Source organism: Oryza sativa, chromosome 7 (genome assembly GCF_034140825.1).
Source record: "Oryza sativa Japonica Group chromosome 7, ASM3414082v1".
NCBI classification, from domain to species: domain Eukaryota; kingdom Viridiplantae; phylum Streptophyta; class Magnoliopsida; order Poales; family Poaceae; genus Oryza; species Oryza sativa.
This window is the reverse complement of record NC_089041.1, coordinates 13,140,724-13,284,421: the sequence shown is the minus strand read 5'-3', so window position 1 is coordinate 13,284,421 and position 143,698 is coordinate 13,140,724. Positions and strand designations below refer to the sequence as shown.

General features: G+C 43.9%; 7 protein-coding genes, 3 long non-coding RNA genes, 1 other non-coding gene and 1 pseudogene across 26 annotated transcripts; 6 read left to right on the top strand and 6 right to left on the bottom strand.

Annotated features, from left to right (window-relative positions):
- Positions 1-11,188: 11,188 nt before the first annotated feature.
- LOC4343022 (uncharacterized) lies at positions 11,189-12,163 on the top strand. Its single transcript, XR_010742495.1, has 3 exons — positions 11,189-11,747; positions 11,833-11,943; positions 12,034-12,163. It is a non-coding gene; the product is annotated as an uncharacterized protein (transcript).
- A 13,468-nt stretch (positions 12,164-25,631) lies between these two features.
- LOC4343020 (uncharacterized) lies at positions 25,632-30,742 on the bottom strand. The gene is made up of 2 exons (XM_015789514.3): positions 30,059-30,742; positions 25,632-26,111 (listed from the first exon to the last, which is right to left on the bottom strand). The coding sequence occupies exons 1-2, from the start codon at positions 30,646-30,648 to the stop codon at positions 26,012-26,014; spliced, it is 690 nt and encodes a 229-aa protein (XP_015645000.1). The 5' UTR covers positions 30,649-30,742; the 3' UTR covers positions 25,632-26,011.
- Positions 30,743-50,822: 20,080 nt separating this feature from the next.
- On the top strand, positions 50,823-54,901 carry LOC4343018 (F-actin-capping protein subunit alpha). The gene is made up of 10 exons (XM_015789703.3): positions 50,823-51,144; positions 51,240-51,355; positions 51,684-51,773; positions 52,520-52,584; positions 52,680-52,841; positions 53,280-53,358; positions 53,448-53,525; positions 54,261-54,335; positions 54,416-54,451; positions 54,573-54,901. The coding sequence occupies exons 1-10, from the start codon at positions 51,060-51,062 to the stop codon at positions 54,678-54,680; spliced, it is 894 nt and encodes a 297-aa protein (XP_015645189.1). The 5' UTR covers positions 50,823-51,059; the 3' UTR covers positions 54,681-54,901.
- An 867-nt stretch (positions 54,902-55,768) lies between these two features.
- LOC4343017 (uncharacterized) lies at positions 55,769-56,842 on the bottom strand (annotated as a pseudogene).
- Positions 56,843-61,067: 4,225 nt separating this feature from the next.
- On the top strand, positions 61,068-71,509 carry LOC4343016 (uncharacterized). Of its 14 annotated transcripts, none has more exons than XR_010742479.1 (11): positions 61,068-61,542; positions 62,306-62,415; positions 63,772-63,953; positions 64,064-64,152; positions 64,306-64,408; positions 64,483-64,625; positions 68,981-69,074; positions 69,169-69,461; positions 69,543-69,598; positions 69,709-70,069; positions 70,157-70,371. XR_010742479.1 is itself a non-coding variant. In XM_015789074.3 (7 exons), exons 1-7 carry the CDS (start codon positions 61,321-61,323, stop codon positions 71,260-71,262), a joined length of 945 nt encoding a protein of 314 aa, XP_015644560.1. In that variant the 5' UTR covers positions 61,068-61,320; the 3' UTR covers positions 71,263-71,509. The 14 variants fall into 14 exon arrangements, 6 of the variants coding, with proteins under 6 accessions (XP_015644560.1, XP_015644563.1, XP_015644557.1 ...); XR_010742478.1 differs by having other exon boundaries at positions 69,538-69,598; XR_010742477.1 differs by having other exon boundaries at positions 69,538-69,636.
- LOC136357267 (uncharacterized) lies at positions 65,646-66,884 on the bottom strand. 2 transcript variants are annotated; one of them, XR_010742487.1, is made up of 4 exons: positions 66,590-66,884; positions 66,453-66,513; positions 65,972-66,343; positions 65,646-65,884 (listed from the first exon to the last, which is right to left on the bottom strand). It is a non-coding gene; the product is annotated as an uncharacterized lncRNA (long non-coding RNA). The 2 variants fall into 2 exon arrangements; XR_010742486.1 differs by lacking the exons at positions 66,453-66,513; positions 66,590-66,884 and having other exon boundaries at positions 65,972-66,357.
- Positions 71,165-79,418, bottom strand: LOC136357266 (uncharacterized). Its single transcript, XR_010742485.1, has 2 exons — positions 79,238-79,418; positions 71,165-71,973 (listed from the first exon to the last, which is right to left on the bottom strand). It is a non-coding gene; the product is annotated as an uncharacterized lncRNA (long non-coding RNA).
- LOC4343015 (phenolic glucoside malonyltransferase 1) lies at positions 73,953-75,697 on the bottom strand. The gene has a single exon (XM_015790242.3). It carries the CDS (start codon positions 75,567-75,569, stop codon positions 74,163-74,165), a length of 1,407 nt encoding a protein of 468 aa, XP_015645728.3. The 5' UTR covers positions 75,570-75,697; the 3' UTR covers positions 73,953-74,162.
- A 3,173-nt stretch (positions 79,419-82,591) lies between the features above and the next one.
- LOC136357175 (uncharacterized) lies at positions 82,592-85,993 on the top strand. Its single transcript, XR_010742351.1, has 2 exons — positions 82,592-82,683; positions 85,549-85,993. It is a non-coding gene; the product is annotated as an uncharacterized lncRNA (long non-coding RNA).
- A 4,716-nt stretch (positions 85,994-90,709) lies between these two features.
- LOC4343014 (protein CDI) lies at positions 90,710-91,826 on the top strand. Its single transcript, NM_001422114.1, has one exon. The coding sequence runs from the start codon at positions 90,835-90,837 to the stop codon at positions 91,690-91,692; it is 858 nt and encodes a 285-aa protein (NP_001409043.1). The 5' UTR covers positions 90,710-90,834; the 3' UTR covers positions 91,693-91,826.
- Positions 91,827-92,170: 344 nt separating this feature from the next.
- On the bottom strand, positions 92,171-102,910 carry LOC4343013 (poly [ADP-ribose] polymerase 1-like). The gene is made up of 20 exons (NM_001422113.1): positions 102,684-102,910; positions 101,213-101,262; positions 100,901-101,087; positions 99,728-99,893; positions 99,346-99,649; positions 98,421-98,616; positions 98,149-98,307; positions 97,400-97,460; positions 96,804-96,867; positions 96,415-96,672; positions 95,521-95,758; positions 95,315-95,427; positions 95,148-95,224; positions 94,898-95,061; positions 94,015-94,206; positions 93,772-93,880; positions 93,331-93,413; positions 93,100-93,237; positions 92,647-92,829; positions 92,171-92,555 (listed from the first exon to the last, which is right to left on the bottom strand). The coding sequence occupies exons 1-20, from the start codon at positions 102,825-102,827 to the stop codon at positions 92,508-92,510; spliced, it is 2,934 nt and encodes a 977-aa protein (NP_001409042.1). The 5' UTR covers positions 102,828-102,910; the 3' UTR covers positions 92,171-92,507.
- A 30,873-nt stretch (positions 102,911-133,783) lies between these two features.
- LOC4343012 (uncharacterized) lies at positions 133,784-138,194 on the top strand. Of its 2 annotated transcripts, XM_066312786.1 has the most exons (8): positions 133,784-134,053; positions 134,199-134,564; positions 134,899-136,501; positions 136,636-136,738; positions 136,816-137,290; positions 137,363-137,413; positions 137,486-137,593; positions 137,669-138,194. In XM_066312786.1, exons 5-8 carry the CDS (start codon positions 137,261-137,263, stop codon positions 138,143-138,145), a joined length of 666 nt encoding a protein of 221 aa, XP_066168883.1. In that variant the 5' UTR covers positions 133,784-134,053; positions 134,199-134,564; positions 134,899-136,501; positions 136,636-136,738; positions 136,816-137,260; the 3' UTR covers positions 138,146-138,194. The 2 variants fall into 2 exon arrangements, with proteins under 2 accessions (XP_066168883.1, XP_015644985.1); XM_015789499.3 differs by lacking the exons at positions 133,784-134,053; positions 134,199-134,564 and having other exon boundaries at positions 136,360-136,501; positions 137,360-137,413.
- The last annotated feature ends 5,504 nt before the right edge of the window (positions 138,195-143,698 follow it).

Genomic DNA, 143,698 nt, shown 5'->3' with positions numbered 1-143,698 from the left:
TTTTAGAGATTTAAAATGTAAGCATGTTAAATGATTCCACATAATTCACATAGTCTTTCAATATATCTCTCCATTATTTTTTTTATAATATCCTATACATCTATATAGTTCATCCTCACTTAGTTCATGTTGTTTTTCTCTTCTCTCATTAAGTCATATCTCATCAATTTATTTTTCTAGTCCTTATATGATTAATCTATGATTCAAATTATCCCTTTTCTTTTTCTTCTCTCGTTAAGCCATATCATCTCAACTTTTTTTAGCCCTTAGATGTATAATCTAAATTATCTTCCTTCTTTTTTTTTCTTTCATAAAGCCACATCATTTTACTTTGACATTTGAATTATCATTCTACATATTATTTAAATTTAAATCACACCAACTTATGTAAACTTATGTTTAGGTAAGCTTATGTTGTTTAAGATATCTAACACATTATGTCAGGGTTACGGATAAGGCATACCTCCTATCCTGCGACTTGTGAAATATACCGATATGGTATACCTTTACGTATATGGATTATTTACATATACATCGTATGGAATTTACTTCAAATTAAGGAAAATATCTTTATGGGTCAAGTGATTTCTAAAGTCCTACTCGTAAGGGATAAAGTTTCTGTTATACCGTCCCAGGTCCGATATCCTCAAAACCTTTCTTGGGGTCAAGATGACCCACGGTATAAAAGAAGACCCCTTGGGAGAGGTTCGGATCATCGAATCTCTTCGCCAACACACCCACCAAAGCTTACGAAGATGGAGTACACAGAACCAACTCGCCGGGAGATCTCGTCGAAACCTCGACTACGATCTCGTCGGGATCATCTTTTTCGACTACTCTCTTTGTAATCTGTTCTCATCATCATCAATCCCATATAAACTAGACTAGGGCTATTACCTGATAAGGGGCCTGAACCAGTATAATCCTTGTCTTTTGTCTGTTTTGATGTCGTACTACGTAGACCCTCGTTCCAACGTACCCCAATACTCTACTCATCCGGTCCACGAGTATCACTCGTCGACACATTATTTTTACTTATTGTTATCATAGTAAACTTCAACAGCAACGCGTGGAGTTTCACCTAGTTATTTTAATTTTAATATTTTGTGACAAACAAATATAGGCTCAAACCCTTCCTTATAGTAATTTTTCCCTTTGTAGTACCAAAGAACTGTTATTAACTATTCTCAAGTGTTAGAAGGACGAGCATGTACTACTTCTAACACCCCTCAAAATAACAAAATCTAACAGAAATACTGACTGCAATCTCTTACGAACTAGTATTTCATACAGCACATACCTCTATTAGCACTACAAATCTACGCAAAAAGGGTAATTATTCTTCACATTGCTAAAGACTTGCTGCATTATCATGCAAGCATATCCTACTATTTTATATTAATACTAATACATTGTTGAACCAAATTTACGGGTCAGCATATCCTCCTCGACCTATAGAACCCATATGATTCCATACAATTACATCCTTCGATTATTCCAAATTATTTGTTTTTTTAGACATCTTCTATTTTTATTATTGTCATGACTATCTTTCGAAACTTACATGTAACCACCAGCGAAATATATGTCATATTCAAAATTTTGTTTGCATGTTCAATGGAAACACAAGGGATTCATCTGGAAATGCTTACAATACAAACTATTGTTCTCAAAATATTTCTAAAAATTCCTGCAGAAACGTCCCACTAGTACACATGTGATTATGCTGGACGGCGGCGGCTCATTTTGGTTCCAGGCGGGCCATAAATGGCTCCGCCTGGAACCAGGCGAATGTCGGGGTCGGGCAGTGGGCCGCACGGGATAATCGATTATTCCGTGCGGTCCGCTTAGGACAACCACACGGGATAATACTATTATCGCGTGCGGTTGTCCTAAGCGGATCGCACGGGATAAACGATTATCCCGTGTGGCCCACAGTAGGCGACTGCTTGCGATGGTCGGGGGGCATATAAGCCCCCAGCCTGACCGTTGCCATGAATTTCCAGCGTTTTCTCTCTCCTAAACATCCACAAATTAGGGGGAAGGTTTTTGACCTCAAATCTTTGATTGGGTTCCATATAAAAGTGTAGAGCTCGTTCTCCTCCTTCATTTGCTTCCATTTTTTTCAGTTTTCATCGGTGGAATACGAAGAAACTTGCACTTTTATAAATGGAATAGTGTAGGCACCTTTTTGTTTTTTTATTTTTTAAGCAAATACATATTGCAATCTTTTACATGTTTATAAAAGTAATTAGCACCTAAATTGAAACGTTGGGTTTGCCTCTTAAGTTTATTTTCATTTGGATGAAAAAGGACGAATATTTTTATTTTTTAGAAATGGTTAGACAATATTCTATTAATGCTTAAAATTGATGTGCGGCTGTTTAAATAGTCCGTTCAACTTTAAATTACTACGTGATTAGTTCCCTCCAATTTAAATACATTCGTGTTTGAATCAGGCATGGATGTATTAATGGCAAGCTTTATTGTAGATCATGGATCGGACATGGATGTACAACACGAAAAGAGCTCATCCAACGTTCTTGAAGGAAGCAGCCAAATTTGTTGAGCTCACAAAGGCACATGCTGCGAGGGAGAATTTGAGGAGCATTTTTTGCCCATGTAAAGTTTGTAAGAACGAGATCTTGCTGCAAGATCCGAATGAAGTATTGTCGCACATTGTAGAACGAGGATTTAAGAAGGGATACGAGATATGGACTTTTCATGGGGAAGCCGGTGGTCGTAACGAAGAGTTAGATGATTTATGTTTTGATGATGCAGAAAATTTTATAATCGAAGACATGTCTTAGGGAAACATCCCGGAATACGGTGGCTCAGGTATAGAGAATGAAGGTATTGATTTTGAACTGGAAGATATGTTGCGGCACGTTGAACCAGAGGTCCTAACTGGTACAAGACGCGGGTTGGACAATTGGGAAGCTTTGGAAAATTCAGCGAAGGAGCTTCTGTACGACGAAGCCAAAGGATACGACAAGGACTATTCAGTCCTGCGCTCGGTGCTCGAACTTCTCATATTGAAGGCCAGACATGGATGGTTGGACACGAGCTTCAATGATTTGATGGATCTTTTGAGAGTAATGCTTCCTAAGCCGAACCTGCTACCGACGAACACATATCAAGCGAAGAAATTGATATGTCCATTGTCTCTAGGTGTTCAGAAGATCCATGCATGTGAAAATCATTGCATACTGTACCGCAAGGAATTCGCGGATTTAGACTCTTGCCCAACATGTGGGACGAGTAAATACAAGACGGGCAACGGAGCCTCCGATGGAGAGGTGGTCGACAAAGATGATGCACTGGTGGATGAGAACAAAAAGATTTCTAGGATGGTGATGTGGTACCTGCCAGTTAAAGATCGCCTGAAGCGGCTATATTCCAACCGAGACGACGCCGAGTTGATGAGATGGCACCAAGAGGGTAGGAAAATTGACGGTAAGATCCGACACCCCGCCGATGCTCGACAGTGGAAAAACTTTGATGCACTACACCCGGAATTTGCAAAGGACCCGAGAAATGTCAGGTTTGCATTGAGCACGGATGGAAAGAACCTGTTTGGTGACCTAAGCAGCACACACAGCACCTGGCCAGTTCTTCTAACGATGTACAACTTGCCTACATGGATTTGCCAGAAGTGAAAGTACATTCTTTTGTCTGTCCTTATATAAGGTCCAAGACAGCCTGGGATTAACATAGATGTGTTTCTGGAACCATTGATGGAGGACATGCAAGAACTATGGGAGGAAGGGTTACGAATGTGGGACGAGTACCGTAGGGAACATTTCACTCTGCATGCCATCATATTCGTTACGATCAACGACTTACAGGCAAACTTTTCGCTCTCGGGCCAGTTTAAGGGGAAGTTCGGATACCTCATATGTATCGACAAGACGTCGTACAAGTACCTCACCTCGTCAACCAAGGGTGTTTACATGCGTCATCGTCGGTTCTTACCTCAGAGGCATAGGTGGCGTGCGAAGGCCAGATTATTCGACAATACAGTAGAGAACTTTCTAGCTCCTGAAACACGTACAGGTCGTTCTGTCTTCGATTTGACAAAGAAGAAGCCCGTCAAGAGGAAGAAACGTACGGATCAGGACACAACTGATGCACCTTTAGAGGAAAGTAACCAGTCCTTCAAGAAGCACTCAATTTTTTTTCAGGTATCTTGATTACTGGAAAGACCTGGAGGTTCGGCATGCCATCGACGTAATGCACCTTGAGAAGAATGTGTTTGATAGCACCATTGGCACTTTACTGGACATCCCGAGTAAGACGAAAGATGGGTTCAAGTCCCGGACCGACTTTGTCAATTTGGACATAAGGCATGAGCTTCACCCAAAAGAGCTGCCAAATGGGAAGATCGAAATTCCTCCGGCATGCTACTCACTAACACCTGACGAGAAAAAATCTTTATGTAGATGCTTGCATAGTGTGAAAGTCCCGACTGGTTTCTCAGCGAACGTCAGAAAACTTGTATCTTTGAAAGATTTGACCATCTCTGGGTACAATGCTCATGATTGTCACAAGATGTTAACAGTCTTCCTACCCATTGCCATAAGAGTGGTCAAGCCAGTTCACACTCAGTTAGTGATAACAAAGTTGTGCTACCTTTTCAATCGAGTATCACAGAAGGTTTTTGATCCTGAAGAGTTAGGCCCCCTTCAAACTTTTGCAATCGAGACAGCATGCCAGCTTGAGATGTTTTTCCCCCCAGCTTACTTCAACATGATGGAGCATCTTATTGTCCACATCGTACCTCAGATTATCGAGATTGGTCCACTATACCTACACCAGATGTGGGCGTATGAGAGGTACATGTCCGTGCTGAAAGGGTATGTCCGTAACCGAGCTCATCCGGAAGGATCAATGATAGAGGGGTACACAACTGAGGAGGTGGTCGAATGCTGCATAGATTACATGAAGGACGCCAAACCCATCGGTGTGACCCCCCCTTTACACGAGGGCCGGTTAGCTGGGACGGGGATCGTAGGCAAGAAAAGGTTCTACGATGAGGACTTCAAAGATGTAGCGGAAGCACATAGCAGTGTTTTGCAACAGCTCGCCATCTTAGAGCCGTACATTCAGGAACACATGAACGAGATAAGAGCCTGCAACCCTAGAAGAACGAACATTTGGATTTGTAAAGAACAGAAATGGAAATTTCCTGAATGGTTGTAGGAGAAAGATCTGCCGTTGGGTGATTCGCTGGAGGAAAAAACTTTGCGCAGGCTAGCAAATGGCCCAACTAGCCTTGTGACCTCATGGCAAGGGTACGACATCGGCGGATATAGATTTTACACGATGTTCAAGGACAGGAAAAGCGCAGCTCATAACAGCGGAGTTCGGGTGGAGGCGTTTGACGCATCAGGTGAGAAGAAGTCTTACTACAGGATCATACAAGACATTTGGGAGCTGGACTATGGCCTTAACATACAGATCCCGGTGCTACGATGCCAATGGGTCAGAGACACAACATGCGTATTCATCGATGACTACGGCCTGACGGTTGTGGATCGTAGCAAGCTAGGACACAAGGATGATCCGTGGGTTCTTGCTGAGCGGGTTGCTCAGGTTTTCTATGTCAATGACCCTTCCGATGATAAGATGGCCATTGCTGTACCAGGAAAGCAAAACATTGTTAGCATTGATAGCATTGAAGACGTGTCAGATTACAACCAATACGACGACGTCCTTTTGTTTACAGATTTTCCTAACCGGATCACCGGATCAAGGAAGTTGAGACAAGCCTTGACGAAGATTTGTTTTTGTCCGCGCGGAAGGATGGTGTTTCCAAAATTGTCAAACATTAGTGAGATGTCGATCCTGTGTACTACCTATTTTGTAAACGATTACTGGATGAAACTTATATTGCGAATGAGATAGGGTATCCATGTTTATCCGTACTATATGTCGTTTTGAATTTATTTTATGGTCCAATATTTTATTTATATTAATCATATCGATGAATAATTAGATGCGAATAAAATTCATGTCTGTTTTAATTCTTTGTTAATCTATATTTGTGTTTTGAATAATTCGTGGTTTAATTAACCCAAACCAATATTAATTTATTGTTTACCGTGATATTAATAATTATAATTATTAATTAACTATAACTTAGATGGGAATATAACAAATAATTAACTATATTGCATTGTGCTATAGCAAATATATACATTCCCATCGAAATTATGATTTTTTTAATAAAAAAATTGGAGTTATTAACTAATAGGCTCCTCTCCTCCTCTTCTCCTCCCCCCACGCCGGCGCCTCCTCTCCTCCTCCCTCCACCGACGCCGCTGACCTCCTCCACCGCCGCCCAAAACCCCACGCCCCCGCCGCCTTTCCTCATCGTCTCCGGTCGCCGCCGGCCAGATCCAGGCCGCCGCCGCCTTTACTCCTCTTCTCCTCCCCCTCACCGCCGCCTCCTCTCCTCCTCCCCATCCCTCCGCCGCCCCTCCTCTCCTCCTACCCCTCGGATCTGCGCCGCCGACCACCTCGCCTCTCCGCCGGCAGCCCCAGATCCGGGCCGCGCGCCTCCTCTCCACCTCGCCCTCGCCGCCGCCGCCTCTTCTCCACCTCGCCCCTTGTCGCCGCCTCTTTTCAACCTCGCCGTCGCCGCCGCCGTCTTCTCGTCGTCCACACCGACCGGCCTCCGCCGCCGAGGCCTCCTCCCCGGTCTCCACCGACGCCGCCACTGCCTCCTCCACCGCCGGCCAGATCCGGGTCGCCGCCGGCCTCTTCTCCACGCCTTCAAGACCAACGCCGGCGTTAGGAGCAACGTCAAGCCGCCGGCCTCGCCGACCTCCCCCCCTCGGCGTCAAGAGCACCGCCAAGCCGCCGGCCTCCCCGACCAAGGACGCCGCCGTCATCCTCCCCAAGCCGGCGCCGTCGTCCTCCCCAAGCAGCCGCCGGCCACGTCGCCGCCAAGCCGCGGCCGGCCACCTCCCCGCAAAGCCGCCGGCTGCCTCCTACTTCCTCCCCAAGCCTCCTCGATCCAGGTACCCCTCTCTTCGCCGCCCCTCCTTTTTTGGATGATGCAATGGTAATGGATGGAATGATGCAGTGGAATGGATGAATGATGCAGTGGATGATGCATGCAGTAGATGCAATGTTGAATGAAATTTTTGAATGAATGAATGATATTTGGTTGAATGGATGAATGATATGTTGATTTGTGATGTTGAGATGATGATGATATTTGTGATAGATAGATGGTTGTTTGTGATAGATAGCTGATATGTGAGATGATGATGATATTTGTGATAGATAGATGGTTGTTTGTGATAGATAGATTTGAGATGATGATGACATTTGTGATAGATAGATGGCTGTTTGTGATGGATAGATGATATTTGAGATGATGATGATTTGTGATAGATATATAGGACTTGTGCTCTTTGTGATAAATAGATGTATGTCTACATGGGATAGATGGATGTTTTATGTCACTGTGGGCTGTTTTTTTTTCTACACATGATGAAATATATGCCCCTGCTGAAATATTTTGCTAATTTTGCAAATGATGCTGTTATGCCCCTGCTGATGTTGTGCATATACATGATGAAATATATTTTGCTTCTATATGTTTATATATATGTGATGTACATATATGCTGTTTACACTTGTTTGTACTGTATATTTTGGGCTGTTTTATGCCTCATTGTGGTTGATACATGTGGGTGATTGTTGTGGGTGATATATGTGGGCTGATTTATATGTGGGTGATATGTGGGCTGTTTTATACTTGTGGCTGATATATGTGGGCTGTTTTTTGTTGGTGATAAATGGCCAATGATGAATGCTTAAGAACAGATCATATTGTGAATTTTTTTGGGGGGCACTTCACTTGTTTATTTATCCTCAAGAACAGAACAACTACACTTGTGAAGTTTTTTTTGGGGCACTTCACTTGTTTATTTATGCTCAAGAACATAACAACTACACTTGTGAAATATTTTGGGGGGCACTTCAGTTGTTTTTTTTGCTTGAGAACAGAACACTACACCTGTGAATTTTTTTTTTTTTGGGGGGGGGGGCCGCACTTCGCTTGTTTAATAATGCTTGATAACAGAACAACTACACTTGTGAAATATTTTGGGGGCACTTCAGTTTTTTTTTTTTTTGCTTGAGAACAGAACAACTAAACTTGTGAATTTTTTGAGGGGGCACTTCACTTGTTTTTTTTGGGGGGGCACTTCACTTGTTTTTTTTGCACATAAGAACAGACCATCTACACTTGGGGTTCATGATGAATAATTGCTGAGCAAAACTGAGGCCATATGCTTTCATAGTGTGCATAGTGATGAATATCCTTACCAATCTTGAAATCGTTACCCATCTTACGTTCCTTACCGATCTTGCTTTCCTTACCAATCTCCTAAAATTAGATATAGGAGGTGTAGTTCGTACGTTATCATGCTGCTATAATACGAAGTGTTCTGGTTGCCAAGTTCTACTAGTCGGTTTAGTTGCTGGACGCAACCGACTAGTACAAATTGGAAAAACAGAACATTTCGTCAACATATGACATGCGTTGGTCATCCATAAAATGTGCTAGCACGTATGTTGAAAGATAGACCTCTGACTTGTACATGCGTCGGCCTCGTGGATGGACCAGGAGCTCGACGTTCCTTAAGGCCGTTCTTTCCGACCCATACAAGGTTCCGTCGCCTGCATTGTTCCAAGAGTGTCTTGGACGAAAGCAGGAAGTGGAACCTTGTTAAGGTCGGAACGAACTGCCTTAAGGAAGTCGATGCTTTAGGTCCGTCCACGAGGACGACGCAGCTAGGAGTTAGAGGTTTATATTTGAACACACGAGCTAGCCATGTGATCAAAACATGTTTTTATTTTGCTGTTAATATGATAGTTTAGTTTAGTGGTTATGATAGTTTAGTGGATTTGAACGAATATTAAATTGTAAGAACGCGAATCGAAGATGTCGGGCAAGACAGCTCCGGCGGGCACAGAACCGACGGTCAATAAACCTAATGGGTAGGACAGCTCCGTCGGGCACAGAACCGATGTCACTAACAATCCCCAACACGAAGAAGATGTCGGGAAGGTACCGACGTCGAGCAAGGAATCGTGATGCACACCGAGCGACTCGTTTGAGCTAGAACTAGCGCAATTGCAGTATGAAAGACCTGAGGATGACCCGGATTATATTCCTATCGAGCAGGCGGTAATAACTGAATCCTGTCGAAATATATATTTGGAATTAAACTTTCCCCGATGTAGCGGTCTAATGACTTAACCGTGCAGATGGCAACCCGTCGTCGGTCAAAACTAAGTGCCGTCAGGGTTGAACCTGATTCAGACACAACGACCTCGGGACCACCGCGAACGGACACGACGATGAGTGGGGGAGCTTGTCCAAAGAAAAAGCGTGGCGAGAAGGGCAGGAACCTCATGCCGAAGGAGACGTACTACATTGCTGCTCTCGATGTTGACGGCAAACCCGTCGAGCCGCAACATGTAAGGGTGAAGTTTAGCACCGCATGCGGCGCGCTGGCAAGGCTTCATGGGCCTCTCAACGTGGACGAATGGAAGCATGTTAGCATTCACATCAAGAACTTAATGTGGGAAGGTCTGCAGGAGCACCGTATTTATCCGCCTGAGTCGGAGGCACTTGGCCGGAAATTTGCACTGCAAACAATTGCCCATCGGTGGCGACAATGGAAGTCGGACATGAACACCAATTATGTTCAGAAGAATAAGACTCCATTTGAAGAATGGGGCACCATTTCAGCAGTGAGTGGGACAAGTTCGTGGCCAAGATGACGACGCTTCAAGCTCTAGAAAGGAGGAAGAAGATGTCGGACCTGGCGAAGAAGAACATATATCCACACAGGTTAGGGTCAAGTGGATGCGCCGGTCACGAGAAGAAATGGCGAACTACGGAGGAAAAGTTTGCGGCCGAAGGCAAACCTTTGATTGTGCAGCCCCTAGATAAGCGAACTAGAAATTGGGTGTGGGCAAGAACTTCGAGATGCTGTTGGACTGTCCAGACATCCAGAACGTGACCACGTCTCTCCAACAGATCGTCCAGAAGGAGAAGACCGGTGAGTTTGTCCCTCGACGGCAGCATGATGAGCTGACCGAAGCTTTGAGAACTACAGAACACTCCGGTAGGTTAGAGGACAGTCGTGCATGACGAATTGGAAGGTAGGGTTTCCACAGGAAGCCCAAAGTTACAAGAAGCGCGATGCCTACAAGGCCAAGATGCGCCAGGAAATCACAAATCAAGTCACACAACAAGTCACCCAACAGTTCTACAGTCTTGCCGCACAACATCCTCAAGCCTTCCCTGACCTGGTTCCTCATGGTTTGCAGTCGACACAGATCCTAAGCTCAGTCGGGTCGGTAGAAAATACAACCTACCCAGTAGATAGTATAACTGGTCCGACACCGTGCAGCTTTGTCGTTCCGATAGGGAGAGCGGGAAAAACGAAGGAGGTTGCGTCTGGATTGGCGATACCGGGGAGACAGTTCCATAACAGCCTAATTCCGGCGGACTACGTAAGTGTTCAGGTCGCACTTGTTCATGGCGACCAGATGTCGTTGGAGCTTGACATCCCAACACCAGAGGGGATTGAACTTCTCAGGGATGCGGTTAACCAGTTCATACTCTGGCATCGTCGTGACATCATCCTCACTGGACAGTTCATGTCGATGACACCAGCTCCATCGGTGCCAAATACGTCTGCACCTCCTGCACCGCCGTCCCCTCCGATCTGCACTACCCCACCCGGATCTCCACTCCCACAGATATCACCACTTAGAGGTCCTTCTCCACCTCCACAACAAGTAGCACCTAACTCCCCAACTACCCTACCTCGGTAGCCGTCTCCTGCTCCTCAGTCCTATCTTGCTCCACCCCTTGACGAACATGTGCCACCTCCACAGCCAGATACATCAAAGGAGCAGCCAAAAACCTGTGAAGCCCGCAAGCTCATACCCGTTATGGTATCCACATACAACAAGGAGAAAATGGCAGAGTGTGAGACGCGGATGGTTTTGCAATCTTTCAAGGGTCGAGGGGGTCCGCTAAAGCCAGTTGGACCTGATCAGTATTCGGACGCACAGAAGAGCGTTGTAGGTCTTGCTGACAAAATGCAATCTTGGACCTCCAATGAAGTGCCTAAGGAGTATGAATATGGCAAGCCGTTTTTGCCGTTCAACTTGATGTGTGAACTCCCATGGCCAATGAGGTTGATGCATGAGTGGTACTTGAGGGCAAGTGAGTTAGGTCTCGGGATGATTACTGTGCATGTCCCGGAAGGCGCTTTCAAGGATGGACCTAACGCAAACTTCGCCTTTAGTTTCAAGGACCTCCACGCACTCTTTAAGATGGATAAAATGGATATCAATCTCGTCGGTGCGTGGTGCCTATAAGCATTCCATGTACTTCGTTATTCCAATGTGTGCCAATATAATTGTTAGTTATTCTAACTTCCAAATTTCCTCATGTCACAATGGGTAGACGCTCAAAGAACGGGGACCTTAATCGGTTACGTAAATCCAACGATGGTTTGCGAGACGGCCCACACTGTGCGGATATCGGAGGATAGTGCGGTACTAAAGAATAAGACACCTCAGGAGAAAAAAGATTACATCGAGCGTATGCGTAAGAGAAAGATGGCTGAGGTGGGAAATTACTTGGCCACCTCATTTCTCGCACACTCCGACAAACGAGTCATCATGGTCCCCTACCACTTTGGGTAAGCAACTTTGACATATTTCCGTTCACATATTAATAACAGCGCAAGAAAATGTCTTATGTAATTTCATAATCCGTGTTCACAGCGAACACTACATACTATTCCTCGTCTATCCAACGGACCAAACCGTTGTAGTTCTTGATCCGGCGGACTATGACAAGGACGCGTACATGGAGTTCCTATGCTTGCTGAACTTGTAAGTTCGAAACAATTTCCGTAAAGATTCCAACTTTCCGTAAAGATCATTAAAGTAGATTTATCATAATTAATTAATTTATTTTTGTAGAGCACACGGCCGTTATAAGAAACGTGGCGGGTACGTTAAGAATCCAAGTAGAGAGAAACTGTACATAAGGGGACACTGGCCGGTATGTCAGCATTTATTCAGTACGTACATCACGATTGTCACTTCTTACTTCTGACGTGTCCACTTGTGTATGCAGTGTTATAAGCAACCTAGCTTTACGAACCTATGCGATTATTACGTGTGCGAGATGCTCAGGGTCAATGGGAGATACAATTGAGTTTACAGATGTAAGTCATTAAACTCTCCTTAGATATTGCAAATAGTTCATTAAACCTGACTGTAACACAAATCATTTGTCTTTTAATTTCGTAGCTCCCGAGTATCCCTTATAGTGCAAGCCGGTTCGATCAGAAAACACTTATCAACTTGTGCGTGGACTTGTGCCGGTTCATTCGCCGCGACATCTGCAATCATTTAGGAGAGTTCCATGATCCTCATAGCGAACTTGCTACGGACCCCAAATTCAAGAATCTAAGAGAGTGGGAGAGGCAACATGCTATGGACTAAATGGATGTATTTGTCGTGGGGGATGCTTGTAATAAACACTATACTTTTTATGTAATATGATTTAATTTGATGTTTCGGCTAATTTTCGGCTAATTTTCTATCTATTGTCTCGTGAGGTCAAATTATACAAACCGCACGGGATAATAGGTTATCCCAGATGGCTAGCACGTGCTAGCCGTGGGGGGTAACATATTATCCCGTGCGGGCCACTTAATTTGACCGCACGGGAAAATAGATTATCCCATGCGGTTGGCCTTATTGCACAGGGGATAATCGATTATCCCGTGCGGTCGGCCCGCCCGCACGCGAAAATAAAGATTTTCCCAGACGATGAGCTGCAGGCGGGCCGGGCGACCACAGGGGATAATCTATCCAACCGCCCGGAATAATGGGTATTGTCGTAGTGTCCGGTGTACCATCTAGTATATGTAATCTTTTGTCTAACAAGACTCTAGCTGGATGATTTCTAAAAGTAAAGAGAAAATTCGATCCATAGCACAGGAAAGAAAGCGGTACCAAAAAATAGCACAAAAAAAATTCCACTTTCGATCCATAGCATAGGCCACTAATTTTTCTTCGCCCCGTAGCACTTTCATCGTATTTGGAAGTAACGGCGTTAGATCGGAGTGGAGAAAATTTTCGTCGGACTCATTTGCCCTTTGTTCCCCCACGTTCCCACCACGTCTCATCTTCTGCTCCTTCGTGGATGGCGGTGCGGTGGCCATCAGCGTGCCGGGCAACCGCCTCGTCTCCCTGCCACCGCCGAGCGAGCTGCGACGTGCACTCTTCAACAACGTGGACGCGTGGCTCGCCGTTGCCGCCGAGTCGAAGACCTTGGCATTGTGGTGCTCGTCGAGGAGGATGTTCTCCGGCTTGATGTTGCAGTGGACGATGCAGTCGCGACACTTCTCGTGGAGGTAGGTGATGCCACGGGCGGTGCCGACAGTGACGGCAAACCGCGTCGGCTACGACATCTTGCAGCCCGGCGCGTCGGTGAAGAGGAAGGCATCGAGGGAGCCGTTCTTCATGAACTCGTAGGTGAGCAGGCGGTGGCGTCCCTCGGAGCAGAAGCTGATGAGGCGGACGAGGTTGAGGTGGTGCGTGCTGCTGATGGTGGCCACCTCCATCCTGAACTGCTTCTCCCCCTCTCGATCCCCTCCAGCTGCTTCACCGCCACCACCGTCCGGTTCGCCATCACGCCGTGGTACACGGCGCCGTACTTCGGGCTGTGCCGGCACAACACACACCACAACGCTCACTCGCACAGCACCAGCCCGGACACCACGCCGAGCATCACCCACCTGCGGACGCCAGACACCCTGCTCTACAGCGAGCCGCCGCCGCCGAGGGGCAGGTTGGGTATCCCCGGGAAGCAGACCTTGATGAACGACGTGCTGGGCAGCGCCACGGACCGGTACCCGCTGACGAAGTTGGACACCTTGAGGAAGCAGAGGCTCGAGCCGCCGTAGAGCGCCATGGAGGCGACGCATGAGCTGCCGGAGAGGCAGTTGAGGCGGCAAGCGGTGATGCCGACGAAGAACTGCTCTGTCGTGATCTCCAGCAGTAGGTGAGGAACTGCGTGTTGTCAAGCTGGAGCATGGTGGAGTTGCCTGGGCAGTTCTGGAGCTCGATCTTGCGCCGGCATCACCCTCATCGCTGCGTCGACACCTCGACACCCTCGTCGCCGCGTCGTTGTTTGGCGACGGCGCCTCTATGTCTTCCTCCTCTCCGTTGCAAATGGTGGGCGGCGCTAGCGTAGTTCAGCTCAGCGGGGTGGCTGGGGACGGGGATGGCGGCAGCGTGGCTGGGGACGGGGATGGCGGCAGCATGGCTGGGGACGGGGAAGGTGGCGCGGCGGCTGGGGACGGGGACGGCGGTGGCGTGGCTTGGGGACGGGGATCGTCGCCGCATCACTGTTTGGCGACGGCTCCGGCGCCGTCGTTGTGGGCACGACCCGATAGAACGAGATGACGGAGATTATGGCGAGGAAGACGAAGGGCAAATGGGTCTAACAAAATTTTTCTACACTTCAATCTAACGCTGGTAACTCCAAACCTGACGGAAGTGCTATGGGGCGAAGAAAAACCGGTGCCTGTGCTTCTGATCGAAAGCGAAAAATTCTTGTGCTATTTTTTGGTACCGCTTTTTTCCTGTGCTATGGATCGAATTTTCTCAAAAGTAAATGTCGACCTTGTGCATAAGGCTTTTACCTAGCCTGCCTTTCTAGACTATATATGAGGATTCACCTTTTTTCTCATTGAACATTTATTGATTGTAATCCCATCTATTTGTCGGACATAACGTTTGTAATTTGAGGTTTCATGAAACAATCATGTGTCTCAAATGTAATTGTAATCATTATTAATTATTATTGTGATTTAGGCCCCAATTGGAACTGTTGAATATAGTTCGATCGCCCGGCCTGGCTGAATGGCAGATTATTTCATTCATGCTTCTAAACATACCTTTTTTAAAAAACAAACATTCAACTGACTCCCGTAGACCACATTAGTAAACTATTTGTTATTTTTTAAAAAAAAATCAATTTACCGCACCAATCAAATAGACCATCCATTTCGTTTTATCCCGGTTTCATCACTTTGCAACCATCCTTAAGTTGTATTCGTTACCTATGGTTGAAAACAAATCCATACAGCGCAAAAAACAGAATGACCTATTAGAGCATAATTAATTAAGAATTAGCTAAAAATACTATAAAAATTGGATAATATGTTCTTTTTAAATAAACTTTTCTATAGGAACTTTTTTATAAGGTGCACTTTAAAAAATATGCGCGTTAAAAATGATGAAGTGAAGTTGGGAATGTGTCTTAAGCTAGGGTTAGAGTAAGGCTAATAATACAGCCGATTTGTTGGCTATAAAGTTCTTTGCAGACTTTTCTTAACCCACACATATAATAGATTAATAGTTAGCTATTTACAATTAATACAGAGTCTACTTGTCTCTCATATAATTTTTTGGTTCTTATGCCCAAGTCGACTGTAAGTTTACAGCCCGCTTTTTCTCTCTCCTCGTATTTCCTCCACCTCAGTATTTAGCCGACTTACAGCCTCCTATTATACTTGCTCTTAGGGTATAGAGTATCATTTCGAGCAAGCTTTCGCTTTTTCTCCCGGCTGTCTACAACTTGACATCAATTGCATGGTATGAGCAATGAGTTACAGCTAGTGTGAACATGTTTCCCATATTGTAACGTATGGCCACTCGGCGGCTAGTAATCTTAAAAAAAAAAGGAGAGCTGACATCAATTGCATGGTATGAGCAATGAGTTACAGCTAGTGTGAACATGTTTCCCATATTGTAACGTATGGCCACTCGGCGGCTAGTAATCTTAAAAAAAAAAGGAGAGCTGATGATAAACGTAATGATAGGCGTAGGACGCCATCCTCCCCTGCCGGGGGACTCCAGTCCACAGTCCGCGAGGAATTCCTCCAATCTCCAATCTTTTTGCGGCTTCCATCCCCTGCCGGGAGCAGAGGCGCATCGGCTAGCTAGAGCTTTCGCTTGTCCATCTTGCCGTCCGTTTCCTGAGCTGTACACGAGGACGTTGCTGTGCTGCATGCGTACGTCAGTCGATCGGTCAGTTCGTCCAGCTCTCGCTCTCGCATCCATCCGTCCGCCGTTCGTGTCGCCTGTCATCTCGTTCCAACCGACCATGAGCGACCGGATAAACCCAACCTGATCATTCTTCCCCCCCGGGAATGATTGCACCGTGCCGTGCTGTCCCAAAATATCTCCCGCAGAAATGTTGCAAGATTTTGTTTTTCAGCTGGTGTAATTTGCTCGCGTTTCTTATGTAACCTGTAACAATGGTGGAATAATTCGATCAGGAGTAACTGAGAGGAAAAAAAATTGATCATTTCGCCTCTCTGTTCAGAGCAGAGTACCATCCCGAAGCATCATACAGCATGATATTCGTTCGGTAATGACGCCGCTAATGATCAACGTAACTCAAAACAGCGACTTGGTTGCTTTTGGCAAATAGTGCCGGTGCAGTCCCCCTCCTTTTTAAATATTGCCCATCATGTAAGATTGTACTTGTCAAAAACCAAATCCTTTCTGCTCAACCACAGAGCCCAACATATTGCAGAGGCTCCCACAAGTACAAGCTTACTCCTTTTCTTATCCACCCCAAAAACCAACCATCAAAAAGAATATTGTATTGCTCTCCATATAAAGTTTGCATAATGGCAATCCATGTTGAATATTCTCATTTTACATAAAAAAAACAACATCTTAAACTACTATTCCAATTCCGTCTTACTAAATTGTCTTTGGTTAACACAACCTCTTTAAGTAAGTACCACATATATATACAGGTAATTTTCAGGGCAACATATTGGCTTCGGTGTTGGGCTCAGCTACAAAGGTGTGATGAAGATGGCGAGTTTATGAAGGTTGCATGCCGTAGGCTTGAGACGACAGTTATGCAACTTTTTGTCAATTATGGTTGGAGATTTACAAATAGACTTCAATAACGTGTTCTCCTTATCTTAGATGGGTTATTTTTTATTTTAAGTGCGTGTTCTCAATGTTTTGTTGAACTACACTTTTTTTAGTGTAACTTTGTAATAATTGGCTGTAGCTCGTTTTGAGTAAAGGCTGGGATATTCTATTCCATTATCTTAAAAAAATTGTAAGATTGTACTGAATTTCTACATTTGCTAAGATGAGTTTTCGAGCAATTGGAATCCTTCTTCTTACTTCTCTATTTTTCAATTATGGGTTTGTTCCACTTTTGCGACTATACCATGTACGATGCACCTAGGACAAAACGCAGATATGAAACCTGCTGTCCGCGAGTGTGTGCCTTGGCCGCCAGCGCCACTAGATAGCGCGGTACGGCCCGCGCGGGCTAAACGGCCGCCATGCAGACAGACCAGCGCCGCCGCCGCCGCAACGTGTGTACGCGCCGCAACGTAGAGTACGTACGTACGACGTACATGGGCCTCCACTTCACGGTCACGAGGAGGCGCTGCATGGAGCGCACGTGCGTCCCCACTTCACCGTCATGTTGCCGGGCCGGTGCATGCACGCGCGGGCCCTATAAATTCTGCTGCCCCCACAGGCCACAGCCCGTTCGTTGTAGGGTCGGGAATCCAACAGGCCGCGCGCCGCCGCCGTCGCCAATTCGTCATGGCGGCGCGCGCGGTGGATGCGAGCTGAGCCGACTTGTTGCGGGTGCAGCGTCATCAAGATTCACGTGTGCCGCACGGCACACGTATCGGTTTTCAAGTGTAGTCATCGTGCGTGAATCTTGATGATGCTGCACCAGCAAAGAGCCGGCCGTATATATATTGTTCTATTAGTATTGTTTCAGGAAGCATATGTGTGCATGGTTGTCTACGTGCAGGCAGGCAGGCAGGCAGGATTAGCTTTTTGGCCAGGTACAGTATACATTCAACTCTCCAGGGTTTCTTTAAAAGTACGAAATTCTTTTTGACAGGTTTTATATTCCTTGTTCTTATAATTAATAGCATTGCTGTCATCTGTTCTCTTATTTATTATATCTGTCTTTGTTTAAAAAAAAGCACTCCTCATTTAAAAATATAAGCATTTCTAGCTAGATAACTGTATATTCAAATTTATAAGTTATTAAAGTTATATATTTGAAAACCGAGGTAGTATGTTCTTAATTTTATAATGGCAACGTTGTCATATCGTTCTTATAATGCATATCTCCAGTTTTTTTATGATCTAATTAATTATTAACTAGTGTTACCAATTTTCATGCATGTTCATCGTGGAGATTCGAAGGGAACCATTTTTGGACGTACTTGTATAGGGATGTCATGTGAAAGCGGCAGTCCATCCCATACTGATGAGTGATGACACCACACACTCCCCAAAACGAAAATGCATTATCTACGGTCCGTGCTACTTGTGGCGACGACATTCGGGCAAGATCAGTGGCAGCTAGCTAAATATTTAAATAGTAGACTATCCGAGACACTGGCTTTGCTGTCTGTCCGACGGCCAATCGGTCTGGGTACGAGCTCAGTTCACAATATATACAGAGGATGGACCAAACAGCAAGGGTGTGTTTAGCTCACGCTAAAATTAAAAGTTTGGTTGAAATTGGAGCGATGTGACAGAAAAATTAAAAGTTTATGTGAGTAGAAAAGTTTTGATGTGATGGAAAAATTGGAAGTTTGAAGAAAAAGTTGGGAACTAAACCAGGCCTAAACTCGGCCTAATTGGGAGGTAGAATTTGTTAACAACGGTTGTGTTTAGTTACACGCTAAAATTGAAAGTTTGACTAAAATTAAAAGTTTGAAGAAAAAAATTGGAAGTTTATGTGTGTAGAAAAGTTTTGATGTGATGGAAAAGTTGGAAGTTTGAAAAAAAAAAGTTATAACTAAACCAGGCCAACGTCAAGTGTAATATTTGGAAACTGGAACGTAATGAACTACATCAAGCTGTGGCAGTGCAAGTATACATAAAGTTAATAAAAGTTGTGTAAATTAAAGAATCAGGACTCGATTGGAGCTTAAACATGCACGCATAAAGTAGTAGCAAATAATATAGTAAATGTCCTTTTGGCTTCACTCGTCTTAGATAATAATAACGACATTGACTGAAATGTGACATGACCATTTTTATATGGTTTATTTTCTAAACTATGTATACTACTTATACATATGCTTTTACACCACACTATCTAAAATAGCGATGCTTGTTATATATTTATACTCCCTCCATCCCTATTTTGCTTCTGATGTTCGACCACTCGTCTTATTAAAAAAATTGTACAAATATAAAAAACAAAAAGTTGTGTTTAAAATACTTTGGATAATAAAGTAAGACACAAATAAAATAAATAATAATTCTAAAAAATTTTGAATAAGACAAATGGTTAAACAGTACAAATAAGATGTCAAAATCTCTTATATTAGAGGACGGAGGGAGTACAATGTTAAGCGCTGCAGCCTGCAGGAACTGTGAGGCAAGCAAAATATATATATAAAAAAAAGCAGTGGGCCGGCTGCAGGAACAGTGAAGAAGCAAAAAAAAAAAACACAGTGGGCTGGCTGCAGCCGGCTGCTGCACCTGCGTGCCGAACAGGTCCATATGTTGTTGAATTTATAAGCACAAAATAATTTAATTTATTCCATAACTAACATAATCGTATCATACAATCTACACATGTAAACCAGACATTATAGCATGAACAGATCGAATATGCGAAACATATTGAAGGCGTACCAAGGGATTTGCAAAACCGGCTGCTCAGCGGGAAGGACTCGTGGTACCGTGCGTTAACGATGGTGCGCAACCCGTGAGCGAAGAGGAAGAGGAGCCGTTGTGGATGAACAAGGAGCGGTCGTGTAAAGCACTTCCCAAAAACATTATTGCTGCCTTCTCCCGGTGTAGGACATCGAAGGCGAAGGTTCCGGAGACCTGCTCTCCCGATCGCAGTACAGAGGAGGAGGCAAACCCTAGATTGATTTCGCATATGTTGCATGGAGGCGGCGGCTCAACTTGAGCGGGATGGAGTAGACTACAAGTGACGGTGCAGTACAGAGGAGGAGGCAAACCCTAGATTGATTTCACGTGTGTTGCGTGGAGGCGGCGGCTCAACTTATATAGAGATATCAGGACGCATGCACAATCTCCACTCCACGTAACCGTACTACCGCGTAACATATCCGGACTCCACGTCGTTTCACGTACCGGAATATTCGGAGTGTTTCCGAAAAACAAATCCGAATTTCCAGGCCAGGCGAGCGAGCACGTACGTGTGTTCCATCTATTCTCTCCACTTCACATGCCTCAAGTGGCTAGGAAAGCATCTTCCCTTATAAGGAGGTCTCCCTCTCCTAGAATAGGCAAGGTGGCACTAAATTCCTCATGCATGCCATCCCATGATGTGGGCTTTTATGATTTTCCAAAGAATTAATCTTGAATGGGTTAAGGCTCATCTATTAATTCAAATAATCCCCCACCAAATCTCAAAATCCCACTGAGATTTGCCTTTTCTCAATGTACTGTTTATATACCAGCGGTTTGATGGAGACCAATTAAGGCTGAATATCCACCTAGAATTCTAAGCTACACTTATTTACAACTTGAACAATGGACTATGCCTTGAATTGCAAGTCTTTTGCAAGCAAGTTTCACTTAGAGTCTTATGTGGTACTACCGTACTAGACCGTCAGTAGACTATCCCTCGTGTGGAGCGTATAAGTCATACTCCTTGCTCTCTTAGTAAGCTTCCTAGAAAATTCATCCAAAATCTCCATAGACTACGACCACTCCAGCTCACAAAGGTGCGTTCTTTCAAGAATGGTCTGCAGGATAGCATCTTCGCTAATTAAAGAACTTATTAAGACATAACCAACATGCCTTGCAGCTCATGAGAGTACATGCAACTTCAGTTAGAGATGGTTTAGATTGGTACTCCCCTCAAGTTAAATAATAGCTTGTTCGTCCCAGGGTCTAATTCACGGGATCTCCAATCACATAATTATGTTACCGTCATAGTAGAACTCACATGGGTCTCAAACCCATCTCCTTCGATGCATTGTCTATCATATTTCGTCATAGTCCCTTCGTGAAGGGATCTGCCAGGTTTGGATGTAATTCAATGTTATAACCCCAAAGTTTCTCAAATTCCTGAATGACTTCAATCGTCATTTCACATGTCTAAACGATTTCATGTTATCCTTAGAACTATTCACTTTGAAAATTACCATTTGATTGTCACAATTCATAAGAATAGCCGGCCCCGGTATTTCAACCACAAGCATATCCATCAATAGATCACGCAGCCATTCTACCTCAACAGCAGCAGTATCTAGTGCCGTCAGCTCTGCTTCGATGGTTGACCTCGTCAAAATAGTCTGCTTACAAGACCTCCATGTAATAGCAGCACCACCTAGTGTGAAAACATATCCACTAATAGCTTTGATCTCATCCACATCAGAGAACCAATTAGAACTGCTATATCCCTCCAGTACCGCGGGATACCCAGTATAGTGAAGCTCCAAGTCCATAGTACCTTTTAAATGGTGCATCACTCGCTCAAGAGCACGCCAGTGATCATCTCCCGGGTTAGAGGTAAACCAGCTCAACTTGCTCATAGCAAAGAAGATGTCACAGCCCAGAAATTCATAAGTAATTTCCAAACTAATTTGTGCATTAAATCCTCGTCTAGAAATCAGCTAAGGTACATAAACTGACAATTTATACAAATTCATCAAAATAAGCAAAGCGATAAATACTTACATAAGAGGCACTTAGTTCTCACCACCAAGAAAACTGCAGCGGAAAATAAAATCTAGCGAAGCTCCAACTCCACTCCCACAGGCAGCTCAACTGGGATCTAAACCAAAGGTCTTCTCCTTCTAGATCCTTTTTCTTCAACTGAGATTTGGTGTTTATTGCAAGGTGAGTACATGGAATACTCCGCAAGCCACACAGCAAATATGCAAGTGCATAGGGATCGATACCAAAGAATGGCATGATGTAGGACTCATTTGCAAAAGCATCATTTAGCAAAGAGTTCAAAATTTGTAAAATAGTAGAGTAATTAATTATCAATATTAATCCAATGCTATACAACATACCTGCTGCATAGGCCCTGCCAAACCTGAACAACCAACCCCGGTCGTACAGATCAAACCTCCAAATCAGGAATTAGCCATTCCAAACCAGAAGTTAAACTAATTATCATCAATTATCACATTATTATTATTAACGAGTAGTGTGAGACTAATCAAAACATTATTAGACTCACTCATAACCGCGAGCACGGCTATTCGAATAATTTTACTCTAGCCAGAGATGTACCACTGTACGCACAAGACACGATTTCACACATGTTGTCATGCCCCGAAGTACCACCACAGCACTACAAAGAGGGAAATCGTGACATTACCCTTCACATAACACAATTCATAACAGTGCACCGTTCCTGGATCATAATCACCCCCTCAAGAGCCAGAGGTATGGACTCCCCAGCGAGCCTACGGACTTATCGCCGCTTTACAGTCTGGTGTCTCGCAATGAAACACACTGTACAAAAGGTAAAGTCGTTGCCCATACTGGCTTGTGGTTGACACGGTTAATGTTTCACAACAGTAGCTCGCGAACCGGTCCTTAATTGTCATGAGCACAACCATCAAAATCATGTGCTCACAACTCTCCATTAATCAACTTTTAGTTTATAATTAATTATCATAACACGTTGACCATCGTGAGCTACCATTAAATATAACCATAAGTGATAGTGAAGTATAAATTATCCCATTAATGAGCTAATGTTTCTAAGCATAACTAAGTAATTACATCTAATATCTAGTTGAACCAATATATAAGTCTAACTAGTCAAATTATAACCCAAGTTATCTAGGAAAAAAGAGAAAGCTATAGATAAAGGGAGGGAGTGCATTGGACTTATCAAATAAAAAAAAGCACCTACCTTATGCTTATTTTCCTTTGGAACAAAGATGTACCAATATCATTTCATACAATTTTACAAATCTTGTTACTTGTCATGGGCTTTGGGCCAGGCGTCCTAGGCTCATTGGATAGGATTAGGGTTTGTTAGGATTAGATAAGGTTTCTTAGGATTAGATTAAGTAGTCCTCCATCTATATAAGGAGGGATCCTATCCCAGGTCAGTTAGGCATTAGATTAAGATTTATCTTAGTGCCCATCGGCCTGCCTTCTCAGTGCGACGGAGAGCGTCGCGTCGTTTAGGTTCAGGACCATTCCTCGTTATTTCATCTACTATAATCCAATCTATCCCTATTCTTCCCGATTCTTCTTCATATAATTCTTGCTCGTGACAACTTGGTATCAGAGCTTCGGTTCCGTGCCCATGGGTGCCGAGATCGCGGCGGTTCCCAACATCAGCGAAGGTCTTGCCAAGATCTCGACGAAGATGATGGACTTGGCGGCACAACTCCAGGCTTTGGCGGCTCCATCAGCCGAGCAGGCCATGTCTCTCGGAGCTGCTGAACGATCCGACCGGCAGGCCATGACGTTCCTGCTACCACGGCAGCACGAATTCAAGCAGCGGTTGCGAGGCGCCAACTCGAGGAGGAGGATGAGTTGCCTGCCACAGCCAAAGGCGGCCATCCCTCGCGGTCGTCTGCCAGGAGTTATGCCACTCATCTCGGCGGAAACAAGACTTGGTGGCGTGGTGCTGGGGATGGCATCAACGGCGCCACTTCTGCCCAAGCCGCCGTCGACCACCACGGCGAAACGACATCCTTCACCGTGCCTACAGGCACCACAACCGGTTGGGTTGTCACCGGTAACAGCTGTCAGATGGAGTCTTCCTCCTTCGCTCTTGGCGGCGCTTCAACAGTCCGAGCCATTGGAGACCACCCGGGAGAAGCTCAGGGCGACCGACGACACACCGTCAAGGGCAGCGGTGCCTACTTTTGTGACGCCAACCCTTGAAACAAGAAGGCGGGATCAAGGTCGTTGGAGAGCATGCCTAGCCGGAACTCGACCTCGCTGTTCGGCCTGGCAATGCCGCCGTGGTTATTGGCGTTCTCAACGGAGGCAGAGGAGACGACTGCGAGTTCCACTTCCATGGCGGCGTAGCACGGTACGGGCATCCGTGCGATTTCCGGGCGATGCGATCATGCGAATCGGTTTCCACAGTGGGAGGCGCAAATTCCGGCGACGGTTGGAGCAGAGCCATGGGAAGCGGAGCGGCTTCTTCGGGCGCCAGGTTTGGCACGATCTGCTGGCGAACCGTGCCCTTCGCGCGGATGGCCCCGCTCGTGCACTCGATTGGCTCCCGCGGAGGCGTGGGGACGGCGCAGATCGCTCCGAGTCCGAGCGCTGGCTCGAGAAGCTCGCGATTCGATCGCAGTTGGCTGCATCGCTGCTGTCGGCGTGGCCACGTGAAGAAAAGGATAGGGTTTCTGTCTTCTTCCAGTTGGGCTGGCTGGTCTGGTCTGGTTGGTTTCCACGTTGGCCCATGAATCATAGATGGTTCTTCCTCATGTTTTGGGCCATGAACCATGCAAGTAAACTGCTGCTTCTCCCTTTGCTGTTGGTCTGGGCACGTGGGTTTTGGTGAGAGGCATGCTGCTGTGCTTGGCCACGGCTTGAGCCTAACTGTCCGTTCAAGGCTTCTAGACGGCGTTCTCCTGTCCATGTACATGATGACAGCAGTACTAGTTCTTTAGGGCTCTTTACAAGCTGAGATGTAAAAGGCTTGAGAGTCTTCGTTTAGGTTATGGTACTTCGTTTGAGTCCAGCAGGGTGAGCTGCAGCTTGAGGACGAGCTGCTCAAAAAGGGGGGTGTAATGTCATGGGCTTTGGACCGGGCGTCCTAGACTCATTGGATAGGATTAGGGTTTGTTAGGATTAGATAAGGTTTGTTAGGATTAGATTAAGTAGTCCTCCATCTATATAAGGAGGGATTCTATCACAGGTCAGTTAGGCATTAGATCAAGATTTATCTTAGTGCCCATCGACCTGCCTTCTCAGTGCGACGGAGAGCGTCGCGCCGTTTAGGTTCAGGACCGTTCCTTGTTATTTCATCTACTATAATCCAATCTATCCCCATTCATCCCGATTCTTCTCCACAAATCCTTGCTCTTGACATTCCTCCAATCCAAAGAATCATATAGGAATAAAATCCTAAGGAATTCAATCCCCTATGAAAATCCTCCAATCCAAAGGTGCACTTAACAGTTTATTAAGAAGGATTTGGAAGTTAGGTGTTGAATATTCTCACCACTACTTCTTGTTTATGATCAGATTCAGTCAAACTTTTCAGAGTTGATATGGAGAAAAACGATATTAAATTCTGCATATTTCTACACTACAAATTACTGAAGTTATCCGATTAAAATAAGCGGAACGGATCGATAACTACTAAACAAAACATTGTGCCAAACCTTCTAGTATTCAAATTTTGTTGGGCATTTCCTTTGGACATCAATCCATCTAAAACATAAACAGGCGGACTATGCGAGTGGAACATGTGGTTTTCAACCAAATGGATTCACATGAACAACTTCAAAGAATGCAGCTTTTCTTTCTATAGTGACAATTGAAATGCAAAAACAACTGATACATGAGCCTCAGAAACAGCATATGATACCAATCCACGGGAATAACAGGTATATGTAATTGACAAGAACAAAAAAAAAATGAGGAGGCATCAGTTGTACATACTCAGTTGTGATTGATGACAAATAGACATCTCAAAAGAAATCTAAGGACATCAGTAACAGGTTGGCACAAACTTGACTACCATTCACCTTCCTGGCCTCATGTGTCAGAAAACCAAGCCTGAGATATCAAAGTAACCAAAGCCATACATATGCCAAAATATTGCTCTTTATTCTGTGAATGAAAAACAAGACTGATCTGGCATTGTGATTCATGGATCTACCGCTCGCGTCCTGCTCTGTGGCACAGTGCACTCATGATCGCAATGCAGCGACTCAAGGTTCTAAGCTTCCACCTTCTTCTTTGGTTGCCGATGCACGGATCCCTTCCATGACTTCTGCTTCAGGACTATGCCCTTCTTCTTGGGGGCATACTGCTGTTTCCTGATAAAAAATATATCAGCGTGAGATTGAACCACAACATATAAGCAATTCACATCCATCCTTCATGATTCAAGGAACTTACATATTACAATTCAACCAAGTTATGTCCCATATTTCTATTTATTAAAATTACTTTGATTGCACCCATTTCGTAGATAAAACAGGAAAAAAATTCCCACACTTCATCTCTAGCAGACTGAAGCAGAGCTACTGATTTACTTCTGAATTGCTGGCTTCTGGTTTTGGGTCTACAATTAAAAAACCTTATGGTTGCAATGAAATCAATTCATGAGTCTATTATATGTTGCTAAAATTAACCATGATTTGCTATCCCACTCCTGACTTGCCAGGCACGCGCACTCTTCTCCCATTCTTCAATAAACAACACCTTCCCCTCCCAGAATCTGCAGCTCCGCCCGATGCCCACTCCCCCCTCCCCTACCAGCTCTCCAGCAAAAGCGCCAGTGAGAGCCAATGTTGCACTCCTGACCTCCATGCGCACTGGCATGGGCCTGATGCTGCGCTCCCATCCTCCACACACTCCCCCTCCCCCTTTAGGCCTCCATGACAGAGGAGACTGCCGTGTTTCCATGGTAAAGTTCCTTCGTCTGTGAGGGTTAGATGGCATCTATTGTCTTCTATGAATTATGATGGATATCACCTCCATTGCCCTGCGTGCTCAATTAGCTGTCATCTTTCTAACCTACATGCTCACATGGGTATCATCACATATCCTTTAGCCGATGCACTTGTGTCCTCTCCAGTCAGAACTGAGACACATCTTCAGCACAGTGCGTTCTAACAATTTTTGGTGTGTCAGCATGATGTCAGTGCTTTAGGTAAAATTCAGTGATGGCTTTCTTGATGCTTCTGAGAATCATGCTGCAAACATTATGTGGACTGGTATTGGTTGCTCTTCTATTCACAGATGATTGTATGAAGCTTAAGCAAGACATAGTTGCCCTTTCTAAAAAAGGAGGAGCAAGTATGAAACAAACTTCAGCCTTGGATACAGAATACTGATCAAGATGCACCTTTCCAATGGGAATTCTCTAAAAATCTATGAGAACCCTAATGCATTGGTAGGCTGGTTAAAATTGCCACTACACCTTCCTGTACATTAGTGTTTATTTCTTCAATTTCTCATAGCAATATGACATACTAATAAGTTGACAACTTTGCATGGTTCTAGCTTTTAATAATTTGAAGCATTTTTTGGTTTGACCATATGATCGAGGTAGGTAACAAATGGTTTGGAACCAAAACGTACATCTGTTGTCGTTTGATATCGGAGGCAATGGTTTACATTAATCTATATTGAGAGATGATTTCACCTCTTCATCCAACTCATATTATTGTGTCCTTTTATAGCCGCAAATTTGGGTTGGTCAATAGTAGGCTTACTGGATGTGATCTTGGAAAGAGCAATGGCAGCCGATGGGAAGGCTGGGTGGTGGTATGTAACAAAAAGGAAGAGAACTTATACCTGAGCTACTTAGCATACCTCTACAGATAAAAAAGAAATACATCACAGAGCAACGTGGTTGTGTAAATTATCTTGTGATTGTGGGATTGCTCATATATTCCTTTTTAGTTGAGGACTTGAGGTCCAAATTACCAGGCTCTTGAATTCTGGGATTGCTCATGTTCCTTTGCCATATAGGTGTTTTATGGAATTCTGCTCAATTAATCAGTTCTCTATCTGAACTGCGTGCAATCAAGTAAATAGCAATGAAGAATTGTTTTCACCCCCATTGTGTTCTTTTTTCTTCAAACTTTCCTATCAAAAGGTGAATATATTGCAGATCAATAAAACCACTGGTCATTTCACTGCATTAGGGCTAAGCGCTGGTCGTCATAGGTGATATATGAAGGAGGGGTCATTTTTGTACAATCATGGCATGAAGTTCAGAACTCTTTCAGTTACTGTACTGCAGCTGCAATCTAACTTGGTAAGCTAATTATAACATATATAATACTACCTGAAACCGTGACATCAAAAAGCAACTACTTCCTCCGTTTCATATTGTAAGACTTTCTAGCATTGCCCACATTCACATAGATGTTAATGAATCTAGACACATATTAACATCTATGTGAATATGGGCAATGCTAGAAAGTCTTACAATATGAAACAGAGGGAGTATTGAATAACAATAATAGTTTTATTTTTATTCCAGAGATATCATACTGAATTATTTTTTATTTATTTTGTATTTTTCATGTATCAACAATCTTATAGAGATGTTTTTATGCTTTTGATAGCATTTGGCAATTCCAAAAATCCCATGTCAGACTTTTTTTGCAAGTTCAAAAAATGATTCATGATCATTCTTCACATTCAGTCGGTGAACTGATAATCAATTGTTCTTTCATGGATTATTAAAACACTTAACTAATGGTAGACTGATTCCCTTTTGTACAATTTGCTGTGCAAATAATTGTTGAATTACCGAGTTGCTCCTATGACTTTTTCACTGTGCCAAAAATGATTTTGTGAGCACCTGCGGGTGCTGGTCCTCTTGAAGATGGCAACGCTATTTGTCGATCTGGCCAAATTCAAGGTGGGTCTAACTGAATGCAGACCATACTATCTCTAAAAGTGCCTTTGAGCCTATAGTAAGCCAACTTATAATAACTTATATTAAATTTGGAATGACAGTGTTTTCTTTTTGTGGGTTTATTGGCCCGAGTGAAATCTAGCCAGATCAAGGCCATGTGTGATTTTGGTTTCTAAATAAAAGTAATGGTTATGAACGGTATGGTTTTCCCTTTCTTCTCAGGATTGAATCTTTGAAATATGCATGAATGGTTAGCTTTGAATGAACATTTGTACTGCTGTATTATACTATTAACAAGTGCAACTTTTCAATAATGTGACTTGGGATTTAGAAATTAAGGATTAAAAGTTTGCACAGAAAAGGCATAGAGAAGATATTGGTAGCATTTAGCTAACTCCAATAGAGGGATGGTTGTGCAACCTATAAGAGAGTAGTTAAAGGAAAATTGGAAATTATGTGTATAACTCTGCTGCTTTTCGATGTCATCGATACATCAGAAAGTAAGAAAGATGACCAATGGTTGAGATGATGAACAGTCATTCTGTGCATGGTTTCAAATAATCAATTATTTTCAAGTTATACAAATTTTAATTTGCAATGCTTTTAAATCCTCTTTTAGAGGAACCTTGAAGCAGCAATGAGGTGACATGCAAAATGCATTTTGCACCAGAACACCTTGAACTAAAACGGGATAAATTTCTGATGGTAACACTAATAGGATGTTAATTTATATATTTCTCAAGATACTGTATAGTAAGAGCAAGTCTCCACATTTCAGAAAATTGTGCTTTCCTTGCAACAAACGGCACTTGGCTAGTGTACATCTAAAATATCATTTCTAGATCACCATCTGTATCGCTCGTTTAGTATGATTACAACAATATGCAATTTCCCCCAGCAACAAACACAAAAATTTGGCACTGATACTACTATATCATCCTGGTTTCTTCTACTGTTCTACTCCTAGGATTCAAGAAAGCCAAAAGACCGTTCTTTAGCAGTAACACAGAAACTAATCAATTCCACATGAACAAAACAATAGTAACTTGCTAAGATTTGGACCATATTATCACGGTTTCTTCTACTGTTCTACTCCAAGGCTTCAAGAAAGCCAAAAGACCGTTCTTTAGCAGTAACACAGATTAGAAACTAATCAATTCCACATGAACAAAAAAATAACTAACTTGCTAAGAGTTGGACCGCATCATCCTGGTTTCTTCTACTATTCTACTCAGGCTTCAACAAAGCCAAAAGACCGTTCTTGAACATTAATAAAGGTTAGAAACTGTAGTACTAATCAATTCCACATGAACAAAACTACAATTAATTTGCTAAGAGTTGAAACATCAGTTAATCAAGAAAGGTAGATTGAACCGAACGCCTCACCTAGCAGGTTTCTTCTCGGTAGCAAGACGCGTCCCGCTCCATGGGAACTTCCCCACTTCCTCTCCGGCTCTGTCTTTCACCTTGGTACCTCCATTCCTCTTCTTCCCCAGCCTCCCGGGGTTGCCGTACACCACCTTGCCGCGGCCGGCCCTGGAGAAGCCCACCTTCTCATCCTCCATCCAGTGCTTCCCCTTGCCCTCCCCTTCCACCTCGGCGCCCTCCACCGCCTTCCTCCTGGCGGCGGCGGCGCTGGCCTTGCGCTCCCTCTCGCCGAGGACAAGCCCAATGGGGAAGAGGTCGGGGGAGACGGGGAGCGGGGCGCGGAGGGTGACGTAGGCCTTCTTGTAGTCGGGCTTGGCGGCGAGGAAGGGGCCCCGGCGCAGCTTCTTGCCCTCCATGTTGAGGGTGCGGACCTCGGCGACGGAGAAGCCGTACATGGACTCGAGGCAGCGGCGGATGTCGACCTTGGAGGCGGAGGGGACGGTCTTGACGGCGAACTCCTGGACGGAGGAGAGCGGCGCGGGAGGGAGCATGAGCTTGAGGGGGAGGTTGGCGAAGTGGATCACGCGGCGACCCAGCCGGCTCCCCATGGCTGGCTGGCTGGCGACGGCGGCGGGAGGTTGGGTGTGGCGGCTGTGGCCGTGGGTGGCCAGCGGCGGGAGGCGTAGGGTTTTAGGATCCGGCGGGTCCGCTGTCTAGTTGCGGTGTGACTTTAGCCCATATCCACCGTCCGGCTCATCCGACGGAGGACGTTTGGCTGTGTGTTGTTTCGAACGATGTTTCATGCGTCGTGCAAAAAAATGTTTCATCGATAAAAATAAGGTACATAAACTTGCTCGGCGAGTGTAAATAGGTATAACAACTTGTAAATTGCTCGTTTTAATACAATAGCTTGTCTAGTTTATACGAACCTAGTACAAAACAACACACATGCAAAATTGATCTAATGTGTAGTACTAAATAATCATAGTGAGACATATCCACGCTAGCAGTTGTTTGTACTTGTGCAGACCTGAGCACACTAGCTTAATTTTAAACATATCAGTCAACAACGATACTATATTACAATCTCTTGTAGGCTGCATGCACTACTGTAGGATCAAGATGTCGACTAGAGGGGGGTGAATAGGGGATTTAAAACTAAATGACACCTAATCAAAACTAACTTAAGTTGCTAGGCTTAGTGAGGGTCAACTCTAACTAAGCAACTAAGTTATGTTTTGCAAACCTAGGGTGATAGTGGCTCAATTATATCTCTAGGAAAGTAAATCACACTCCTATGTCAATGTTTAGCAATCCTAGGGTGAAATGATCTCTAGTATGTCTCTAGAAATGTAAATTGCACAAATATAAATACAACAAGTAAATGAGACAAGGAGACAAGAGATTTTTCACCGAGGTTCGGAAACTCGCCAGTTTCCTACTCCCCGTTGAGGCGAGCCCAACTCCACCGCTCAACCACGAAGCCACCGCACGCCCCCTTCGTCAAGGGGTGGGCAAGACGGGAGCAGGCCCACGGAGAGGACTACCCAAGCCTCGGCCACTAGGGTAGTTCTTCCTTCACTCCGAAGGTAGTGAACTCAAAACCACTCACAAACCGGCGCCGGGCCTCCTCCACAATCTTCTTAGAGAGGTCACCGGGCAACTCCTCCACAAGCCGTCTAGGAGGCGGCAACCTCCAAGAGTAACAAGCAATGACCCGGCATGGAGATGATAAATCAAGTGCCACACTAGCTCTACAAATAGAAGCAAATGTACTTGACTCTTGTCTAGAACAATCTCAACCACTACAATGGATGAACACTAAGCTCAAAGGTGTGTGAGAGAGGTGCAAGGGGTGTATGCAATTGAATTGGGTGCCAAGAGAGCCCCCTTGCTGCTGGAAGGGGAGTATTTATACTCCCACCAACCAAAACTAGCCGTTGGGGGCGAAATCCCCCAGCTCTGTGCTCTGCCGGTCTGACCGGAGGTATGTGGCCGGTCAGACCGTGCTACTCTGCAACGGCTAGAAAACTAGCCGTTGTAACCCTGTCAGAGGGCCCCATCGGCCTGGCCGGTCAGACCGACGTTGAGTGGCCGGTCAGACCGCCATCAGCTCGGTCTGACCGAATACGGCTCCGTCGGCTCTGTATTGACCACCCCGAGCAGCACCATCCCAGCCTCTAGAGGGCCGGTCTGACCGCCGTTTCGTGGCCGATCAGACCGGCCAGGGCACGCCGGTCAGACCACCACTATGTGGCCGGTCTGACTGCCCCTGGTCATGCCGAACCCAGTGAAAACAAAAAAGATTGTGTGTGTGAGATGAAATATGAGCACAAGTCTAAATGCATAATGACCTAATGTGTCAATTAAAAATCATCTCATTGCTAGGTCATTACCCCCTTGATAGTACGGCGAAACAAAAAAATAAACTAACAAATTTGATCGCCCTTCACCTCGACTAATTTTAAAACTAAAGCACTAGTTTTACCGTTTTCTTTTCTTCGCTTCGCGCCATCAAATTTTAATCCATCGATAGTCATCCATGCGCACACATGACGTGGACCTAACTTAAAATATATCTCAATAGCAACGGTTAGTCCACAATTAGCGCTTGTCATTAATTACCAAAATTAACAACGAGGGCCTAGATGCTTCAATCTGCCCCTTTTTGGTAATTGATAACAAACACCACGAATATATATAATCAAACATAGAACACATGGACATATACTGTAAAGGAAATCAAAAGCTCCCCCTAAACATGTGCATAACAATCACAAATGGCAAATATGGAGCCAATGCACATTTCAATTTCACAATTCAACATATCACAAACACAAGAGCAATATCTCAATGTGAACTTCAAGAAATATTCATCCATGAGCATAAGATGGTCATATATATATCAGTATCACATACACCATCCATCATTGCACAAGTTCACATCACTTAACCATTCAACTCACATAAGTCACAAATCATCCTAAAAGGGCTCACAAATAAACATAGGCTATTACAAGACCACGAAGGGTCCAAATGACATAGAGTTCAACAAAACGATAAAGAACACACAATATAGAGTAACAGCCCATACCCATACATAATATAGCTCAAACCACCTTAACCTATTAGATATGAGGACACTAACCTCACTACCATTAGTCCCAACCCACAATACATAAAGCACACCTAAGGACATTTTTCTCTCCCTTTTGGCATCAAGTACCAAAAAGGTCTTAATTCTTGTGGAGGAGAAGGAGGAAGCGCCAAAGAGGAAGGATTAGGAGTATCACGACGACGATGATATACAAAAGCTTGGGTGCTCTCCAACATTTGGACTCGAGAATCCAATGCACCCACTCTAGTGTGCAATCTCCCCATGGAAGCATTCAAGTCTCCAACATCGGTGCGCAAGCCACGAACATCCTCATGCAATGCTTCATGCCTGGTAGACAAGCGTTGAATGCTTTCACTTAAGGTATTAATAGCCCCAAGTACCGGGTTGAAGTATTCATTGGGTTGCATTCCAAAGTAAGCATAGTGAGGATGAAAGAAGCATTTGGATCATACCCATGAGGAGGAGGAGGTGCTGGGCTTGAGCTAGCTCCAGGGTGAGAAGAGGGCACCGTCCTAGGAGCACGGGGAGCTCTAGGCTGAAGGCGGGGCTTGTACTGCTTGTGCTTCTTCAAATTTTGCCCAGCAGCCCCAAGCTTGTCTTGAATCAACCTCATGATGTAAGGGGCATAATAGATTCCCTGAGTGAATGTCCTCTTGAAGATAGCAATCTCTTGCATCATGAGAGACACAATGTCGAACTGACGGCCCTGAATGATTGCATCGATGACGTGCCAAGCCACCCCCCTAATGTCATCATTGTTGCCAAGGCGAGGGAGGATAGTGGCTCTCATAATCCTTTTAACCACACTGGGGATAGTCCTCAAGCCGGCAACCTTCCCATGTGTGTACCGCACTCCATCTTCATAGAACTGAGAGAGATAGTCTATGGAGAGCGGATTGTGAGTGTGCTCCTCATGCAAATCATCTCCAAAGTCCAAGCGAATGTTGAGGAGCTGCCGGAATTGCCTTCGAGAGATAGAACACTGGAGGGTGTCGGACATCCACTTCATCTCACTCTAGTCTCCAGCCACCCACACTGTAGCATAGTACTGCCGGATCAAATCTTCATTGTAGTCTTGCTTGAGGGTCACAATCCGGTCAATGCCAACAGTCTTGAAGAGATCATGCAAGCTCTCAAACTCTGGAGTCTCATTGATGTCTCTCCAAGAAATCCACTTATGCTCTACAAATGTTTTCCCTGCATAAACCTGCTCATACACAGTCTTCTGGAAAGCGGTGTGAAAATGGGGATCCGGGGTGTCCCGAGGCCTCAAGAACTGATCATGATGCCTTAAGATGGTATACTGCGATGGATTCCTCATGTTCACCACAAACTGGATGGAGGGATCAATGTTCATCTCATCACTTTGTTCATCCTCATCCTCTCCACTTCCACTGACATCATCTCCACTTGCCTCCTCACTAGCCCCCTCAACATTGGCCTCAACCTCTTCATCACTTTGAGCGTAATCCTCTCCGCTCGATTCCTCAGGCTCACTCATGGGATCCAGAGTGGGCGCACGACAACCATGGCGAGTGCGGGGAGGCATCACTGTCAAAAAGCAAAGGATGATAGGATATTAGCAATAATTCTAGAAACAATTTGGAGAGGTGAAAATTTGCCTATATCCAGTGGAGGGATGGTCAGACCGCAGCCAGTAGGGCGGTCAGACCGACAGCATCAGGCCGGTCAAACCGCCCATGGTGGCCGGTCATACCGCCCATGGTGGCCGGTCAGACCGCTCACTGGTGGCCGGTTAGACCGAGGCTGCTGGCCGGTCAGACAGGGCGCACACGCCAGTCAGACCGGCGGCTGACCCACGGTCAGACCGCCTGTGGCTCCGGGCAGACCTCCTCCCACAAGTTCAAGCATCCAAAAAATTTTCACATCTACACATTTGAGTCTAAAATTTGCTGGAACAATATAGCATAGGATTGGAACATGAATATCAAAGGGTTGGACATATTTCATCAAGATTGGAACAAAAGAGGAAACTACCCTTAACCCTAGAGGTTGAAATAGATCGATTTGAGTGAATGCACAAGAGGGAGAGTGATTTACCGGTTGAAGGAGTTGAATCACACCAAGAAACTACCCTCTATTGGTGCAAATCGAAGAACACCTCGTGCTTCACCTAGGGTTCCATGCCATGAATCAAAAACTCAACAAAAACACAAACCAATCCATGGAATAGAGAGAGGAAGCGGAGGAGAATCACTTACGGTGTAACCGGAGAGAAATCTGCGGTCAAACTGAGGGGATTTGGTGGAGGAAAGAGTTAGGGTTTGAGGGGAGGTGAGAGAGAGAGAGAGTTTTTCGGGTTGGGGGTGAATGGGGATGAGATGGGAGAGGGTAGGTGTGGGATGGAGAAGAAAAGGGGCAAAACTGCCTGGGCCCACCTCGGCCGGTCAGACCGGCCCTATGTGGCCGGTCAGACCGCCGCACCTGGCCGGTCAGACCGCGCATATAGCGCCGGTCAGACTGCCAGGCCCCCTGCCGGCTGTGCACAGCCCTTGCACAAGCCGGCAACCCCCACACAATAAAATTCAACAAAAATTTGATTTTTGGAGCAATTTTTGAAATGTGTGAGTTTAAATATTGCTAACCATCCACAATATTTGAAGATTATGATGATTTGCAACAAAACTCACTTAAGTGCTATGAGGTGACCTTTTATGGTCTATAGGGGTTTTTGGGCCAAATTGGTTTTCAAATAACTTTTGAATGATTTGGTTTTTAAAATAGGTTTGAATACCAAAAACATTTCAAATCTTCTTCTCTACCAACTTTGTTTTGAAAATTTTCTCAAATTCCTTCTCAATCTCATTTTGGGGATAAATCTCATTTTGGCCAAAACTAAGAATCTAGTTTCTTCAAAAGAGGGCCAAAATGGCATTTTCATTCAAAAATCATTTTTCTTGCAATGTGAGGCTTGGAAAACATATAGGAAAACTTTTGAAACATTTTCCAAGAGATAGTTTTCAAATTACATTTATTTTACAAAAGTTTTGACTTATGTTGACTTGGACATTTTGAAAATACTACTAGCACCACTATAGTTGATTTGCTCACATATAAAAGGAAGTAGAGCACATGCAAGAGTGCAAAACTCCCCCTTAATGTGACATGCTCCATTTCTGCAATGAAGAACCAAATGGCAATAAATCCAAAGCATAAGTGCGAATGAGAGCAAATATACACAATGCAAAAGAAGCAACCATGGTGCACCATCTCAAGCCACATTAGAGAAATCTATGACATTTAACTCATTTCTCAACTTGCAAAAGCGGGTTTCATCAAGAGGCTTGGTAAATATGTCGGCTAGTTGATCCTCGGTTCTTATGTGGCTAATGACTATGTCACACTTGGCAACATGGTCTCTTAGGAAATGATGACAAATGTCAATATGCTTGGTTCTAGAATGTTGGACCGGGTTATTGGCTATCTTTATGACACTATCATTGTCACATAGGAATGGGGTTTTGGTGAAGGATATGGCATAGTTCAACAATGTTTGTTTCATCCAAAGCAATTGGGCACAACAACTACCCGCCGAAACATATTCCGCCTCGGCGGTAGAGAGGGCAACGGAGTTTTGTTTCTTGGATGACCATGACACAAGGGATATACCAAGCATTTGGCAACTAACGGATGTGCTCTTTCTATCCACTTTGCAACCGGCATAATCCGAGTCGGAATAGCCAACAAGCTTAAATTTAGCACCTTTTGGGTACCACAAGCCAATAGTAGAGAAATGCTTTAAATATCTTAGAATCCTTTTCACGGCCACTAAGTGACACTCCTTAGGAGCGGCTTGAAACCGTGCACACATGCAAACACTAAACATGATATCCGGCCTAGATGCGGTAAGGTAAAGCAAGCTACCAATCATGGAACGATAAAGCTTTAAATCTACCGGTTTACCTCCCTCATCAAGGTCGAGATGCCCGTTGGTTGCCATAGGTGTCTTGATGGGTTTCGCATCCTCCAAGCCAAACCTCTTGAGTAGATCCTTGATGTACTTGGTTTGGCTCACGAACGTCCCATCCTTGAGTTGCTTGATTTGAAGTCCAAGGAAGAAGCTCAACTCTCCAATCATGGACATCTCAAATCCCCTAGACATCAAATCACCAAATTACTTGCAAAATACCTCATTAGTAAAACCAAATATGATGTCATCAACATAAATTTGACACACAAAGAAATCATCACCAATGATTTTTGTGAAAAGGGTGGTGTCAACTTTTCCAATTTTGAAATCCTTTGACAAAAGAAAATCTTTCAATCTTTCATACCAAGCCCTAGGAGCTTGTTTTAAACCATAAAGAGCTTTTGAGAGTTTATAAACATGGTTAGGATTTTTAGGATCTTCAAAACCGGGAGGTTGTTCAACAAAGACAAGTTCGGCAATTTCACCATTTAGAAAAGCACTTTTCACATCCATTTGAAATAGTTTTATATCAAAGCATGATGCAAATGCAAGAAGGATGCGAATAGCCTCAAGTCTTGCCACGGGGGCAAAAGTTTCACCGAAGTCCAAACCTTCAACTTGTGTGAAACCTTGTGCCACCAACCTTGCATTGTTTCACACCACCAACCCGTTCTCATCTTGTTTGTTCCTAAAGACCCACTTTCTCCCTATGACATTGTGATCTCTAGGTCTTTTAACCAATGTCCACACCTTGTTTCTTGCAAAGTTGTTGAGCTCTTCATGCATAGCATTTATCCAATCCGAATCACAAAGAGCTTCATCTACATGTTTTGGCTCAAGGCAAGAAACAAACGAGTAATATTCACAAATCGAAGCGACACGAGATCGAGTTTGAACACCCTTACTAATGTCACCCAACACTTGGTCAATTGGGTGATCCTTGGAAAGAGCGGTGTGTATCCTTTGTGGCATAGGTGGATCTTGTGCCTTCTCCTCCTCCACTTCAACTTGAGCTTGACTTGGCGTAGCGGAAGTAGATGGCTCATCTTGAGTGAAGGTGGATGGTTTGTCTTCCACTTTAATAGGCTTGACATCTCTAATAGACATGTTCTTCATAGCTCTCATCAAGCCTTCATCACCTACATCATCCAAATTCTCGTGCCCCTCTTGGGAGCCATTAGTCTCATCAAAATGAACATTGGCGGTTTCTTCCACAATACCTTTGTTCTTGTTGTAGACCCGGTATGCCTTACTATTTGAGGCATAACCTAGAAGAAACCCTTCATCACACCGACTTGCAAATTTGGTTAGTCTAACACCCTTTCGATAAATATAACACTTGCAACCAAAAACTCGAAAATAGGCAACATTTGGCTTCCTCCCAACAATTAGCTCATAGGAAGTCTTTTTCAAGAGATGATGCAAATAAAGCCTATTGGTTGCATAGCAAGCGGTGTTTATGGCTTCCGCCCAAAAGGAATCGGAAACACCATATTCATCAAGCATAGTCCTTGCCATCTCAATCAATGTACGATTTTTCCTCTCCACTACACCATTTTGTTGGGGTGAGTAGGTAGCGGAAAGTTCGTGTTTAATACCAAGATCATCACAATAGTCCTCGATATTGGTATTCTTAAACTCGGAACCATTGTCACTTCTAATTTTCACAAGAGTGCAATTAAATTCATTTTGGGCCCTTTTTGCAAACTTTTTGAAAAGCTCGGCAACAATAGACTTGTCATGCAAAAAAGAACACCCAAGTATAGCGAGAATAATCATCAACAATCACAAGACAATGACTATTACCACCAATGCTCTTATAGGTTGTTGGGCCAAACAAATCCATATGCAAAAGCTCCAATGGTCTAGATGTGGACATGATACTCTTAGTAGGATGAGAACATGCAACTTGCTTGCCGGCTTGACAAGCACTACAAAGCTTATCTTTCTCAAACTTCACATCTTTCAAGCCCACAACTAGATCACGTTTTGAAAGTTTACTCAATTGATTCATGCTAACATGAGCTAGCCTCCTATGCCAAAGCCAACCCAATGAAGTTTTTACAACTAAACAAGTTTTCAAATTTGCTTCACTAGAATTGAAATCAACCAAATAAAGATTTCCATATCGAAAACCCTTGAACACACAAGACTTGTCAAGAAGGCTAGAAACAATCACCTCTTGAGGGAAGAAAGCACATGACAAGCCAAGATCACAAATTTGAGCAACCGAAAGCAAATTGAAATTTAGAGATTTAACAAGAGAGACATTATCAATTGACAAATAATTGGAGATAGCAATTTTACCTAACCCAATTACCTTTCCTTTGCTATTGTCTCCAAAAGTCACTTTCTCTTGTTCATTCCCTCCTACTTCAAATGTGGTGAACATAGCCCTATCACCGGTCATGTGTTGAGTGCATCCACTATCAAGCACCCAATGGCTCCCACCGGTGCGGTAGTTCACCTACAAAAGAAGATCAAGCTCTTTTAGGTATCCAAACTTGTTTGGGTCCTTGGAGGTTAGAGACCAAAGCTTTGGGCACCCAAATGGCATTCTTTTTACCACTGAGTATAGGGGAACCCACATATCTAGCAACAATGCTACCATCATGAGCCTTCCTAAGCATATAATGAGAATCAAACATGCATGTCTTAGAAGGCTTACCATCGGGGAAATCACTCACCAAATGCCCAACCTCACGACACTTGGAGCAATACTTACCATTGCTCTTGACAAAACGAGTGGCACGGTGAGAAGGTTTCTTACCCTTCTTTGGAATGAATCCAAGTCCCTCCTTGTTAAGGATGCACCGTTGTTCACTCAAAATCTTGTCAAGAGTGTTCTTACCCTTGAAGCACCTCTCCAAACTCTTGTCTCATTAGCCACTTGCTCCTTAAGCTCATTATTCTCAACAACAAGTGAGGCATCGCAAATAGAAACACAAGAGCTAGAGCTAGAGCTAGGCATATCCACAAGATCATCACAAGAGGTAGGAATGCTAGATGATGCAACATGAGCAATATGGCAAGTAGCACTATCATCAAGCAAATCACAAGATATGCCAACATCAATGTGAGCTCCATGTTGAGTAGTGGAAAGGAGGTTGTCATGAGCTTCCTTAAGCTTCTCATGAGAAATGGTGAGTCTCTCATGAGAGGTCTTTAGCTCCTCATACAAGACATCCAAAGAAGCATGATCCTTCTTTAGAGCCTTGAACTTGACAATCTCCTTCTCATTATAAGCTTGGAGCTCCTCAAACATACTCACAAACTCATCATAGGAAACATCATCACAATCATCATCACCCTCACTATCACTAAGAGATGTTACCTTAGAGGAGCCCTTGAGCAAAGAGTGTGGAGCCTCCTTGATGGCAACAACGGCCATCTTCTTCTTCTTGGAGCTTTACATCATCACCACCTTCTTCCTCGGACCCGGATGAGGCGGAGCTCTCCTCATTTGAGTCCCATTCCCCGATGAAGGCCTCAATCTTCTTGCCTTCCTTCTTGAGCTTCTTCATGAGCTTGTAGCCTCCACTCTTCTTCTTGGATGACTTGTCTCCATCATCATCCTTGGAAGGGCACTTGGAAGCAAAGTGTCCCTTCTCACCACACTCAAAGCACCTCAAGTTGGAGAAAGTCTTGTTGGGTCTTCTATTTCTTCTCCTATTTGAGTTGGAGCCCCTTCCTCTCTCCTTTCTCCTTCCCAAGAGATCATTGAACCTTCTAGCAAGATGGGCAATCTCTTCCTCCAAGTCCTTATTGGCTTCATTCACCTTGCCCTTGCCCTTGTCTTCAACTTCGGCTTGGAGAGCAATGCACTTCTTGGAAGGTGAGGCTTCCTCCATCTCCTTCTTCTTCAACTTGTACATGTCATTGGTGTTGATCTTCCCCAAGAGGCTTGCGGGTGTCATCCTTGACATGTCGGAGTTGATGAGCATGGTGAAAAGGGTCTCATAATTCTCCGGTAGAGCCCTAAGCATCTTTTGGGCAACCTCAAAATCGGTGTAGTTTGCCCCAAGCCCCTTGAGATCATTCACAATAACATTGAGCCTCCCATACATGTCATTCACGCTCTCATGAGGCAACATGGAGAATGTCTCATATTAGATCTTGAGAAAATGAAGCTTGGCATTCTTGTACTCGCTTGTGCCCTCATGGATCTCCGCCAACTTGTTCCAAATCTCATATGCGGTCTCAAGGTTGCTCACTCTATCAAACTCCTCTTGGCTCAAAGAGTTGAACAAGGCATTCATGCTTGGGCATTGAGTTGGAGGTTGCGGTGATCAATCTCCGTCAAGGGTGTGCCGGTGATAGCAAAGCCTACATCCACAATACTCTAAATATGGAAGCTCATAGCTTTGAGGTGAGTAGACATTTTAATTTTCCAAGTAGAGTAGTTTGTGCCATTAAACATGGGAGCCTTCCCTACATGGTTCACCTCGTTCGACATCTTCTCTCTAGGCGGTGAAGCTCAATCAAGAGAGACCAAGCTCTGATACCACTTGTAGGATCGAGATGTCGACTAGAGGGGGGGTGAATAGGCGATTTAAAACTAAATGACACCTAATCAAAACTAACCTAAGTTGCTAGGCTTGGTGAGGGTCAACTCTAACTAAGCAACTCGGTTATGTTTTGCAAACCTAGGGTGATAGTGGCTCAATTATATCTCTAGGAAAGTAAATCACACTCCTATGTCAATGTTTAGCAATCCTAGGGTGAAATGATCTCTAGTATGTCTCTAGAAATGTAAATTGCACAAATGTAAATGCAACAGGTAAATGAGACAAGGAGACAAGAGATTTTTCACCGAGGTTCGGAAACTCGCCGGTTTCCTACTCCCCGTTGAGGCGAGCCCAACTCCACCGCTCAACCACGCAGCCACCGCACACCCCCTTCGTCAAGGGATGGGCAAGGCGGGAGCCGGCCCACGGAGAGGACTACCCAAGCCTCGGTCACTAGGGTAGTTCTTCCTTCACTCCGAAGGTGGTGAACTCCAAACCACTCACAAACCGGCGCCGGGCCTCCTCCACAATCTTCTCGGAGAGATCACCAGGCAACTCCTCCACAAGCCGTCTAGGAGGCGGCAACCTCCAAGAGTAACAAGCAATGACCCGGCGTGGAGATGATCAATCAAGTGCCACACTAGCTCTACAAATGGAAGCAAATGCACTTGACTCTTGTCTAGAGCAACCTCAACCACTACAATGGATGAACACTAAGCTCAAAGGTGTGTGAGAGAGGTGCAAGGGGTGTATGCAATTGAATTGGGTGCCAAGAGAGCCCTCTTGCTGCTGGAAGGGGAGTATTTATACTCCCACCAACCAAAACTAGCCGTTGGGGGCGAAATCCCCCAGCTCTGTGCTCTGCCGGTCTGACCGGAGGTATGTGGCCGGTCAGACCGTGCTACTCTGCAACGGCTAGAAAACTAGCCGTTGTAGCCCTGTCAGAGGGCCCCATCGGCCTGGCCGGTCAGACCGACGTTGAGTGGCCGGTCAGTTCGGCCTCGGCTCGGTCAGACCGCCATCAGCTCGGTCTGACCGAATACGGCTCCGTCGGCTCTGTATCGGCCACCCCGAGCAGCACCATCCCGGCCTCCAGGGGGCCGGTCTGACCGCGCATGTGCCGCCGGTCAGACCGCCGTTTCGTGGCCGGTCAGACTAGCCAGGGCACGCCGGTCAGACCGCCACTATGTGGCCGATCTGACCGCCCCTGGTCAGGCCGAACCCAGTGAAAAAAAAAGATTGTGTGTGTGAGATGAAATGTGAGCACAAGTCTAAATGCATAATGACCTAGTGTGGCAATTAAAATCATCTCATTGCTAGGTCATTACCCCCCTTGATAGTAAGGCGAAACTAAAAAATAAACTAGCAAATTTGATCGCCCTTCACCTCGATCAATTTTAAAACTAAAGCACTAGTTTTACCGTTTTCTTTTCTTCGCTTCACGTCATCAAATTTTAATCCATCGATAGTCATCCATGCGCACACATGACGTGGACCTAACTTAAAATATATCTCAATAGCAACGGTTAGTCCACAATTAGCTCTTGTCATTAATTACCAAAATTAACAACGGGGAACTAGATGCTTCAACTACTAGAGTACGGATTATATTTTTCAAAACAAAACAACTACTAGTGCGCAAAGGTGTTAGCTGGATGCATCACATTAGATCAATTTTACTTGTTTGGATTATTTTGGCCCATGTTCACACAAATTAGTCAAGTTATTGTACCAAAATGAGCAATTTACGAGTTGTTATACCTATTTGCACCCACATCATAAGTTCATGTATCATGAGTGCAATTTACTCAAATATATTATATGTTCATACGATTTCTTTTACGTTTCGTCAGTTAAAACTCACGGCTTGTTTGGGAACTCGAGAGAAGAGGATTGGGAGTTTACATGAGGGAATTGATGATGAGATTAAGATGAAAATTTGATTTCTAATCTCAATATCTTATTTGATAGAGGTGGTGGAAATTGATAAAGAGTTTAGTTAAAGATTAGGTCATTAATGAAAATGGATAGTTGACATTTGTTTAGGCAAAGTAAAGAAGAAATTACCACCCCCTACCCTGATATTAGAAAAGAGGGAGTTCATTCCTCAATTCCCCTCCCCATCCCACCAAAATTTTCATGTCACTCAACTATACAAAATAGTTAATAATCTTATCCCTCTAATCTCCTAATCCCTCTTAAAAACTGCCCCCAACTAAACGGGCCGTCAATGTTTTGTAGTGGATATCCATATTATAGTTAGTATTTTTTAAAATATTGCATTTCTGTAAAACATTTCACAAAGTGGACTGAAATATTTTGATCAAGTGATGAAATAATTTTCTGTAAGTGGTACAACACTGTTTTGAACATATATCTTTTATCAAAATGTAATCGTGTGTGATCTTGTTGTTAAAATTTAACTAAAAGAAATTTAATTGTGCAATTAGATTTAGAATAAAAAATAATTTAAAGTTTACTAATATGTGCATAGGAGGAGAGAGCTCGTAAGAGATGGCTTTTACGTTAGTTGTATACATGGAGATATGTCAGACATGTGTGACTGAGTCTGGGAGTGATGCAGCTAGTGCATGCGCTATGGAGACAAAAGGGAGTAGGCATCAAAAATTTACATTAACGAACGTCCGATACATGGTTGTGCCCATGCTAATGTTATGGTTGCGGCCAGGGGCAAATCCAACGTGGGGTGCTGGGGGGCTTTGAGTCCCCTACCCTCGTTGGATCCCAATGGAGAGAAGGTGAGGGGAAGGGGGAAGAAGAGGAAGATGAAAAGGAGTAGGGGGACTGAAAGGATGAAGGAGAATATGAGCCCTCCCTCCCCCCCTCGAAATAGATCTATACTAGGGATGAAAATGGTCGGAAACGGTCGGAAAAACCCTCTACCATTTCCATTTTCATTTTATTTTCTCGAAAATGGAATCGGAACGGTATACTCAGAAACGGTAACGATATCGGTAATGTCGGTATATCGAAAACGGAACCGTCGGAACGGGAATCTACCGATGTCTGTCGGAAGTCAAAAATTCATGTCGGAAATAGCAAATCGTGGTATCATCCCACATTTAACTATGTATGAAGATGACCTTATAATTTCACCCTTGCATGATCATGCTGCCACACCCCACACAACACCGTTATATGATGATTAATAAGTTGACAATAAGGTCGACAAACAATATAAACAAAGTTCAATGATACTTCAACATCAATGTGGCTAAAGCATACAATGTGGCTTACATGATAGGATTACTGCATAACTAATATTGTCCGACTTTTTTTAGGATATAGATTTGAAGTCTTCGAGAACACTGAACACCAAGCTCACAAGCTGGCATGGCTTCAGCTGATCAGCTCCTTGTCAAACATCATTCATCATTTCATCATCAATTGACATAGCTACATCGTCGTCCTACAGTGGCACATTGCATAAGAACTTTTATGTTGACACTGTATAACTACCATTGGAATTAAGTTTCACGCTAGCAAAGAAATGAAATTTGTACTTACCTCAATAACCAATTTGTTTGCCATAAGCTCAGCAAGCTCAAGATCAACCACAATTGACTGAATGGCAACACGATCTGAAAAAAAACAAATAGAAATATATTAGTAAAATAGTTATTGATTGTTGCACATAAATAAAATGTCTAAACTGTTGTAATTCTTACCTCTTCTTACTCCAGCTATCCAATCTTTAGTACAAATCAATGCTTGTGCCATTTCAGAATCAAGACGACTGCAATATGGATCAACGACACGGCCACCAGCGCTAAAGGCCGATTCAGAAGCAACTGTTGAGGCTTGCATAGCCAGCACATCACGAGCAAGTAAGGAGAGAACATGATAAGTATCTTTCTGGTTCTTCCACCAAGCTAAAATATCAAATGTACTTTCATTTGCTTTAGTAACCTTCAAAGTTTCTTCTGACAGGTACTTCTCCAAATCATTTACTTTTGAAGAAGTGTTATGTGTTTCAGCACGATATAGATACTTATCAAGTGCACTAACAAACTCAGTTGGATCTTGATTTGCATCTGGTGTATCAATAGGTTCAAATGCATTATGATTTCTAGGAGGTGCAGCAGAAGCATAGCAGTCATACATGTTCCGGATGATATTGAGAAATTCAGTAACCTTAATTGGATGCATATCCTAGTGTATGAACTCCATGCAAAATTGTACTATTCTCATCTTGAATCTAGGATCAAGAAAGCTTGCCACAGCAAGAGCAGTGTTAGACTTATTCCAATATTTGTCAAACTTAGCAAGCATAGCAGTTGCCATCCTTCTAATAGTAATATCAGAATCCTTGCCCTTACTCCAATCAGTAAGTATAATCTTAATGTCACAGAATCCTTTGTAAAACAAGTTTGCTGTAGGATATAAAGTACCAGAGAAAAGCTCAGTAAGATCAAAGAATCTTTTCAAGAATGCGCGAATTTTCATTGCTTTCTCCCACTCTGCAGCTGAAGGGCACATTTTCTCATACCTGCGCCGATCATAGGATGTAAGCCTGTCAAAAGCAGCCCTATAATAGATAGCATCTGCCAACATGAGATAGGTTGAGTTCCACCTTGTAGAAACATCATTTAATAGTCCTTTGGTTGTGTCCAACCCACTTTCAGAAGCACACTTCATTAACTCCTCCCACTGCAACGGAGAGCCCTTTACAGCATTGACAAAGGATTTAATTTTCTCAATTGTTGATTCAATTTCTTGCAAACCATCTTTAGCAACCAAATTCAGTATGTGGCAGGCACATCTAAAATGAAAAAACAGGCCAATACATACTAAGGGACTGTGCTTCTTAAGTTCAGAAATTATATCCTTAACAGCAACAAATTATATCCTTAACAGCAACATCATTTGCAGATGCATTGTCCAAAGTCAAAGAAAACATTTTCTTCTCAACAAACCATCTCAGCATACTTGTAGTAAAACCCTCAGATAGTCTAACACCAGTATGACGTCCTTCCACATGGGAAAAGGTGACAATTCTTTTCTGAATACACCAATCATCATCAACCCAATGCAGTGTGATGCACATATATCCTTTGTTTTGATTGGATGTCCACATATCCATGGTCGCACTAATGCGGCATTTCACAGTTTTGAGATATTCATACAACTTATCCCTTTCCTGCATATAGATGCTCAATATTTCTTTTCTAACTGTTACACGGGATTTCAATGGAAAGTTAGGGCGCAACGATGTAATGAAATCACGAAAATATTCATGCCCAACCATATTGAAAGGGTACTCATGCATGATTATTGCCACATATAACTTCCTCAAGCTAGCTTCCTCATCATACTTGTAAGGTTCAACAACGTTGATGCCCTTCTCTTGGTCCTTCTGAGCTTTGAGTTGTTGCTGCCCTTTGACAACACTGTGATGTAATTTCAGATGGCTCCAAAATCCGCTTGTTCCAGTGGCACTCTCACATCTACCTTTGTAAGTGCAATTCTTGAATTTGCAATGTGCCCACTCCTGTTTATAGATCTTACCATTCTCATCTATACTCACTTTTTCCTTGTTGAAGTACTGCCAGACTTCTGATGTCAATTTTTTCCTTTTCACAGGACGCTCATCATTGTCATCAACCCTATTAACATCAGCATCAATCTCAATTGTTTGTGAGGTACCTGTGGCAATGGTTGGAGGTACCGCTGATTCAGGTGTAGATGATGATGCAGTCACACCCACATGATGACTTCCACTGGCACTTCCAGATGCAGCAGATTGAGATTTTAAAAAAATGAGGAAGTGATTAACGATTAACACAAGGCTCAAGCTATACATCTAAAAAAAACATGCTCAAGGATTAAGCTGTACATCTACAGAAATCGTGCTTGCACACATCAACAGAAAATCATGCTAAAAAACATCAAGGCTCAGGCATTCATCTATACATGTAAAAAAATCATGCTCAAGCATTCAAGCTATACGCCTATACGGCTATACCTGGTGGTGGTGGTGGTGGACCTAGCAAACACAACGGTGGCGAACTCAATGTTCCTCTGTCTCTGTTGTTGCCGTCGGATGGATCCAGAAGGGTGCGGCGTTTTCCTCCGGCAGGTGCCATCTTGCTTCTCCGGCAAGGGACGCGGCGAGGCGCGAGGATGCGACGGCTAGGACTAGCAAGCGGCGGTGTGGCGGCGTGGACACGTGGTTGCGGCGGTGGCGGTCACCGGAGGTAGAGGCGGCACAGAGCTGTGCGACAGTGTGAGACAGCGAGAGTCGCGAGACAGGGAGAGTATGAGAAGGATAAGTGACACGCCGGCTGACGCCCTAGGGTTTTTCTTCCCAGCCTAAATGCCTAATGGGCTGCTCCTGCTCCAGCTATACAGGCCCAGCCGGCTTCCTTCTTTAGAAGTTTGTCGAAAATTTGACGGAAATTACCGATAAAAATGGTTACCGACAAAACGGTCGGAAAAAAGCCCATATCATTTCTACTACCATTTTCGGAAGAGATTACTGTTTTCATTTCCGATACCGACAATTACTGATACCGACTGAAACAGTCGGTGCAAACCGGAAACGGTAGCCGGAATTCTCGGATATTTCTGTGCCGTTTTCACCCCTAATCTATACGATAGTTGATTCCTTAGTTCTACTTAAACAAGGGGATATCTGAAGGTATAAATACAAGGCCCCCTAGAAAGAGAGGGACGAAATGAAGGCATATCTACATAAATCCAATGTAGAAGCCACAAAAACCGACATGAGGGATTTAGAGCTACCTTCAATCTCGCCGAGTTCATATTAGAGGAAGAAGACTACACTAGCCATCAACCACATGTGAGAGCTCCATGCCGCTAGGCCGATAGGGATTAGATTAGGTCATCCCATATTCTGTACTCGTGAGATATTAATATACAAAGGCAACATTGGCTTTGCCCAACAGGAACAGGGCTATTACCCATCAAGTAGTGGGTCCGAACCTATATAAAAATCCATGTCTAATGTCTTTTTTACCTCAATCTCACGTATACCCTAACACCAACGATCACCATTCTCTTTGAATACCATAGGCGGGCATAGTCTGTCAGCAATAACTTGTATGTAACTAACAAATAATGGCGGGTATCCGATTTGCTAGCAGCTTTGCACTGAAAAATCTCAAGGTCGTGCGCTTGAATCCTCTTGCCTGCGCAATAAATCTAGCAAAAACCATTTGATAAACCTGGCTAACATGCATAAATTGCATATGATGTATCTAATACATTTTGTTTTATTTTCCACATATTCGTTTTGGAGGAATTTTAAAAAATTTAAATTTCTAAAGATTAATTCCTATAAATGCTGTTCGGTTCATAAAAATGTTGACATAGAAAAACCAAAAGAAAAATTCCTTTCCTACAAGTTGTACAGAAAAACTATAGGAAGGTTTTCATCCACTCAAACCTCTTGAAAATTTTCTATGGGTTGAAGTGTGCATACATTGTTGATCTTTTTTTTTCTCCAATTCCTTTGGAACGACTTGGCCCTTGCTAGCCAAGTCACTTTGACACCTTGACCCGATTCAAACAAGGGTTAATTGGATACATGCCATTAAAAATTTGCTGGTTTTAAAATATACCACTAGTATTCATGTATTTGAAAATATGCCATTGTAATTTCACACATATTCAAAAGATACCACTACTTACCTCTTGGATGCATTTCCAGAAAAAAAATAGACCAAACTGCCCCTTTTCCCTTCTTCTTTCTTCCCCTTTCTCCTTCCTCCTCTCTTCCTTCTCAGCGGCGCGTTGGCGGCAGCAGCAGCAGATGCGGCGCGGCGACGACAGCAGCAGCAGTAGCAGCATCGATGCGGTGGTGCGGCGACGAGCGGCGGCAGCAGCAGCGGCGTGGCACAGCAGCAGTGGCGGCCGCGGCGGCAGCAGCTGCAACAAAAGGCGGCACGGCGACGAGTGGTGGCAGTAGCAGTAGCAACATCGACGCGGCGGCGCGGCGACGAGCGGTGGTAGCAGCAACAGCGGAACCAGTTGGCCATGGCGCTCTCGGCGTTCGGCAGCGTCGCCGCGGGGCTCGTGGCAGTGCCGGTCACTGTGTTCGGCACTGGCATCGACGAAGCCGTGCTCGCCAAATCATTCAAGACCGATGTGCCCACAATCCAGAAGCTCAAGGTGAACCTGAGTACCTGACTCCACCCAACAAGCCCTAATTAAGCACGCTTGCTAATCTTCTCTCGCCATTGTCGAGTGGCTGCAGTAGTAGGGCCACGGCGGCAGCAATGAGCTGTAGCGACGGTGAGCGGCGGCATCGCGAGCAGCATTAGGAGTGGTGGGGATGGAATGAGCGGCGCAGCGAGGGGAAAGAGTTGAGGGGTAGAAAATGGGGAAGAGAGAGAGGTAGAAGATGAGAGCATTTTCATTCAATACATGCAAAATACGTATCTCAGTGACACCACTAAGATTTCAAACAAGTAGCAGTGGTATCGTTACAAATATAGACAAATAGTAATGTTATATTTCAAAACTGCTAAAATTTTAATGGCATGGATCTAATTAACCCTTCAAACAATGCCCCTTTTCCCAACCCCTTTCTCTCGTTTTCCGCGCGCATGTTTTTCAAACTGTTAAACGGTGCATTTTTTTAAAAAAAAGTTTCTATACGAAAGTAGCTTAAAAAATAAATTAATCTTTTTTTAAAAAAAATTAGCTAATACTTAATAAATCACACGTTAGGCCATGTTTAGTTCCAAAATAATTCTTCAAAGTTCCAACTTTTTCATCACATTAAAACTTTCCTACACACATAAACTTCTAACTTTTATGTCATATGGTTCCAATTTCAACCAAACTACCAATTTTGGTGTGAACTAAACACGGTTATTGCCCCGTTTTCCAGGCTCAAGCAGAACCAGCGAACACACCGTCCTTTTCTTACAGAAAAAGCCTGCAAAACTGCAACAAAGTAGTCCTCCAACTCCAATCCATTAATCTCAACCGCATGTAAAAGCACATTCAAAGGTCAAAATATGACAGGTTGCTTTACATCACGTCAGTTTAGCCTTTAATTTAACGTTATCTGTTCTTCCATTCCCATTAATCCGCCATCAATATGGAGCTTTTCGTTAATCAACTCCAAAGCTACCATCTCGTCCGTCCGATCGGTACGGCGATCATCGTCCACCACTAGATCGATCAGTGAGGCAGAGACCTCTCAATCTCTCGCGTCCCTCTCGCTCTCTTCCCGCTATTCTTCTCGTCCAGATCTGGACGTCGGAGCACCGCCCACCGCTCGTCCCCACCGCGGCCGGTGCCTCGCCGGCGGCCGGCTCGCCCGCACTGCCTCTAGGTCGTAGGAGCACTGCCAGCTCGCCAGTGCGGCCGAAGAGCGGCACGCACTGCCCCCTCGCTTCTCCCCTCCTGCCCTCTCCGCGCACCCGACATCGCCGCCCCCCACCCACCACAGCCTCCACGGCCGCCCAAATGTCGGACGGTGAGGAGAAGAGGGAGATCGCCGTCTGGTTCCTCTCCAACGCCCCCGCCGGCGAGATCCACTACGTCGCCAAAGGCAATCCCCCCAACCCCTCTTCCTGACCCTCGCAATCCAAGCTGTACAGCCCCGTGTGTTTCGTTGTTTGATTCCTCTTCGGCGTGGGCGCGCAGATGTGCGAGCGCTGCTGGGGGACGAGGCGGTGTACGAGGCCGCCGCGGCGGAGGCCTTCCCGGAGCACAACAAGGCGCACCTCGTGGCCCTCGAGCTCCCTGACCGCAGCGGTGATGTGAGCACTGGGCCATCTCCTCTCCTTGCCGACTTTTGCCGTCGCGTGTTCTCACGTGCTCGAAATTGAGTGTGTTCTATCTACTGTAGGGTTGTGCTTGTTGTAGCTCGTAAATCAGCGGTTAAGACTTAGCAAATCTGGCTTTTAGGTAGTGATTAATAAATCACTTGTGGCTATTGTGTTTGTTACTTTACTTTTATTAAATTCAGTAAGCTATTGGTGTTTCTCATTGGTATGTTTATGAGCATGAGACTATAGGATGATGCCTTAACACTCGAGGGTGGGTGCTTGCTGGCCAGACATTAAAACAATGTGTCCTCGCGCGCAGATAATTATCACAACTTATGGGGAGCTTGACAAGAACAATTATCTGGATCCTAGGACTGCTCAAGTTGCTACAGTGGACCATATTAAACAGGTAATGCTGCAGACTTTACATCTGCTTATCCTGGATTTAGTTCTTAAGCCAGCTATGCATATTTAACATAGAATCTTTTAAAGTAAGAGAACATATATAACTACTAAACAATGGATGGTCATCTTAACTTATGGTCTATGAACTATATGAAGCAGTTTCACGTCTGTAATTTAATATGCACAGTATCTTGAGCTTGATGGTTTGACTATTCTTATTCATTTGATGAATATTAATTGAGAAATGGATCCAATCACAGGATATTGATACTGAACTATCTTTCTTGAAGAACATGTTACATTGAATATAGTCCACATAGATTAGTATTGTAACTGAACTCTGCATGTAAAAGTTTGATCCCACAAGTTTCTACTTTTTTTATTTACAGTGTTAACTGAGGAATAAATTATGACCATAATTATGAATTTTCTGGACATAGATTAAGTTACCTATTTTCAATGGAATAGCATAGATGTAGGTAAAAGAGCTTTTCATTATACCTCAAATAGTACATCCAGCAGCAGCTGTATTAAGCTTCAGTAACTAGTATTACAGGTTTCTGCCCAATCCATTTTGTATTAACTTGTGTTACCTCTAGACAATGGCTTTCATTCTCTAACACCGGGTTAGATTGAGATGTTTGGTTAAGTATTTGTTTTTGAAATGTCTATAGTTTTCTTTGTTCATTTGAAACATGATGTGTCTGCTTTAATTTAAGTCACCATGTTTTTTGTTTTACATGTTAAAAGAAATGTACAAAATTGAGGCCAGCTGCTGATGAGGAGCTTCCTTCAGCATACATTGAAGATTTCAGGTACCATAATTATGCTATTCTTTTCCCCAAATTTCTTGAACTCCACATTGCCTTGCTAGTCAATTTATGTTCTGCACCTTTTGTTATGGGTGCAGGAGTGCCCTGGATGTTGAATTATCCAAATATGTTGGTGAAGCTTATCCAAAAGGGGTGTGTGCTGTTTATTGTACCAGCGGAAAAGATATAGAGGGACCAGGAGTTGATTTTCGTTTTGCAGCAGTTATTTCTGCTGCTAAACGCAGCCCACAAAACTTTTGGTATGTTGTCTGAGTCTGCATTTTCTCTGTTGTTACAGATACTTGCCTAGTTTTCTCTAATCTTGAACTTGTTTATATGTCCATTTTGTGTATCTCTTCTATACATTTTAGATCCTTATTGAGGTTTCTAGAAAATTTTGGCATTCCTATGAGAAGCTATTTCATATTCAACTTCTGGATCATAGGTTTGCACATCTGTGAGTGTTTAATTCTTTATTTTCCCTTTGAACTAATCATGTGTTTTGTGGGTACCCTCTTTATCATCTTCCCACAATATTATGGTGTCTTTAGTTTTTATGCAGAAAAGTTTAGAATTGTGCTTTGGCTGAATCCTTGCTTCACATAATCTGTTACTAGAGTCGCTTAAGTCCTCTCGTCATAGTTTGACATTTCATTATTTATTCACTGATGGAGACAACTTTGTATTGAGTCATCCAGCAACGGCAATTGGCGCTCAATTTGGACTCTGGAATTCATAGATGGATTACAGCTTGTCGAAATTAAAGGGAAAATACAGGTTTGCTTTTACTTAGCTAGCGCTAAAACATGGTTAATTATTGTTATTGTAATTGAAGTTGGTAACTAAGATACATGTGCATATACCAGGTAGGTGCTCATTATTTTGAAGAGGGAAATGTGCAGCTGGATACTAACATCGATTGCAAGGATTCCACCATATTGCAGGTTAGTTCATACAATACCTATTTTTTTTATCCTGGCATGTTATGAACGATTGATGGCATCTGCTTCTTTTGACCTCGTGCAGTAATCCACACACTATTTCATCGTTTGTTGTTTTGCTGCTTTAGGTTTACGTGCTAAGTTCATTCTACTGTTCAATATATTTTGGAGAAAATTTTCTCCTGCTTTGGTATGATTTGCTACTGAGTTTTAGAGAATTATATATACATGTATACCCTGTAAACTTAGTTGCGCATGCATAAGTATGTGCTCTGCATTCATGGATGAAGTACAGTTTATGTTACTGATAGATTTTCATAGAACCTTAAAAAATTTATATCTGCACTATGCTTAATTGTGTTGGGTTGGTGCCTGATACTTTGAGTTGTTGTCGATATTCTATTGATGCAAACTGTTAAAACAAACAAAGTTGAAATTTTATTTATCCTTTTTATTTCCTGGGGTGAACTGAAAGGATCAACTTATGATTGAGTAGATTTTTTAATATAAAAATTGCACGGGTAAATTTTGCCCCTATTTCATTTCCTTTTTGGTTCTGGAGTTTTTGCATGTGCTTGTCCGGAGCATTTGTGTATGTTAAGCGTAATGTTTTGTTTAGAGCTGCATTATGCTTGCATCATTTTGCTTGCTTTGTTTTTGCTTGTTTTTAATCTTCACCAGGCTGAAAAATGCGAAACCCTTAACTGTTCTTTTCATGTGCTATTACTCGTGTTTCAGTCTCCTGAGGAATGTGCAGTATCAATAACTAACATCATTCGGCATCATGAGTCAGAATATTTGTCATCACTTGAGGTTGAAACCTGTCCCTATTTGTTTATTCAAGCTTATATGTTAACATAATGAGTAATGCCATTCTTTTCACTTGTGAACAGGAATCATACATGAATTTGTCTGATGCAACCTTCAAGGTACACCAAGGAGGCAGTAACAATTTAAGAATTTGCATGATAGTTATAATGCTAGTAAATTTTGTTGCTACTTTTACCTATCCTCTGCTCAGTTGTGTTTACTGGTTATATATGTGCACAGGATCTTCGAAGGAAACTTCCCGTTACTCGTACTCTTTTCCCATGGCACAACACATTAGCCCTCAGCCTTACAAGAGACCTCACCAAAGAACTGGCTATAGGAAAATGAAGCTTGTGGAGGTCAGTTCATTAGATTAGCTTTGATATGGATTTTTTTTTATCTCCATGCTATGTGTTGTTCTGTAGATCCTGCAATTCATATCCTGTAGCCAGCAATTCTCTTGTTTTGATTTCTGGGCTTCCACATATCAGTGTAAATCAAGAACATGCACTTCTTGTGAGGAAGTTACATTTCAAGAATATATGATATCTGAATGTTGACTGTGTCAACTCATGTTAACTCTTGCTGCCGTCATGAAACAAACCGGGCAAGCCTAAATCGATTCTTTGAGATTTGTTGTATAGAACATTGGTATTATTTGCTTCCGAAATAGTGGGGTTTCCTGCCAAAAATTACTGTGTTTTTACAGCCCCATTGTTTCGCTTATTAGCAAATAAAGAATCTTTTGTGAGTAAAATTTTTATACTTGTGGCTTTAGTGACTCAAAAGCAAATGCTATAAAATAAACTATGATGAAAAAAAAAACCAAAGAATCATAATCAAAATTAAGTTTAAAATTCAAATTTTGGCTTATAAACATAAGTATAAGAAATTGCAGGTTTTAGGGATTAGCCATTTATTATCTTTTCACTGCCGCCGAGGTGCTGAGCCAAATACGTCACCACACCATTGCTGCTCGTACGGACGGTCATACGTCCCAAAGGCTCAAGCCTAAACCTCCAACGATCGTCCTGCACGATTGTTTTACCCACCATTTGTTTTGGTATCATTGGGCTGGGCCATGATATTTGCAGCGGTGTCAAGCATCCGACATCAACGGCGGCTGCGTAGATTGCATATCTCGGCTGAGGCTCTGCCGTAATTTCAGCCCCGTGTAGCTATGCCGTTAAAAGCACTTGGCTGAATTCGAGGTTAAACAGTTGTGCTCACAGTATGAAGTTATTTTTGTGATACTGTGTGATCAAACAATTCAGCATGAATGCATTGATCTCATGAAATTGAAAAGATATATATCCTGATGAGCAGGATGAGGCTCGTAGCAACCAGCAAGCTAGGATCACAGGGAACAGGAAAACAATATGCTTTTTTCCCCTTTAAATTCACAAGATTTGGTCTCACACAAGTTACACACGAATCAAATGAGATATTATCAGACAAGCTCATCATATCGTACAACAAATATGTACAACTCCGAATATGCAAGCAGAGACACGCCAGACGGCCGGCCGGCGTCGTTCAAGCAGCAGCGGTTTCCGGGTAAGGATCGGCCCAGGACGCGTCCGCCGCCACGGCCTCCTTCCATCTCCGGTTGAATATCTGCATCTCGGCGAAGGATCGCCGCCTCACCGCGATCCGGCCGGCCGACGCCGACCACCCGCCGCCGCCGCCGAGCGAGGGGATGCCCCTGTGCATGACGTACTCGCTGTCGACGACGCCGACCTTCATCGTCCGGTCGCCCTGCGCGCAGTAGCCGAGCTTGTAGTCGAGGCCCCACCCGTGGACGAGATCGTTCTGCACCATGCCCCAGGTGCACCGCCACGCCGCGCGGGAGAACACCGGCACCATCCTCTCGACCCACCCCGTGCACGGCGGCGCCGTGCTGCCCTCGTCGCACCGCGGCCTGGCTCGCCTGTAGAACCGCCGGTGCACGTCGCCACCTTCTCCTCCTCCTCCGGCCACGGTTTGTCGGGCGGTGATGCCGTGGTGGATCTCCGAGCCGCGCGCCAGCGCCGGCTGCGAGACCTCGAGCCCCTCCCTCCTGACGATGGCGAGGTAGCGGGCGGGGTCGAAGGCGTCGACCTCGACGTCCTCGTCCCACAGGAAGATGTAGTCGTACTCGGCCACCACGTCGGGATGGAGGAACCGCTTGGCGAACCACCACTTCGTCTGCCCCGCCGCCGCCACGTGCACCGCGCGGCCGTGCCACTCCAGGTCGCCCCACTACTCGACCGCGCCGTCGTAGTGGAACAGCATCAACGCGAACTCCTCGGCGGGGAACTTGGACACCAGCTTGTCGACGGCCGCCTTGTTCTTGATCCCGACGGGGATCGCCAGGAGGCTCTTCGACGCCTTCTGCCGCCCGTGCTCCGGGTCGCCGACCATGGACTCCATCTCCAGGTTCGACTCGCCCTGCACGATGCCCCTCGGGAGAGGCTCGCTACGGCCGCCGCCGCCGTCGCTCGACGCGGCTGGCGCTTCAGCTCGCTTGTCGTCGCGCAGCATCTTGCGCGACAGGGTGATCTTCTCGGCTGCCGCCGGTGAAGTCGACGGGCTGATCGGGCGCCGGTCCTTGTGGTGTACCGTGACGGCCGCGCCGGCGACGAACAGGAGGACGAGAAAGACGAGCGCCGCCACCAACATGTGCGGAGTGGACCGCTTCATCTGCGGCCGCGGCGGCGACGAGCCCATGGCTGCTGTCAAGTAATCGTCGCCGCTATGTTGCACCATGATTGCCATAGAGTCCATGCATTCAACTTTATACTGAGGATAGGGTCTTGGAGGCCGACTCCGAACTGGACACGTACGACGTACGCGACATAAGCTGACTCCGAACGGGATTTGGACTACTCTTAAGTAATCGACTGATAATTCTGTCAAAAAAAAATCGACTGATAATACTCGCCATCGGTATACCGATCGCTCGATTATTATCGGGTGCTCCAATAACAAATTAAGCAACTGCTCTTTCCACTCCATTCATACGTATCTCGCTCTAATTTACTTTTTTTCCCTGAGCTTATTTTTTTGCTTTGAGAGGTTTGTCAAAATAATCTTTCTCCTAAATTATTTATCCAACATACGATTTGATTACACCGTTATATTCGTTGTAATTAAAATCTTTACATTAAGATATCACATGATCATATTATGATGAAAAAAAATATATCTTTCAATCCATCAACACTCGATATTTCATATGCAATAGCAACATGTTTTCAATGTGTGTTTCACCATGTTTTATAAAATTTACCCAACTAGCTACTTGCCCCTACTCTCACCTCTCTCTCCACTGCATCCATCCATACATGCATACATTTATGATGCTCAAAACAATTTTTTTTCTCCTAAATTACTTATCCGATCTAGTCCAATCACACGTTGTATTTCTTTTAATTCAATTTTTACAACCAGATATATATTCCATGATTATATTCTAATAAAAAAAATCATATGTTTCAATCTGTTAACACTCGATGTTTCATACGCGATAGCAACATGATTCAATGTCTTTATTGTGTTCCACAAAATTTTTAAATGTTTCATTTTTTTTATCAAATATAACTTAATGTTTTACCGATGGTCAACTGAAATATTTGACCGTCCTTTTCTTTGACACAATCGGACATCCGATTTGGAGTTTCCTCCTAAATTGACTACTAAAAATTAGAAAAAGTAAATTTTATTTTGGGTCAAATTTATTGGAGTTTCATGATAGAAGTAGGTACAAAGTACTGCCTCTGTTCACTTAGAGCGTATATATTTTGACTGCTCATTTAGAACGTATTTTGATTTAAAAAGAACATTTGGAATATTTTGACCAACACTAATAAAATTACAAGTATATTAATTTACTTACAAAGGTGACCAATAAATTCTCACTTCAATGTGTTTTCACACAATATTGCTTTCATAACTATTTAAGATGACAAATCAGTGGTGAACGTTTGCCCTTGAAGATGTTTTGGAATCAAAATATGCGTTACAACAGGCTTGCTAACTTTGTTGCTAAACTCGTATTAAAATTTCTAATTCTATTATATGAACCAAGGGCTTGCTAACCTACTACGAAAACCATTTTTCGTGGCGGCCATTTTAGATTTTTGCTGGCGGAATTTGCAGCCGACACAAAGCAAAGGCCAGTGAAGATCAAGATCTTCGCTAGCGGTTATTGACCGCCAGCAAAAATACATTTTCGCTGGCGTTGGCTTAAGACGGCTGCCAGCGAAAATGGATTTTTGCTGGCGGCTGTGTTAAATCGGCCGCCAACAAAAATGGATTTGGGGAACAAAAAAACACGCATGCAGCTGCCCAGCCGCCAGCGAAAATACCCATGTAGCCACCCATTAGTTCATTAATTTTAAATTTCAAATCTACATCTAGATTCGCTGCTCATTTCCAAATTCAAACACGAAATACAAAATCATCATCAGCACAGATCAAACATCATTTACACAATCAAACATGATCTACACAGATCCAAACATGTGCATCATCTGGAACAACATGCAAAAAGAAAAAGAAAAAAAAAATCAAATCTAGCCGACGGCGGAGCAAGGTCGACAGTGGCGGATCCCGCCTCCCCGCGGCCCGGTGGCGGCGGATCCGGCCTCCCCGCGGGCCGCCGCCCGCTCCCGAGCGCCGCCGCGCCCACGCCCACGCCCGCGCCGCCTCCCGCTGCCGTCACCCACCCGCCTACCGCCGCTGCCGCGCACCCGCATCGCGTCGTCGTCGCCACGCCGAAACCGCCGCCGCCAACTATGGGGTGGGAGGAGCTAGTTAGTGAGGATGGATGGCGCCGGCGCCGGTGGAGAAGAGACGGAGGAGAGACGCGAGGGAGAGAAGGGAGGGAGGGGAGCTGGAGAGAGGGGGCGGGTGGGTGGTGGACTGGTGGTGGTGGTGGTGGGCCGCGTGGTCTATATTAATAGATGATGGTCCATCTATGCAAGCGGTCCTTCTACCGCCAGTGGTTGCTTAAGTGGGCCGCCAGAAAAAATAATTGCATTTTCCCTACCGGTCTGTATAACACAACCGCTAGCAAAAATTATCCATCTTCGCTGGCGGCACACCTAAGTGACCGCCAGCGAAAATAGACATATCTTCACTGGCAGCTGGTACAACGCGACCGCCAGCGAAGATCCATTTTCGCTGGCGGTCGGTGCCCCTTACCCCCTCGTTACAATTTTGCTGGCGGTTTTGGCATTTCTCCGCCAGCGAAAATCATATACCAATGCCATGAAAAATCGTTTTTCTAGTAGTGTAACTTTGTTGTTACTTTTAACCCTACAAAATCGAATTTGGTAGAATTAGATGTGTGTCGACGGACTATACCCGCAGACGATATTTGTAGAGTATGATGATCGTTGGAACCAGGGTATACATGAGATTGAGGCATATGAGACGAAAGACAGAGATTTTTATACAGGGTCAGACCCCTTAACTGGCAGGTAATAGACTAACAGCCATACTCCTATTGGTTGAAACCGGTGTTGCTTTTATATATCAGTATCATACAAGTTCAATATTTGGGATGACCTAATCTAATCTAGTCATTGTCGGCTTGGAGGCATGGAGCTCTCACATGTAGTCGATAGCTAGTATAGGTTTCTTCCTTGAATATGAACTCGGTGAAATTGGAGATAGCTCTAGATCTCTCATGTCGACCTCTGAAACTCCTACATTGGGTTTGTCTATTTCTGTATTGGCTTGTATTCCGTTGAATTGTCCTCTCTTCTCCTAGGGGTTCTTGTATTTATAGCGAAGATCATTTTCCTCTCTAAGTTGAACTTGAAGAAATATAACAGGATATAGACTAAGGAGACCTTATCTTCCCCAACTAGGATTCTAACACCTTTTATTTCAGGAAGATAATTTCCTTCTTTATCCGCCGTATTTTCTTAATCAAAGTATATCTTCTCATATACTATTAGATATATAGTATTTTTGTATATCACGAACCCATGTATAAGAGGTATGCCTTATCCTTGACACTAGCCATGTGTTCTTAAAGTCTTATCAAAGTTTTTAAAGTTTTTAAGAGTGAACTTTTGAAATTTGATAAAATATCAATATTAAGAATGTGTTTATTTTGTTGCCCTACCAAATTTGAAAGTGAAGTTGGTAACAAAGTGAACAACCTGCAAAGGATTAAGCAATTCTTAGTTAAAAAACCAGTTAAATTAGTGGTTATGAAGCCTAAGATAATTGATAAGAGTGCTTAAAGTGTACAACCGAATAAGGCCTTAGAAATTAAACAACTCCTATTTTTTTTTATTTTAATATATACCCTCACATTATATTGGCTTTGTTCGGATGATATAGTTGCAGTAGCGTTGCGGCTGTGCTGTAGCCAGCTAGCCAGCAGTTACATGAGTTGCTTCCATCCAGTATTGAGCAGTTGCTTCTTGCAGCTGTGTGTCTGTGTAGCTGAATGGCTAGAATGTATAACATAGGCTAGAACGCTGCAACAATGGTCTACCGAACAAGCCTATTATGTTTAAAGATTTCTAGCTCCATTTTTGTTTTTTTTAAATCACTCTTACAATTTTCAGAATAGGTTTTTTTTCATGGCTATCTTAAAAAAATTAAGGCTCACGACAATGATATAAACATGTGAAAGATTTCATTTTTTTTTATAAGAAACAAATCACTACCTCATGATGTAATTCTTTGGCAACGTGTAAGAATGAAGCCGGCAAGAAGCGAAGCTCGATGGTCAGCAACGACAGGACACGGCTGCTATTCCGCTTCTTTCCGCTCGGACCAGCCCACTACCGGCCCACTACTGAAGTGAAACCACCCTCCGCCGCCGCCGCCGCTCGCCGTAGTCACCTCCGCCGCCACCCTCTCTTCCCAGTGCTACCTCCCCGCCCCGCCGCTTTGCCGCCTCCGGCTGAGGCGAATTTCCAGTATCCAAGCCAGTCGGACATAAGTAAGGGCGGGGAGGAAGCCGTGCCTGCGAGTTTCGACCATGGAAGGAGGCGGCGAGCGCGCGGCGGAGGCGGAGGAGTACCACTGCCACGACTTCGAGTGGGAGGACCTCCGGGCGGAGGTGGAAGCCAACCCTGCCTTCTCCTACCACCTCTCCCCATTTCCCACGACCGTCGGCACCCCGGAGACGCCGCCGCCGCCGCCGCCCTCGGAGGCCTGGACGAGCTTCCACCGTCGCCACACATGCGGCAAGTTTTTCAAGGTTTCAATCTCCGCTCTCCTCCCTGTTACCCTGCGCAGATCTGTCGTCTACTTTTTTTTTCCGGACTGCGCAAATCGTTAGGAATTAGGATTTCTATTGTGCGAGATAGATGTTCTTCGTCGTGGAGACCTCCAGTCCTCCACACTTGTTGAAGCTGCGTTGTTGTTGTTGTGATGTGAGCTAGGTAGGCAGGAGATCGAGGGAATGACAGTGCCACCGTGTTCCACTGTTTCTCGAGGCATGAAATTAGAACGGAACTCCCCATGGTAATGCAATCCCTTGCATAGATCGACACGATGGCCTGTAATAAATTCCATACATTTGTTACCAGATCGTCCAATCGGAGATGATGGTTTGGAATAATATGCTGCTCTGTTTATTCTCCCATGTTATTCATGGCTTGAGGGGCATATATCATGATGGATATTACGGGCCTTGTGGACCTCTTCGCAGCGCAGCATCTTGTTCGTATGAGTTTTGACTCTTTGAGTCCTACACTAGTAACTCATACCACAGGGTTGCTATTTACATCAATCGTGTTTCCTTTGTGTTAGGTGATCTAGTGTTTTTCTCCACATTTTCCACAGTTTGCTGCTATTGTGCTTGGGTACAATGATATCAAGAAAATGTGACCTAGACTTTTTCTGTGAATAGGTAAGGATAATATGAATTGATGTAGTAAGACACTATAACTAAATTTTAAGGAAACAAATAAGTACTTTTAAGGAAACAAGTAACTAACCTGATCATCTCATTTTGTTAGGAAAGAAGGTATTTGCTAAAGGAATTTCCAGAACTTCTTAACAGCAAGGATAGTGCAAAGGTTTTAGAGGTGGGTTGTGGGAATGGAAGCACTGTTGTTCCCATTTTACGGTAATGTCCTCCAAAGCATTGTTGTATTTAGTAAAAAAATATCTATTTGTAGTTGCAAATGCAAATCGTTCAATGCTTATTTTTTTTGTTATAGAGTAATTAAACATTGATGTAGGATTATAGCCGCAAATATATTTGGTACTTTGGTTATCAAAGTAAATAATCTAGACAAAATAAAAAGAGAAAAAAAACAACATGCACTTTTTAACACGCACACTGGTGATTAAACAGCTAATGGTCACTAGTTTGCTAGTCAAATTGCCAGTATGCTGGTCAGACACATATTCTCGTGACATTTCTTACCTGCCAACGTGCTGCATAAAAGAATTGTACCCAATACAAACAAAAGTGATTTCTTGCTTTTTGCTTAGACTTCTTGGAATTCCATTTCCATGTTAGGCATGTGCATATTTCTCACTTAAGAAATCATCCAATCCAGCACAAAGTCCATGAAGTATACTTCAATCTCCACCGATCCAGCATAATATCAAAGCAAATCAAGCGATCTCCATGAGATGCTTTTAATCGCTCGTTGCCATTGGCATGCAGCTGATGTAGTCTGGTTCTGAATTTTTTCCTTGTTTAACTGCCAGTTCTGTACTGTTTAACTATTATGCTTTCTAGCTCAGAGTTGGTTTGGAACTTTGGATTTGTCAAGTTCATGCATCTTTGAGGATAAAGAATACTTTTGCCTATGGGCATTTGAAAACTGTTGACACCCAGCATCAACAAATACTTCTCCTTTCAATTTCTTCTGCTTCTGAAGTTATACATAATCCTGGAATGTAAAATTTTCTGTCTTTCTTTTCTTTCTTTGTTTGTAACATCTGATGATTTCAGTTTACTATATCATACTTTTTGTTAACTAGAAAACTTGTTAAATTTCATTCTTTTTTATTTTTCCCCTGAAAAGACTATTTTTGGTTTGCCACTTTTCCAACATTCTGTTCTGTGCATGGTGCTTTAATCAGTACTAGTGATGTATTTATTAAGGAATTTTATCGCAAACTGGATAGCTCAATAATGCTATGAACAATCATTGTAATATCTTCATTGAAGTGATGCATATTGGATCAACTTTCAATTAGCGATGAATATGCAACTCAAGCACTTTATGGATTAACACTTATGGCATGATACTCTAATTATGTATTTATAATTGGGCGAGAGCAAAAAGAATAGAATTACCGCTATATACAACCTTTTAGGAGCATACATATATGGGATGGAAGTTGCAGATAAACTTCAGAGTTGAACGTGCTTGCCATAACTTGAAGTTTATGTAGTTCATGGTTTAAGTGATTGCCTCGTCATAACTACTAATGATGACATCGTTGCTATCTACTCTTTCTACAGCTCTAGTCCAAGCACAACTGTATATGCTTGTGATTGTAGCAAAGAAACTCTGGAGAAGGCAAATGAGATTGTTTGCAGCACAAAAGGAGTTGAAGTCAAGGATAGGTTCCATCCTTTTTTACTGGATGCTTCGAAGGAAACTTTTCCAGATTGGTTGTTCTGCAAATCCTGTCGAAGTCCATGTGCGAAGGATGTTGACCTTTTACTAGTTTAATTAATTGTTTTGAAATTTTCTTTTACCCGAATTATCTACTCCAATAATGTTTGATTCGATGGTACCTTTTCCTTTCAGGCTCAAGTAATTGTAATATGATAGAAGAATACCCTGCCTTTCTCAGAGACAATCCATGTTGTGTTGATGGTGTGGATTTTATCACTATGGTTGGTAGCACTATCTTTACCCTATTTTTTGTCAAAGCACTTCCATTAGCATTATAATGTTGCCATGCTGTGAGTTCTGAATGTATATTGTAAAAGTCAAACCTCCACTATTTATGCTCTTGTTTACATCAAGTTTGTATGTACGCTTTTCAGATATTCACATTATCAGCCATACCTTTTGACAATATGCTAGCTACACTAGAGCGTTGTGTATCTGTTCTAAAACCAGGTGGCCTTGTTTTGTTTAGGGACTACGGTAATGCCCTGGCCATACTATTGTATTATATATCATTGATCAATAATCTTGCTGACATCTCTTTATTGTATTAGGACTCTATGACATGACAATGCTTCGGTTTTTACCTCACCAAAGAGTGGGATTCCGGGAATACATGCGCTCAGATGGCACCCTTTCATACTTCTTCACATTAGATACAGTGAGAGAACTCTTTCATGCCTCTGGACTACTAGAGGTAACTCGGATTGTTTTGACATGTTCTCAGTTTTCTAGTTACTTTCCACCTTTCTTTGCCCCTGCATGTGCCCCTCATGGTAGCATTCAATATTTTATGAATTAAAGATGTATGCCTTAGTCGATTGTTTCGTTCCTTGTTAGAACTTCTGTGCAGATCATAATAAATGCATCAGAATTGCTCTTATCACTATTAAAATTACTTTGTACCAAACCAATGTATCATAATTTCTGTTTCGCTCCAAAATAATCCAGCTATATATGATTAAAATCATGAGATATATTTCAGGCTTCTGTATATTTGAGTCATCTGAAATTTTTACATTTTTGTCCTTTTCGAAAACTTATTTTATAAATGGACCCCTGGAAAAACTTATTCCGGGAGTGGTCCTTTTTGGTGCACCAGAGTGGCTGGCGCCGTACTCCAACATAGCGGCGCTAGCCACCCTGGCACCGTGACCGTGCCACCTTGGCACAAGGGCAAGCGTTGAAGGGGTGACGTGGCAAATGGGGGCGCCAGCCACTTTGGCGCCGCCCCTCATACCATGGCGCCAGTCACCCTGGCGCACCCCTCCTAGGGGGCCAAGCTCTAACCTTCTGCCTTAGGCGGGAGGTTGGCGCCACACACCCCAAGCACAGCGCCAGGTTGGCTGGCGCCGCCCCCCCACCCACCCCCGAGGACTTCTGCCTCGGCCGAATTGCTGGCGCTGCCCCTCGAAGCATGGCACCAGCGTGCTTGGCGCTGCTCCCCCAACCCGTAGATCTTCTGCCTTGGGCGGGTGGATGGCGCTGCCCCCTATAGCACGACACAAGGGTGACTAGCGCCGCCCACCACCCCCCGAGGCCTTCTGCCTCGATCGATTTGCTGGCGCCGCCCCCTAGCACGGCGCCAGGGTGGCTGGCGCCGACCTCTTCCTCCCTGCCAACTTCAAATTTCATTTGGACAGTTTGCAAACAATGCAAATATCGACACCAAATCACAGTAAACATACATATCACAAAACAGGTTACACAGCAAATATTGACACCAAATCACATATCACATAGTCCACAAGATAACTAGATTGACGAAAAAAGTCCACAAGTCCACAACTCCATCACATATTCCACACATCAAACAATACTACAAATCCATCACGTACTTCATACAACCAACAAGTCCAAAAGTCCGTGAAACAAGTTAACATATGACACATAGATCAACTTCATAGAAATCACTTTTTCCGTTGGCGCCGAATAGCTTGTGAGCCCGGAGTGTATCTACATTTGAAAAACCAATGTTTAAAACATTTAAAAAACAAAGTGAGGGAAATCAAATAACACTTGAGAATGGTAAGCTCATTTTACCTCTTTTTCGCTGGCCGAGTGGATCACAAGTTGTATTGGGTGGGCTGTGATGCATGAGGTGCATCGGAGACTGCGACATGCCTATCTCCTCGGCGTCTGGTGCGATGTAGCCCTCATCCTCCTCCTCCTCCTCCTCCTCGTCGTCGCCGCTAGGTGGAGCCTGTGCCTTCCCCTTTCCCCTTCCCTGTGGAATGCGTGACGACGACGAACCACCAACTTGTTCACGCTCTTCTATCCTGATGGAGTGTCGAGCAGTACTTGGACACACGGATTGAGGTAGTGGTGGTGGTACTCTCCGCGGTTGGTACACGTCGTCCAATCCAACCGACCTGTAACCTAATCTTGCAGCAAGTTTGCGGCACCTTTGGCGAACTTTTTGAATTAAAAAAATAGAAGTTTGTTAGGCATAAGTCAAGTAATGCAAAGTGTTAAATCATTTTTACCTCTAAGACATTGCGAAGTGTGTTCTCCGTATCTTCACCACCCCTTGGAGATCAGAGGGCATGTCCCATTTAATTCATACTCCTAAGGAGCTCTCTGGACTAAAAGCATGAGAAGATGTATATTAGGGTTTAGGGTGCAAATGGAAATCATTTTGACAAATGCAAGAAAACTTACGACTCTGTCTCTAAGTGGGGCGTGCTCCATTTGATATCCAACCCTAGTCCGAACGTCGTAGGGATGTCGCCCCTCATCAGAGTCGCGGTCTTCCTCTATATTGGCTTCCGTCCAAGTAGGGCGTAGGAACAGTTTATATGTCCTATGCAGCCAACGAACGTACTCAGTAAAAAGATGATTTTGCTGTATTGCCTCGATGTACCTATCGTTCCTTTCCGCTGTCCTCCATTCATCAATGGATCTGTTATACTCTAGCACCCAGTCCTTCACCTTCTTTGTTCTCACCCTGTCGTACCTTGACAAATGGAAGGTGATGATGTGTCAAATAAGGGTCAAATGGTGCAAAATTGAACATTGACAATGAAAGCAAGCAGAGATAAAAAATATTACTTGTGTAGATCAACTCTAGTTGAGATGTCCTTAACAAGACATTCTTGTCTCTTCCCAAACTATCGCATGACATGGTACGGAAGGTGGTACTCAACTGCCCAGAAACAAATCAATTGGCACTGGTACATGAAGTAATCGGAGCCTCGATTGCACAACGAGATCAGTGTAAGACTTGTAGCCTCAGTGGTGTGGTATGGTAACCACTCAATCTATAAATGTTGAAGAGTTGTCGTAGGTTAGTATTTCAATCATATAAGTAAATGACGAATTAGAAGTGATAGTGGAAGTACTTATATGTGTAGGCTGTAGGCAGTCCATCACGTTGATGTACTGCTTGTATGCGACGTCCCGGTGAGCATGTGCAGTGGCTATACTCTCAAATAGGTAGGCCACTGTCTTCTCCATGTCTGGCTCATTGTAGGGCCAAAGGGTAAAGCTTTGCCTCCACTTAGGCTTGCCAACCGGTAGTCTTAGCCACATCCACATCTGAATCACCAGCACACAACCACTAATGTTGGATGATGGTGCCTGGCGACAACAGGCCTCGAAGAGCTGTCTATAAGTCCATGCCAACACCGCTGAGCCCCAACTAAAACGGCCCAGATCATCAAGTTTAGTGACCAAAGAAATCCAAATTGCCGAAGCAATGTCACCCCCAACATCTAGAAAAAGAACCCCTCCCAACAAGTGCAATATGTATGCACGGGCATAGCACTCAACACGCCATGGCTCAGCGTTGTTGTCTAGGTATGAAAAGTTCTGGCTAAGTCAAGAGAGGGGTATTCCGTTCTGCTTCTTATTGCTCCCTTGCCCCTGCTCAATGTTGAGTGCAATGCCAAACAACTGCTCTACTTGTACACGTCATCTATGATTCCATGTCTTGCCCGTCACCGCATGTCCCCGTATTGGGAGGGCCAAGATCCCCGCATGGTCCCCATATGTGCAATTCCGAAGCATTGCCAAACAAAGGTCTCGTCTTCTATCCTTGCCCATCCAAGTCTTCTCGTACCAACTCAGTCTTACTTGCACCCCCTCAACGACGAGAAGAATATGTCACAAAATTATTCTTAATGTAATGAGGAGACTTGTTTAGGTGAAGAACTTCTTTCACTCGTGACCTTAGCTTCCACCTCTCCAGTGGTGAGTGGTGAGATGACCATCACTCTTCAAGATGTGGCTATGATCTTGGCCCTCCCAATACAGGGACATGGGGTGACGGGCAAGACAGAGAATCCTGGATGGCGTGCACAAGTGGAGCAGTTGTTTGGCATTGCACTCAACATTGAGCAGGGATAAGGGAGCAAGAAGAAGCATAACGGAATACCCGTCTCTTGGCTTAGCCAGAACTTTTCAGACCTGGACGACGACGTTGAGCCATGGCGTGTTGAGTGCTATGCCCGTGTATACATCTTGCACTTATTGGGAGGGGTTCTTTTTCTAGATGCTGGGGGTGACATTGCTTCGGCAATTTGGATTTCTTTGGTCACTAACCTTGATGATCTGGGCCGTTTTAGTTGGGGCTCCAACGGTGTTGGCATGGACTTATAGACAGCTCTTCGAGGCCTGTTGTTGCCAGGCACCATCATCCAACATTAGTGGTTGTGTGCTGGTGATTCAGATGTGGATGTGGCTAAGACTACCGGTTGGCAGGCCTAAGTGGAGGCAAATCTTTACCCCTTGGCCCTACAATGAGCCATATATAGAGAAGACAGTGGCCTACCTGTTTGAGAGTATAGCCACTGCACATGCTCACCGGGATATCGCATACAAGCAGTACATCAACGAGATGGACTGCCTGCACATATAAGTACTTTACTATCACTTCTAATTCGTCATTTACTTCTATGATTGAGATACTAACCTACGACAACTATTCAACATTTATAGATTGAGTGGTTACCATACCACACCACTGAGGCTACAAGTCTTACACTGAACTCGTTATGCAATCGAGACTCCGATTACTTCATGTACTAGTGCCAATTGATTTGTTTTTGGCAGTTGAATACCACCTTCCGCACCGTGTCATGCGATAGTTCGGGAAGAGACAAGAATGTCTTGTTGAGGACATCTCAACTGGAGTTGATCTACACAAGTAATATTTTTTATCTTTGCTTGCTTTCATTGTCAATGTTCAATTTTGCACCATTTGACCCTATTTTACATATCATCACCTTCCACTTGTGAAGGTACGACAGGGTGAGAACAAAGAAGGTGAAGGACTGGGTGCTAGAGCATAATAGATCCATTGATGAATGGAGGACAGCGGGAGAATGATAGGTACATCGAGGCAATACACCAAAATCATCTTTTTACTGAGTACCTTCGTTGGCTGCATAGGACATATAGACTGTTCCTACGCCCTACTTGGACGGAAGCCGACATAGAGGAAGACCACGACTCTGATGAGGGGCGGCATCCCTACGACGTTCGGACTAGGGTTGGATATCAAATGGAGCACGCCCCACTTAGAGACAGAGTCGTAAGTTTTCTTGCATTTGTCACAGTGATTTTTATTTGCACCCTAAACCCTAACATACATCTTCTCACGCTGTTAGTCCAGAGAGCTTCTTAGGAGTGTGAATGAAATGGGGCATGCCCTCCGATCTCCAAGGGGTGGTAAGGATACGGAGAACAAACTTCGCAATGTCTTAGAGGTAAAAATGATTTAACTCTATGCATTACTTGACTTATACATAACAAACTTCTTTTTTTTTTAATTCAAAAAGTTAGCCAAAGGTGCCGCAAACTTGCTGCAAGATTAGGTTGCAGGTCCGTTGGATTGGACGACGTGTACCAACTGCGGAGAGTATCACTACCACTACCTTAATCCGTGCGTCCAAGTACCGCTCGACACTCCATCAGGATAGAAGAGCGTGAACAAGTTGGTGGTTTGTCATCGTCACGCATTCCACAGGGAAGGGGAAAGGGGAAGGCACAGGCTCCACCTAGCGGCGACGATGAGGAGGAGGATGAGGGCTACATCACACCAGACGTCGAGGAGATAGGCATGTCGCAACTTCCCGATGCGCCTCATGCGTCACAGCCTACCCAATACAACTTACGATCCACTCGGCCAGCGAAAAAGAGGTAAAATGAGCTTACCATTCTCAAGTGTTACTTGATTTCCCTCACTTTGTTTTTTAAATGTTCTAAACTTTGGTTTTTCAAATGTAGATATACTCAGGGCTTGCAAGCTATTCGGCGCCAACGGAAAAAGTGATTTCTACGAAGTTGATCTTTGTATCATGTGTTAACTTGTTTCACAGACTTTTGGATTTGTTGGTTGTATGAAGTATGTGATGGACTTGTAGTATTGTTTGATGTGTGGAATGTGTGATGGAGTTGTGGACTTTTTTCGTCAATCTAGTTAGCTTGTGGACTATGCGATATGTGATTTGGTGTCAATATTTGCTGTGGAACCTGTTTTGTCGATATTTGCATTTTTTGCAGACTGTCCAATGAAATTTGTTGTTGGCAGGGAGGTAGAGGTCGGCGCCAGCTACCCTGACGTCGTGCTGGGGGGGCAACACCAGCAAATCGGCCGAGGCAGAAAGCCTCAGGGGTGGGAGGGTTGCTGGCACCGTGCTATGGGGGGCGGCACCAGCCACCCGCTCGAGGCAGAAGGTCTACGGGTTGGGGGGGACGGCGCCAAGCACGCTTGCGCCGTGCTTCGGGGGGCTGCGCCAGCAATTCGGCCGAGGCAGAAGGCCTCGAGGGTGGGAAGGGGGGAGGGGCGGCGCCAGCCAACCTGGCGCCGTGCTTGGGGGGGGGGGGGGTGGTTGCGGTGCCAGCTTCCCGCCCGAGGCAGAAGGTTAGGGCTTGGCCCCTACCTAGGAGGAGTGCGCCAGGCACGCTGGCGCCGTGGTATGAGGGGCGGCGCCAGTGTGGTTGGCGCCCCCCTTTGCCACGTCACCCTCTCCACGCTCGCCCTTGTGCCACGGTGGCACGGTCACGGCGCCAGGGTGGCTGGCGCCGCCATGTTGGAGTACGGCGCCAGCCACTCTGGTGCACCAGAAAGGATCATTCCTGTAATAAGTTTTTCAAGGGGCCATTTGTAAAATAAGTTTTAAAAAAGGACCAAAAATGTAAAAATTTCAGTTTGTGTCATTGGTGCTTTGGTCCAGTTTCCTTGTATGTCTGTAACTTATGAAACCATTGACTTGCATTTGCCTATCATTGTGCAGTTGGAACTGGGGTATTGTTGTGTCATATCAGTGAATAGAAAAAAGGGGAAGAAGATGCAACGGGTTTGGGTGCATGGCAAATTTCAAAAACCCTAAAGTTGTTAAGTTGATATGATAACTACCGCCAGTACATGTAGTAATGCTAAGGCAACTTAGATTGTAGGGTTTTAGATCTTGCCGTTTGTTTCCTGTGGGCCCTGAGAGGAGAAATCGTGGCCTGGTAAACTTATTGAAATTGAGACACTGTAACTACAAAGCTTGCTGCAGGTAAACTTACTGTTTTGAACGTTAAAATTTTTAATGGTCAAGGCCACCTTCCGAAGGTGAGCCTTTTGTTTGTGAATTCCGGGGAACTGAATTGTTCTCGTGAAAAATACTATAAAATGTCTATGAAATTCTTGCGTTCTAAAAAAGGCCTAAGAAACATATTTGGTTGAACGAAATATTGATAATGCTGTTAGTTGTGCACCTGAGCAAACCCAACTCCTTCCTCCATTTCATAATGTAAGTCATTCTAGTATTTCCCACATTCGTATTGATATTAATGATTCTAGATAGATATATATGTCTAGATTCATTAACATTAATATGAATGTGAAAAATGCTAGAATGACTTACATTGTGAAACGGAGGGGAGTAGTTTGGATGGCCATCCCCGCTCTTACTCTAGAGTCTGTATTCTTCTTCCCGACCATTTTGCTGATCTCTCTAGCTCAAGTATCTATCCAATCTCCACTTGCGTTTCGATTTCTCCCAAACCTACCTCGTAGCATCCGCTCCTCGTCACCTTCCTCCGCCTTCAAATACCTTCCAAAACATATACGAGTTTTAGGTTCCATATGAGTATCAAGAAAGTTGAAGGAATTAAATAGAAGAATGTTATGATTAGTTGAGAAGAAAAATCTAAATGTGGAATTTGAATGATAAAAATATTGTGATCGATTGAGAAAAAAATATATTTTGAAGGTTGAAGTTAGAACCTCCTTGGAAGGCTTGTATTTGGTCCAAAACAGGTGTAATTCACAGGCCCATAAAATTTGTTGAGCCGGACTGAAATTGCGCGCTTGGATGGGCCGGATGTCAGATTGAAATTCGTTCGTAGAGGCCCATTACACCGGGAAATAGATTATCTCCTATCAATCACACTAGAAAACGACGAAAGTCGGGCTTGTTCTCAGCTTCAGCCGTACTCCGCAGTCCGCTCCACCTAGCTCCACATGTTGTCCCCGTGAACTCAACTCCGGCTCCACGCGCCGCCACCGTGAACTTAGCTCCGTCTCCATGCACCGCCGCTACGACCTTGCCCTGTGGGTCGGCCGGAATCCGTCCAGGTCGTTGGCCTCCTCTTCTCGTCATGGTGTCAGTCTCGATCTGCATCTACAACATCTTCTCGACTGCCGATCAGTGGCGGATCAGAGAATTGGTATCATAACATATCTATCGGTGTCACAGTATGCTAATTATATTTAGATCATGGTGTTATAACATATAGATAAACAGTTTTGCTATAGATTTTGCCGAAAGTCGTCAGTGTCGCCTGACACCGACCATTCTACTGTAGATCAGCCCCTACTGTCGATCTGCATTTCCGGCACCGTCTCACCCTCACATGCGACCGACATCTTCACAGTTTCTGGCGTCATCGCAACCTCAGTGCATGCTGTTGGCATCAGCTCTCTCCAAATTGAAACGACCTACTTCTAGATGTAGTCTTGGGTCTTATAAAAATACCTCCGTTCATAGCCAGATTTTGAGAATATGAAAAAACTGAGTTTCCTAACTCTAGTTTATTTTCTGGATTCAACAACCACAGTTTCTTAGAATCTAAACGAAAAGCTAAACTGTTTTGATGAGCTTCTGATTTCGGAAAAAGCTACAGCTGACAGAAACTCTTCAAAGAGGCCCTTGATTTGATTTCTCGTTAAGTACAGCTTTCAATCTGAGTACAGCTTCTGCTTCTTCTAAATTTCTCGTTGGGGGTAGTGAGAAGAGATCAGTGTATATCGTTTTGATAATTTTGCCCAATATTTCTCATCAATCTCTCTGTTGTTTTTCTCTTTCATGTTGTGCTCGGAACTGTTTGATGAATAATGCACGAACAGCTCATTTTTATTCAGGATCGGATCAATTTTGTTGTTTTTTTCCAATCGATTTCTGTTTGATGTTTTGGTCTAAATTGTTTGTTCAGATTTGATTCCTCGATTGGTCATGCTGATTTGATCCATTGATTGAATTCGTAAGATACCCTATTTCGTCAAATCAGAATTCGAACTTCTTGATGTTCCTTCCCAAACACCATGAATGCACGGGTTTTAATTTCACTTTATTTTTGGTGCCCGACAATTACGGGCGAAATAAAATTACAAGTCAATATTTTTTTGATTGCTCCCAAGCAGGTCTTTAAAATATATTCTAGAACGGGAGTAACTAGTACTCCTTCCGTCTCATAATATAGCAATCTAATACCGGATGGGATATTTTATAGTACAACAAATCTGGACAGGAGGGTGTCTAGATTCATTATACTATGAAATATCACATCCGGTATTAAGTTCCTACATTATATTATGGGACTAATGGAGTAGTAGAGTAATACTCCTTCCGTCCAAAAAAAAAGACAAACCCTAGGTTTCCGTGTCCAGTGTTTGATCGTCCGTCTTATTTGTAAAAAATTAAGAAAAAAATTAAAAAGACAGTCACGTATAAAGTATTAATCATGTTTTATCATCTAACAATAATGAAAATACTAATTATAAAAAAATTTATATAAGATAAACAGTCAAACGTTGGATACGAAAACTCATGATTTGTTTTTTTAATAACGGAGGGAGTAGACGAACCGTACTACTAGTCTACTACGGACACATGGCAACTGGCAAACAGAAACAGCAGAAGGCAAAGGACTGGTCCCAGTTCCAGAAACACCGAAGCAGAGGGAATAATGGCACGATTTTTTTACACTGGCGGCAAGGGGGAGGCCGCGTCACCACTCAGCACTAGTGGGTAGTGGCGTCTAGCAGCCGGACCAGCTCGACGTGGAACGCGCGGAACGCCTCCATCTCCGCGCGCGGCAGCGCCACCCCGACCTCGATGCCGCCGCCGTCCCGGTCGCCACGGCGGCCGCTCTCCGCCAGCGCCAGCGCGCCCGTCCGCTCCACCGACGCTATCTCCACCTTCCGGGGCCGACCCCCCCACGTCGCGCCGAGATCCGCCGCCGCGTACACGCCCAGCTTCGGTGAACCCGCCACCGTCACCGCGCGCGCCGCCGCGTACTCCCGCGCGCCGCGCACCCAGCCGTGGGCGTCACGGAGCGCCCGCCCCTGCTCGGCGAGCCCCGCGATCACGCGCCAGATGGCCGCCGATGCGCTGGCCGCGGTGAGGTGTCTCCGCTTGGCCTCCACGAAGCACAGCCCCAGGCAGTTGCCGAAGTAGCTCGACGGTATCGGCGGGCTCACGCGGGGCTTGCACCCGGTCACGAACCCGAACCGCGCGACGTCGCCGCCGCCCACGCCTCGCGCGCGCACGATGCCGGCCCACGCGGCGCCGCACGCCAGCGCGTAGGGCGAGCACCGCGCCGAGGTCTCCGCCTCGACATGCCTCCCCAGCTTGCGGAGCAGCTCGTCCGTGAACCTGAACGTCGCGAGCACGGTGTCCGGCCTCCGGCTGAGGTCCCAGTCGTCGAGCCGCTTGTCACCGGACTCCACGAGATCCCGGTGGTCGCGGATAAACGCCTCCCGGAGTCCGTCGCCGTCCTGCACGACGCCACGGTCGAACAGCGGCGGCGTGTGGTCCACCACCACCGCTTTCCTGCGCTCGTCGCCGAGGCGGTGAATGGCGGCCCACGTCTTGAGGAAGTGCACGTAGCTGGAACCGTCGGCCACGGCGTGGTGCAGCGTCGTGCCGACGCAGATGCCGGCGCGAGGGAACACGGTGACCTGGACGGCGAGCACGTCCTGCGAGCTACCATGCTTGGGCAGCGGAGGCAGCAGCGGGCGTAGCCTCGCGGTGTCGCGCGGGTGGTCGCCGGCGAGGTCCTGGAAGTCGTCGCTGCTGACGGCGACGGTCAGGCAGACGGAGTAGCCATCCGAGTACGCGACCTCCGGCGGCGACATGCGCTCCCGTATCCCGCACGGCAGCTTCCCGACCAAGGGGTAGAAATGGTGCAGGGCAGCGGCCAGGGACTCCCTGAAGAGGGGAAGCTCGCGGAGGAGGAAGTCATGGGCGTCGCGGAGGTCGGCGTTGTCGTAGAAGAAGAGGCGCTGCACGGGCGGGAAGTCCAAGAAGACGAGGTCGAAGAACGTGAGCGGCAGCGACCGTGGCTGGCCGGCCGCCGGCGCCGGAGATGGCGAGACATGGCATTGCTCTAGGACGGTCACGGGGTGAATTAGTGGCCCTAGCGTCATGTTGTGGGCTTGTGGCCGAATGACTCGTACTCCAGCAAATTGTTTTGTTGCCTCCTGTTTGCTGGGTATCTGGCTCTGTTCTTTCCTTCCTAGCTGAGTCCTGGAGACTGGAGAGGACCAATAGATGCCTAGATGGTGCAGATTAATGGACCACACTACGTGGTTAATTCGTTCTTTCATTTTCTAAAAGTAGATCTAAATATATAGTTACAATCTTCTTTTTTTCAAAATTGATCATCGATACAATATACTTTTTTTTCACACGTTTGACCATTCGTTTTATTAAAAAAAACCATAATTATAATTTATTTTGTTGTGAGTTGTTTTATCACTCAAAGTACTTTAAGCATAATTTATATCTTATACATTTGTATATAATTTTTTAATAAAACGAATGGTCAAATATATGTTCAAAAGTCAACGGCGTCATCTATTAAAAAACGGAGGGAGTACGTATCTACTATCTAAAAATGGAAGCCTAAATTAAATCAATGCGCACATTGAGAAATGAAAATGATACGACCAAGTACATGTAATGTATTTATCTTTTGAGAGTTTTTATCATCCTTGAGTGGAGATGGTACTAATCTAGACCATCCATCTCGTACAATCTAAGAGCTAGAATTGCTTTGTACCGGGTGGTACTGCTCTCCCGAGAGAGGAGGTGTTGTGGGTGAGAGGGTAAAATTGAACTTTCGCATATACCCTTGCTTCTATCGGTTTATCCACCACAGCCTCAAGTGTACCTCGCTGCGGCTGCAAATCAAGAATGAATTGAGACGCCTCAAATCTGGCCTTATGCCAGCTCATCACCGCATTCGGTGCCAATGCCCTAAAAGGTACTTCTTGGTATCTAGCACCGGGTGGAGTGGTGGTACCTTCTCAAGAATGGTAAAAGTTCGCTTATCTTTTAGGTTCTGATGTTGTAGATTGGCCCTTCTTAGACTTTATTTTTTTCGAGTGGTAGATGTTAATACTATCTATAAATTTTTACAGATTTTCAATACTATTTGTATTGTATTTTAGAGCTAAAAATATATATGACGGCATCCCTCTAATGGGAAAAAAATAGAAGTTCACATTTGATAGATATTACTGTCTGTGTGCGTTAGCGTATAGAATGGCTTGGAGCCCGTTTGGTCCTATATAACACTCATGATAAGTTCAGAGACCAGAAAAATATATTGTAACAGTTCAGAAACCTAGAAAGCTTTTATTGAACTCAATCAATTACACTAAAGTAATAAAAAAAACACTGAGCACACAAAAATATGATCCATGTAACTATAAATACATTTAGATAAAATCAGGGTGTTAAAATAATAAAGCAAACAAAAATGGCAATCTATTTGTATACTAAAGTTTTGCATGTCTAAACTACACCTTATGTGCAGTTATCATGACATAAATTTATGAAAGGACTTTGCTGTACGTGATTTATGATTATATATTCACATGAACGACATGAAGTTATATCGAAAACTTCGATCGACCGGATCCTTTCCTTTTATATTTCCATGTGCCTGGATCGAAAGCTCATGGTTCAAAAAAACCGATCGATTTTCATGAATTAATTACGACGTAGACATACGGGCTATAAATTGAATTAAAGATGACTATCAAAGACGTACAGCCGGGATGGTAGCAGTCGCAATTTCGGTAGCACCAGCACGTCTAAAACGTACTCCCACTGATTACATACAGTGTTGTGGAAAACGCTTGATACAGCCATTGAAACGTTGATGGTGATAAGCCGGTCACGTTTTTGCAAAACGGCGTCCTTCGTTAATCATTCCAGAACGTAAAATTCCCGTCACCTCCGATAATCTCCCCGGCCGCTTCCGTCTAATCGGCCTGATCAAAAGGCCGAACCAACCCACAACGACTATCCCAGCATATTTGTTGTCCTCTAGTATAAAGGCTAGCTGTACCAGTACGTTGTTGATTACCCTTCTAAATTCCTCTGATGTCGCTGCAACCTGTTAGGGTTAGTTCTTTCCATCTAATCCTCTTTCAAATCCAATCTACCATATTTTCTTGATCTCAAAATTCATTTTGATGTTTCATGTATATCTCAAATAGCAGTTTTGCTATACATTTATCAACAAATTCTCCAATTTTTTTTACAAATGTAAATATAGTGTAATGGTAGTGTAATTACGTACATTGTAACTTGCATATAACACAGTATAATTTGTATGCAACTTTCAAAAATCTTACGATAACATTGCTATTTTCATGAAGCGGAGGTCACGAGACCAAATCCCCTCACTTGTGTGCGTTGCGACTTTTATATATCTTCTCAGCTTGCACCAATCTTAAAGCAAATCTAACGATTTCAAAATTACGCGAAAGTTATAATATCAGTTACACTGTAGTTATTACATGTAAGTTAGTTAGAATGTAATTATAGTATTGTTATACTATATTTACATCTGACAAAATTTTAGAAGAAAATTTGTTGACAAATGTATAGACAATCCACTCAAATAGAAGAACAGAAGATAATCCATATATATTTTTTTAAAACAACCCATACAAGATAGTGCGACATTTATATTAATAAAGTAGGAATAAAACACAAGTCTATAATCTTGGAAGACTATAGTAAGAAAAAAGAAAATATGCATCCACACCACTCGTCTATGTCTGATCTTACTGCTAAATACAGGACAAGCACACAATACCCCTAAGAAATAAGTCTTCTAAACGACGCCTCCAAGGAGGAAACGATGCCAATAGCTTCGTCACCGCCTGTCCTAGAGATCCAGGACGTGGTTTTTGTTGGTATTTCTTAACGACATTACTAGAAATATAATTCCCAGCAATGGCGCAGAAATACTTCTGGTATATTATGGTTACAGAGTTCATCCGCAAGCGCACGGATATACCATTGTAGCATTTCACCCGAGAGTATTCCAAGGGTATCATATTTATTTTATCCCATGGGAAGATCATGTAGAGAGAACTCAACTAATAATTTATATATTACATGTGATAATCATATTCTAAGCAGGGGTTAAGATAATCCAAGGGTAGAGTGGCACACAAGCATTTCTACTCATCCTTATAATAAATAATCTAAGCTAGGTGGAAAGAAAAGAGAAAGAGAATCAATTCCTATACTTCTAATATACATAGTATACATACATTCTAGTTAATTGATATACTAGCTAATACCCTATATCCGATGCTCTCCTGGTACTTCGAGAAGCCACCCCTGACTGCCGAGTTCCTTACGACAGCCCGTCATGGCCATCCAACCGGGGCTAAATACAGAGGAATACCCCCCTAGGAAATTAACTTAGGATTATATATAGGCGCGGAGGAATACCCGTACTAAGCTGTCACCATCAGCGGCCCACCTCTCATCCGCAATATATAACCCCAAATAATGATATCCCGTAATCTAGACACCACGCCTAAACTACTAGATACTACTCTAATACCATCGTCATGACAAAGAGTAATTGCATAAAGAAACATTATACCCGCACCAAAGCATCTCCCAGATAAACTAGCCGTATATTCAGTATAACAAGAACATAATGTAAAGTTGGTACTCATATACTCGGAAAGTATTTCAATACCAGAAATGTATTTAGAAGAGTATTCTAATAAAAGTACAAAGCTTACAAAAGAGGAAAGGAAAGCTACTAGAGCCATACCTGAACTCTTTCGAAGACTTCCGGACTCCTGATTCCTATTCTAATTCTATTCCACCAGCTAGATACTACTAAACTAAACTTAAGAGGAATGAGAGAGCTCTTGCTTGAGGTGTGTGTTGAAGTGAAGAGAGTGAGCTCCTTATATAGAGGTAGGTATGGCGGTTGTGGAAGGGGAATTGTCCGAAGTACCCTCCAACCGTCATTGGGATGCAATCCTGGACGTCCACGCCAAAACCTGGATCCAACGGCGCCAGGATTGGTTCGGCCAAACCACCAGGTTCAGCCGAACCCGGGGCTGGCCCAATCCAGCCCAATTTCGGCTGGTGGCCTCCTCTATTGCTCCACTCCGCAGACTTGTGAATTTTGGCCCAATTCATCGTGTCAATTCTGTGTTCTTGGCCCATTCATACATAAGTCTGATCCTCGACATCGTCTGATTGATTTATCGTTGGTGTTGATGTCGATTCTCCTCCACTTTATGATCATTCTTTGCAAAAGGTCAGTAGACCTGTACTAGTGGAATATTATTATTCTAACATATTTATGCATTGCAAGCATCACTAGTTCTCTCCTGTTTTGGTAATATTGATGGTCGAAACTGATCGATAACGACCGTTAACAGTTTTCACCTGAAGAACCCATGGGAGAGGACAGAAAACACGACAACACCCCAAGGGGAAAACGCGCCCACAGTCATCGCCATTGCCGGCCCGAAGGCTAGGCCTTCACCCATTGTTATACTCTCCCGCGCCAAAGAGTGCATGTCAGCTTCAGCAAAACCACCCGCTAATCCACCTTCGATGCACAGCCACTGCGCCGACACCTCGCCGTTGGCCAGCCATCTAAGAAGAATCTCAACACCCATCGCGCTTCAACTCCATCCGTGTTGTTGGGTTGGAGATAGAAAATGGTGAGAGAGAAGGATCCCCTCTGCCCTGCACTAGCCCGTCCAGCGTGGCCATCTTACGGTGGCAAGCCAGCGCTGCAAAAGGACAAACGATTGGAAAGGAAGCTCGTTGCAGGCTTCAACATACCCCTCATGGCGCTACCGTTGTCGCCGCCTCGACCAGGCTGCTCGTGTTCACAACCAGCTGCCTAGTCGCATCACCGTCGCCTCCGTCCTCCCATCACGGCAACCTCTCCACCGCTGCGCACCAGCGGTTAGCCCGTTGCCGGGTTGGCCTCATAGCCCCCGGTGCGACCTACATCGGCCATCGCTTCACCGACCGCAACCACCCCCAACAACTACCGAGAGTGCAACCACCACTGCCGCTCGCATGCGCTGATACCAGGAGCTCCACCACCGCCTCCAGCCGCTCCTCGTTGTGTCGCGCCATCGTCCGCCGGCACCAGTCGCACCTCCCTCCGGTGAACCGCTGCTGTTGCCCACGCCTCCCATCAGCCGACCACTGTTGTCGTCGGCGCCTCCCGTTGGGCAGCTGGAGTCGTCACCCGCTCCTCCCGTCATCTCCTGTGCCTCCTACCGGCCACAGCAAGCCAATAACCTCGCGGCCTCCCATTGCTAGCGCCTCCAGTCGTCGTCCCTCCGCCATCGTCCACGTCGTCGCTAGTGCACTCCGGTCAGATCTGGCGGTAGGAGCACCAGATCCATCCGCGGGGGCAGGGGGAGGGGGCTACATCCCGCGGCGGTGGATCCGCCGCGCGTGCCGTCTCCTCACGCCGAAGAATGGGCCACCGCTGGGGTTTCAGCCCTATCGCTGCCATCCTAGCGGCCGCGCGGTTTCTAGCGGCAGTGAGGCAGGGGAGAGGAAGGGAGGATGGTGTCGGTTGGGACTAGGGTTCGCTCCCTGCGCCCGCGTGGACGACAGGGAGCGGAAATTTCTCTTCGTAATCTTTATAGAATATTTTTCCAATGCACTAATACTAATACTAGTCAGATTTCTATATCTATATATATAGTAGCTCTCATCGTTTTCACCTTTTCCTAATTAATTCTAGCGTATTATATGTAGTGAATTCCCAATATATGAGTCTATAATATGCATAACAATATTTACATATTCACAAACATTGAATTTTCGTCAAATTTTGATTAATCATCCGTATTTCTATTAATCGTTTGTCAGTATCTTCTTCATCCGACATCCGTATTCCGTTTCCATAACACTGATTACACACCATGATAAGATGCTGAAACTGATCTCTGACCGACTGGCCGGGGATCGATCGATGTGGTCAGTTGTTCCCACCGACATGTCGGAGACCTCTACACAGTTAAAGAATCGACCGGGTGCGGACGTGTGGTGTGATCTAGTAGATCTGATCGAGTGATCACCAGGGTAACCTATAATTGTTACAGTACTTCAGTTAATTAGTCGTATAGCTCGAACCACACACCTTTTCTGACGGTGACAAGGTAGGGAAGCAACTGGCATGGCTAGCTCCATCATCGTGGGATGCACCACACACGCCGGTCACACTTTCCCTAGCGGATCCATCCAAACGAGAGGCAACGCAGCCATGTCGGGATGAGAAAAAAATAATTCCATGCGTGCTGCAACAATCCCTCTCACTACTACCTTTGTTCTAAAATATTCTAAAATATAGGTATTTTAATATAAACATAACTATTAGAAATATAGGTCTTAATGGTTAGAGTAAGATTGTGATTGAATGATTAAGAAAAGAGAGTGAATGAAGAAATCAAATAGAAAATGTTATCATTGGTTTAGATGAGAGACTGGGCTAGAAAATTTCTTCTTTTTTACGACAAAGTACTATACTTAAAAATAGCTTTATTTTAAAACGAATCTAGTACGTACCATGCTACGTGTGGCTAAAAAATAAGTCTAGTATGGTGTAATCTTTTACTATTACTGTTAATAATAGTTTACATTGACGGTTATTAAGTACCGATTTCAACCATCAATTTCCTCAAATAATAAAAGGAGAACTAATATTTCTTACATGAATATTAGTTGTAAATAATGTAGTTTCACTTGTCTCGGAGAATTACTACGGATGCAGTAATTGTACAATAAAGTGAAGGAGAAATAAACCGGCATACAAAGAAACACATCTCCGGTGAATCATGTGTGAGCACATGGATTGATGCCCCATAAGTCAGCTCAAACCGACTTAAAGTGAGGCCAAACCACCGTGCACCTCCTTAGAGGCCCACATGTCAATCCTTGGAGAAAGGTGGTAGAGAGAGATGGGGCCCATGCATGGGTCACTCGAACCAACACCATCGCCACCTCTCATCTCCATCCTCCACGTGGCAACTCATGATTTCTTCTCAAAGGCGGTTGCACTTGATTACCGACTTAACAATCGTCATAAGCAGCCTATAAATAGAAATCACTCCTTCACTCTCAAAATACACACTTAGAGAGCAGTTTTCTTATTCATATACTTGTTTTCTCTTTAGTAGTGGAGATAAGCTTAGAATAGTCTTCGGTTCCATAGTCTTCTTGGAGATTCGGGTATGTTCTTAGTACTTTACTCTCTTTGTAAGACTATGAGTTTCATAAAGGAATTATCTTTTGCACTTATTAGTGTTTATAGTTCATATACTACTTTATTAGTTATGTGTTATAGGAATAGTTTGTGCTTCACTTGATTGGACTAGCTGATCTATGCCACGGCTTCGGTCTAATTATTTTAATATGTTGCACTAGTTCTAACTAGTCTATCTAAAGGGTTGGAGTCCCGGGGTAATTAGTATCATTATTTATTAATGTGAGCATGATGCTTAGATTAATTAAATGGCGTCGGATGCTAGTATATCCCACGAAAAATGTGGTAGGTGGCATGTGGTGGAATCTTTTTATTTTAGACCATTTTAATAAATAATTTTCACTTATTTCAACATAACATAAATGAACCTTAACGGCCTCCCAGGAACTTATTTTCAAAAATGAACCTTTTTGCCATGCCATTTGTAACCGGTGTGGCCAAACTACCTTGCCACACCACCGGTCTTGGCATGGGCAACGGTGCCCCGTGGCAATCATTGGCATTGACAAGGTCAAGCCGGCTTCGACGTAGCACCTATTGCCACGTCAGGCTCCGTGACATGGCAGCTGAAAACTGCCACGCCCAGCTCGTTGCCGTGGCAGTTCAGCTAGCCCCATTTATTTTGTGTCTTTTAAGAAATAATTTCCATTGTTCACTTAGAAAATTTCATGTGTTAGGATTATTTGTTTATTAATTTCATGACCATTGTGGTTTATGATGAACATAACAAGTTTGTATTTAGAAAATTGGTACTATTAGTAAACTCCATAGTAATGAATGGTTTGGAGGAATCCATTTTAGAGTGGTTTTGATGGACTTGATTTATCTGTTGAAGATATGAATGGTTCAAGCATATTCGATTCCTTGTTCTTTGTTTTCACTGCAATTTAAAAGGACAGAAATGGCTAAATCCATTGTAAGCAATCACCTAAAATAGGAATTTCAACCAAGACATCTTTCGTCCTCTTAAGATTCTGCAACTCTTCCTCGGTATAAAATGAAGTTGGGCCTTCATCATCTAAGGAAGATAGTGATGAATAGTCATCGATATCTCCCTACTGCCCGTCCTACTCGAAAGACCTAGGGTCGGAGTCATCATTCACAATTGCAATGGTACCATTCAACTGCACCGCACAAACATTTTTAGATCTCACATGACTATATTTTGATGATTTGCTTTTAGAAGTTTTTTTTTGTTGCAATGGATTTAAAATGTTACAATAAGTATTTTAGGATGTTTCACTATGTCATTATTGAATGTTGCACAGGGTGTTCTTTGGATGTTGTAGGAGGTATTTCGCGATGTTTAATTGTAGCTGATGTTTCACTATATCATTTCAGAATGTTGCACGTGCTATTTTTGGGGATGTCTCGGGATGTATTTTGTGATGCTTTAATGGGTCATTTTAGATTGTTACACGTGCTATTCTTTGGATGTTTCAGCAAGTATTTTGTGATGTTTCATCGGTTATAACTCAATGTTTCATATATCATATAAAAATATTTCTGTTACGAATATTTTTTATCCAAAATATTTTCATGTGGGATCTCTCTGTAAAATTTAATTGCAATAAATTTAATAATACAATCAGATCACATATCGGATAATTAATTCGTAAGAAAAAATAGTTTATAATTTGCTAATAAAGTGCATATGTGGGTGGGGAATCTAATGATGCATGAATGTGGAGGTCCCGATTTGTTGTGGGCTCGTAAAAGTAGATATGACGATATCCCTTTAAGGGGAAAAAAAGAAAGTCCCATTTGAAACAATTTATTGTTGTCTATGTGCTATGCAGAACATCTATATACTTCATGTCATGTCACGTCAGTGCACAGAGAGTGGGTTGAAACCCGTTTGGACCTATATGACACACATGATAAGTTTGTGGATCCAAAAATATATATTGAGAAGAGTTTAGAGACCTAGATGACACCCATGTATAACTTTAGAGACCACCCGCACATTTTACTCTTTTTAAATAATGAAAGATTTTGTTGAACTTAACCAATTACACCAAAGTGATACAAAAGCACTTAGAATATTATCTATATAACTATAAATACATCTAGATAAATTTAGGGTATTAAAAAATAAAGCAAACAAAAATGGCAATTTATCTGTATTCAAAATTAAGTTGCATGTCTAAACTACAGTCGGGGTGAATAACAGACAAGAGAAAAAAAAGGTCAACTAATTAATGATAAATAGCAAAAATAAAACGTATAAAAATGGCTGTAATAACACTATATATAGTAGTTGCACAGTGCGTTGGCAACGTGGCTATATATCATCATGACATAAATTTATGAAGGGACTTTGCTACATGATTTATGATTGTATATATTCACATGAACGACTTTGAAGTTTTAGTGAAAACTTCGATCGACCGGATCCTTTCCTTCTATATTTCCATGTGCATCTGTTGCTGGCAGCTCATGAATCGTAGACGTGCGTGTAAAATCAATGTTTTTCATTTATATATTCTGTGATGAACAATTGATATGTGATTTATATTGGTTTTGAAATTTGGTGGATAATTGGTGAAGTTCTGTTATGCAATATATTGAATAGTGATAGTACGAAAACAGGGATTTTTGTTTGGCTCTTGCGATCAGATCGACTAGGGTGTGCCGGTTAGACTGGTGTTGTGGCTACGGTAAGATCGGTTGGACTTTGTTTAGAGTCGGTTTTATGTTTTCTTTGGATACTCGCGATTATCTCATGTTTATGATTTCTATACGTGTGTAATACTGTTTTATCTTAATGTTGAGTCAAGTTGGGAAATAACTTGTGCTCGAATATGGTTTGTTATTTGATTCATGTGCAGGTGTGTCTTGATGCCTCGAAAGAACATTGGCGGTGATGGATTGAAAGCCGACTTGGGAGACGTTAATGTTCGGATGATCAGGAGATCATGTGGAATGCTCAGACTGAATAACAATACGCGTGGTTGTGAAGATTCCATACGGCATACAAGAGAGATTATGTGCGAATGAAAAGCAGAGTCAAATTTGGAAAGAGTCCAAATGTAGGAAGATTAAAGTTTGAATTGTAAAGGGATAAGTTGTCACTAGGCCAGATCCGGTCATCTGTGATGGGTTCTAACCCTCACCTTTGACGGATTTAGTCCTGGTCAGAGATTAGTGGTCACTAATGACTACACTTCATCTTTGACGGGTGAAAGCCCGTCACTGGTAATTAAAACCTTTGACGGGCAGAAAAATATAGCCCGTCACACGTGACTCACACCTGTGACGGATGACTCTTTCCAACTCATCAAAGGTGACAAAACAGCTGTGACTGGTTTTAATTCCCACCTGTCACAGATGTCAAAAACCACCCAGAAAAAAAGAAGTTCCTCACCCCAAATGTACGAAATGAAGAAAAATCAAATACATCTCAAGATGCACACGATACAACAACTTTGTATTTTAAATCAAATACATCTCAACAAAAAACTACACATGAAGCAATCTAACAATATACATCACACAAGTACCCATATCAATTTTAACAAACTACACATCCACACAAGCAACAAACATTAGCAAATCAAGCACAAACGACATCAAGCACAAACAAATCCGGCGGCCGGCGGTCGGTGGCGGAGGCAGCGGCGTCCGGCAGTCAAGGAAAGGCTGCGGATGCTGGATCCGCATCCCACAACCTCGTGGAGGTCGGATCTGGTGGTCAGCGGTTGGCGGCGAAGGAGGCGGTGTCCGGCAGTCGAGGAAGAGGTTGCGGAGGTGGCGAAGGTGTCGGCGGCTGGATCCGCGTCCTGGAGGCCAGACTTGGCGGCGTCGGCGGCCGGGAGGCGAGGGAAGGCGCCGGCGGCCAGATCCGGCTTCTCGGGGGCCAGATCTGGCGATCGGCGGTCAGGAGGCGGTGACGGCGTCAGTGTTGAAGGCCGGCGGTCGGGAGGCGACGGCGTCAGCGACCGGGAGGCGGGAGAAGGCACCGGCAGTCGAATCTGGTGACTGGCGGTCAGGAGGTGGCGGCGGCGTCGATGTTGAAGGCCACCGGGCCCGACCTCCTGGAGGCCGATGGCGGGCGAAGGAGGCGGCGACCCTGAGCTCCTAGAGGACGACGGCGGGCAAAGGAGGCGGCGACGCTGCTATGGGAAGGAGACCGCGGCAGCTGGTGCACAATTGGGGGGAGAGGCGATGGTGGAGGAAGAGAAAAGAGAGAAGAGAGAAGAGAGAAAAGAGATGGGGCAGTGGGCAGTGGGGGAGGGTTGGGGTTTCCTTATTTATAAGTCAAAATTGATGGAATATCTGAGGTGAGGTTACTCACCTTTGACGGGTGCAAACTTAAAACCCGTCACATATAAGTACTCATCAATGATGGGTTTATACGTGGACATGTCACAAACGTCATGTGTCGTGTCCTTATATATACCCGTCACAGGTAAATACTATTTACCTGTGACGGGTCATTTTTTTTAGCCTCATCTATGACGAGATTTATTTAACCCGTCAAAGGTGATATTGTTTGTGACGAGATATTTTGGTCCGTCACATGAATTGATCTGGCGTAGTGTGTGTACGTGCATATGGGTAGGTTCCCTAGTGGATTAGGACTACTTATTAATGTGGATTTATGGCTTTTGGGTTGCTACTTTCGGGGATAAATAGAAGATGGGTTGAGATCTATTGGTATCAATTTTGAGAGTTTAGTTGAGAGAAAAAATAGAGTTTAGTATAAATTTCAAGTTTAGTCGAAACTTGAGAGAGTAGTACTGTTGTTGCACTTTGTAAAAACAATTAGAAACAATAAAGTTGATCTAGTTTCAAGAGTTTTTCGATTTGTGTTTTTCTCAGTTTCGGTGATCACACCTGTGAGGGCACGGTGGTCACACCAGTGGCTTCACAGCGGCTAGACCAGCGGTGGCGATCGATGACAGTGGTTTAGAGGGTGATTAGACCGGTCATACCAGTTAATTAACGTCATCGGATTTTGAGCGTAACTTTTAGTTACACTAAAAACTAATTTTCGGTGTTCCTACTATTCACCTCTAGCTTAGTTCACTTGATTTGATCCTACATACGAGCTATCAAATTAAAGATGACTATCAAGATAAGACGCTGAAACTGATCTGACCAACAACCGGGTATCGATCAATCGAAGTGGTCCCACAGCGACATGTCGTCGCCGAGTCCTCAACACAGTTAAAGATCAATCGGTCGGGTGCGGCCGTACGTGTGTGGTAGGTGGCATATGCGGTACTAGTATATCTGATCGAGTGATCACCAGGCTAACCTATAATTGTTTGTTAACTAGGAGTATAGCTCAAACTAGGGATGACAATTTTGCCCATGGGTCCGGGTATCCGCAGATACCTGACCCAATAGGTATGAGCGTGGGTGTGAATTTTTACCCGTGGGCACTAGGGATGGTAATTTTGCCTATGGGTCCGGGTATCCGCGGATACCTGACCCAATGGGCATGGGCGTGGGTGTGAATTTTTACCCGTGGGCACGTCCGCCCGAAACCCGTAGACATCGTGGGTAACAACCGGGTTTCATTTTTTTGCCTCTGGGTAACCCATGTTCGACCCGATACATATGTATTAGCTAATTTCGACTTATCTCTTAATTGTTATGCCCCTTTCTCTTGGTTCATTTGTGATACTAACTAATAATAAGTCAGGGGCGAATTTAGTATTGGGGCTTGTTGGGGCGCAAGCCCCAGCTCCATCTACTAGGTCCTAAGTATCCCTATGTCACTAATGCTGCAGTAGTTATGACTAGCTACCGTTTGGAGGAAGAAAATGACTAGATGGTACTTGGACTACTGCTTTCATGCTTTGTTTTCTCGGATGTTTTGTGCTCCAGTCACAGTTGCTATGATATGGCACATTTCAAATTATTTTAGCTGTAGTTATATATGGGGGCAGAGACCTGATGGCTAGAGAGAGGTGTGAAATCAACGAGACAACGTGGTTCTTCACCATTAATTTCATATTAGCAAATATGAATGATCTTTGATTGACGGTCTTAGAGCTAAAAAAGTGAGATTTTTCTACAAACATAGTGAGATATACATGGTTCACTTATCGATATATTCTAGTTCCCAACGTTGACACTGGTCATTAGAGCACCGCCTCTATTTTCATTCTGGATTCGCCACTGTAATAAGTTATGATGTAATTCAAATTATTGTTGATAACTAATAAATTGTTAAATTGTTGATTTTATTTCTCTTTGTTAAACTGTATATCTTTCGAGTTACTATTCATATGAGATCCATTAAGTACCCGCCGGGTATACCCGTGCCCGTCGGGCATGGGTACGGGCACAGAGTTTTGCCCGCTAACCCTAGTGGGTAAGGTTTGGACAAGCGACGATGGGCATGGGTTCAGGCATGATTTTACTCTGCCGTGCCCGATCTGACCCGTTGTCATCCCTAGCTCAAACCACACACCTGTTTTCCGATGGTGACAAGGGAAGCAACTGGCATCGCTCCTCCATCATCGGGATGCTACCACGAGGGTCACGCTTCTCCCTCGCGGATCCATCCAAACGTACGAGAGGCAACGCAGCCATCTCGGGACAAGAAAAAAAATTACATGCGTGCTACAAGAAAAAAAAATTCCATGAGGCGGAGGTTAGTACCAAAAAATAAGCCTGGTACTGGTGTAATCTCACTATTAATAATAGTTTATCAAATGTTTAGGTTTAAAAAATTAGTATGCATGCATAAACGTGCGTCAAAGCCATAGATCTGGATCCTCTGCAGTAATGCAGAGGCTCATTATTCATGCGAACTGTATTTATTGTAATCCACTATTGAGTACCGAAGCGCATGACATGATCTGCTCTTGGTCATATGCATTACAAACTGTAATCCAGAGGATCCCGATTTCAAAACCACCACCATTCTTTAAACTTATTACTATCCGTTTCTCAAGTAGATTCTCAAGTAGATGATGTCTTAAAATTAATGGTAAAATCAAATATTAATTAATTAGTTAATTCTAAAATATTAGGAGTTGACACGTGAAAATGGTATCAGTAGATATTTGTAAAAAAAACTTTCATATAATTATTGTTTTTATAGCTTGTAAAAAATATGTTTAGAAAAAGTAATGATAAAATATGTAAATTATATCCGTATCAATGTCTAAAACGGCAAGTAAAAAAGAATAGGATGTAGTATATTTTATAAACTTATGCTATTGTAAAATTGGAGGTTTAACCAATATTTTTTCTAAATGTTAAATATTTACAACCATAAGGTATACACATGGAAGTGAAGCCACGAAAGGAAGGTATAATTGTCCATTTTGGATGTAAATTTTACTACATCTTCTCAAATTATAAACATTTCTGGACATCCAAAATAAGACATTTTTGACTATATGCATTCTCGATAAACTTCTACAAGGTAGTAATAAAATACTGAGTGAAAATGTGAATAATAACATATATAATTGAAAAAGGAAAACGATGGAGCAACAAGCAACACTTATTATCTAAAAAAAAAAACAAGCAACACTTGCCTAGCTGTTTTGACGTGATAATTAGGATCGGGACATGACGACGACTGTGGAGCAATCGACGCAGGGAGGCAGAGTGCCCAACTGCCCATGCAGCTGCGCGTGTTCCTGCCGTGCTGCTGTGGTAGTTCACACGACAGGACCACGTATTACCCGTACAAATTAGCAACCGCGCGCGCGCTGTCGTCGGTCCCGCCCGCGCGCTGCCCACACCACAGTGCAGTGTCGCCATGCATCCGCCGGCGCCGGACCACACAGCAATCGGTTAGCTATAGGATTCCTTTATCTAATTTTGTTGATTTTGGCAACAAAAGAAGAGAAACACATATGCATAATTCTGGACATCGATCTCCCTGGGCCTAATAATGCAAGCGTAACGCTGTTGACGTACATGTCGTCATATACGCATGTCCTCGTTTCAATTCGCTCCCCACACTCAAAGGACAAAGGGCTCTTAGGCTCTTATTAAAAAGGCGGAGGAGTTTGTGATAACTCGCACGGCCTATGCGTACGTAGCACCAGGAGCTAGCAAACACTACTCTTTTTTTCTTTTTTTGCGGGGAAGCTAGCAAACAGTACTACTAACCTTCTGCTTATATATCACCAACAAATACTATGTCGGTCACGCCTACCAACGACGTCGTGATGACTGGCCCTGTAGCTGGCGCCGGCGACGTGCAGGCCGCTGAGACGTTCCGCGTGTTCGTCGGGTACGACTCGCGCGAGGACATCGCGTACCGCGTGTGCCGGCGCTCCCTGCTGCAGCGCTCCTCCGTGCCGGTGGCCGTGATCCCGATCGTGCAGCAGGAGCTCCGGTCTGCGGGGCTGTACTGGCGGGAGCGCGGGCCCACGGAGAGCACCGAGTTCTCCTTCACCCGCTTCCTGACGCCCCACCTGGCCGGCTACCGCGGCTGGGCGCTCTTCGTCGACTGCGACTTCCTCTTCGTCGCCGACGTCGCGGAGCTGGCGCGCATGGCCGACCCGCGCTACGCGGTGCTGTGCGTGCACCACGACTACGCGCCCAAGGAGGCCACCAAGATGGACGGCGCCGTGCAGACGGTGTACCCGCGCAAGAACTGGTCGTCCATGGTGCTCTTCAACTGCGCCCACCCAAAGAACCGCGCCGCGCTGACGCCCGAGGCCGTGAGCACGCAGAGCGGCGCGTACCTGCACCGCTTCATGTGGCTGGACGACGCCGACATCGGCGAGGTGCCCTTCGTGTGGAACTTCCTCGTGGGGCACAACCGCGTCGACCCCGCCGACACGGCCGGGACGGCGCCGCGCGCCATCCACTACACTTCCGGCGGGCCGTGGTTCGAGCAGTACAAGAACTGCGAGTTCGCGGAGCTCTGGGTCCAGGAACGTGACGCGTATGAGGCCGAGGCGGAGGAGGACGAGGAGAAGGAAGAGCACGAGCCCAAGGCCATCCTGCATGCCCCTGCTGCGCCGTCGGCAGTTCCCGTGGACGCCTGAGCCTCACGTGCGGTGCCTACTGTTTTCTAATAATATGATTGGAATAAACTCATGACGGCCACACCTCAAGAATGATAAGTTCTATATATTGTTGATCATATGGTTAAATATTACTTTGAGGCTAAATGCTGGTCATAACGTGTCTTTGTGGCTATCAAGTCAAGTGATCTCTCTAAGAGGAAGTGGGAGCACCCCGAGCGAAGGGTGAAGGACGACGACAAACCAGAGTGAAAGAAGGGCACAAAACAAGCGGAGATTACCAAATCACTAATACCTGGGGAAAAACTATTGCAATCTATGCTCATCGAATTGTCGTGCTAGACTAACCGTTACTTATAGGATAGAAGAATATTACTTCCGCTAGACAGTCACACGCCTCTATCTTTGATCCTACAGACGGCACTATTCACTAATGCTGTTCAGTTTATTTCGATTGCAGTATCCTAACATAGACCTCGAATCAAAATACAAAGAAAGATAGCCAAAACGCAACAACGCACAAATAACGCGAGTGATGATAAAATAGCAAGCTAAACAGAGATGCCAAATGCGCACATTGCCACAGAAAATTAGGCAAACATCTATCAAATGCCCATGGCATGCGCAGGGGATTTACTTGCGCCACTCGCGCGATGCCCATGCAACATACCCCAAAACGGATCATACGCGAGCAGCACATAACCTCCTACCAACCTGAAACTACTGGATAAATCATTCTAACACATCAAAAGCGTAGCCACCACAGACTACTGATAACGATGGAGATACTTCCACTGATTAATTCTACATTTCTACTCCTACCTCAAGTCTTCTAGTCACCTCTTGTGATGGAACCTAACCTTCAACAAGTACTGCATCTTCACCTGCCAGAGATAAGGTTTCGTGAAAGGTAAGGAACTGAACTTCTGATGAACAGAAGCGCGCAAAAGAGTATGGATAACAATTTGACTGAACCTGGGATGTATTGTAGACAATATACTCATTGTACATAAGCTCAGATGTCTTGATAGATGCTGGCACTGGCTTTCCGCATGGCACCACAACATCATCCCTCCATTTCGCAAACTCAGACTCGAGCGGCACGGTTTTGCCTAAGCCCTTGGTCGAGTGTTTCCCTCTTGGAGGTTTGTCCATGGACTGCAGCAGCCAGCAGTAAGCCAGTGAGTGTGGTGCCAAGCCAAGATAAACATGGGGAAAAAAAACAAGTAATTGCACTCGAGTAACTCGTTGAGCTTTTTCTTATAATTATGAATCAGCAAAGAAATATAGATCACAATAAAAAAATCAGGAAAGAAATGCCATGGTCAATTCCTTAAAGCAGGATCATATTTCAAAGCAAAGATAGAAGTTCAAGTTAATGTTATAACCAGAATTTCTCTTTTGGTAGTGAGAGGCTTTATATCTTACCGTGGCTTTCTTCAGTTCATACATGTCACCTAGAGCAACCTCGGAAAGAAGCATCAAACCAACTGGATTCTTCCTATCCACGTAACAATATTGTGCACTCTTGCTTACTAAATCTGCAAAGTAGAGGCCTTTCCCAAACTGTTGATTGAAAGGAAAATAGCTTAATCAAATTCAACCAATCTTTTGCCAGTGCTACAGTTGAACCATTTATGAAGTGAACAAAGAGCAAACCATATAGCCTGTCACGGGAGCCTCAGGAGGTGCTATTCTTAGTCCTTGACTAAGTATTCCAACATAATTGGTCAACCTTGAACCTATAAATTAAGTTTTGCAATCATGGAATCATTCAAATGGTAGGAAGGAAAGAGTTACTTAGGGACGTTAAGTAGATCTCCAGTACAATTACAAAAAAAGTAGCCTTTTAAATACTGACATAACAACATAACATACAACACGAGTAAACCACACGAAGAACTAGTAAAATAAACATTTACAACTGTTGGATTGACTGTGAACCCTCTGTTCACCTACGCACTGCCATGGCAAAGACTGCGCATGGATAATAAGTTTCATCTCAAACCTAGATTTTGGCACTAAATACTGAGAGTATAAAAACCTTTTCAAATATTGCGTAAGCCAAATGTGTTTGCATTACTTGGATAGATTGCTTACCATGCCATAACAACATCTTGTTATGTAGATTATTCTTATATCTTGAGTACTTGCTGAATTCTCCATCTCGATCAAGCGAAAAGACTTCCTCTAATTCCAGTGACCACTCCTTCAAAAAAGATTTAAAAAGAGGACATGTCAATACCTATACAGAAGAAAACAGAAACAATCGTCTGTATTGTACTATCTACAAAAGAGAAAAAAAAAACTATAAGGTTTTTGTATACAGAAGAAAATACATGCCTTGTGGGTAGGAGCATGAGTGTTAAGAAGATACTTCTCAACTAGCTTGTAATCTTCACAATCATGAGGGAGTGGCGTAATGGCACATCGAAGTTTCTTGTACTTGTCATCAAGAGACTCATCATTGTCACTATCGAAGCCAACAAGTTTAGAAGCAATTTCAATATCTTGCAGAGCTTCAAGCATTTTCACCTGCACCATTGCACCAAAGTTACAGTCAATTGGGTCTCTGAATAAAGTTACAATTGGCAATAAGAAATACATCTGATCAGTCAAAGAAAATAAGAATGAAAATAACACAAGAACCAAAACAGCCCTTTAAACGGTGGACAGTTATAACACATTTTTCCTTGAATATGCAGGAGATATCATTGCATTTAAGAACAGCACTGTATCTAATGGCAAGGAGAACATGTGAAGAACCAAAGGAAAAGAAAAGGAAAAATGCCATAGGTATGTTAGTTTTTTATTATAACATCCTCTAAAATGTTCCAACTAGATAGCAAAATGAGAGTCATTGAGAACTTGAACCATAAATGAAAGTAGTGCGAAAATACATTTTTTTACTTCAATAACATAGTTTACTGGAAGCCAAATTTATATATGACAAAATAAATAACAATTTTGTGTTCCTTCGATTCCATTTGAGCATTATGGAACATGCCTAACTGCCAAGATATCATTACAAGTCATGTACGATCTGTGCGTGGAATGGACCCATTTCAATTTCAGCAATGATCATAGAACGCCTTTATTCTTTTGCAAAAGGAAGGTTTTATAGCAAAATATTTCACTTAAAACTGTCGTGATTTTAAAAAATAAGAATAGTCATGGAATATCTTCCCAATATACAGGAATATAACACAAGGTAATGAACACATACTTTCACCATCAAATCATCCTCATCTTGTATAATGTGAGGATGAATAGAAGGAATAAGGGTGAAGAAACGATTGCTCGCGGCAACGATCAAGCTCTCTCTAACCGCCAGTTCTTGATTATTAGTGTTACCCAATAGATTCTGTATCTCAGTTAATGCTTCAAAACCTGCATGCAGTGCAGGCAAGAGAATCATGATATGTTTGGACTTACAGATCAACAAAATGAGTTCCACAATGAGCAAAGTATCACACCTTTTTGGATATTTTCCTTGCTTAGTTTACCCAGGGGCATCTCAGACATGTTAATTTTGAATTCCAGCATAGCAGCCCTGGTACAAAATAATGTGAAATTCTTTTCTAATACTAAAAACAAAGCATGTGCACATGCAAAACCTGAAAATAGAACAGTAAAATCGCACCTGTATGTTTCAATATTGAAAAGCATATTCATGAGCTCCAGCAACTGGGGAGGAAGTGAACTTTTCATTTTGTCAATGTCTTTCCGCTTTGGTCCTTGCCTTACACCATAGTCCTGCAATATATTAAACACATCAGATTGAATCCACATGATCCACTAAAAAGGGGAAAAAAATCCAGCAGGTAAAAACATTATCCCACAACATACAATGTCAAGTGGATAAAATTTCCCAGGCTGCTTTTGGAAATTTGTTTTTTGTTCCCATGCTTCCCAGGGGTTTCCAGTCTTCTCAAGAAACAATCTTCTAAATTCCTGAATAGCATGAATTTTCGACATCTCCTCCAACTTAGTGCCTCCAATTTTTTCATTCCCAACTCGTCCCCACTTTCGGAATACATAACAATCAGACCCATTATCCTCTTCAATGACCTGAAGTATATAATAGCTTCACAGACAAAAAGAGAGAGAGAGAGAACTGTTAAAAGATTAAGTAGGGCAAGCAGGGTCACCATTATTTGCAATAACCTAACAGAAATTTAGCAACTGGTAATACTACAGAAGAAAAGTTCCCCCTCATTTCAACAGTGTGTTATGCTCCCGAACATAAATTGAGAGGAAAGGAAACAGAAATTTGTGCAAGCTCCAACATTTTTTATTGCAGAATGGCAGTAAATAAGACATTCTAGATCGGGTGATTCATATATGTATACGAGACATCGTGGAATGATTGACAACCAAAGCTAAGTTGGGCTTGAACAAGAGACGAGGGCTATGACTTCAGGGGCATATGTAATGAAAACCAAACCAAACCAAACCAGACCAAAGTACTTCCAAAATGTTCATGCTATTTTATATGGTTGCACTTGACTCAACATTATAACTTAACAACCATGGGAAATTTAGCATTATATCATTCTGTTAGTTCAAGGGAAGACCGGGAAGTTGGATTTGAGAAGCAATCCACGTTCTTTGTTTGGTGACTAAAATTGCTGGAGGGTTTATCGGTTTATCCATATCACTCATATGAAATATGCCTTGACAATCACTCCTAAAAGTGCAAATCCTGAATTTGACAAGAAATGCTGTGAGCAAAATCCTTGCCTGTTCACACCTCGTGTCAGGTCAGACATGTTCAGGGTTGTATTGTATATGCTTTTTCCATCTTCAAGAATATGACCTGTATCTTGCAAACCAGAGGACTCATGAACAGCACTTCGCCCTTTAACTTTAACAGTCATTGTGCCTCCTTTCGAAGATTCCAATGCAGCTTCTACTTTATACAAATCAAATGGAAGCACTCTGTTTTTTCTAATGCATTCTCCAAGGTAACCTTCTCGCAGAATTGGTATCTTCAACCTCCTGAAATGAAGTAGCATATATAATGGTATTTTAACACAGTAGTTCGCAAAACAATAGGTAACACAGTAGTTCGCAAAACAATAGGTCAAACTGTAAGTGTAAAAGGATAAGGGCAAAGTAAAATGTGATACCTTGCTTTCTTGACTTCAGCATTCTCACTCTCAAGCTCACTACATAAAACTAAGCAGCTGCTGTCTGCAGTGCAAGACTTCCATGTGAAAATAATGCGAAAAGATTTCACCAAACACTAAGAGCTTACCTAACCTATGAAACAATGACCAAGTCACATGACTCAGTTCATTATATCAGCTGCACAAAAATACTGGCTCAATGCCCATATGTTCTTACAGAAATAGAGACAGTCAGATAGATAACATAAAATTATCACCTGCACATAAGTGATCCATAATCCATCTCTCCCATAAAAAATCATGAGTTAGACAATGCATTTTACTTATACTTTCAAAACATCAGTTAGATTAAGTGTCATGTATTAGTCTAAAATTACACATACGTGAGAGCCAGCCAATTTTAGGAATTTGAGTGGTGGCTTTTGGTCATGGGGTGGTGTCAAACTGCTCACCCACTTGGGTGAAGATATAGGTTCCAATGTCATACGTAACCAAATATGAAAGGTTCAAATGTCTGAACAAGATAGTTCCAGTTCTGGATAACACGAGGAAATCCTGTGTAGTTCAGAAAAAAAAAAGATAACACGAGGAAAAACCTTTGGTAACTGTGGCATTAAAGTTGGCACCAGCATCTTTCAGCTTCTGTTTCCATCCATCCTACAGTAGTTGGATTACATGATTAGTTTAGAGGAATGTACAAAGTACAAACCAAAAAACAAGAAAAAGAAAAATGTATAGCCCAATAACTGATCAGCAGAGAAGAAAAAATAAAAGAAAACAGTATCCCATGCAAATAATTGCAAATCTATCTTACCACTTGATGCAAAAGCAGCATGCTAGATCATATAAAATTTGATCTATTATTCAACAAATGACATGAATTTAACATGAACTGAATCAAGTACATAGGGAAAAAACCTACACTCTCCTAACCTTTGCTCTGCAATCTAAATGTGGTCACTCTGCATATTCCATGGATTAAAATTTTTGGAGATTAAAGAAATAATCGAGGAACTCAAGGAATAAATTAACAAACTAAACTAGCTATCTTCAAGGAATTGACTTAAACAAACAAATATATGAAGCATGTACAGTTGAGCACTTTCCAATTTCATGTCAACAAGCCACACAACAAATATGCATAATATATATAATCTGTATAATATGGTAAGAATCAATCTGGATAACAATGTAAGCAAAGTAACTGTGATTGGAAAAAATAAAGGGCGTCTGGTGCATGCCACAACATGCAGCAAGGTCATGGCATAATTGGTGCTTGCTTTAACGAACACAACTCACAAGAGAACCTGAGGATAACTGTACCAAAAAGTAAAAGATCACTTACAACCACATCTTTAGATTGTCCTACTATAGAAACTCTCAATTTATCCAGTCCTTCACTAAGGAAAGATCGGTTTTGCTGGGTTGATTGGCACAATGATTTCTCAGGTGACATTGGCGGAAGAACTCTCTCTGGTTTCTTAGCCTTTTGAGACTTGAACCACTGCAAGATACATACATATTTGCTTACCTCAACTGTAGAAACCAAGCATTAAGAACGATATTCTTTTGGGTTTGGGTGGGGGTGGGGGTGGGGGTGGGGAGCCATAGTCATACCTTTGTAAGATAACCATTATCCATTTCGTCAGGAATTTTCCATTTCTTTTTACTGCGCACGGGTTCTGTCGTAGAGTATGTACACTTGGACCATTCTGACACATAGCCACTGCAATGATACTGGCCACCATGATAGTATAGGAAGCTAGAACAAACTGGGCAAGTACCCAATGCTCCAAAAAGCATCCCATCAGCACTGCCAGACGAGGAAGAAAGTTAGCGACGAAGTGTACTGACTTCTATGTGAGATGAAACAAGGAAATGCCACAAGCAGGTCTACGCAACCAACAATATTGTAAAGCTTATTATGCAATCAATAATGTTTGTCTTCCTTGAATTATACATAAAAAATTCAGACCTAAATACTATTGAACAATTTTTGCCTGAAAACAAATATCTTAAGTGCTGCCTGACTTTGAAATTTCTCTGCACACATCAAATTTTTAAAATGTGTTTTTTAGAAAGAAAAGGTATAGCCACTTTTAAGGAAATAATAATTGTATACATGAACCAGATTACAAAAGAACCAAAGCAAATAGTGTGCAATCATTAGGTTACGGTGACAATTCTGAATTCCACTAAGCGATCAGTATCACAAACCCTATAACCAGGATGTTACAACTGGGATTTGGGATCCAGAAAGCAAGCAGAAAATAAATCTAGCGACAAAAAATTACATAGATGACCAATTGGGGTCTTGGGGAACAACTATCCTGACAAATTTCGTACACTAGTACCATTCATCATCAGTTATAATCGTACCCTCCTCTATCAAGTAGCATCGGCCAACTGGCCAAGGATATATTTATATGCGGGATCCTTGTAGTGCAGTTTGTTTAAATATCAATTACTCATTGGATGGAAATAATGTAGTGCAGGAAGCCAGGAAGTTAAAAACCATTTCACAAATAGCATGCAATATTACCAACGGTCTAATAGATGCCGCTCTGGCCCAGATGTATCCTGCCCATTTGCTTCGAGCATGTTCCTTAGTTCAGCAGTTGACACATGCTTCTTAAGTTCATCCTTCAATTTCCAAAGTGTGTCACTCTGCTCTTTAAGCTTTTCTTGAAGATCAGAAGAATTAGCATTGGAATCATGTGATACAACAGCTTTCCCTTTATCTTCTGCTGTGCCTTCTGATATACTCCTGATTATCTTGGGAGCTTTGCAGTCGTGTATATCATTCTGATTATTCTTGCGCTTGGAACCCTTAGAAGATGTTTGCCCTTGAGAAACAACAATACAAAATATCAAGTCAGATTACGAAGTGGCGCGAAGAAAATTTGATGCCCATGTTTCATTACCTGAGCTGGGGGCATCTTTCTTAACAAGATCAAGAACAGCTCTTTTATCCTCATGCGACAGGATCTCCCAGCCTGAGAAATTCTCAACAGTTGCAGCTGGGGACATCTCCAGAAAACAGCTGGCGTGATACCAACCTTGCCCTTCAAGCTTAGATGAAACACGAACCTAGACAAACAAATAATAATACTATTACAGAAACAACTTAGAGTGAAGACAAAGACCATGTTTTTACATTACAAGTTGCCATATCACAGTTACAATTCATATGTTTTCAAAACATACATTATTAGCTAAGTGCATGACTAATAGTACTTCTGGATCATCAAACATTTTCCTGTATATAATTCTCCACGGTAATTATTGTAATTCATTAGGAGTACTCAACTAGGAGTGTGGATGAATAAGAAATATGAACATAATAAATACTCTTCCAATTAATACATTTGCAGGTTACTTCATTTGATAAAGTAAACTTAACACAAAATTCAGAGTTCTAATGCTTGCTAGTGGCACGTAGCAGAGTAACTACAAAATAAATGGGAAACTGTGGCCTTTAGGCTTTCTGGTCACTTGGAATTCCAGTGCAAAAGCTTGGGCATTATATGCAACATGATGCAGGCCACAGGGAATAGGGTACAGAAAAGAACCTATGGTGTCCCTGCGTATCAGAACCATACATTTCCCAGATGCAAGTTCAGAAAATAAAAGAACATGCCAATGGCATAGTGGTAGGGAAGCTATTTAACCTCCCCAGCTACAAGTGTTCAAGTGCTAGGACCAAGTCGGGTATCCATTTCATCCTTAGTGAGCGCTAAAGTTCATGTTCTAAATAAATAAAGTATAGAACAACAAAGTAACATGCAGAATTTTGGACAATACAGTATTTTTCCCAGGGAGTAACTATAAGGAATAGGAAACATGTTATGATTAATTATTCTTACATGCTGCATCAAGGTTCATTCAAGAATGTGAAACTTCTGATTATCTATGATTGTTAGCTGAATGCTCATATAAGACTGTAAGGTGTTAATCATCAAGAGGAGGTTATTTTCATGACTATAATTTGAAAAGCAACAAAGTACAAACATAAAATTTTCATGGCATAAAACTTCCTATCCTCAAGGGACGAATTAGAAAGCATATAAAAAATTAATAGATCAAAAGATACAGACCGTTCCCTTTTTTATCTTTTCACCACACCGTCTACAGGAAGTACGGGCAGATTTAGCAACCTCAATGGTGCATTTATCTGAAATAGCAGCTGCAGAACTTGCAGTAGCTGGTGCACTTCCAACATAATTTCTTATCTTCTCTTGGTCATCCCATCTGAGTGTGTCTATTCCTTCAACATCATCAACACTAATTTGAAATGAAGAATCGACACTTTGAGTTAGGTCAGATTTCCAATAGATGCAATAAAGATTAATAAACCATAATACTATAGCGTGAAACTCATGCAAACAGTAAAAGATAAAGTTGCATACGATTTTATCTGGTTTTTCTTACTGAGGATGCAACTGGCATGGTTCCACATCTGAAAAAGAGAAAAGGGCACTAAAATTAATTGGAAGTGGTCAATTCGTAAAATTGATATGGAAAGATATGTCATATAACCATCGAGTTTTCTCTTCTGCACCATCGAGAATCTACCATGACCAAAAAAAAGTTCCAAACAGTTATAGTTCTTGAATAAAACAATTACTATAAACATAGAAAAGGTACAACGTTATAAACACTCCATATTAAAGAACATGGTCAGGTAAAAAATAAGGGCCATCACAGAAAATAAAAAGATATGGTCAGGTGAAAAATGGCATGCAGATCCAAAAGTACCCCCTAAGTTGCCCTAAACGATCCTACATTTCCCAGTGAAATAATTTGAGTGTCTAGTCCACATAACCACATGAGTACTGAGTTGATCCGACCAAAAGAAATAAAGATTCATTATCCAAATGTGCAATATAAAAAATGAAAAATAGAATAAGGACTCCCCTCCAAGTTTTATCTTGCCTAATACAGGTAAGCACTTATAATACACATGCACCCACAAAACAATTACAAGAGGCAAACTAGAAAATAAAGCGGGCAAACGAATACCTAGATTATAATTTGCAAACTACACATCAGATAAGAACAAAAACAGATTAGCGAACACACTAGATTACTAACATTGTCATTGGTATGCCCCATTGCCATGCTAAAAGCCTAAAACAGCACAACCAACTGGCAGGTCCGCATAATAACTAATATATCAAACAACTTAGGACCATTGCCATGCTAAAAGCCTAAAACAGCACAACCAACTGGCAGGTCCGCATAATAACTAATATATCAAACAACTTAGGAGAAATACCAGTTAAATTGCATATGTCAAAGTTGGTGCCCACAAAAGCACCTCTATCTATTCTTGCGTTACACATATAGATTGCATAATGGATTAGAAACAGCAATAAACCCAATGCTGGAATTGACGGATCATCGACAAATCGACAGAGCACCAAACCAAATGCATCAAGAACTCCGCATTCGAAGAAGATTGGTTCGATCATACCCCACAAAATCATGCGAAATTACCCTCAGAAACATATTTTTTTCGGGCATCAAGATTTAAAACCAACCACCCACCAAAGCAGAAGATTCTTATGGCAAATGCCCGCAAAACCCACATTAGCAATGCACATCAAGATGAAAACCAACCACCCATGAAAGCAGAAGATTCTTGTGGCAGATGACCACAAAACCCACACCCGCAATGCAAATCAGGATGAAAACCGATCACCCATCAATCCAGAAAATTCTCAGAATCCAAACCAACCTACAAAAAACCCTCAAGAACACGATGCCTGCCACACCAAAACCCTACCCTCCCAGACCCTAAAGATCAAAGCAAGATTCATCAACTGAACGGAGAAAGATCGTCGGCGAGGAGAGCGGGTGGAGGGAGAGGATACGGACGGGCATTAATCCGTCGAACTGCGTGGCCTGGACCATCTTGCCGAGCCGGAGCTGGTCCTTCCCGATGGGGGACCTGCACGACTTGCACGAGGACCGCCCGGACTTGGCGTACTCCGCCTTCCAGGCCTTGGGCGGCGCCGCCATTCCGCCGGCCGGTGCGGCTGGTGCCCTCTTCCTCCCTTCCCCTCCGCCGCTTCTTGGCTTGTCCTAGGGCCTAGAAAGAACCCACACAACGAGAAAGGAGAAAGGGAAGGGAAAGGCCTGATGATGATGAGGTGTAAAAACGTTAAAAAGGAAAAAAAAAATCTCCCCTCGAAAATTTGGGGCGAGTTGAGTTAATTTGATGGTTTTTCTTTTAAAACCCTGTGCCATATCCTCCCCGAATGTGTATTCTCATATGCCATTTTTCTTACGGGCTTTACGGACTGTTTGGATGGGTTAACTGTATGATTTCTCACGTTTTGCCACGAAAATTACTAAGTATTTCTCAATATTTTTTTCGACAATTAAGCTAAAAGTAAAAGAAAAAAAATAATAAAACATCAGAGTTTATCAGTACTTATCATAAAACAAACAGATGATACCTGCGTTTTAATGTGAAACATATTGATAACTATATGTTTAATACTATAAAAATGATAGATAGATTTGTGAGAGGTGATAACTGGATATGATTGCATGTTGATTTGTAGAATTAAATAAATTGTAAATGATGTTGTATATTTGCATGAGGTTGAATATGTAATTTTTGGTAGTGGGTAATGATGTGGCGTGGTAGCATGTTGAACTTAGTGGACTATAACTTTAACTTTATAAAAAGTATAGATTGGATCCATATCATCGTAAATTTTCTATATTAGAAAAATACCACTACTATTCGTGATATTGGCTGGGTGCCACTGAAATTTTGTAAAATTAGATCTATGACATCACCGTCACATTTTTCTAATTCACATAGAAGGATGACAACTCGTAGATCCGTTTTGCATTCGCTGATCTAATTACGAAAATGAAATACTCTCTCCATCCCGTTTTGTTTTTGCCGTTCCTGGTGAACACCGCAACTGTCGACTTGGAGTCGCCGGCGCAAGCCGATTGGGGTATCTCCACACAAGATGTGTCGTATCGTTCCAGACAGGGACAGGCAAAAGAGCAAGCCATCACGCACTAGCAGTCGGCCTCCACGCTCGTCTTGTGGCCTCGTCGTTCGCGAGACACAAGCCCGTGCGAGCTCATCCCATCATGGTCGAGTGCACCTTCGTGCATCGAGCCATCGGTCGTCACGCTGTCATTGGCCGACCGAGCCACTTTTTGGCATCAGCCATGGAGGGAGAGAGAAGAAAAGAAAGAAGGAAGAAAGAAGAAAGAAGGAAGAAGAAGAAGAAGAAGAAGAAAGGAAAGGAGCTATGGCTTGTAGTTGCGGCTGCACCCGTGCCGTTCGCAATGCATGCGTCAAGTCCGTCGTTCAACGCGGCAAATTCATGTTGGCAGCTACGCCCATTATGCGTCGACATCACTGCCCCTTCCACTAGTTTTGGTAAATATACGTATGCAGGCCATTTACGGATAAAAATGCACCCGACATGCGATAAAATGAACCTCCTGCTAATCATACATGTGTACAAGGATTGGAAGGTGTTGATGTGAAAAACACACACTGGCGAGGTTTGCTTTACTCTAGTGCAGGTCCAAAGATTTGCCTTCAGGTTCAGGGCGTGCTAGTTAGTTTGATCCTGCAACCAACAAGAAACAAAGAATCCAAAGTTAAATCCATAAACGATAGCCGATCGGCTGGACTGCCGATGACATATCATTTAGCACCAAGCCGATGTAACGCAGGTCAGATCGGCAATGAAGTAAGTAACGAGAAAAGAGTTAGATCCACTCGATCGGCTGTAGATATCAATGATATATAATCTATATTTCAAGAATATATTTAAGCTAAGCGATTGGGATAGATCGGGCAGTGTGCCGAGACAGTATAAATTACTTGCGCTTAAAAGTGCTTTGGAGTAAAGATTATACATATTCATAGCATAGCTGATAGGGTAAATCTAATGCGTATCGACTAATACTCCGATACCACTCGTTACTCATTAGAATAAACCAACAAATTTAATATATTTCATTCAAAAGAGATCTTAATATAAAGGGTAGATTCAGTATGTCGAGTAAGCATATAAGTAACGAGACAACTAAATCAGGCAAGATCGGCTGAAACCCCAATAGTATCTCTAGTAGCAGTCATGAAACAAGCTAGATATTACGATTCCAGGTAATGCTTTAATGGATCAAACTTAACTGATACAACATTAAACATAGAAAGAAGCATAAAATTTAAACAAGTCGATGGCAACCTTTTGAAGATGGTAGATGCACTATGTAATCTAATTCGAAGTCAGTATCTAACCATGTCGACTGTTTTCGATGATAGAGGCTAGCCGCTGAGGTTAGGTAGCAAGATCGACCTAGATTACATAGCATATATGATAACTCGACGATTTATATAAACAGGATTAGAGTGTCATGAAGATGTAAGCACTAATCCCGAGAACGCAAGCCGCTATAACAAGCTTTACCTTTTTGTCGAAACAAGATTTTGGCAATACTAAAAGGGGGTGGCTATCAAGCTAGAAAAGTGGATGGGTTCAGAGACAAGGGATTTTATACAGGTTCAGGCCTTCTTAATCAAGAAGTAATACCCTACTCCTGTCCGGGGATTGATCCGCCGAGTGTATTATTGATCGTATGATCTGGGAGAAAATCGTGCCCCTAGAGGCACCCGGACCCCTCCTTATATAGGGGAAGGGGTCCGTATTACAAAGTACAAACCATATCCCTAACGGAATAGGTAATTACAGATAAAATACAATCGTAACCGACTAGGATCCCGGGTATTTCCTTGACATACAAGTTTGGTAATTAACCCGAGTCCTTTTAAAGATATTCTATCTATACATGACACCCCATACCCAGTCGGATATACATGCCGTGTAGGAATGGGGTATCCATAATCTCCACAGTAGCCCCTGAGACCTTTACAGTCGACGGAATAATCTTCTCTCATAATCCGAAAAGACAATCCGAGTGCTTTAGCTTCATCTGTTTTGATCTCCCGAGTAATATAATCAAAGACTGTGAAGGGCTGAAAAATAGAAAAAATCAGGTGCATCGACTAGATGCACCTAATTAGGTGTAGCCCTCGACTATATGGTTAGTTGAACAAACTAAGCATATAGTCAAGGAATAAATAATCCAACCAACCGAGTGGTTTTTGATAATTGTTATCAACCAAGTGACTTGATATCAATATATAGCATATGCAGTGTGAATCCCCCAAATAATATGATCCAAGTGATATACCGACTGCTTTGCAGAATATGATGCGTGCAACCTAAAGTTGACAACATTTTTGGAAATTCACATAGCAAAACAGCTATAAAGAAGAGCTTGATGTTGTGAATAAAGAAATTTCCAAAGTATTGGGCATACACCATGAGCACACTTCTTTAACAGATGTGCTTAAGTCCCTAAAAGACACATGATTTCACCACACCTGAAAATATATGGCATATGTGGTGTAACATCCGAGTAAATAAACTCGTAAACGATTTACCAACCGCCTGGAAAATGACCACAATATATAATCAGCCAAAGCCATAATATTAGTTAATAAAAATGCACACTTACGTGGCAAAAAGCAATGATATTATATCCAATCAACTGCTTTATAAACCCAAACAGCACCTTGACTATATAAAAAAGTCAGTAGGGCAGCTATGTAAAGCTTTACTGTTTGACACCTTTTAAGATGCATTGTACCAACTCCTAAAAAGTTGAGTAACTGCGGTATAAAAGGATTTTAAGGTATTGGGCACTTGATCACGCGCACTTTGGCCTAAGCAAAAAGTGCCTAAGTCCCTAAAAGAACGTGATAGGCCACACCTGAAAATATGGGCTGCAGACATATTAGGCCTAGGCCAAAAAATATGCCTTCGACACCCTTTAAAGGATTCCAGGATAAATATCTCAAGGCCAAGCATATGCAGCATCTGGTAAACCTCCCGCCGACTGCTTTAATGTGCCAAAGAAATATAAAGAAAAACCCAAGTGAGAAGCACTCCAAAGGTTCATAAATCAGCACAGATGATAAAAGTCCGAGTAAAAACTCTCAAAAGACCTATCAAATGTGGCATAAAATCTGATAAAAGACGAGTCTAAATAGCCTAGGCTATGACTCATGACATAATCAAAATAAGCATATAACATGCCGAGTGGATGACTGTATTAAAACCAGTCATCTCAAGAAAACCCAAACAATCTTTGCAGCCTAAAAAGGCCTACAAAATTAGTATAACACTTTTATGTTATGCACCTTTTTATTTGCATCGTAGTAATTCCAAAGAATTATCTAACTGCGTCAAAAAGGATTTTAACAGCATTGGGCTATACTGTTGTGAGCAAGTGTTGACGAAACAAAAACAAATGCCTAAGTCCCTATGGATCACAACTTAATCACGCTGATAGCAAAACTGGGCTGAAGTACTGTTTAGGCCTAGGCCCATTAGTACTCCCGATACCCTAGCGAAATAAACGCCAAAATCGGAGCGTCGTTTCGTCTTCCCCGCCGAGACTCTCGCCACTTTCCCCATTTCCCGCTACAGTGCAAAACCACACCGGCAGAAGCAAGCACACCGGCGGAAGCAAGGGTTAACAAATCCACTCCAATCCATCCTCCTGAGCTCCACAAAAACCCTCCACGCAACCACCGCACCGAATCCCCATCCATTTCCAGCCATATCTCGGACCAAATCGGCATGGGACGACTGGATGTTTTCTTCTTCGGATTGGTTTGCCTTGGTTGTTTCCCGGTCACCTCTTTATTGCCAGATTTTCTAGCATTATCGCCTTCATCATCACTCAGAACCAATTTCCTCTTGCGGGAGTCCGACTGACTGGTTGATTTCGAGGTGTTTGTTTGAGTGTCAGACTGAATTTTTGGTCCTCCACTCGCCTGACCAGTTCGCCAGCGGGGTGATCGGCGTTGAGCAATTGGAGGATCCGACTTCATCAAAGCGAATTCCTGGGTATAACATTTCGAGTTTTCAATTAGCTTAACAGCAGATAAAGGCATGCTTTTGAGAAAGGCTGAAATGTTTGAATACATACCGGTGGAGAAGGATTGAAGGCGTTGTATGGCACCACTGGCAGCAAGTGCGAATAACTAACTACAATTGCATTCGAGAAGATTTTATACATTCTTTCCTTCATAACCTTGAATTCAAGAGATTCAGGATCTTCACGGTTGGTGTCATGTTTGCCATCAAATTTGAAGGCTGTACAGGATCTCTCTTTAATTGGAGCTAGCCGGCTCTTGATAAAATGCCGGGTGATCTGTTCTCCTTGCAGACCTTGCTCCTTCAGCTTCAGCATACGGTCCATCAGGGCAAGCGCCTGAGCGGCTTCCTCTCCCATTGGAAGTGAGTTCCAAGAGTCCTGATAAACTGGAGGGAGACAGGAGTACTCGGGGAGTGCAGGCTCGGGGTTTTGTACATAGAACCAATTTGCATGCCAGCCTTTGTTTGAGGTTTTGAAGGGCATGGAGAAATACTTTTGGCTCAGAGTTCCCCTCAATTGAAATCCAGCCCCCCCAACTACGCATGGTTTACTCTTGTTTGGTTGGGGCTTGAGGAAGAAGATGCGACGGAATAAGGCAAAATGTGGCCTGACGTCCAAAAAAGCTTCGCAGGCGTGTATGAAGTTGGCGATGTGAACTATGGAGTTCGGGTTTAAGTGATGCAAACTAATCCCATAGAAATCAAAAATCCCCCGGAAGAATCTCGAGGTTGGAAGAGAAAATCCGCCATAGAAGAAATGAGAAAATACCACGACTTCATGTGTGTCGGGGGTCGGGAATGCTTCGCCGAATGCTGGACGCCATCCAATGATCTCCTTCGCCAGAAGAACGCCGTGCGCCACCATCTCTTTCAAATTCTCCTCTGTTACATCGGAGGGCGCCCACTGACTCTCGAAGCTTTCTCTCTCTTCCGTCATGAATACGAACTGGATGGTGTGATTTGGTCCGAGATATGGCTGGAAATGGATGGGGATTCGGTGCGGTGGTTGCGTGGAGGGTTTTTGTGGAGCTCAGGAGGATGGATTGGAGTGGATTTGTTAACCCTAGCTTCCGCCGGTGTGGTTTTGCACTGTAGCGGGAAATGGGGAAAGTGGCGAGAGTCTCGGCGGGGAAGACGAAACGACGCTCCGATTTGTACTGATAGCATAACTCAAACTCGTAGGAAGCCATCTGACATAGATCTTTCTGGAAAAGACTCTGAACCGACTGACATGGAGACGGGTTCTTCAAAAGAAGATCACCCGACTGCAGAAGATCACCCGAGTGACAATCAACCGGCGACCGACAATGTAGAACCCAGCAACGAGCCCCCGACTGGGAACCAGTCGGCCGAAACTGGGGTTGGTGCTAATCAGGAGCCCCCGACTGGAAACCAGTCGGGTACAGAACCAAACAAAGATATTCCTGAAGTAGAAACTCAAGCTGACAGCCCTCCTAAAAAGGATGCCAGCGTCGATCTAGGGTCCGGCTCTCTTGTTAAATTACAAGGGCCTACTCGTCCCCGACCGGAAATAATCACAAGTAAACACATCCTCCGAACCCATTTTGATCTGACAGACTTTCTTCAATTGTTTCACCTTTATTCATAAATGCCTAAGGCCCAATGGTCGGCGACGAAGAAGAAGTCCTCCGGATACAGTCAGCTGAGGATTCTCGTCCACCTATTTTAGTCAAATGGTGGGACGATGATATGCAACCTTAGGGAATCGTGATAAACAAGCAAAAGGAAGATGAGGAAGTATGCTTGCTGAAAAAGGCACTCAGCCAGGCTACTCGCATCGTAAATATAAGTCTCCTTATACATAGCTTCAACTATCCTGTTTCCCACTTTGCTCAAATGCCGATAAATTCGCATTGCAGAGAATCCATCTCAGGAACGAGGCGAAGACCGCGACTCTTGAGAATTTAGTTCCTCATCTTGGAACCCTTGAGACCACCAGAAACCAGCTGCACAAGGCTAAGGAGCTTGCCAGGAAAACTGAGCATGATCTGAGGGATCGGATCGCCGAGCTTCAAGAATCCAACTTTGAACTGAGCGGTTCGTCAAAAGGTAAATACAATCTATGTCTAACTTACTTATGCTGCCATCCTTGTAATATCAATTAATCAAGAAGCAATACAGTGCAAGCCGCCAAGATATCTGAACTAGAAAAGCGGATCCAAACTCTGGAGAATGACAAGGCCAAATTGGCGAAACAGAGGGATTCGGCTCTGAAAGATGTTGAAGGTACTGGTGACTAATACCTCTTATCTTTATGCCTACTCGTTGATATAAATCTATTTACGCAGATCGCAAAATCAAGTCTCAGGCTCAATTCGATGTCTTGGTCAATAAAATCAAAAGGCTTGAAGGGGCTAGGGATGAAGTCGCCAACGCTGCTACCCCACTCGTCCAAGCCATGTTCTTCAATAACAATGGTCCGAGTACATTTGATGCTTCCGAAATCTTCGACAAGCTGAGAATCGCTCCGGATACATACTTTAAGAATATCAAAGAGGCCGGAAGTATGGGAGCAAGCCTGGCGTTGGCAATGACCAAGTCTTTATAACCGAAGATTGATGTTGACACCATTGATGGATTTGCAGACGGGACGAGCGAAGAAGCCGCCCTTGACCTCATCAACGATGCGTAGAAAGCCGCCGACAAGATAGCCATTGATGTAGTTGAGAGATTCCAGGACAACGACCTCCGGCCGACTGGATCTAATAATTCCGATGATGAGAAAACTGATACTGATTGATATTATACTGTAACAGTGATTCTGATGATGATGATGATGATGGAGGCACAATTTGTACAATACTGATGAATTTATGTTGTGCTTGATATTTCAAACTTAGCTCCCGATTTCTTAAAAGTTTTTGTCAAACCTTTTTGAGCCTAAAACCCACAAAAGTTGTTAAAAAACTTTCAGTCCTCATTGACTAAGCCAAAAAATCAAACAAGGCAATGATAAATCAAGTAAGCAAATTGAATTGATAAAAGTCACACTCCATTATTATTATAGTAGCCCCCGACTGATAACTCAAGGAAAAGCTTGATGTTAGCAGTCAAAGCTGAAGATACAAAAGTAATGCCTAAGCATAAAAACGACGAAGATGTTCAATATTCCAAGAGTTGTCGATATGAGTACCGTCCTCACGCTTGAGTCGATAAGAACCTGGCCGAGTGACTTCAGAAATTATGAACGGTCCTTCCCACAAGGGAGATAACTTGTGCCGATCCCGTGTAGTTTGAATTTTTCTCAGAACTAGGTCGCCGACTAAAAAAGCTCGTGAGCGAACATTGCGATTGTGATAATGACGCACCCCTTGCAAGTACCGAGCCGACTGAATTAAGGCTGCTTCACGGGCCTCTTCCAGTCGGTTGATATCATCTACTCGGTCTTCTCCGTAGCGCTCCTCGCTGAAGTTGCGAAATCGTAGAGATTCAAATTCCACCTCACTCGGAAACATTGCTTCTGCTCCATAGACTAGGAAAAACGGCGACTGGCCCGTAGCTCGACTGGGAGTGGTGCGCAGGGACCAAAGTACGGACGACAGCTGTTCTACCCACTTGCCGGCATAAGGATGCAGTCGGTCGAAAACTCGCGCTTTTATTCCTTGAAGTACCATACCATTGGCACGTTCGACCTGTCCATTGCTCATGGGGTGCGCTACGGAGGCATAACAAATTTTAATGCCGAAGTCTTCACAAAAGTCTTTAAATACTCCGCCGGTGAATTAAGTGCCATTATCAGTGATGATACGATTAGGTACCCCAAACCGGTGCACAATGTTGATGAAGAAATCTCTAGCCTTGTCTGCCATGATTGTAATGACCGGTTTAGCTTCAATCCACTTGGAAAATTTGTCAACAGCCACAAAGAGGTGAGTATAACCACCGACTGCCTTTTTGAATGGGCCGACCATGTCAAGCCCCCAAACCGCAAACGGCCAAGACAACAGGATGGTTTGCAACTCCTGAGCTGGTAAATGAGTTTGTCGGGCGAAAAATTGACAACCCTCACATGTTCACACAATTTTGTCAGTGTCGGACACAGCTGTGGGCTAGAAAAAACCCTGCCGATAAGCCTTGCCAACGATGGTTCGTGCAGCAGCGTGATTACCACAGATGCCTGAATGTATATCTTTTAGCAATTGCCTTCCCTCCTCCAAAGACACACAGCGTTGCAGGATTCCTGATGGACTTTTCTTGTACAACTCGGTCTCATGAATAACATAGAGTTTGCTGCGCCTGGAAATCCGCTCGGCTTCATCTTTATCTTGGGGGAGTTCTTGTTTGATCAGAAATCTTATGAGGGGCTCTCTCTAGTCGGCTTCAATCATACTTACGTCTTGAGTATCCGTGGCTTCAATTGTTTCTTTCCTTGGCACGGTTGGTTCGTAAAGATGTTCAACGAACACGTCGGAAGGAGCTACTTCTCGTTTTGAACCAAAATTAGCCAGTCTGTCGGCTGCCTCGTTATTGTGCCGAAGAACATGAGTGAGTTCAAGTCTATCGAATTTGTCTTCCAACTTACGTACCTCCTGCCGATAAGCGGTCATGTTATCATCAAGGCAGGACCACTCTTTCATGACTTGATCAACAACCAACTGAGAATCTCCACGAACTATCAGACGCCGAATGCCCAAGGAGATCGCGATCCTTAATCCGTGAAGCAGCGACTCATATTCTGCCACGTTATGGGACGCGGAAAAATGTATCCACAATACGTAGCTCAATCTTTTCTCCAGTCGGGGAGATTAAAACAACCCCGGCTCCAGTGCCTGAAAGCCTCTTCGACCTGTCAAAATGCATGGTCCAATACTCCATCTTCTCCTCGGGCATGTCTTCTTGGCACTCAGTCCACTCGGCGACAAATTCGGCTAAAGCTTGGGACTTGATCGAAGTTCGCGGCTTGAAGGATATATCTAAAGACATCAATTCTAAGGCCCACTTTGCGATTCATCCATTTGCTTCGCGATTATGAAGTATATCCCCGAGTGGAAACGATGTGACCACCGTGACCGAGTGACCTTAGAAGTAGTGAGATAATTTCCGGACGGTAATTAAAACACCATATAATAGCTTCTGAACCCGAGGATATCTTGTCTTGGAATTAGCCAAAACCTCGCTAACGAAGTAGATTGGTCGTTGGACTTTTTGAACATGGCCTTCTTCTTCACGCTCAACAACCAGGACTGTGCTTACAACCTGGGAAGTTGCCGACATGTATAACAACAGCGGCTCTTGCGGATGTGGTGAAGCTAGGACTGGTGGAGTAGTGAGAAGTTTTTTGAAGTCTTCAAAGGCTTTCTGTGCTTCGAGTCCCCACTGGAAATTGTCTGTCTTCTTCAACAGCTTGAAAAAGGGCATCCCCCGCTCGTCGAGTCGCGAAACAAACCTGCTAAGCGCCGCCATGCAACCAGTCAGCTTTTGGACATCTTTTTGTGAGCTCGGCGGTTTCATGTTGAGGATGGCGTTGATTTTCTCCGGGTTGGCTTGTATGCCTCTATGGGACACCATAAATCCAAGCAGCTTCCCTGACGGTACTCCGAAGATGCACTTTTTAGGGTTTAGTTTCATCCTGAAGGCGCGGATGCTTGCAAAGGTCTCTTCTAGATCCGCGATCAAATCATCCTTCTGTTTGGTCTTCACGATTACATCATCCACATAAGCTTCATCATTGCGGCCGATCTGAGTTGAAAAACATCTCTGGATCATGCGTTGATAAGTTGCTCCTGCGTTCTTTAATCCAAAGGGCATGGTGATGTAGCAGTAGGCCCCGAAGGGCGTAATGAATGAAGTCTTCAAGCAGTAGGATTCTTTTAGTCGGATCTGATGATATCCTGAGTAGCAATCCAAAAAAACTGAGTAGCTCGCAGCCGGCCGTTGAGTCAACTACCTGGTCAATGCGAGGTAACCCAAAAGGGTCTTTGGGACTAGACTTGTTGAGGTCGGTATAATCGACACACATGCGCCATTGCCCCGTCTTCTTCCGAACCAGGACTGGGTTAGCCAGCCAGTCGGGATGAAGGACTTCTTTGATGAAGCCCGCTGCTAACAGCTTAGTCAATTCTTCCTTGATCGCATCCTTCCTATCCTGTGCGAAACGGTGGAGTTGTTGCTTGATAGGTTTAGCGTCTTCCTTAACATGTAAAGAGTGCTCAATCACCTCTCTGGGAATACCTGGCATATCAGATGGTTTCCACGCAAAGATATCTTTATTATTTTGAAGAAAGGTGATGAGCGCGCTTTCCTATTTACAATCTAACTCAGCGCCTATTACAGCAGTCTTAGTAGGATCAGAGGGATCTAGAGGAATTTTCTTGGTCTTGGCGTCGCTTTCTCCGCTCTTTGGCACCTTGGTTGCAGGCACTTCTCCTTCGCTTGCTGTGGACGCAGCCAGTCGGATTTCTTCTCGAGCGAGGGTGATCTCGCGGGTCTGGGCCATCTTGCAGCTTTCCTTGTCGCATGTGACGGCTTATTTAATGTCGCTCCGCAGGGATATGACTCCTCGAGGACCAGGCATCTTCATCATCATGTAGGTATAGTGCGGGACAGCCATAAACTTGGCTAACGCCGGGCGTCCGAGTATGGCATGAGACGCTGTCTCGAAATCAGCAACTTCAAAACAAACGTTTTCTGTGCGGAAGTTCTCCCGAGTGCCGAAAGTAACCGGAAGAGTGATCTGGCCAAGTGGTGTAGCAGATAGCCCTGGGATGACTCCGTGAAAGGGCGCATTACTCGGTTTTAATTCCGTGCGAGGGATCTGCATGTTGTCCAGAGTCTTGGCGAAAAGGATGCTGAGCGCACTGCCACCATCGATGAGGGATCTGCGAAGCTTGACGTTGCGAACCACAGGGTCTAGTACCAGGGGGTACCGCCCCGGGTGGACCACTCGGTCAGGATGATCCGAGCGGTCAAACTTGATTGTCGTCTCTGACCACCGAAGATATTGGGGCGTGTCGGGCTGGACAGCATTGATCTCCCGTTCAGTCAACTTTTGCTTTCTCTTGGATTCATAAGCCAGGGGTCCGCCAAAGATGTGGTTTAGTTCCTTGCGATGGTCTTGAAAACCAGTCGGGGCATCGTCTTCATCATCCTTCTTCTTTGACGTGCTTTGATCTCCGTCAGCGGTCTTGCGTGCGTTCTTGGCGTATTGCTCTGCAAACTGTTTGTAGACGAAGCAATCTTTGGCCGCGTGATTGGAATTTGGATGATGCGGATATTGGGAGTTCATGATCTTATCAAAAGTATTGACGCGCGAACGTTGTCGGGAGGATGGTGTAGTGGTTGCCACAAGTTCCTCGGGCTTACGCTTGCGATCCTTGTGATTGGTACTTCCACTCCCCCCTGTGTTCGGCATATTTTTCTTCAGCTTCCAAGTGGTGCCCGACTGCTTGGACGCGGTAATAGCATCTTCGGCTTTGGCATACTCGTTGGCTTTCTCGAACATCTGCTTGACCGTCCTGGGAGGCTTGCGCCCGAACTTGCCGACTAGGTCGTCGTGGCGAATGCCCTTGGTGAAGGCGGCGATGATGACGTCGTCGGTGATGTCGGAGATCTTGTTGCGTTGCTCGGAAAAACGCCGGATGTAATCTCGAAGGGATTCTCCGGACTTCTGGACAACGTTGTAGAGATCGTCTGAGTGCCAGGGCGTTCAAAGGTGCCCTGGAAATTGGCGATGAAGTGGTCGCGAAGTTTCGCCCAAGATCCGATTGTGCCACGGGGTAGCCTGTGAAGCTAGGACCGGGCAGAATCTGCTAGGGCCATAGGCAAATAATTCATCATGGCTTTGCTACCTCCTCCTGCTGCGCGGATTGCGAGACCGTAGACGGTGAGCCAAGACTCCGGGTTAGTGGTGCCGTCATACTTCTCGATTCCACTCGGCTTGAAGCCGGCTGGCCAATCCACTCGACGCAGGTCAGTCGTGAAGGCAGCAACTCCATCCACGTCGTCGTCGTAGCGGTCTGGTGAATGGTTGGGAGCACAGCCTCTTGCCGCGCGGCGCTGGTTGATGGTATCGCGAAGATCGATGGGGTGCCTACGAGGTCGTTCAACTCGACGCTCCCTGTGTCGTTCGGGAGGCGAATGGACAGATCGCTCGTCGTGACCCCTGCTCCTGCGACTGGATCCCGCGCCGATGACGCTGAGGCTTGGTTGGTGATAGTCTTGAGATCGAAGAGGGGGAACTCGGCTGCCAGTCGGCGTGCGGGTGCTTGCGGAGTTAGCCGGGACCGAGGCGGCGATCATGGTCTTTGTCTGGTTTAAGATGTTGACGACGTGATCAGCCTGATTGAGCGCGTCTTCCTTGAGGAGGGTGTCGAGGAGGGTGATCGCTGCAACCGCGTTCTGTTAGGGTGTGCGGAAAACCGCTGTCCCGTCGACGACTTGTTGCCCGATGAGATCTCGTGCTCGTCGCCCGGATTCCAAGGCGCGCTGTCGTCGATCCTCAGCCTCCTTTGCAGCCCGTTCGCGATCTTGTTGTTCACGCTGTAGTCGTTCTCGCTCTTGTCGTTGTCATTCTTCCTCCAGTCGGCGACATTCAGCTTCTTGTCGTGTGCGTTCTTCTTCCGCTTCTCGGGCTCAGCACTGTTCTGCCGTCTCGTTGTTGGCCATGAATACACCGAAAAAGAGAGGCGTGTAGTCGTCCTCGTAGCTGTCGTCGAAGTTACCGTAGTCGTAGCGATAGCCGAAGTCGTCGTACTCGAGGATCTCCGTTGGTCGAGAACTGACGCCGGGGGAGCTGAGGTAGCAATCCAATTCTTCCGTCGAGACCGTCCCGAGAGGCTGAAATATAACGCCTACCTCCCTAGAACTAGATTGGATCGAAGCCGAAGCCGGATCCCGTCTAGGTCTTCGGGTGGGAGATGCCTTGGTCGTGAAGACAGCAGCCAGATCATCGGGAAGTCTCATCAGGATTGGGGGATAGGACCCATCATCTTGATCTGGTCGTGTCCGAGTAGATTGGATCTCGTACGAGTGGTTTGAAGCCAACTCGGCAGAGATGATCTTGGGGTAGACCTCGGCCGAGTTCGGGGTACCGAACGGGGCGGAGATCTGACCTCTTCCCGACTGGTTCGAATCCGAGTCGAGGAGAGAAATCTTGCCGAAGTCGTTGGTGATGAAGTCGAGGCTGCCGAACCGGAACGCCTGTCCGGGAGGGAAGACGAAGTCGTCGATGCCGGAGACGGAACCCATCACACTAGTCGGCGAAGAACTTGACGCTGCCCCTACCTGGCGCGCCAACTGTCGAAACAAGATTTCGGCAATACTAAAAGGGGGTGGCTATCAAGCTGGAAAAGTGGATGGGTTCAGAGACAAGGGATTTTATACAGGTTCAGGCCTTCTTAACCAAGAAGTAATACCCTACTCCTGTCCGGGGATTGATCCGCAGAGTGTATTATTGATCGTATGATCTGGGAGAAAATCGTGCCCCTAGAGGCACCCGGACCCCTCCTTATATAGGGGAAGGGGTCCGTATTACAAAGTACAAACCATATCCCTAACGGAATAGATAATTACAGATAAAATACAATCGTAACCGACTAGGATCCCGGGTATTTCCTTGACATACAAGTTTGGTAATTAACCCGAGTCCTTTTAAAGATATTCTATCTATACAGGGCACCCCATACCCAGTCGGATATACATGCCGTGTAGGTATGGGGTATCCATAATCTCCACACTTTTCGTCGGAGATCGAAAACTATGCAGCCCAACTCGAAAGCAAGAACTCGTCGAAACAATGAAAAAAGGGTGGCGATGCGCCGAAAGTGTTATCGAACTGATGTTGTTTGTTTACAGGGTCCTGGGTTATATTTATACCCAAAATACATGATATGTCCTTGCCGAACACGACTCTATCTCTATTACAACTCAAAAATACGAACAAGTCCTGTGGACTCTTACTGAAAATATCTATAAGGAAACTATTAGAATATCCTAATTAATAGGTACAATTGCCTTCTCCGGACTCAATCCACACTTGGCAATACTGGTGTAGCACTTGAACCGATCTAGACAACAATCTCCTGATCGCCTTGCCGGGATCAGTTATATCGGCTCCTCCTTGCCCGATTTGGTAGCAGCCGATGCAACCCGTAGCTGATGTGGGTTCTGTTTCTGAGGCTACAGATTTCCACCAAATCCACTTTGGTTCTGACTTCGGATCCAATCTTTGATTTACCAATTTTGATCATTAACACATGCCCCTCAAGTCCGTGATATTTGCGATGTTGCGGATGTGCTCGATTTTGTTTCCGCTTGCATCTAGGGTTTCTTTTCTGTTTCGGCCGTCAACGCGCCCTTTTAAATAGTGTCAACCACCTTGAAAATTTCACGGCGTCTCCCCCGCTTCAATTGCCTTGGCCAAAAACTTCCCCCAATCACTCCAGTAATTCGCTCAGCGACTCTGCAGGCGATCCCTTGTTTCGGCGGCGGCCCGACTTCGGCAATGTCTTCTGCCAATCCCTCAAGCGCTCCGGTGGTCGAGTTCCCCGAGGTAAGCACCATCGGCTAGGCCCTTTCTGTCTCTTTACCACTTTGTGCTCCCTTCCCTGATCTCTTCTTCCTTCTATTGTAGCACCTATCCCGTCAAGTTGCAGTTCCTAGCTTGCAAAACCAGCACCAATTCTTTTTGGACCCAATCAGTGACACAGATCCTACTCAGTTTATCAATGCCAAGACCAACAAAGTCCTCTTTAGACGGACTAACCCTATTTTAGGCCATTGGACTGGTACCTTCAAGTCTTGGCCTTCCTCCAATGTCAAAACTTGACCGGATTGGTATAGGAGGATATTGGCTAGCGAACAGACTCACTGGGATGAGCTTGGGATTTCACAATGCCTAGCCCCTCACCATAGCCGATATGAAAAATGATGAGCCCATGCTGTAGGCAGCCGCTTACTTCTGGTCCAATACCTTGAATGCCTTCTTGTTCGGCCAGGGACCGATGACTCCAACTCTCTTGGACGTTGTCATGATTACGAGTTTGGATGTCACGTCGTCAGCCAACCCAATCAGTTTGAGCACCAAAAGCTAGTTTTCCTATAAAACCAAGAGCATTGGAGGCTGGTCTGGCTTTGTTACTTCGAACATGGGGTCTGGTCTTGTAACCCCTAGGGAACATGTGGCCTTCCTGATGATGTGGTTACAAAAGTTCCTGTTTTGTGGTCCAAGTTGTGGGCCTACCTCCAACTGGCAGCATCTGGTGTGGCTCTAGTGGACAAGAAGCAACTTCCTTTGGGCAAGTACCTCCTGGTGGCTCTGTATCAAACTCTTGGTTCTGCATCAGCTAAGACTGTTGTCGATACCGTCATCGGCACTGGTGGTCCCTGGTGGCTTTTCCAAGTTTGTTTGAATTTGCATACCATCAAGGTATCAAAAAGGTCAGCCCTGACTGAAGCAAGATTTCCTTCTGCCGACGATCCAACTGAAGATGATGACGGAAATAAAGTTTCCACCAGTCGATGCATGTCCTTTGGAGAGGCGGCATCTTATGCTGGATCAGAGTTGTCGGCTGAGCTTTTTTCTGATTGGTTCGGTAATTTTTGTGATGGGTATCCAAGGGACTCCAGAATATGGTTTGCTTATGATCATTCCGAAAATTTTGAGCTTCCGGCTAATTTTAGATTTGACAAAATCAATCATGAAGTTCTTACAGCAGCCATTTCCCCCTGCATACTCCCTGTCGGCATCCATCAAGGCAGGAATATTTAGGTTTCATATGAGTTCTATCATCCAACGAGCGCTGCCAGGCAGCTTGGAATAGGCCAATTGCCGATTAGCTTATTTTTTGTAGACAAGATCCAAACCAGCGGGGAAATTACATCAGCTCTCATGATGGACATGCTCTTGAGCATCCCAGGACCCCCTTTAGGCTGTATCGATGATATCGAGCTAGCTCTGATGAGGAGCTGTCACATCCTGATTTTCGTTTCAGGTTTTATAAATTATTTAATAAATTATTTTCAGAATTTATATTAAATGTTCATTAATTTACAAGTGAATTTAAATGTGAGAAATAAAATTTCCTAAATATAAAGCATGGCTGGATTTAATTTTTATTAAACTCTTTGTGGTTAATTATACTCTCTAGAATTTTCTCGGGATTTTCAGGATTTTTCTTGAAATTATGTTGTAGCTAGGGGTCACCACCGTTCCTCTCTATTTGGCCCAAAACACTGTAGAGGAAGAGATTGGGTAAGATTGAGTTTTTATTCTAAGTATCCGAGTGGCAAATGGTCATTCGAACAAGGAAACGGTAAAATGTTGTTCGAGTTGGAAAACACTATTCGAGTCGGAAAATACCGTTCGAGTGAGTCCTTGTCACTAAGTCTCATTATCCGTTTTGAGTTTTTCATGAGTTAATAACAGGTCAGCTATCGGATAAGTCGGAAAGGGTGGTCGAGATGGTAAAGACTATTTGCCATGGAAAAGACCCATAGTGGTGGAAAAGACCCTTGGTCGAGGAGAAGATCCATGTTGGTGAAAAAGACTCTTGGCCATGAAGAAGGCGACTTGGACAATAAAGATGCCAAGAGAATATTCCCAGGGACCACTCAACCACTCCATCTAGCTTGCACCAAAAGACTATAATGACCCCCATAATGTACCAAAATGCCCTTAGGGTCTGTTGATATGGCAGGGGCACGATTGTAATTTCATGTGGGCCCAACAAAGAGCGCAATTGTAATCTCACATGTAAAGCTGTGTACTATATAGAGCAGACAAAAAGCCTGTAGTAGACAGGACAACTTGGAATACTAAAAATCTTGTCACTCAGTGTGTGTTCATTTGGTATTCGGGCTCATTTCTCAGGATAGGCGGGAAAAGGGTGTTTTCCTGTCTATCCCCAATCTTGTCCGTGACCTTGGGTCACGACAGTGGCGCCATCCGTGGGGACGTGTAGTCTCCTTGGAGTGGGCTTGAATAGTAAATGAAACGTTTCCAAAGGCAAAAGTCAGTGCCAATTCGCTACACTGACACTTTTGCAAGCGCAGCAGCAGCACTTGAAAGAGAGTGGGAAGAAATGACTGGATAATCAGCACAAACCGGAGTAGAGAAAGCAATGCCGGGAGGAAAAACTATCGGTCCAACAAGAGAAGAAACAAGAGAAAACCTGCCAAGTGAAGTAGAGCTCGCCGAGATGGTGCAAGCACAAGGTGCTGTTATGGTGAACAAAGAACAATATGAAGAACTGCAAAGAGAATTGCAAAGGTTTTGCATGATCAAACCATGGGAGCAGGAGGATCTGGTAGAGAGGCAGAGACACTAAACACTGGTAAAGGTCAACCGAATCAAGTCGGGAAAGAGACCCAAAGAAATGTTGGAAATGAGGAAAAAGAGAATCCCCAAGTAGGGAATGCTCCGGTTGATAAGCCAACGCAAGAAGTTCCTCAGAACCAACTTCCCACTCAAAGCTTACAATCCGTTCAAAACCAACTTCCCACTCAGATCCCACAATCCGTTCAAAACCAACTTCCCACTCAGATCCCACAATCCGGTCAAAACCAACTTCCTACTCAGATCCCACAATCCGTTCAAAATCAACTTCCCACTCAGATCCCACAATCTGTTCAAAACAAACTTTCCACCCAAATTCCACAATCCACTCAACCCTTGCAAACTACTCAAAACCTATCTTCCATTCAAACCCAACAACTCATACAACCACAGTTTTACAACCAGACCCATTTTCCTCAAAACCAAATCCCCCAAACCCAAACCAACGTACCACAAATGCAAATCCCACATATTCAAATCCCTCAAGTACAAACACGCCAAGCCAATATACCTTACATACAAGCATCACATGATCAGACAATGCAAAACCCAAACCAACAACATCAAAACTTTCCCTCTTTTCACTCACAACAACCAGAAAATGCCCGATCCAAACACAACCCAGTTTGCTAGCCAATTCCTAAACCAGATGGTCCAGTTCGCACCAACACAATCCCATTTCCAACCAACAAGAGCAATTGACACCCAGAATCCTTTGAGTTAAAATCTGCAAATGGCGCCCTGGCCAGCACACTTTAAGCTATCAAACATCACCAAGTACAAAGGTGATATAGACCCCAATGAGTATTTGAGGGTGTATGAGACGGCGGTAGAAGCGGCCGGGGGAGATGACACAACGAAAGCAAAGATACTTCCAACCATGCTGGAAGGGGTAGCATTGTCATGGTACACCACCATTCCACCCATGTCAATCTACTTGTGGGAACATGTGAGAGACACTTTATGAGAAGGATTCATTGGTGCATATGAAGAGCCAAAAGAAGCAGATGACTTATACGCCATGAAGCAGATGCCAGGAGAAACCTTGAGAAGTTTTATGGTAAAGTTTTCAAGGGTAAGGTATCAAATCAGGTAGGTAGATGATGAAATGCTTATAGCATCAGCAAAAAGAGCTTTGTTGCCTGGCCCTCTCTGTTTCGATCTTGCAAGGAATAGGCCAAAGACAGTGAAGGACCTGCAAGGAATAGGAAAGTTTTGTAAGAGGAGAAGAAGATGAGTTGAGGGTGCAAGCAGAAGAAGCTGCATTGTTGGGAAAGTAGCAGACGAAGAACAAGCAAGTTTCTTTAGGAGAAGAACAAAAAGCAGAAAACACTGCAAAACCATGGAAAAATTCGATTATAAGTAAGATCAGAAAAAACAAGTGAACTTCATTGGAGATGGCTCAAATAATGGAGAAGGAAAAGGGAAAAGACAATGAGAAAACACTCGTGGAGGAAGAAATAACTGGGGGCAATCTGGAAGAGGCCGAGGACAATGGTGGAATTCTGGCAGAGGTAGAGGATGATGGTTGAATAATGATAGAAGCGGAGGAAAAGAGTATCAGCCTAATCATAGCAAGTTTTGTCAAGCACATGGTCTAGGTGGTCATTCTACGGAAGAATGCTATAGCAAGTTTTGCCAAATCCATGGTCTAGGAGGCCATTCCACTGAAGAATGTAGGCACATGGCTTACTTAGTGGAAAAGCATGTCGGTCGATATGAGAACAAGCATTAGGGGGCTTGAGATCAGCGAGGGAAAAATGCCATAGAAGCACCACAAGTCATGAAAATAGAAGCAATTGAAGAAGCTCCAAAAAGAGTGATAAATGCCATAACAGGAGGCTCTTCTTTGGGAATTGAGTCAAAAAGACAAAGAAAAGCATATGTGAGACAAGTAAATCATGTAGGGACAAGCTATCAGTCAAATCCACCAGTTCATTCGAAGACAGTAATTTCCTTTGGGCCTGAAGATGCGGAAGGAATACTTTTCCCCCACCAGGACCCTTTGGTGATCTCAGTGGAAATAGTACAATGCGAAGTTCAAAGAGTCTTGGTTGATGGAGGAAGCTCAGCGGATGTGCTATTCTACGATGCTTTCAAAAAGATGCAAATACCCGAAGACAGATTGACAAATGCAGGAGTGCCTCTACAAGGTTTTGGCGGACAACAAGTACATGCAATTGGGAAAATACCTTTGCAAGTGGTTTTTGGAAAAGGCAACAATGCAAGAAAAGAGAAAATAGTGTTTGATGTGGTAGGTACGCCGTATCAGTATAATGCAATACTCGGAAGATCAGCAATTAATATCTTCGAGGCAATAATACATCACAATTATATATGTATGAAACTTCCTGGACCACGAGGAGTGATAACAGTCCGAGGTGGCCAGTTGGCGGCGAGAAAGTTTGAGCTTCAGGGAACGCCAAATGTCAAAGGAGTCCATGCCGTTGATCAAAAACATGGAGAATACTCTAAGTTGCAGGAACCAGTTCCTGAAGGGAAAACTAGGAAAGTATAGTTAGATGATGATGATCCTAGAAAATACATTTTGCTAGGAGAGAATCTGGAAAAGCATGTTGAGGAGGAAATCTTGAAAGTAGTGAAAAGCAATATGGATGTCTTTGCTTGGTCACCAGAAGAACTGGAAGGGGGTAGATAGAAGCCTGATCGAACATAACTTGGCAATCAAGCAAGGCTACAAGCCAAAAAAGCAAAAGTTAAGAAGAATGTCAACAGACAGGCAGCAAGCAGCAAAAGTGGAGCTCGAGAAGTTGCTCAAAGCAAAAGTTATAAGAGAGGTGATGCATCCTGAATGGTTGGCTAATCCAGTCTTGGTGAAAAAGGCAAATGGAAAGTGGAGAATGTGCATTGATTTTACAGATCTCAACAAAGCATGCCCAAAAGATGATTTCCCATTGCCAAGAATAGACTAGTTAGTAGATGCTACAGCTGGCTGCGAGTTGATGGGTTTCTTAGATGCATACTCCGGTTATCATTAAGTTTTTATGATGAAGATGAAGAGAAAACGTCGTTCATCACTCCGTTTGGAATTTACTGTTTTATTCGAATGCCATTTGGTTTAAAGAATGCTGGAGCAACTTTTGCAAGGTTAATAGGCAAAGTATTGGCAAAGCAATTAGGCCGCAATGTAGAAGCTTATGTGGATGACATTGTGGTGAAAAGCAAACAGGCGTTCACTCATGGCAAGGATTTGCAGGAAACATTTGAGAATTTAAGAAAATATTCAGTCAAGCTTAACCCGAAAAAGTGTGTTTTCGGGGTAAGAGCAGGAAAGTTGCTTGGTTTCTTAGTATCTAAGAGAGGCATAGAAGCAAATCCTGACAAGATCGCAGCGATTCACCAAATGGAGCCACCAAAAAACACAAGGGAAATGCAAAGGCTGACAGGAAGAATGGCTTCTTTGAGCAGATTCCTTTCTAAATCTGAAGAGCAGGGTTTGCCATTTTTCAAAACCCTAAGAGGAGCAAACACATTTGAGTGGACGGCCGAGTACCAGAAGGCTTTTGATGATTTGAAGATGTAGTTACAGAATATGCCAACTTTAGCAAGTCCACAGAAAGGTCAACCTTTACTAACGTATGTAGCAGCGACACCAGGGACAGTAAGTGCAGCATTAGTGCAAGAGAAAGAAAACAAGCAAATGCTAGTTTACTTCGTATTAGAAGCTTTACAAGGGCCAAAGACAAGGTACACAGAAGTGGAAATGTTGATTTATGCAATTGTGATGGCCTCAAGAAAGTTGAGACATTATTTAATATCAGATGACATAACGATACTGTCAGCATACCCGATAGGAGAGGTATTGACAAATAAGGAGGTAGCAAGAAGGATTACAAAATGGGCAATGGAACTTCTACCATTTGATTTGAAGTATACCTCGAGAACAGCTATAAAGTCTCAAGTTCTGGCAGATTTTTTTGGCAGAATGGACTCCCAATGAGGTGGAGGAAAAGGAAGAAGATGAAAAACTATGGATAATATACTCTGATGGAGCATGCAATGCCACTGGCGTAGGGGCAGCAGTGGTTGTAAAAACGCCGATGAAGCAAACACTAAAATATTTTGCAAAGCTAGTTTTCCCATCAACAAACAACACGGCAGAATATGAAGGGGTTTTATTAGCCATGAGAAAGGCAAGAGCACTAGGGGCTCGTCGATTGATAATCAAAACTGATTCAAAGCTGGTGGCAGGTCACCTTTCCAAAACATTTAAAGCAAAAGAAGAGACAATGGCAAAGTACTTGGAAGAAGCAAGGCTGAATGAAAAACACTTCCTTGGGATAACAGTAAAAACTATAACAAGAGAAGAAAATGGGGAAGCTGATGAGCTTGCAAAAGCAGCTGCCACAGGCCAACCATTGGAGAATTCATTCTTCGATGTGTTAATTCAACCAAGTTATGAGAAAAGAGAAGTGGCAAACATACATGGCGAGATAGATTGGAGAGAGTCAATTCTGAAGTATTTGGTTAGTGAACAACTTCCAGAAAAAGAAGAAGAAGCAAGAAGAATACAGTTAATGTCAAGAAAATACAAAGTGATAGAAGGGCAGTTGTACAAGAGTGGAGTCACTACCCCTTTGCTAAAATGTGTAACAAGAGAAGAAGGAATGAAAATGGTGGTAGAAATACATGAAGGGCTGTGCGGAGCCCATCAAGCACCAAGATCAGTTGCATCGAAGGTGATAAGACAATGAGTATATTGGCCTACTATCATCAAAGACATAGAGAAGTACATTAAGACATGTAAGGCATGCCAAAAATTTGGTGCAACGTCAAAAGCACCACCAAGAGAGTTGCAACCAATTCCACCAGTTTGGCCAATTCCACCAAGAGCAAAAGGAGATTTACGTTTTGTCATTGTGGCAATTGAGTATTTCACAAGGTGGATTGAAGCAGAGGCAGTAGCACGAATCACATCTGCTTCGGTACAAAGATTCGTTTGGAAGAATATCATATGCCGATTTGGAATACCCAAGGATAATGGAAAACGATCCGAGTCAGGAAAGTTCAAAGATATGTGTAAATGTCTTAACCTGCAAATCAACTTTGCTTCTGTGGGTCATCCTCGAACAAATGGTGCCGTTGAAAGAGCAAATGAGAAAATAGTAGAAGCCATAAAGAAAAGGCTGGAAGGTTCTGCCAAAGGAAAATGGCCAGAAGATCTGTTGTCAATCCTTTGGGCTTTAAGAACAACAGTTGTTCGATCAACTGGCATGACTCCATTCAGGCTAATATATGGAGATGAGGCAATGACACCAAGCGAGGTGGGAGCGAATTCACCTCGAATTGTGTTTGATCAAAAAGACGAAGAAGGAAGGGAAATCACCTTGGAAATGTTGCACGAGATAAGAGTGGAAGCATTAGACAAAATGGCAAAAAACACAGAAGAAACCAAAAGCTATTACAACAAAAAAGTGAAAATCAGGCAAATAGAAGAAGGTGATTTGGCCCTCAAGAAAACACTAAATGAAGTGGCTGTTGGAAGGACCATTCATAGTAAAAAGAAAGTTAAAACAGGAGCATACAAGCTGGCACACCTCGATGGAGAAGAATTAAAGCATACTTGGAATGCTGTTTCCTTGAAGAAGTTCTATGTGTAAAAAAAAGAAAAGGAAGAAGAAAAAAAAGAGAAAAAAAAAAGGGGGAAACATGTTGCTCGAAGTGTACAATACCGACCACCTTGTAAGATTCTCTTTTCTTCTCGGTGTTAATACATATAAACAGGACGTAGGGTGTTATCAATAATGGATTGTATATGTGTTTGCGAATCAAGAAAATCCTCCGCACGCTTCGGAGAAGAAAAGCCAACTCGATAACAAATCGAGAAAATACTCCGCACGCTACGGAGAGGAAAATCCAACTTGATAACAAATCGAGAAAATCATCCGCACGCTTCGGAGAAGAAAAGCCAACTCGATAACAAATCGAGAAAATCCTCCGCACGCTTTGGAGAGGAAAATCCAACTAGATAACAAATCGAGAAAATCCTCCGCACGCTTCGGAGAGGAAAATCCAACACGATAACAAATCGAGAAAATCCTCCGCACGCTTCGGAGAAGAAAAGCCAACTTGACAACAGGTTAAAAAGCACTCCACGCAGTTCGACAAGTTTTACCTTCGCCCAAAAACCTAACGATAAAACGCTCGAACACCCTTATCCGATTCGAGCAAACAGTGGAAAATTCCACGCGATGAGGTAAAGCGTGATTTCGACCTCGTCACTCCTTCGAAAGGTAAGAAGGACGGCGGTTTTCGAACAAGTTTTACCTTCGTCCAAAAACCTAACGATAAAGCGTTCGAACACCCTTATCTGATTCGAGCAAAAAGTGGAAAATTCCACGCAACGAGGTAAAGCGTGATTTTAACCTCGTCGCTCCTTCGAAAGGTAAGGAGGACGGCGGTTTTCGAACAAGTTTTACCTTCGTCCAAAAACCTAGCGATAAAGCGCTCGAACACTCATATCCGATTCGAGCGGAAAGTGGAAAATTCCACGCGACGAGGTAAAGCGTGATTTCGACCTCGTCGCTCCTTCGAAAGGTAAGGAGGACGGCGGTTTTCGAACAAGTTTTACCTTCGTCCAAAAACCTAACGATGAAGTGCTTAAACACTCATATCCGATTCGAGCGGAAAGTGGAAAATTCCACGCAACGAGGTAAAACGTGATTTCGACCTCGTCGCTCCTTCGAAAGGTAAGGAGGACGGCGGTTTTCGAACAAGTTTTACCTTCGTCCAAAAACCTAATGATAAAGCGCCCGAACACTCATATCCGATTCGAGTGGAAAGTGGAAAATTCCATGCGACGAGGTAAAGTGCGATTTCGACCTCGTCACTCCTTCGAAAGGTAAGGAGGACGGCGGTTTTCGAACAAGTTTTACCATCGTCCAAAAACCAAAAAAACGATGAAACACTCAAACACTCATAACCGATTCGAGCAGAAAGTGGAAATTCCATGCGACAAGATAAAGTGCGATTTTGACCTCGTCACTCCTTCGAAAGGAAAGGGGGACGGCGGTTTTCAAAAACCAAAGCTAAACGCTCGAATTCTTTTCTGATTCGAGTCTTTGCGGAATAAAAGGAAAAGAAAAAGGAAAAATGACATTGAGAGGAGAAGGCATTCCCGTGTAAGGGACAATTGAGTAGCGCCTTTTCCATATTCTAAGTTGACGCTCAGATGGTCTAAAAGTTTGCCAAAAGTTAATGCTGCTCGAAGCATTATTCGAACGCCGTTTTCTAAACTCGACAACGAAGTCACGCAAACTACCATCTCGATGTTCTCTTTGCCATTGGAAAAATTTTAAAGAAAAAATACAAGTGTCATCGTAATGTATTTCCTTCTCTTCATCATCACATTTAGTTGCTTTAGAAAAGAGCAACTTCTCGTGTGTTCGAAATGCAACGAGCTTCATGTTTCGAGTTGAATGATACTTGTTGCGTCGAACCACAACTTTTCGGTTCAAATAAACCTGCTTCCCCGACAAAAACGAAATGATGATGAAGCACAGGCATACAGAGAAAATAGCAAATGGTACCCAACCACAGAAAATATACATAATTAAGTTCCCAACCACAATAGGTTCGACGGAGCAAAAGAACAAGCGTTTTCGACCATATCCAAAAAGTTTTCCAAGTTAGTTTTCCCTAAAATAACTTCACACCTGTGAATCAGATTTGTGAGCGTCACCACCGTTGTCTGGTTGACTCGAAGAGGATTGTGCGGTGTGTGAGCTCGAAGCCAACGATGCTTAGAGAGAAGCAAGGGTATCTTCATAGCCTTTCTTTTTCCAGTACCAAACTTGAAAAGCTTTGACTACAGATCAAACTGCCGCATGGTGTTGAGCAAACTTTGACATAAATGTGCATATTCAATACATAAAGAATATGTATACATATAACAATATATATATATATATATATATATATATATATATATATATATATATATATAATAAACAAATAAATGCATAATGACTGACAAGAATAACCGCTTTCGAACTTCAAAATTTTCTATCCTAGTGTTTTTCGACTGAATAGGAGGACGGCGGTTCTCCCCTAGCTTTTGATTCGAACACGGTTTCGGCCGAAAACACACTTCGCCCTTACCCGTGAGGGGCTTGTTGTAGCTAGGGGTCACCACCGTTCCTCTCTATTCGGCCCAAAACACTGTAGAGGAAGAGATTGGGTAAGATTGAGTTTTTATTCTAAGTATCCGAGTGGCAAATGGTCATTCGAACAAGGAAATGGTAAAATGTTGTTCGAGTTGGAAAACACTATTCGAGTCGGAAAATACCGTTCGAGTGAGTCCTTGTCACTAAGTCTCATTATCCGTTTTGCGTATTTCCTGAGTTAATAACAGGTCAGCTGTCACGCCCAGAAATTAACTAGCAATTTCCGAACTTATTTGTGCATTAAATCCTCGTCCAGGAATCAGCCGAGGTACACAAACTGACAATTAATATACAGATTCATCATAATAATAACGTAAATACTTACAAAAGAAAAGAAAAATAGCAGCGGAATTACAGTCTAGCGAAGCTCCGGCTCCACTCCCACAGGCAGCTCAACTGAGGTATAAGCCAAACGTCTTCTCCTTCGCAACTTGTCTTCAACTGAGGTTTGATTGATTATTGCAAGGTGAGCATATGACATACTCAGCAAGCCACACAGCAAATATGCAAGTGCACAAGAATACCAAAGGATGGCATAATATAGGGTTCATTTGCAAAAGCAGCATTTAGAAAATATTTAAGAATTGTAAAACAGTAGAGTAATTAATCATCAATATTAATCAACACTGAACAGCACACCCATGCTGCACAGGCCCAACCATCCTGAACAACCATACCCGGCTGCACAGATCTATCTCCAAACCAGGAATGTACCATTCCAAACCAGGAGCTAAATTAATTACCATCAATTACCACATTATTATTAATGAGTAGTGTAGGACTAATCACGAAAGACATTGTTCGACCCGCCCATAACCGCGGGCACGGCTATTCGAATAGTTTTACTCTGGCCAGAGGTGTACCACTGTACCCACAAGACACAACTCCACAATATGTCACCATATCATCATGTGCCCATGCTAAACATGTCACCATTTGTGTAGTTGTGACAAGACCCCTCGCATATGTCAACTCAAAGCAGTGCACCGTTCCTAGATCGTAGTCACCCCCTCAAAAACCAGAGGCATGGACTCCCCAGCGACCCCCGTGGGCTTATCTCTGCCACTTCTCAGTCTGGCACTCCACGATGAGCCTTGCTATGCAAAGTGTCCAGCCGTTGCCCATTCTGGCTTGTGGTTGACACGGTTAATGTTTCACAACCGAAACTCGTGAACCGGTCCTTAATTGTCATGAGCACTACCATCAAAACCATGTGCTCACAACCCACCATTATCAAGTTTTAGTTGGCACATTAATTAATTCACCAATCACGATTAACCATCGTGAGCTATCATTAAATCTCTACCATTAAGTAATAGTGAAACATTAGTTATCCCAATTATGTGCTAATGTTTCTAAGCATGGCTAAGCAATTATATCTAACATCTAGCTGAACCAATATATAAAGCTCAACTAGTCAAATTATAATAACCCAATGTATCAAGGAACAGTGTAATCAATGCAAATTGGCCATACAAAGGAATAAGTTCACACCACCCGGTGACATTCGAAAATAAATGCACAGTTGAAATAAATAAAGAATTTAAATATACGATCAACATGGTCAAAGGAATTGTGTTTGGGATCTGTGTGACTTGCCTTGCAATAACGGGTCTTCAATTAGTCTTCTTGAACACTTCCGGCGCACTCGAGAACCTTCGAAACGACGGAAACGACAAGCTAACACGCAAAACGAGGAAAAAGACTAATAAAAACCAAATAAACAATACATAAGAAGTAAACAAACATGTAGATAATAATTTTAGATGAATTAGGAGACTTGAACGGCCTCACTCTGACTTCATATGAATTAATTATGAATTTTACAAGATTTAATCTAATTAAAGCCCATTTAAAAAAATTAAATAAATTTAATTCAATTTATGGATAATTTTAATATGTAGATCTTTATTTTATACAACTTTTGCAACTTGAACCACATTAAACTGAGTTACAATGAATTAGTTATGAATTTTTAAAGATTAAACCGGATTAAAGCATTTATATAGATTTTAATTGAATTATGACGCAATAATGAATTATTTTTGAAAAGCAAAAGGGATTTATTGCGTCATCAAAGATGGTCCACGGTAGACCGGGTGCATAGAGGCGGTCTACGAAACCAACGGCCGAGATCTAATCTAAACAAAATGGACGGCCAAGATCGATCTAATCCACCACGGGTCTACGGCTGACGTCGACGATGACGTCATCGCCGGTGGCGGCTCGGCACCTCGTGCTCGCCGGCAATCGATGGCGCGGCGACGCAAACGGAGGGCACCAACGGGTAGAGGGCGACGCGGCGAACTCACCGAGCTCTTGGATGACGGCAAACGACGACGGATGACGACGGCGGCGAGGTCGAAGCGGCGGCGATGATTGGGTCAACGACGACGGTGGTGTTCCAGCGATCTTCGGCGGAAACGGAGGGGTGGACGAGGTGCTGCTCCTCCTCGCGATCCCGACGGTGGCGACGACGACCGAAGGTGGTGGCTGGACCAACGGCGCGGCGTGGCTGGACCAACGGCAGCGGTGGAGAGCTTCGGGGCGACGGAGTCGGCGGCGCTCCGATGATCTGCGGCGGAAACGGAGGACGGGACAAGGACGGCGGCGACCTTGCGAACCTGGCGACGGCCTTCCCGAGTGACGGCGGCGACTAGAGCAGCGGCGCGGCACGGCCGGACTCACGGCGACGACGGCGACACACGAGCTAACGCGGAGGCGGCGCTACAAGCGTTGGCGGGCTAAGGCGAAGGTGACGGTGGATTGAGGAGGTCTCAGGGATCCTTTTATAGGGGCTAGGAGGCGGCGACGGAGGCCCACGGCGACCGGCAGCGAGATGGAAGGTTTTAGGGTTTGGAAAGAGATGCTAACCAAATCGGCATTGAATCCGACGATTTCCAAACGAATTAGCTCGGTTTCCTAAAGAGAAAAGGAAGAGGAGATCGAGGAGATTATTTCCCCTCAATTGATTTGGCCGGAGAAGGAAGGAGGCGGCCGGATTTGGAAGGAGATCGGCGGCGGCTTGCGGCTACAGTCGGCGGTTGGTGGCTGGAGGAGGAAGACGACCTGACAGGTGGGTCCCACCTGTCAGCGGCTGAGAGAGAGGAGGGAGGGCGCGGCGGACTGGGCCGAACGGGCCGAGCACGCGCAGGCCGGGGGAAGGGAGAGAGAGACTTGGGCCGACTTTCGGCCCAAAGCCAAAAGGGAGATTTTAAAACCTTTTTCTATTTAAATTATTCATGAAATGATATTCCATTGATTAAAAATACTTCCTTGGCTCAAATAAATTCCAGAAAAATCTAGGAACTATAGAAGCAAGAGAAGTATTTAACAAAATTTTATCTAGCCCACTTTTATATTGAGATTTAACAAATTAAAATTAGATCTTCTCTTTTAGGCTTTTAAGATCATTTCTAATAATTCCTTTTAAACAACAATTTATAATTTAAGGATTTTTAAACAAGAAAAGCACTTAACATAATTATAATTAGATCATTAATTGATTAACTAATTACTGAACTGTTCTTTGTATCATTTAGGAATTGAGCTCTGAAAAATCCGAGAAAATTTCAGAGGGTATAATTAATCATGGAGAATTTAATAAAAATTAAATCCAGCCATGCTTTATATTTAGGAAATTTTATTTCCCACATTTAACTTCACTTGTAAATTAATGAACATTTAATATAAATTCTAATAATAATTTATTAAATAATTTATAAATCCTGAAACGGAAATCAGGCTGTGACATCAGCTACCGGATAAGTCGGAAATGGTGGTCGAGATGGAAAAGACTATTTGCCATGGAAAAGACCCGTAGTGGTGGAAAAGACCCTTAGTCGAGGAGAAGATCCATGTTGGTGGAAAAGACTCTTGGCCATGAAGAAGGCGACTTGGACAATAAAGATGCCAAGAGAATATTCCCAGGGACCACTCAACCACTCCATCTAGCTGGCACCAAAAGACTATAATGACCCCCATAATGTACCAAAATGCCCTTAGGGTCTGTTGATATGCAGGGGCACGATTGTAATTTCATGTGGGCCCAACAAAGAGCACAATTGTAATCTCACATGTAAAGCTGTGTACTATATAGAGCAGACAAAAAGCCTGTAGCAGACAGGACATCTTGGAATACTAAAAATCTTGTCACTCAGGGTGTGATCATTTGGTATTCGGGCTCATTTCTCAGGATAGGCAGGAAAAGGGTGTTTTCCTGTCTATCCCCAATCTTGTCCGTGACCTTGTGTCACGACAAATTATTTTCAGGATTTTTCTTGAAATTATTTGAGCATTGTAATTATTTTTAACAATTCAAAGATCATTTCCATGATTAATTTAAATGGAAAAGTAAATAAAATTCCCTTTTCCTTTTCGGGCCAGTCTTCAGCCCATTCTTCCTCTTTGCCTGCTTACTGTCTCCTTCTTTCCCGAAGAAGTCTATTTCTTGTCCCTCGCCTCTTTTCTTTTAGCCCAGACAAAAGTCTGTTTCACCTTCCTATCGCTACAGTACTCCTTCTATCTCTGGACAGAACCCGAGCTCCTGTGCCCACTGCCCATGCAACTCGACGCCCCCGCTTCCTCTGTAGAATCCGTTGCATCCCGTGACTCGTTTCCCAAATTGGTTGAAGGGATTTCTTCCCTTATCCTCCTCTTTCTTTCCCCTCAAGAATCGGAGCAAATCCCATCGTATATCGCTTGGATTCGAAGCGGAGTTCATCTCCTATTTTCCCGGCGAACCTTAACCAATCCGCCGCCAAATCCTCACGGGTCCGAGCCTATTTCCTCCACCTTTGCCTATAAATAGCAGTATCAATACCTCCTCTTCCGTTTCTATCTTTTTCCAGAGCTTTTCCCTAACCTTAGCCGCCTGCCCGCGCTCGTCTCCTCGCTCCGCCGCCGGCCGCCGCTCCAGTCGGTCGTAGCCGTCGACTCCGACATCTCCGGTCAGCGCCGTCGCCTCCAATGGGACCAAAGCGAAGAGTGGAAGACCGGCCACCATCTGCCCGAAGCCGAAGACCCCGGGAAGCCCTTCGTCGCCGTTAAGGCCGAGTTCGCCGTCGCGTTTTGATCTTCGGCGAAGCCCCGCTGCTCCTCCCGTCGTCGCCCAGCTTCGTCGCCACCTCCGTTGGGTTCGAAAGGAGGAGCTGCACCCCGGCCACCCCTCCGTTGCCGCCGCTCGTTGTCGGAAAGCCGCCGTCGCCGCCGTCCCGATCTCATCGCCGCCTCTACCTCGCCGCCGGCCGTCTTCCGTTGTCGTTCGTCGTCGTGCCGCCCCTCGGTGAGCTCCCGTCGTCGTGCTCTTTCTTCCGGTATCCTCGATTTGCGCCGCCGAGCCCTAGATCGCCGGCGATCGTTGGAAGCCCCTGTCCGTGATGACATCATCGCTGACGTCAGCGCCCGTTTTCCTTTTCTAAGATAAATCGTAAATCCTTTTCTGTATATAAGGCTAAAATCAGATTAATCTTGTAAAATTCATAACTAAATCATATGAAGTCAGAATAAGGCTGTTTAAGTCTCTAAATTCATCTAAAATCATGATCTACATGTTTATTTAGTTTATATGTACTGTTTATTTGGAGTTTCTTAGTCTTTTTCCTCGTTTTGTGTATTAGCTCATCGTTTCCGTTGTTGCGAAGATTCGTGAGTGCGTCGGAAGTGTTCAAGAAGATTAATTGAAGACCGATTATTGCAAGGCAAGTCACATAGATCCCAAACACAACTCCTTTGAGCATGTTGATCCTATATTTAAATTCTCTATTTATTTCAACTGTGTATTTATTTTCGAATGTCACCGGTGGTGTGAACTTATACCTTTGCTACGGCCAATTTGCATTGATTACCTTATTCCTTGATACCTTGGGATACAATTTGACTAGTTGGCCTCATATAATGGTTCAATTAGATATATTAGTATAGTTACTTAGATATGCTTAGAAACATTAGTGTGGCTGTGTTTGCAACCCCATGTTCCCAGCCCCTCTCCATCGTTTTCCGTTTTCCGAGCGCACGTTTTTCAAACTACTAAACAATGTGTTTTTTGCAAAAAGTTTCTATACGAAAGTTGCTTAAAAAAATCAAATTAATCCATTTTTGAAAAAAAATAGCTAATACTTAATTAATCATACGCTAATGGATCGCTCCATTTTCCGTGCGGAGGCACTATGTTCCCAAGCTGAACATGCGAACACAGCCTAAAGCTTCACTATTACCTAAAGCTGGATATTTAAAGGTAGCTCACGATGATAAATCGTGTTATGATAATCAATTGATAATTAAAACTTGATAATGGTGGGTTGTGAGCGTATAGTTTTGATGGTCGTGCTCATGACAATTAAGGATCGGTTCGCGAGCTACTGTTGTGAAACATTAACCATGCCAACCACAAGCTAGCATGGGTAACGGCATTTCCTTTTGTATAGTATAATTCATTATGGGGCGCCAGACTGTGAAGTGGCGAGAAGTCCGTGGGGGTCGCTGGGGAGTCCATGCCTCTGGTAATTGAGGGGGTGATTATGATCCAGGAACGGTGCGTTGTGGTGGATTGTGTTATGCGAGGGGTACTGTCACAGCTCCTTTCCGAGGTATCGTGGTGGTATTGAGGCGCATGGCAACGTGTTGTGGGGCTGTCTTGTGGGTACAGTGATACATTGGCAACGTGTTGTGGGGCTGTCTTGTGGGTACAGTGATACATTGATACATCTCTGGCCAGAGTAAAACTATTCGAATAGCCTTGCCCGTAGTTATGGGCGGGTCTAACAATGTTTTCGTGATTAGTCTCACACTGATGCTATAACTGGTAATAATTTGCTTAGATCCTGGTTTGGAATGGTACATTCCTGGTTTGGAGTTAGATCTGTACAGCCGGGTATGGTTGTTAAGGATGGTTGGGCCTGTGCAGCATGGGTGTGCTGTACAGTGTTGATTAATATTGATGATTAATTACTCTACTGTTTTACTATTCTCAAATATTTGCTAAATGCTGCTTTTGCAAATAAGCCCTATATTATGCCATCCTTTGGTATCCTTGTGCACTTGCATATTTGCTGTGTGGCATGCGGAGTATTCCATGTACTCACCTTGCAATAATCAATCAAACCTCAATTGAGGAAGTTGCGAAGGAGAAGACGTTTGGCTTATACCCCAGTTGAGCTGCCTGTGGGAGTGGAGCTAAAGCCATCGCTAGACCGTTAATCCGCTGCTGTTTTCTTTTCTTTTGTAAGTATGTAATGTTATTATTACGATGGATTTGTATATTAAATTATCAGTTTGTGCACGTCAGCTGATTCCTATACGAGGATTTTATGCACAAATAAGTTTAGAAATTACTAGTGAATTTTCGGGCGTGACAGGAGCACACTCTTCGATCGATGGTGGGCTGAGTGGAAGAAGCATTTATTCCATCTATCAGCCTCAATGTTCTTCACGATAATCTTCTCGGACTCGATGCCTCAGGTACACTTTTCTTTTTGAAAAATTCTAACCTTGAGCAAATGTTTAATCGATACTTGATCTCTTTTCCTTGTTCGCAGACCACAGATTCCTCACTGCCTTACACTAGCCAAAGTGGGAAGCCGATTAACTATGCTGCAGGGATTATCCCAAATGGTGGTGGACTAGCTCCTTCAGTGATCGGCTATATGGCCCCCAAGACAACTAATTTACTATATGGGCAAACTCATGAACCGATTCCAGTTGAAACTTGTAAAAGGAAAAGCACTAAGCAATCGGATGTCAAGCCATCGGCTGCTAAACCTCCTGCCGCCTCGAAAAAGGTAGCAAAGAAGCAAAAGTTTGCTGCCGATGATCTACCTCCTTTGGATCGTGATGTAGAGGAGGTCCTGGAGAATGAAGAAATAGAGGAGGCCATTGATAATGCTGCTGCTGGCATGAGTGACACCAGGGCCTTATCCGCAAGCCCTACGGGTCGAGCTGGGACACCTCCAGCTGGTACACCAAGTCCCAACAAGACGCCAGATGCTCCAACACCGGCCCCTAAAAGTGGTGGTATGCATCTTTCTTCACATTATCATCCGATTAAGTGTGCATCATATGAATTTATTGCCATTTTTCCAGCAGACGAAGAAGCCAAGGGCTGCTAAGAAGAAGAAATCCACTCCGCCTCCATTGGTAACCTTAAACTTGTGTTCTTACTCCTATTAGTTGCCACAAAAACTTAATCTCCTCCCCTTTTTGCCTCAGCCTCCTCGATCTCCATCTCCTCGTCGGCTAGCATCTAGTGAGCACACCCCGTCGGCTGTGGACAGTCATCACTTGGGAACACCAGAACATCCACCTCTTGTTGTGCCTGTTAGTACTATTAAATCTTCTCATATCGGCTGCGATATTTTCTTTGCCAATAATCCCGATTTATCTTTTCTCCAGGTCTTGGCCAATATGTTTTCCTTTGACGTTAAACAGTTCCTAGATGAAGAAGAAGAGGAAACCACCAGTGGAGCCTTGGTCCCTCTTGATGATGATCTCAAGACCAAACTCATGGATATTGCTCAACGGCTAGGGAGTTCCTTGGATTCCTTGGTTACTGGCTGCGGGTCAATCAGGGCCAGGTTTGAAGAGATCCACCACCAGATCCCAGAAGATGAAGCCGACATCATTTCCCTGGCTGTATATCTAGAGCAACATCGTTTCAAGCTGGAAAGGGCACAACAAAGAATAGCAGACATGCGCGAGAGAGCTAAACTGGAAGCAACAATCGAAGCTAATCGGCTCTTCATTAATGAAAAAAAAGTCAAGCTTGATGAGATGATCGTCGGGCTAGGCTCTACTCAAGTGAACATAGATCGGCTAAAAACCAGGGAGGCCGAACTAGTAGCTGAGCTTGAAGCGTGCCGATTTCCCTAGGGCTATTGAAGAACAAACGTCTAAATTGAGGAAATCCGTCAAGCATCTCTCTGAATTGAGCAAGTCCTTGAAGGTGATTCCTAGTGTCACGCCCGGAAATTCACTAGTAATTTCCGAACTTATTTGTACAAAAAACCTTCGTCTAGGAATCAGCCGAGGTACACAAACTGACAATTTAATATACAAATCCATCATAATAATAACGTTACATACTTACAAAAGAAAAGAAAACAGTAGCGGAATTAATGGTCTAGCGATGGCTTCAGCTCCACTCCCACAGGCAGCTCAACTGGGGTATAAGCCAAACGTCTTCTCCTTCGCAACTTGTCTTCAACTGAGGTTTGATTGATTATTGTAAAGTGAGTACATGGAATACTCCGCAAGCCACACAGCAAATATGCAAGTGCACAAGGATACCAAATGATGGCATAATATAGGGCTCATTTGCAAAAGCAGCATTTAGCAAACATTTAGGGGTATTAAAACAGAAGAGTAATTAATCAATAACTTTTAATCAACACTGAACAGCACACCCATGCTGCTCAGGCCCAACCATCCTGAACAACCATACCTGGCTATACAGATCTATCTCCAAACCAGGAATGTACCATTCCAAACCAGGAGCTAATCAAATTATTACCAGTTATAGCATCATTTATTATAGTGAGAAGTGTGAGACTAATCACGAAAGACATTGTTAGACCCGCCCATAACCGCGGGCACGGCTATTCGAATAGTTTTACTCTGGCCAGAGGTATACCACTGTACCCACAAGACACAGCCCCACAACATGTCACCATGCGCCTCAATACCACCATGGTACCTCGGAAAGGAGCTGTGACAGTACCCTTCGCACAACACAATCCACCACAGCGCACCATTCCTGGATCATAATCACCCCCTTATAAACAAGGCATGGACTTCCCAGCGACCCCCGTGGGCTTATCTCCGCCACTTCTCAGTCTGGTGCCCCGCAATGAACCATGCTATACAAAGGTAAAGTCGTTGCCCATGCTGGCTTGTGGTTGGTACGGTTAATGTTTCACAACCGAAATTCGTGAACCGGTCCTTAATTGTCATGAGCACGACCATCAAAACCATGTGCTCACAACCCACCATTATCAAGTTTTATTTGGCAGTTAATTAATTCACAATCACGATTGACCATCGTGAGCTAGCATTAAATATCCATCATTAAGTAATAGTGAAACATTAGTTATCCCAATTGTGTGCTAATGTTTCTAAGCATGGCTAAGCAATTATATCTAATATCTAGCTGAACAAATATATAAGTCCAACTAGTCAAATTATCACCCAAGGTATCAAAGAATAGAGTAAGCAATGCAGAGTGGTCATAAAAAAGGAATAGGTTCACACCACCCGGTGACATTCCAAAATAAATGCACAGTTGAAATAAATAGAGAATTTAAATATAGGATCAACATGCTCAAAGGAATTGTGTTTAGGATCTGTGTGACTTGCCTTGCAATAATCGGTCTTCAATTAATCTTCTTGGACACTTCCGACGCACTCGCGAACCTTTGAAACGACGGAAACGACAAGCTAACACGCAAAATGAGGAAAAAGACTAATAAAAACCAAATAAATAGTACATAAAAGTAAACAAACGTGTAGATCATAATTTTAGATGAATTATGAGACTTGGACGGCCTCATTCTGACTTCATATGAATTAGTTATGAATTTTACAAGATTTAATTCCAATTAAACCTATTAAACGGAGACTATTCCAAATTAATTAAATCATTTACAAATGATTTATAACGGAGATAAAAGATTAAAGCAACCTCCGAAAAAGATTGGATCATATTTGGTAGATGATATATATTAAAAAGAAATAATATGCCACTGAAAAGAGGAGAGGATTTATATTGATTTTGGACAGCTGAGATTAATCTTGACCGAGTCGACTAAGATCGGATGGCTTGGATTGATCTGGCAAGCGAGCCTCACGAGATACCGACTCAACGAGTCAACTCCACGTGACACGAGATCACCCAAATGATCAACCGAAACCGGCGAACAGAACCGGCGGCTCTGAACGGCTCTAAACTAAAGGACGACTCAACACAGACGAATGAACGAAGCACGGGGAACACCTCGTTCGAACGAACGAGCGAACGACTCAACAACGGCTGCGGCTAAACCGGTCGGCTAGACACGATTCACTGTAAAGCCCTAGTACGACAAACGATAGGCCGGTAGGAACCTAGGGTTGCACCTACGGCTACACAACTCGACTAAAAGCAGCGGCTAAGTTTAAGCGGCACACAGCTGCGACACGGCGGCACTAAGACAACTTGACTCGGCTAGGCGGCGGCTAGGCGGAAACACGCAGCTAGGGTTAGGGTGACGGCACAGCCGGTAGCGACCATGCACGGCTAGAGCAGCAGGGCTGCGAGCAAAAACGCAACCGGCACGGCTGCGGCTGTGGCAAAGCGGCAAACAGCGGCAGCGGTAGTGATGCATGATAGCAGCGCGGTGACGGACTGCGGCTGCGCTAAGTCTAGGCCTCTAGGGCAACAACGCGGCAAAGCGGCAAGCAGCTGCAGCTAAGCGGCTTAGCCGGCACACGCGCAGCAGCGGCATGGCAAGCAGCTGCGGGGCAACGCGGCAAGGCGCGACGCGGTAGCGACTAAGCAGCGGTGGCTAAGAGGCTCGGTAGAGCGACGGCAAACCGCAACCGCACGGCGTGCAGCAGCTACGACACAGCGACGACGACACACACGTGGCTTACATAAACATCTACCCTAGGAATCGGAGAGGAGGCCTCACCGGGAAACGGTAGCGAACGGAGAGGAAGAGGTGACGGCTACGGTCCGACGACAACACACGGAGACGATGACGACGCTAGAGCCAAACAAGATTAGATTAGATGGAATTAAGACCTTAGGGATAAACTACACCGGTGAACGACATAGGAGCGGCGGTTACTGGCGAACCACGGCACAATAATGCAAACGGAGGGCACCGGGAGGTAGAGAAGGCGACGGCGATTCTTACCAACACTTACACGATGACGGGCAGCGACGGAAGATGGCCAGCGATGAGCTCCGAAGGGCGGCGAGGTACTGATCAACGGTGGCGACGGCGTTTCAGCGACGGGAGACGACAACTGAGGGGTGGACGGGCTTCACCTTGCTCCTGCGAACCCAATGGAGTCGACGGCGACCGAAGGCGACGACGGACGACGACGAACAGTGCGGCTGGAGACACGGCGACGACGGCGGCGCTCGGGTTCACGACGACGGGCAACCTCCGGTGGGATTTGGCGCAAAAAAACCGGTGGCCGAGGTAGCTCTCACCCTTGCGAAGCCGAGGGAGGCGACGGCTCAAGGCGGCACTGACCAAAGGGGCGGCGCGGCTCGGCTGGAGATGGTGGCGGCGGTGGAGAGAGAAGACAAGCGTGGGGAGAGCGATTCCGGCGACCGCGGAGGACGGGACTTGAGGGGATAGGTAGAGGACGACGAGGGGGTCCTTTATATAGGCACGGGAGCTCGGGATCAAGCCCACATCGACGGGAAAAACTCGGGAAAGTTTAGGATCCTCGCCGGAAAAAGGAAAGATTGATCCGCGAAATTGGAAAGGATTTCCATAGAAACTTTTGGGGATTTCTTAGGGAAATTGTAGAGGAGATTGAGAGGATTCCATTCCCGCAACTAATTTGGAAAGAGGAGCAACGAGGAGGCCGGATTTGGAAGGAGGAGCGGCACGGCTGCACAGGCTCGGGACGGCTCGGCTCTGTCCAGGGGTTGAAGACAACACTGTAGCGAGAGGGAGGATAAACAGACTTCTATGCGGGCTGAGAGGAAGGGAGAGAATAGGAGGGAATGGGCTGAATAGGGCCCAAGACTAGGAAGAAGATTTTATTGCTTTTCCAAATATATTAACCAATGAGATGATCTCTCAATTGTTAAAAATACTTCCAATGCTCAAATAATTCCAAGAAAAATCTTGAATATACTTGAACACTCTAAGTATTTAACAATATTGAAACCAGACCATTTAATGATTAATTCATTAGTTAAATAATTACTGAAATGTTCTTTGTATTGTTAAAATTAGGAATTGAGCTCCGAAAAATCCGAGAAAATTTCAGAGAGTATAATTAATCATGGAGAATTTAATAAAAATTAAATTCAGCCATGATTTATATTTAGGAAATTTTATTTCCCACATTAACTTCACTTGTAAATTAATGAACATTTAATATAAATTCTATTAATAATATATTAAATAATTTATAAATCCTGAAACGAAAATTCAGGCTGTGACACCTAGTACCGATGCAGCCGACATGCGAGTTATAGACGAAATAGAACAAATTAGGCAGCGAGCTGTATCGGCCATTTATAGGCTCGTATCTGGGTGAATATTCTTGTAATAGGACGACTTGGGTGACATCATTTTGCTGAATTTCCTTTATATATTCGATTGTAATGATTTCCATATTCGTCTTAACTCAAAAAGCTTCGAAAACCCATACGTAAAATTTTTCAAAGATCTCAGTCCCATCTGTGTACATATGCCCCCTTAATTTTGCAGTGTTGAAAAAAATTGGCAAAATTACATTGGTCTAAGGGCAATATATTCATATATCGGCCATCTAAAGGCGATGTAAAAACATCAGTATCTTATATTGGCTTAAACCAACTGATCCATAGTCCTGAAATCTTCCAAGGGTGATAACACACATATCGGCCATCTAGAGGTGATGCTCCACACATCGGCTATCATGAGTCGGCACAAACCCGCCAATCATGCATTGACCCAAATACTTGGTAAATATTTCTTCAAGTATTTTCCGTTGAGTGCTCTTCCGTAAACTTCTCCTTCGAGACCTTGTAACATGTAAGCTCCTTTAGAAACAGACTTGTAGATCCAGAAAGGTCCTTCCTAATTCGATGACCACTTGCCAAATTTATTGTCGTGAGTTCCTATCGGCAAAATCAACTTCCAAACCAACTTGCCTTCTGTAAAAGAATTGGGCACAACTTTCTTCTTATAATGACGAGCAATTATCTCCTTATCCTTTGTTACTTTTTCCACAACACGCATCCTAGACTGAACCAACTCTTTTGACTCGTCCACCATGAGATTGTGATAATCATCGGCTGTTAACTCATCTTGGATAGCAATCCTTCTCGAGCCGATGGTACTTTCCCACGGTAAAACAACCTCATGCCCATAAACAAGCTTGTAAGTAGGGACTTGAATTGATCTATGACAAGCCATCCGATAAGACCACAATGCTTCAGCTAATCTGGTATGCCACTGCTTAGGAAAATCAGAAATCTTCCTCTTGATCAACTTAATCAAACTTTTGTTAGAGGCTTCTGCTTACCCATTAGCTTGTGCATGGTGAGGAATTGAACAATTTAAACCCCATGCTTTTTGCAAAGATAGATCCTTGATCGGTTGTAATTGTCTGTGGCACACTAAATCTATATATAATATGTTCTCAAACAAATTGGATTGCGTCCCCAGAATCAACTTTCTTCAACGGAACTGCCTCAACTTATTTTCTAAAATA

Coding starts and splice junctions, on each gene's coding strand:
- LOC4343016 (XM_015789071.3), top strand. CDS start 61,321: ATGGAAGGAGGCGGCGAGCGCGCGGCGGAGGCGGAGGAGTACCACTGC. Junction 63,954..64,063: donor CAAATCCTGTCGAAGTCCAT/GTGCGAAGGATG, acceptor TTTTCCTTTCAG/GCTCAAGTAATTGTAATATG. Junction 64,626..70,156: donor ATGCCTCTGGACTACTAGAG/GTAACTCGGATT, acceptor TTTCAAATGTAG/ATATACTCAGGGCTTGCAAG.
- LOC4343012 (XM_015789499.3), top strand. CDS start 137,261: ATGCTCCAACACCGGCCCCTAAAAGTGGTG. Junction 137,291..137,359: donor ACCGGCCCCTAAAAGTGGTG/GTATGCATCTTT, acceptor CCATTTTTCCAG/CAGACGAAGAAGCCAAGGGC. Junction 137,594..137,668: donor ATCCACCTCTTGTTGTGCCT/GTTAGTACTATT, acceptor TCTTTTCTCCAG/GTCTTGGCCAATATGTTTTC.
- LOC4343015 (XM_015790242.3), bottom strand. CDS start 75,569: ATGACGCTAGGGCCACTAATTCACCCCGTGACCGTCCTAGAGCAATGC.
- LOC4343020 (XM_015789514.3), bottom strand. CDS start 30,648: ATGGGGAGCCGGCTGGGTCGCCGCGTGATCCACTTCGCCAACCTCCCC. Junction 26,112..30,058: donor ACCGAGAAGAAACCTGCTAG/GTGAGGCGTTCG, acceptor ATTTTTTATCAG/GAAACAGCAGTATGCCCCCA.
- LOC4343013 (NM_001422113.1), bottom strand. CDS start 102,827: ATGGCGGCGCCGCCCAAGGCCTGGAAGGCGGAGTACGCCAAGTCCGGG. Junction 99,894..100,900: donor AAAAGATAAAAAAGGGAACG/GTCTGTATCTTT, acceptor TTGTTTGTCTAG/GTTCGTGTTTCATCTAAGCT. Junction 93,238..93,330: donor CTCCCGTGACAGGCTATATG/GTTTGCTCTTTG, acceptor TTCAATCAACAG/TTTGGGAAAGGCCTCTACTT.
- LOC4343014 (NM_001422114.1), top strand. CDS start 90,835: ATGTCGGTCACGCCTACCAACGACGTCGTGATGACTGGCCCTGTAGCT.
- LOC4343018 (XM_015789703.3), top strand. CDS start 51,060: ATGTCGGACGGTGAGGAGAAGAGGGAGATCGCCGTCTGGTTCCTCTCC. Junction 52,842..53,279: donor CGCAGCCCACAAAACTTTTG/GTATGTTGTCTG, acceptor TGAGTCATCCAG/CAACGGCAATTGGCGCTCAA. Junction 54,452..54,572: donor TGTCTGATGCAACCTTCAAG/GTACACCAAGGA, acceptor ATATGTGCACAG/GATCTTCGAAGGAAACTTCC.